Genomic DNA, 105,550 nt, shown 5'->3' on the forward strand with positions numbered 1-105,550 from the left:
CTAGGGTGGGGGGAAACCATCATTGAAATTAAATGAATAGTGAAAGGCCTGGATAGAGTGGATGTGGAGAGGATGTTTCCACTAGTGGGAAAGTCTAGGACCAGAGGCTCAAAATAAAAGAACGTACAGTACCTTTAGAAATGAGACGAGGAGGAATTTTTTTAGTCAGAGGGTGGTGAATCTGTGGAATTCATTGCAACAGACAGATGTGGAGGTCATCAAGAGTTATTTTTAAGGCAGAGATTGACAGATTCTTGCTTAGTAACGGGTTATGGGGAGAAGGTAGGAGAATGGGGTTGAGAGGGAGAGCCAGATCTGCCACGATTGAATGGCTGATTGCCTAATTCTGCTCACATTTTTTTTGAACAAATGAATTCTGTTGCTTGATACAAGATATGTTTTGAACAGGGTGGCAAGATTAATAACTGGAGAGCATAGCTTTAAGGTGCAAGGGCCAAAGTTTAAAGTGGCATTCAAGAGCCTTTTGGATAGGTACATGGATATGCATCATGTTCAGACAGATGGGATTAGTACACATGACCATAAACTAAAATAACTAGTTGGAGTAACTCAGCGGGTCAGGCAGCATCTCTGGAGAACATGGATAGGTGACGTTTCACAGAGTGCTGGAGTAACTCAGCGGGTCAGGCAGCATCTCTGGAGAACATGGATAGGTGACGTTTCACAGCGCTGGAGTAACTCAGCGGGTCAGGCAGCATCTCTGGTGAATGGATAGGTGACTTTTCTCAGATATTCTATGTAGACACAAAATGCTGGAGTAACTCAGCGGGACAGGCAGCATCTCTGGACAGAAGGAATGGGTGAAGTTTCGGGTCAGGACCCTTCTATAGTCTCGAAACATCCTATTTCTCCAGAAATGCTGCCTGACCCGCTGAGTTACTCCAGCTCTTCGTGTCTATCTTTGGTATAAACCAACATCTGCAGTACCTTTCTACCCACATAAAGTGGCTTTAACAGTTCAAAAATAATAGTGCATTTTAAACATGTGCTGCTGAGACATAGAAAATAGGTGCAGGAGTAGTCCATTCGGCCCTTCGAGCCTGCACCGCCATTCAATATGATCATGGCTGATCATCCAGCTCAGTAACCTGTACCTGCCTTCTCTCCATACCCCCTGATCCCTTTAGCCACAAGGGCCACATCTAACTCCCTCTTAAATATAGCCAATGAACTGGCCTCAACTACCTTCTGTGGCAGAGAATTCCAGACTCACCACTCTGTGAAAAAAAACGTTCTCATCTCGGTCCTAAAAGACTTCCCCCTTATCCTTAAGCTGTGACCCCTGGTTCTGGACTTCCCCAACATCGGGAACAATCTTCCCGCATCTAGCCTGTCCAACCCCTTAAGAATTTTATATGTTTCTATAAGATCCCCCCTCAGTCTTCTAAATTCCAGCGAGTATAAGCCTAGTCTATCCAGTCTTTCTTCATATGAAAGTCCTGCCATCCCAGGGATCAATCTGGTGAACCTTCTCTGTACTCCCTCTAAGGTTAGAATGTCTTTCCTCAGATTAGGAGACCAAAACTGTACACAATACTCCAGGTGCAGTCTCACCAAGGCCCTGTACAACTGCAGCAGAACCTCCCTGCTCCTATACTCAAATCCTCTTGCTATGAATGCTAACATAACCATTCGCTTTCTTCACTGCCTGCTGCACCTGCGCGCTTGCTTTCAATGACTGGTGCACCATGACACCCAGGTCACGTTGCATCTCCCCTTTTCCTAATTGGCCACCATTCAGGTAATACTCTGCTTTCCTGTTCTTGCCGCCAAAGTGGATAACCTCACATTTATCCACATTATATTGCATCTGCCATGCATTTGCCCACTCGCCTAATCTATCCAAGTCACTCTGCAGCCTCCTAGCATCCTCCTCGCAGCTAACACTGCCCCCCAGCTTCGTGTCATCCGCAAACTTAGAGATGTTGCATTCAATTCCCTCGTCCAAATCATTAATATATATTGTAAATAACTGGGGTCCCAGCACTGAGTCTTGCGGTACCCCACTAGTCACTGCCTGCCATTCCGAAAAGGACCCGTTTATTCCTACTCTTTGCTTCCTGTCCGCCAATCAATTCTCTATCCACCTCAACACTGAACCCTCAATACCGTGTGCTTTAAGTTTGTACACCAATCTCCTGTGTGGGACCTTGTCAAAGGCCTTCTGAAAGTCCAGATATAACACATCAACTGGTTCTCCCGTATCCACTCTACTAGTTTCTAGTCTACTAGAGACTACAGTTCAATAAGCAGTGGCTTCAGTTTAGTTTAGAGTTACAGCAGATTCCTTCGGCCCACACCGACCAGCAATCCCCGCACACTAAAGCTATCCTGCACGCACTAGGGACAATTTACATGTATACCAAGTCAAATAACCTACAAACATGCACGCCTTTGGAGCGTGGAAGGAAACCAGAGAAAACCCAGGCAGGAAACAGGAGAACGTACAAACTCCGTACAGACAGCACCCGTAGTAAGGATTGAACCCGGGTCTCTGGTGTTGTATGGCAGCAACTCTACCGCTATGCCGCCTCTGGTGTGGTGAGTATATACTGAGCCAGATCATGCTGGTGCCGACCTTTAAATGTAAACTTAACCGCATTAAGGGTTGAATCACGACTCGGGTTCGATCCTGACTACGGGTGCTGCACTGTAAGGAGTTTGTACGTTCTCCCCGTGACCTGCGTGGGTTTTCTCCGAGATCTTCGGTTTCCTCCCACACTCCAAAGACGTACAGGTATGTAGGTTAATTGGCTGGGTAAATGTAAAAATTGTCCCTAGTGGGTGTAGGATAGTGTTAATGTACGGGGATCGTTGGGCGGCACGGACTTGGTGGGCCGAAAAGGCCTGTTTCCGGCTGTATATATATGATATGATATACATGAAGGTGTATCTCATCTTGTACACACTTCGAAAAATTTCCATTTGCATGCAAAGAATGCAAAGACCAGCAATGAACCACTCCACAGTAGATTTAAATCTTTAATAGCTGATTAACTATGGTTCATACATTTGTTTATTGCAATAAAGTATTCACTCAAGCACTGCTTAAAAATGCAGAGTGTACAAAGTTTAAATTAAGACATTGCAGAATTTGACTAAGTATTTGGTTTAATATAAATAAAGTCATTACCACACAATGTGTTGATAGGTACTTAACACTGTTAATTTACAATGGTTAAAATGATGGACTGTGGAATGGGCTTCTCTGCATTTAAACAATGTTCTGGCTGGGTTGGTGGGCTGGGCAGGGCGGGGGGGGGGGGGAAATGACGAAGCAAAAACAGGTGAAGACTGGGAACAAAGACAACCTGGAGGGTCAGAAACACAGAGGCAGCAGGTTGCGATCTCCCGCTCTCCAGGACTGACGCTGCCTCTCAGCTGAGGAATGGAGTTTTACAATACTCTGCGAGAAAGGGGACAGACTTCACCCCCTCTCCATCCAATTGTACTTGAAAAAGATCCGTCAGATTACTCGATCCTGTCATTTTTTCGATGTGGACTGATGTGAAATGCTTTTAATTTTAAATCGATTTTTGCATTCAACATGCCCAGTGTTCACTGATCCACACAGACAACAGCAACATTTTCACATTTTGGTTTATCACAAAAGTTACATCTTAATAAAGTACAAAAAAACTAGTTTTTTTTTTTTGGTTTTAACCTGTAACTAAATACTTTTATTCACACATTCTCACTTCAATTAAAGCACTTCTTTTTTTTTTTTAAACTGTATTTTTAGCCAATTAGTTACCGTCCCAAATATTGATGCGCGAGTGACTGTGTCCAGAACAGACCTGTGTGTTTTAGTTTTCTCTTTCATCTGGAGCCTCCACAGGGCGTTAAGATGAAGATTAAACGTGACATGTGTGAGGACTCTAAATGGAAGCACAGTAATGTCCCACTGAAAACAGAGATACAGACTACACCGTCACAAATCCTCCAGACATTGATATAAAAAGAAATGCAAACACATGCCAACGAACTGTGCGTTTTGGTTAGAAAACAGCCGGACCATGCTGTAAAGTAGGAAGCAGACGTGGAGTGACAATGTAGAATCTGTCCCCAAGAAAAAGACGGCTGGAAATTAAAAGTCATTCTCTCCCCCCATCGAGTGGGCGTGGAGCCGAGTACGGTCACTAAATGTTAAGGCAGCTCCAGACTGAGACCGAGCTGTGCAAACACCTAGCTAGTGCAAATATTCCTCCGCCGTGGCAAACGCGCAGGAACCAATTCCCAAACGGGCCATCAACTCTAAACACTTGGAGGCCTGGCCGATCGCCAGGGCCAGTGGGGGCTGCTTTGGCAGGTTATGGGATTCTGTAATGCGGAGAACAAAAACACAAATTAGCTTCAAATTGCATGAAAACCCACGTGCGTGAAATCACGAGAGGAAACATTGGACGGAGTTGGGGAATCGAGGACCAGAGGACATAGGTTCAAGGTGAAGGGAAAAAGATTTAATAGGAATACATAGGAATCTTGCACTTAGAGGGTGGTGGGTGCATGGAACGAGCTGTCGGAGTTGGTAGTTGAGGCTGGGACTATCCCGACTTTTATGAAATAGTTAGACAAGTACATGGATAGGACAGGTTTGGAGGGATATGGACCAAACGTGGGCAGGGGGGGGGACTAATGCAATTGGGACATGTTGGCCGGTGTGGGCAAGTTGGGCAGAAAGGCCTGTTTCCACGCTGTATCACTCTATGACTCTAAGCATTACTTTGCAAACTATAAAGTCATGAAAGGCATGGATAAAGCGGACGTGGAGACGATGTTTCTACTAGTGGGTATTTATTCACAAAATGCTGGAGTAACTCAGCAGGTCAGGCAGCATCTCAGGAGAGAAGGAATGGGCGACGTTTCGGGTTGAGAGCCTTCTTCAGACGGAAGAAGGGTCTCGACCCGAAACGTCGCCCATTCCTTCTCTCCTGAGATGCTGCCCGACCTGCTGAGTTACTCCAGCATTTTGTGAATAAATACCTTCGATTTGTACCAGCATCTGCAGTTATTTTCTTATATTATTTCTACTAGTGGGAGAGTCTAGGACCATAATAAGTTCATATGTTCTCGGAGCAGAATGAGGCCATTCGGCCATTCAAGTCTACTCCGCCATTCAATCATGGCTGATCTATCTCTCCCTCTCAATCCCATTCTCCTGCCTTCTCCCCATAACCCCTGACACCCGTACCAATCAAGAATAATACCTTAACTCAATCATCCCCGGGATCATTCTTGTCAACCACCTCTGGACCCTCTCTAACGCCAGCCAGCCTTCCTCCAATATGGGGCTCAAAACTGCTCTCTGCATAACCCATGACCCCTGTATTAATCAAGAATTTATCAATCTCCATCTTAAAAATACCCATTCACTTGACCTCCACAACCTTCTGTGGCCAGAGCCTCAGAATAAAAGGATGCACCTTTAGAAGATGAGGAATTTCTTTAGTCAGAGGGTGGTGAATCTGTGAAATTCATTGCCACAGACAGCTGTGGAGGCCAAGTCATTAGGTATTTTTAAGGCACAGATGAACAAATTCTTGATTGGTATGGGAGTCAGGGGTTATGGGGAGAAGGCAGGAGAATGGAGTTGAGAGGGATAGATGGATCAGCCATGATTGAATGGCGGAGTAGACTTGATGGACCGAATGGCCTAATTCTGTTCTTAGAACATAGGAACATATTCAGTGAAACAGCAATTATGATAGTGTCTACAACGTTCCCAACTGCAAACAATCTTAGCAACTACCTCTAAATAGTCGCAGTGTGCCATCATTTTAAAAGCTAAAGGAACACAGTGTTCATTAAACTGAACATCAGCCCGCCCGGCAACAACAGTTTATGAAAAATAGACACAAAATGCTGGAGTAACACAGCAGGTCAGGGAGCATCTCTGGGGCAAATGGAACAGTGAACGGTGGGCATATTTTCTAATTGTGTTTTGCACTGATATTTCGTCTTGATTTTTGCACACAGCCTCTCTTTTCTCTGTCTTGTAGAATTATTTAAAACAATTACGGAGAAAAGGGATCTGTGATGTTTTGGGGCGGAACCCGAAACGTGACCTTTTTCCTTTAGTTCAGAGATGCTGCCTGAGTTACTCCAGCATTTTGCATCTAACGTCTTTGGAGTGTGGGGGGAAACCGGAGCACCCGGAGAAAACCCACGCAGGTCACGGGGAGAACGTGCAAACTCCATACAGACAGGATCAAACCCGGGTCTCTGGCGCTGTGAGGCAGCAACTCTACCGCTGCGCCACTGTGCCACCCACTTGATTTTGATCAAATGTTAAATGGTTATTAAACAATTATGGCAAAGTTACATATTGAGGTGTATCATTAACTTTTCTGAAGTACAGTTCTTGTTGAGATGAAAGTCTCAAGAGTCTAGAGCTTAATTGTCATATGTAGAGGAAATGGAACAATTAAATTCTTAGCTTCAGTGGAACCTCTAACCAAAGATCGGCCTGCAGGATATAGATTCATCTTTACTTAGGCCACATCGCCCAGCGATTACCCTTACACAAGTTCACAAGTTCTAGGAGTAGAATTAGACCAATCAACCAGAGTCCACTCTGCCATTCAATCATGGCTGATCTCTGCCTCCTAATCCCATTCTCCCGCCTTCTCCCCATAACCCTTGACACCCGTTCTAATCAAGAATTTGTCCATCACTGCCTTAAAAATACCCACTGACTTGGCCTCCACAGCCCTCTGTGGCAATGAGTTCCACAGATTCACCACCCTCTGACTAAAGAAGTTTCTCCTCACCTTTCTAAAAGAGCGCCCTTTAATTCTGAGATCGTGACCTCTGGTCTTCGACTCTCCCACATCCTCTCCACATCCACTCTATCCAGGCCTTTCATTATTCTGCAAGTTTCAATGAGGTCCCCCCTCATCCTTCTAAACTCCAGTGAGTACAGGCCCAGTGCCGACAAACGCTCATCATATGTTAACCCACTCATTCCTAGAATGATTCTCGTAAACCTCCTCTGGACCCTCTCCAGAGCCAGCACATCCTTCCTCAGATATGGGGCCCAAATTTGCTCACAGTACTCCAAATGTGGCCTGACCAGTGCCTTATAGAGCCTCAGCATTACATCTCTGTTTTTGTATTCCAGTCCTCTTGATATAAATGCGAGCATTGAATTTGCCTTCTTTACTACCTTAAGTAACCAAGGTTTTTTCACTACCTTACACAAACTGACACACACTAGGGACAATTTTACAACATGCCAAAGCTAATTAACCTACTTTTAGAAAGGAAATGAGGAGGAATTTCTCTAGTCAGAGGGCAGTGAATCTGCGGAATTCATTGCCACAGACGGCTGTGGAAGCCAAGTCTTTGGGAATAGACAAAAAGCTGGAGTAACTCAGCAGGACAGGCACCATCTCTGGAGAGAAGGAATGAGTGATGTTTCGGGTCAAGACCCTTCTTCAAATACTCCAGCATTTTGTGTCTATTTTGGTGTAAACCAGCACCTGCAGTTCCTTGCTACCCAAGTAATCAGGCAGACGGACAGATTCTTGATTAGTGCGCGTGTCAGGGGTTATGGAACGAAGGCAGAAGAATGGGGTTGAGGGGGAAAAACATATCAGCCATGATTGAATGGCGGTGTAGACTTGATGGGCCAAATAGACAATAGACAATAGGTGCAGGAGGAGGCCATTCGGCCCTTCGAGCCAGCACCGCCACTCAATGTGATCATGGCTGATCATTCTCAATCAGTACCCCGTTCCTGCCTTCTCCCCATACCCCCTGACTCCGCTATCCTTAAGAGCTCTACCTAGCTTTCTCTTGAATGCATTCAGAGAATTGGCCTCCGCTGCCTTCTGAGGCAGAGAATTCCACAGATTCACAACTCTCTGACTGAAAAAGTTTTTCCTCATCTCAGTTCTAAATGGCCTACCCCTTATTCTTAAACTGTGGCCCCTTGTTCTGGACTCCCCCAACATTGGGAAGATGTTTCCTGCCTCTATCGTGTCCAACCCCTTAATAATCTTATAGGTTTCGATAAGATCTCCTCTCATCCTTCTAAATTCCAGTGTAAATAACTTAATTCTGCTCCGATAACGTATGATCCCTGTGTATCTTGAATGTGGAGGGAAACCGGAGCTGGAGGACACCCATGTGGTCACGGGGAGAATGACCAAACTCCATACAGACAGCAACTCTACCGCTGCGCCACTGTTGAAATAGCAATCTCCCGTTGTATCAAATTAACCGCAGGGACAGGTTAAACACACATTTTTAGGTGCATTAGTCATGACAAACAGCTGTTTAAAATTGACTATGACATACTCACCTAATATAGCACTATTTAACGCCGAGCACACTGGTTCTCTCTGCACCACGTCGAGTTGATATCCTACTGGGCTGTTCCATGGGTCGGAATAAGCGAGCAAACTAAATGCATCCTGAATGGGGCAAAGATACATCATTAATGTAATCAGTGTGGGGCAGAAACACTACAGCAACACTGCCGCTGTGCCCTAGTCTGACATGCTGGGTATTTAGACAATAGACAAATGAAAAAAGATGCAGGAGACAACCATTTGGCCCTTCGAGCCAACACTGCCATTCATTGTGATCATGGCTGATCATCCACAATCAGTAACCCGTGCCTGCCTTCTCCCCATATCCCTTGATTCCACTAGCCCCTAGAGCTCTATCTACCTCTCTTTTAAATTCATCCAGTGAGTCGGCCTCCACTGCCCTCTGTGGCAGAGAATTCCACAAATTCACAACTCTCTGGGTGAAAAAGTTTCTTCTCACCTCAGTTTTAAATGGGCTCCCCTTTATTCTTAGACTGTGTGGCCCCTGGTTCTGGACTCCCCCAACATTGGGAACATTTTTCCTGCATCTAGCTTGTCTAGTCCTTTTATGATTTTATACGTCTTTATAAGATCCCCCTCTCATCCAGAACAAGGGGTCACAGTTTAAGGATAAGGGGGAAGTCTTTTAGGATCGAGATGAGAAAGTGTTTTTTCACACAGAGAGTGGTGAATCTGTGGAATTCTCTGCCACAGAAGGTAGTTGAGGCCAGTTCATTGGCTATATTTAAGAGGGAGTTAGATGTGGCCCTTGTGGCTAAAGGGATCAGGGGGTATGGAGAGAAGGCAGGTACGGGATACTGAGTTGGATGATCAGCCATGATCATATTGAATGGCGATGCAGGCTCGAAGGGCCGAATGGCGTACTCCTGCACCTATTTTCTATGTTTCTATCCTTCTGAACTCCAGTGAATTCAAGCCCAGTCTTTCCAATGCTTCCTCATGTGACAGTCCCACCATCCCGGGGATTAACCTGGTGAACCGATTCATGGGTCATGAGGAACTGGACAATAGGTGCAGGAGTAGGCCATTCGGCCCTTCGAGCCAGCACCACCATTCAATGTGATCATGGCTGATCATTCACAATCAGTACCCCGTTCCTGCCTTCTCCCCATACCCCCTGACTCCGCTATCCTTTAGAGCTCTATCTAGCTCTCTCTTGAATGCATTCAGAGAATAGACAACTGTCCTGAGTTGCTGAAGTTGAGATCAAACAGACCGAAGGGGGCCGTTTCCGTGCTGCAACCCCAGACTTTGGAATCAAGGAGATGGACTCGGCTTGTACTCGCTGGAATTTAGAAGATTGAGGGGGGATCTTATAAAAACGTACAAAATCCTTAAGGGGTTGGACAGGCTAGATGCAGGAAGATTGTTCCCGATGTTGGGGAAGTCCAGAACAAGGGGTCACAGTTTAAGGATAAGGGGGAAGTCTTTTAGGACCGAGATGAGAACTTTTTTTTTCACACAGAGAGCGGTGAATCTGTGGAATTCTCTGCCACATAAGGTAGTTGAGGCCAGTTCATTGGCTATATTTAAGAGGGAGTTAGATGTGGCCCTTGTGGCTAAAGGGATCAGGGGGTATGGAGAGAAGGCAGGTACGGGATACTGAGTTGGATGATCAGCCATGATCATATTGAATGGCGGTGCAGGCTCGAAGGGCCGAATGGCCTACTCCTGCACCTATTTTCTATGTTTCTATTAGATCTTCATTTCCGGTGATCTGATCCCCCCCCCCCCCCCCCCGTCTCCGCACCACGCACTGATTCTCACAACTCTGGTACCTGCAGCATTTTTTTATTGACGGTGCTTTTGCCACATTCTCTCCTCAGCTGCTCGCTGACAGTCTGCAGCTCCCGCCCGAAGTGAATCATGCGCTCAATGGCTGCCTGGCTGCCTCCACAAAGCTGGCGTCGCGACTGACTCAGGTCTATCTCTGTTGAAAGTCCACGGGTTAAAAAACAGGTCAGAGAGATTGTTATAAGTGTACCTCGCTCATGGTACACGCGACAACAAACTGGACTGAACTGAAGACAAGCATCCCATTAACATCAGACGGCAGTCAGAGTTTGAAGTTTAGGGCTTCGTTTGGAGCAGCGGTAGAGTTATATAAGAAGATAACTGCAGATGCTGGTACAAATCGAAGGTTTTTATTCACAAAATGCTGGAGTAACTCAGCAGGTCAGGCAGCATCTCGGGAGAGAAGGAATGGGTGACGTTTCGGGTCGAGACCCTTCTTCAGACTGTGGTAGAGTTGCTGCCTTCCAGCGCCAGAGACCCGGGCTCCATGTGTTAGGGAGGGAGAGATAGATCAGCCATGATGAAATGGCGGAGTAGACTTGACGGGCCGAATGGCCTAATTCTACTCCTATTCCTTATGATCCTGACTACGGGTGTTGTCTGTACGGAGTTTGTGATCTGCGTGCGTTTTCTCCGGGTGTTCCGGTTTCCTCCCACACTCCAAAGGCGTACAGATTTGTAGGTTAATTGGCTTCAGTGAATTGTAAATCGCCCATTGTGTCTAGGATGCAAAAGTGTGATAACATTGAACTTTTGAACAGGTGATTATGAACACGGTTGGTGTGGACTCGGTGGGCCAAAGGGCGTGTTTCCACACTGTATCTCTAAACAAATCTGTACTTAGTCGTACTTAGGCGGACACACAATGCTGGTGTAACTCAGCGGGACAGGCAGCATCTCTGGAGAGAAGGAATGGGTGACATCTCGGGACGAGACCCTTCTTCCTGATTTAGTTGTGCTTATCTGTACACTGCAGACCAGCGCGACTGGATTTAAGCTGACAAGTTAGCACGCAACAAAAGCTTTTCACTGTACACACGACAGTAAACTAGACTCAAACTAAACTATGAAAAACACTTGTTTTTGAGCCAAATAAAAATGTACATCCTCCTTTGCACAGGTAATGTTAGAAAATGTACATCCTCCTTGCACAGGTAATGTTAGAAAATTCTGATTCTCAGGCAGTTCACAAATGTCATAAAAAGCGCAAATGGAAACAAATAAAACATGATGGATCTACAAAGTCCAGTTCATCTTCAAAGGAGGGGAAGATGAACATCTTGGGTGTTGACCTTTAAAGATCAGACATGATCTAAATATCTCGGCGTCTTTACTGAATAAAATGTTGATATTCATACCCATTTCTGCGTCATTTACATCCACATCATGAACGCGTTTTCCACTGCCGTTAAGGAAACCGTTTGATGAAGAGTCCACCCCATTGGTATAGTGCTCAGTTTCCATGTCTATGTCGTTACTGCAGAACAAGGGGCAGAATATCAACATTTGCAATATGCATCCCTGCCTCTTAAAATCTGTCCAGCAAAGTTTAAAATCAATAACAAACATTGAGTGCAAAGCACATTTTCAAAATCACTCCATCAACATCTTTCCCCAAAAAATAACATGGTGCCCAATACTGGACAATGTGCTGGAGGAGTAACTCAGCGGGTCAGGCAGCATCTGTGGAGAACACGGATAGGTGACTTTTCACAGAGTGCTGGAGTAACTCAGCGGGTCAGGCAACATCTCTGTGGAATTCTTTGCCTCAGAAGGCAGTGGAGGCCAATTCTCTGGATGCTTTCAAGAGAGAGGTAGATAGAGCTCTTAAAGATATCGGAGTCAGGGGGTATGGGGAGAAGGCAGGAACGGGGTACTGATTGTGAATGATCAGCCATGATCACAATGAATGGCAGTGCTGGTTTAAAGGGCCGAATGGCCTCCTCCTGCACCTATTGTCTATTATCTCCGGAGAACATGGATAGGTGACGTTTCACAGAGTGCTGGTGTAACTCAGCGGGTCAGGCAGCATCTCTGGAGAACATGGCTAGGTGACTTTTCGGGTTGGGACCCTTCTTCAGAGCAAGTCGTGGATTAGTCATGGACGCGGGTGACTGGTGGGGAGTATTCTACCCTGGAGTACAGTGGTGCAGCAGGCAGTGATGTGCCTCGCTGTTCCAGTGACCTAGGTCCCACCCCAACCCCCTCAGTGCTGTCTGTGTGGAGTCTGCGCGTAACTCACGGGGCCTGTAGGTTTCCTTTCATTTCTCCCATTTTCTCCACATCCCAAAGCCATCGCAATAGGTTGGTTAATCGGCTACTCTAGTTTATCCCAAGTTTGCTGTGCGTAGGAGAATCAGAGGAAGTTTAGAGACATGTCCAAGAGTCCAGAGTGGAAACAAGGTGCGGGAAGATTGTTCCCGATGTTGGGGAAGTCCAGAACTAGGGGTCACAGCTTAAGGATAAGGGGGAAGTCTTTTAGGACCGAGATGAGAAAACATTTCTTCACACAGAGAGTGGTGAGTCTGTGGAATTCTCTGCCACAGAAGGTAGTTGAGGCCAGTTCATTGGCTATATTTAAGAGGGAGTTAGATGTGGCCCTTGTGGCTAAAGGGATCAGGGGGTATGGAGAGAAGGCAGATACAGGTTACTGAGCTGGATGATCAGCCATGATCATATTGAATGGCGGTGCAGGCTCGAAGGGCCGAATGGCCTACTCCTGCACCTATTTTCTATGTTTCTATATTTCTAAGGTCCTTCGGCCCAACTTGCCCACACTGACCGGCATGTCCCACCTGCCTGCGTTTGGCCCTCTAAACCTGTCCTTTCCATGTACCTGTCCAAATGTTTCTTAAACGTTGCGATACCTACCTACCTCAACTACCTCCTCCAGCAGCTCGCTCCATACATCCACCCCACTTTGTGTAAAAAAGTTACCCTTCGGGTTTCTATTAAATGTCCCCCCTACTCTGGGCAAGAGATTGTGCGTTTACCCAATTTACCCCTCTCATGATTTTGTCTGCCTCTACAAGATCACCCAGAATCCCAGCCTGCACAACCTATCCTTGCAGCTCGGGCCCTTGAGTCCTGGCAACATCTTCATAAATCTCCTCTGCGCGCTTTGCAGCTTGACAACATCTTTTCTATAGCACGGTGCACAGAACTGAACGCAAAACTCCGAATGCGGCCTCACCAACGTCTTACATAACTTGCACCATGACCTCCCAACCTCTGTACTCGATACTCTGACTGATGGCCAATGCGCCAGAAGCCTTTTTGACCACCAGTTGACCTGCAGTGCCACTTTCAATGAAACTATGTTCCTGCACTCCTCGATCCCTCTGCTCCACAACACTCTCCAGAGCCCTGCTATTCAATGTGTGGAATGGGAGGGAACACGGTGAAGGAGGTGGTGGGGAAATGGGGTAGCCCTAGAGGGCCAATGGTTGACGATGGGCCGAATGTCCTCTTGTGCCACATGGAAAACAATGGGAGAAACCTGCAGATCTCAATTCTGCTTAACACCTTCATTAACGCTGCAATTAAATTCACACGGCAACTAGTTTTAGTGTACGTTAGAAAGGCACAGTCTTGATTCAGCACTTGCGTTTAACTATCCTTGAACATTAAACTTGAACAGCAACAAAACAAGAGGGAGGAAAATCTTTCAAGGAAATGTCCAAACGAGTTAGCTGAAGATGCAGCTGAGAATAGAATTGAAAGTAAACGGAAACACTTACTTGTCTTTGCTACAAGTGTTTGATTGCTGAGATCTTGTAGCATTTATACTGTTCAATTCTGGAGTACTTAAACACGAGATTGGATGCTTATTGTGACTACTGGATTGATGGCCTTTATTGGATATTAAACCGTTGCTACAATTATTTTCATAACCTGTCAAAAGATAGAAGACATCACTCTTTTAGTCTTTCCCCACTCATTATTCCATTATTATATATTAGGTCGATGGCACAAAGTACTGGAGACAGAAGTAAAGTAAACACGGTAGCGCAGCGGTAGAGTTGCTGCTTTACAGCGAATGCAGCGCCGGAGACTCAGGTTCGATCCTGACTACGGGTGCTATACTGTAAGGAGTTTGTACGTTCTCCCCGTGACCTGCGTGGGTTTTCTCCGAGATCTTCGGTTTCCTCCCACACTCCAAAGACGTACTTGTAGGCTAATTGACTGGGTAAATGTAAAAATTGTCCCTAGTGTGTGTAGGATAGTGTTAGTGTGCGGGGATCACTGGCCGGCGCGGACTCGGTGGGCCGAAGGGCCTGTTTCCGCGCTGTATCTGAAATATAAAATAATATGAAATATGATAAGTAAATGTTATTCCCCCTCTCTCTCTCAATGTCAACATAACTAAAGAGATGATGGTGGACTACAGGAGACAGCGGGGGAGTGGACACCTCCACATCCACATCGGTGATGCTGAGGTTGAAAGGGTCAGCAGCTTTAAGTTCCTCGGTGTGCACATCACTGAGGACCTTTCCTGGACATTGCACACGGACACAATAACAAAGAAGGCCCGCCAGCGGCTCTTTTTCCTGAGACGACTGAGGAAGTTTGGCATGAACGCCAGCATCCTCACAAACCTCTACAGATGCACCATCGAGAGCCTGCTGACGGACTGCATTACAGTCTGGTACGGGGACTGTTCTGCCCACAGCCACAAATCACTAGAGAGGGTTAGTGGTGAAGATGGCACAGCACATCACTGGCAACTGTCTCCCGGCCACTCAGGACATTTTCTACCGGTGGTGCCTGCGGAAGGCACGCAGCATCATCAAGGACCACAGCCACCCAGCACGCAGGCTGTTCTCCTTGTTACCGTCAGGCAGACGATACAGGAGTATGGCTGCACGTACCACCAGACTTAAGAACAGTTTCTACCATCAGGCCATCAGGCCTCTGAACTCAAACCCATTTCACATCATGTATGTCGATTATTTTTAATATTGTCTTTTTACCTATTTTTAATATTGTCTTTTTACCTCACTAATGTCATTTTTAAAATCTTATTTATCCTTGGAATATTACTGCTGAGGTGACCCGTTGTCTTGTCAAATACATTTCATTGTACCGTTGACCCTGTGCCAACCTACATATGACAAATAAAATGTATTATTATATTCCCTTTATTATGTATCACCGAGTGACAGCCTTGCCACCAGCCTGTCTCATCCCTTTCTTCTTTTATTTGTTTTTAGTTTGTTTAATTTGTATGTTTTAGTGTATCTTTATGTGGGGGGTGGGGGAAACTTTTTTATCTCTTCCCTCGATGGAGATGCGACTTTTTCCCGTATCGTATCTCCGTCCGCACTGCGGCCTAACATCGTGGAGCTGGCGGTCCCTTTGTTAGGGATCGACTTCGGGAGCTCCGACCGCAGGAGCTTCGACTGGCACAATCGCGGGAGCCTCGATCGCCCCGGTGTGGGGGCTTCGACCGCCAACTGCGGGAGCCTCGATCACCCCGACTGCGAAAGTTTCGATCGCCCCGACCGCGGGAGGAAAAGAGAAAGAAGGTACAAGTTATTGGCCTTCCGTCACAGTGGGGAATGTGAGGTCGCAGAAAACCAAGATGGCCGTGCTGCCTGCGCTGGTGGGGACTCAGAGGGAGTGCCGTGAGTGCAGTGATCTCGGTGTTTGCGGGGACGTGGCTCCATGTGGACATCCCGGAGTCTGGTGCGAGTGCGAACGGCTTTCTGACTGATTGGGCAGACAGGAACTGCGGAGAGAGTGGCAGCGGTCGGTACATCTCTGGTCGCGTGTGCGTGTGTGTGTGTAGCAGACATTGAACTGATGGCTGTGGGTCTCCGCTGGTGCTGTGTGCCCTGGGGATTCTCACACGCAACACGCTGTGGTAGCTGTTAATGTGTAATCTTTATGTAGTTTTGTACCTTGTTGATTTTTTGGTATGACTGTGTGGTAAATCAAATTTCACTGTACCTCGGTACACGTGACAATAAAGGACCATTGACCACTGAACCATGTATCTGTACACTTCATTATTAGAATGATGAAAGGCTTGGATAGAGTGGACGTGGAGAGGATGTTTCCACTAGTGGGAGAGTCTAGGACCAGAGGACAAAGCCTCAGAATTAAAGGACGTACTTTATGGAAGGAGATGAGGAGGAATTTCTTTAGTCAGACGGTGGTGAATCTGTGGAATTCTTTGCCACTGAAGGCTGTGGAGGCCAAGTCAGTGGATATTTCCAAGGCAGAGAACGATAGATTCTTGATTAGTACGGGTGTCGGAGGTTATGGGGAGAAGGCAGGAGACTTGAGGGTGAGGGGGAGAGATAGATCAGCCGTGATTGAATGACGGAGAAGATTTGATGGGCCGAATTCTACTCCTGTTCCTTATGACATGATTATCTCAGCATCTTAGGCACAAGTTGCAACAGAACAAGACGTGGAATATAAAGGAAGGAATTGCTGCGTGATTGAAACCAGCGATGCCAATGGAAGCATTCCCACTACAGCGCCACCACCAGCAACATCTCAGTCCCTTCAACTCAACTACCATCTGCACCTCACGCTGTCTCGGCAAGGCCAGCAGCAAAATCAAGGACCAGTCTCACCCCGGCCACTCCCTCTTCCCCCCTCTCCCTTCGGCAAGAGGTTCAGAAGTGTGAAAACGCACACCTCCATTGGGAACATGTTTCCTGCCTCTAATGTGTCCAATTCCTTAATAATCTTATATGTTTCAATAAGATCCCCTCTCATCCTTCTAAATTCCAGTGTATACAAGCCTAGTCGCTCCAGTCTTTCAACATATGACAGTCCCGCCATTCCGGGAATTAACCTAGTAAACCTACGCTGCACGCCCTCAATAGCAAGAATGTCCTTCCTCAAATTTGGAGACCAAAACTGCACACAGTACTCCAGGTGCGGTCTCACTAGGGGCCAGTACAACTGCAGAAGGACCTCTTTGCTCCTATATCCGAAACGTCGAAGGGTCGACTCCTGCACCCATCCTTCTAAATTCCAGTGACCACCAGTTTCCACCCGCCTGCATATAAAGTGCATTTGGTCCATGAAAAAAAATTCTATGAAAGGCAGAGGAATCTTGCCCCAGCTTGTTGAGATGCTGAAGAATCACCTTTACTCCTCCTTGGAGGGAAAGGAGTTTTATTTCCCACAGGAATGGCGGAAAACTACAAATGTACAAGGATCTCTCCGCAACTAAAAAAGGAGACACGGTTGACACAACCTACACTATTGTTCCACTTTTGCCCGGAGCTGCAGACTCCCAGTGATACGCAATCAGATTCCATCGCAATGTATTCATCTTAACTGTGAACGGTGAGGTTGCCAAAATACCTCAGGAATATTGTCTGGGCAGAACCAGACTTAGTGATCCTTCCAGAGATTCAGTTCACAAACTCTAGTCAGAATTGTAAAATATTTAATCATGATGACACAGAGTCATAAGAGTCTTGCAGTGCGGAAACAGGCCCTTTCGGCCCACCGGGTCCGCGCCGACCAGCGATCCCCGCACATTAACACTACCCTACACCCACTCGGGACAATTTTTATATTTATACCAAGCCAATTAACCGACAAGCCTGTACATCTTTGGAGTGTGGGATGAAACCAAATATCTCGGAGAAAACCACGCAGGTCACGGGGGGAACGTACAAACTCTGTACAGACAGCGCCCGTAGTCGGGGTCGAACCCGGGTCTCCGGCGCTGCATTCGCTGTGAGGCAGCAACTCTACCGCTGCGCCACCGTGACTGCGTTTGGCCCATATATCCCTCTAAACCTGCCCCATCCATGTACCTGTCTAAGTGTTTCTTAAATGTCATGATAGTCCCTGCCTCGACTACCTCCTCTGGGGTAATAAGGGCCAAAGGCAGGCAGGTGCGACAACTATAGATGGGGCCTGTTGGTCGTTGTGCGCAAGTATGGCCGAAGGGCCTGCTTTCACACGGTACGACTGACTGATTTTGGATAGTGTAAGAAAATAACTGCAGATGCTGGTACAAATCGAAGGTATCTAATCACAAAATGCTGGAGGAAATCAGGTCAGGCAGCATCTCAGGTCGAGACCCGAAACGTCACCCATTCCTTCTCTCCCGAGATGCTGCCTGACCTGCTGAGTTACTCCAGCATTTTGTGAATAAATAGACTGATTTTGGATAGTCAAGGCGGCATTGTGCATGGGGAAATTGCATTTTAAGATTTGAGAGCGTTTTTTTGAAGAGATCACCATGAGAAACACCAAGCGCTGGGCTAAGAACTCCCCCACCAGCCTCTCCTTCTCACTCAACAAACAGCCAGCAATGGGGGGGCCTGCTTCCTTTATCATCGTTACTTTTTTTTGCATATCTTTCATTCATTGTTCTTTATCTCTCTAAATCATCGTCTTTATCTCTCCTCTCCCTTATCCCTAAACTAGTCTGAAGAAGGGTCTCGACCCGAAACGTCACCCATTCCTTCTCTCCAGAGACGCTGCCTGTCCCGCTGAGTTACTCCAGCATTTTGTGTCCATCTCGCAGGGCTGTGGGTGTTGGATATGTGGGCTTTATCAAAAGCCTTAGACAAGATCCTGCAGGTCGGCTTGTCCAGAAGAGAGATCATAGGGGGCCCACAGTGAACCAAAGATAGACACAAAATGCTGGAGTAACTCAGGGGAGGGGAGGGGAGGAATGGGTGCAAACCCAGGTAGATCAGATGGTTGTGTGGAGAGGGGGGGGGGGGGGTGGTTGTACCTAACTAAATTTCATGCATTCATTGTTTATACTGTTGGGGTGTCAGCTAGATTCAAAGGTGATCGTGGAGATTGAAGACCTGTGAACAGTGTATGCCACAGGGATCTGTGATGGGTCCACTGTTGCTTGCCATCTACATTAGCAAAGATAGAACACAAAATGCTGGAGTAACTCAGCGGGGACAACCAGTATCTCTGGAGAGAAGGAATGGGTGACGTTTCGGGTCGAGACCCTTCTTCGGACTCTCTCGACCCGAAACGTCACCCATTCCTTCTCTCCAGAGATGTTGCCTGACCCGCTGAGTTACTCCAGCGTTTTGTGTCTATCTTTGGTTCAGACCAGCATCCTTCATACATATCCATGTTAGCAATATAGATGGCAACACTGCTAATATGGTGAGTAAATTTGATCATTTGTTAAGGTACATGGATAGCAAAGTTTTAGAGGGATGCAAGTCAAACGCAGGCAAGTGGGACTAACTCTGTACTCTGCATCTTTCTCTTTGCTCTGTCTATTGTATGCGAGTTCGACCTGATTGTATTATCTGATCTAGCAGGCAAAACGATCGTTTTCTCTGGAGTATCGGAGGTTGAGGGGAGACCTAATATAAAAGTGTATAAAAGCGTGGTGAATCTGCGGAATTCATCGCCACAGACGGCTGTGAAGGCCAAAGTCAATGGATATTTTTAAAGGTGGAGATTAACAGATTCTTGATTAGTACAGGTGCCAGGGGTTATGGACAGGAGAATGGGGTTGAGGGGGAAAGATTGATCAGCCATGATTGAATGGTGGAGTAGACTTGATGTGCCGAATGGCCTAATTCTGCTCCTAGAACTTATGAACCGTATAAAGTTCTGAGGCATAGTTATACAGTCAGAACCTTTTCGCCAGGGTGAAAATGTCAAAGACAAGAGGGCATAGATTTAAAATGAGGGGGGCAAAGTTTAAAGTTTTGTTTTAAGCTGGTGGCAGAGGCAGATACGAGAGAGATTTAAGAGCCTTTTAGATCAGCATGTGATCGAGAGGGAATAGAGGGATACGTATACGTGCAAGCAGACAGTGGTGCAGCAGTAGAGTTGCTGCCTCACAGCGCCAGAGGATGGATTCAATCCTGACTGCCAGGTGCTGTCTGTATGGAGTTTGTACGCTCTCCCTGTGACTGCGTGGGTTTTCCCCGGGCGCTCCAGGTTCCTCCACACATTCCAAAGACCTACGGGTTTGTCGGTTAACTTGGCTTGGCTAAAAATGGTAAATTGTCGCTAGTTTGTAGGATAGTGCGCGGGGATCGCTGGTCGGCGCGGACTCAGTGGGCTGAAGGGCTTGTTTCCGCTCAGTTTCTCTAAACTAAACTAGTTGATCTTGGCGTCATGTCTAGCAGACGTTGTTGACTGAAGTGCCTGTTCATTGTTCTGTTCTGCGCCAATTATTCCCAATTATCCAATTATCTGGGACTCTTTGACCTAGTGGTAACCTTAGAGAGTTTTACAAAATCGTGAGGCACAGATAACAAATGGCTGCAGTCTTTCTCCCCCAGGGTGGAGGAGCTGAGAACTAGAGGGAATAGGTAGACACAAAATGCTGGAGTAACTTAGCAGGACTGGCAGCATCTCCGGACAGAACGAATGGGTGACGTTTCGGGTGGAAACCCTTCTTCAGACTGCCTCAGTCTGAAGAAGGGTCTTGACCCGAAACATCACCCATTCCTTCTCTCCAGAGATGCTGCCTGTCCTGCTGAGTTACCCCAGCATTTTGTGTCTATCTTTGGTGTAAACTAGCATCTGCAGTTCCTTCCTACACATAGTGAGAATAGGCTTAGGGTGAGAGACGGCAGGAGAAGAGAAAAGACATTCTGGCCTTCCATCAGGAGGTGGTGACTGGAGGAGACTCACTATGATGGATGTTTCTTTTTGTTTGGATTGTGTGTGTTATTGCTTATTTTTATTGGTCTTATTGTTGGACTGTGGGTAATTTTTCATTTCACTGCATATTTATGTGTGTGTGACAAATAAATTGACTATTGACTATTGAGAGGAGAGATTTAAAAGAAACCTGAGGGACAGTTTCTACAGAGGGTGATGCATATTTAGAACAAGCTGGCAGGAAATTGTGCAGGCAGGTAAAATTGGAGACATTTACAAGATATTTAGACTGCTATATGGATTGGAAAGGATCAGAGGAATTATGGGTCAAATACAGGCACGAGGTGACAAGCTCAATTATCTCCCCTTTCTTGATCTCTCTATCTCCATCACAGGGGGCAGACTATTGACTGACGTCTACTACAAACCTATTGACTCCCACAGTTATTTGGACTACACTTTCTCCCACCTTGCCTTCCGCAAAGACGCTATTCCCGTACTCTCAATTTCTCTATCTCTGCCAAATCTACTCCCAAGACGAGGCTTTCCATTCTTGGACATCCGAGATGTCCTCGTTCTTTAGATGGCTCCCCTCCCCCGCGTCTGCTCTGTGTCTCGCAGTTCTGCTCTCCCTCCCCCTCCCCCCAGATGGAACAAGGATAGAGTTCCCCACGTCCTCACCTCTCACCCCCACCAGCCTCCTCATCCAACACTTCGCCCGCCGACAGCTCCGTCACCTCCAGCATGATCCCACCACCAGCTGCATCTTCTAGTCTCCATCCCTTTCCGTCTTTTGCCGAGACCCTTATCCTCTGCAACTCCTGGGTTCGCTCATCCCTTCCCACCCCTTTCCCAGGTACTTTCCCCAGCAACTGCAGGAGATCCAACCCCTGTCCCGAAACGTCCTCCCTCACCTCAATCGAGGGACCCCAGCAGTCCTTCCAGGTGAGATCGAGGTTCACGTGCGCCTCCTCTAACCTCATCCACTGCATTTGGTGTTCCCGATGCACTCTCCTGTACATCAGCGAGACCAAGCATAGACTCAGTGACCATTTCAACGGACACTTGCAATCAGTCCACAACGGCCTGCTGAACCTCCTGATTGATAACCATCCTGTGGAGGCCAATTCTCTGAATGCATTCAAGTGAGAGCTGGATAGAGCTCTTAAGGATAGGGGAGTCAGGGGGTATGGGGAGAAGGCAGGAACGGGGTACTGATTGAGAATGATCAGCCATGATCACATTGAATGGCGGTGCTGGCTCAAAGGGCCGAATGGCCTCCTCCTGCATCTATTGTCTATTGTCTAACTCCCCTTCCCACGCTGACCTTTGTGTCCTGGGCCTCCTCCAGTGCCAGGGGGAGGCCCAGTGCAAATTGCAGGAACAGCACTTCATATTCTGCTTGGGCAGCTTACACCCCAACAGTATAAACAATGAATGCATGAAATTTAGTTAGTTACAACTATCCCCCCCCCCCTCCACACAACCATCCTATCTGTCCTACCTGGGTTTGCACCCATTCCTCCCCTTCCCAGTCCACCTACATTCCTTCTTCAAGCTTTAAAACTGAGATGCAAAAAAAACTTATTCACCCTGAGTTGTGAATTTGTGGAATTCTCTGCCCCAGAAGGCAGTGGAGGCCAATTCACTGGATGATTTAAAAAGAGAGTTAGATAGAGCTCTAAGGGCTAATGGAATCAAGGGTTGTGGGGAGAAGGCAGGCACGGGTTACTGATTGTGGATGATCAGCCATGATCACAATGAATGGCGGTGCTGGCTCGAAGGGCCAAATGGCCTCCTCCTGCACCTATTTTCTATGTTTCTATGTTTGTAATTCACAGCTCTACAATCCTTTCGTCTTGCATCTTCTGCCTTTTCATCTCTGGCTTTTGTCCAGACATCGGCCTATCGAACACACCCCCCCCCCTCTTGTCTGTGTTCATCTATTATCTGCCACACTTTGTGCTGCCTCTAGTCTCTCCCAGCTTCCTTCTACCCTCCCTCCCAACCAACCCCCACTACATAAGTCTGAAGAAGGGTCCCAACCCAAAATGCCACCTATGAATTTAGAAGATTGAGGGGGAATCTTCTAGAAACGTACAAAATTCTTAAGGGGTTGGACAGGCTAGATGCAGGAAGATTGTTCCCGATGTTGGGGAAGTCCAGAACAAGGGGTCACAGTTTAAGGATAAGGGGGAAGTCTTTTAGGACCGAGATGAGAACTTTTTTTTCCACACAGAGAGTGGTGAATCTGTGGAATTCTCTGCCACAGAGGGTAGTTGAGGCCAGTTCATTGGCTATATTTAAGGGGGAGTTAGATGTGGCCCTTGTGGCTAAAGGGATCAGGGGGTATGGAGAGAAGGCAGATACGGGATACTGAGTTGGATGATCAGCCATGATCATATTGAATGGCGGTGCAGGCTCGAAGGGCCGAAGGGCCGAAAGGCCTACTCCTGCACCTATTTTCTATGTTTCTATGTTTCTATGAATGTTCTCCAGAGAGGCTGCCTGGCCCACCAATTTACTCCAGCACTTTTCTGTAAACCAGCATCTGCAATTCCTCACTTCTACAACTGTAAGATCTGGTCGGCACAGACCAGAGTTGGACCAACAGGCTTGTTTCTGTGCGGTGTGTTTCCATGACTAACTGATTTCATGCCCAGAAGACTATTTCAAAAGGCACATTTAACAGATTGTGCGAATGCAGGTCAGAAAATGGGAGATTCCTGTTTTTGTTTTTGACTCATTTGCTTTGCTATTTGCCAGCATCATGTGCTCCAGCAGTCCCATGATATACATTTGGAGAGCACACATATACCACGCAGAATGACCATTGGCACTCTCAACCTAGATTCACAGGTGAACTAACTGACAGTAATGCGTCTGCAATGTTTGGCAGCAAAAACATTTGCATTAAAAAAATCATTGTCTTAAAAAGTCCATTCACTCAGACGCAAGACATTGGGGCGGCACGGCGACGCAGCAGGTAGAGCTGCTGCCTCTCAGCGCCAAAGACCCGTGTTCAATCCTGACCTCGGCTGCTGTCTGTGTGGAGTTTGCACCTTCTCCCCGTGACTGCGTGGGCTTCCTCATGCTGCTCCGGTTTCCTCCCACATCTCACGCCTGTGTGGGCTTGCAGGTTAATTGCTGCAATCTCTGTAAGCTGCCCAGAGTGTGTCGAAAGTGGATGGGAAAGTGGGATCGGACACACTTAGTGATCAATGGGTCAGCGTGGACTCGGTGGGCCGAAGGGCCTGTTCCCATGCTGTAAATCTAAACTACACTAGAAAGTTCAAACAAATTAAGTTCATAGGTTCTAGTCGCCCATCAGGCTGACTCTGCCATTCAATCATGGCTGGTGTATCTTTCACTCTCAAACCCATTCTCCCGCCTTCTCCCCATAACCTGTGACACCCGCACTGATCAAAAATCTGTCAACCTCCGCCTTAAAACTATCCATTGACTTGGCCTGCACAGCTGTCCGAGGCAATGAATCCCACAGATTCACCACCCTCTGACTAAAGAAATTCTTCCCCATTTTTCTAAAGGTACGCCCTATTGCAATTTTCTAATGGCACATCCCCCTTTTTAAAGGATGTCGTATTTCAAGAAACACTAAACTTCATGAACCATTCAAAGTGCGCATCCTAGATGTTCACTCCAAGAAGGTCAGTTAAGCCTAGATTATGATGAAATGGGAAAGGTTCCCTTTGGGGCCCTTGTATAAATGTCTCAGTAAACGCGTTACAGCAGTAACAGCACTTATTTACTTGATAAATAGACAATAGGTGCAGGAGTAGGATATTCGGCCCTTCGAGCCAGCACCGCCATTCAATGTGATCATGGCTGATCATTCTCAATCAGTACCCCGTTCCTGCCATCTCCCCATACCCCCTGACTCCGCTATCCTTAAGAGCTCTCTCCAGCTCTCTTGAATGCATTCGGAGAATTGGCCTCCACTGCCTTCTGAGGCAGAGAATCCCACAGATTCACAACTCTCTGACTGAAAAAGTTTTTCCTCATCTCAGTTCTAAATGGCCTACCCCTTATTCTTAAACTGTGGCCCCTTGTTCTGGACTCCCCCAACATTGGGAATATGTTTCCTGCCTCTAACGTGTCCAACCCCTTAATAATCTTATACGTTTCGATAAGATCTCCTCTCATCCTTCTAAATTCCAGTGTATACAAGTCTAGTCGCTCCAGTCTTTCAACATATGATAGTCCCGCCATTCCGGGAATTAACCTAGTAAACCTACGCTGCACGCCCTCAATAGCAAGAATCTAAGTAAGCAATCTCAGTCATACAGCACATCAACAGACCCTTCGGTCCAACATGCCCATGCTAACCAAGATGTCCCATCAACACTAGCTACGGGTGCTGCCTGTACGGAGTTAGATTTTTTTTTTTAGAGATACAGCGCGGAAACAGGCCCTTCGGCCCACTGAGTCCGCGCCGCCCAGCGATCCCCACACATTAACACTATCCTACACACACTTGGGACAAATTTTACATTTACCCAGTCAATTAACCTACATACCTGTACATCTTTGGAGTGTGGGAGGAAACCGAAGATCTCGGAGAAAACCCACGCAGGTCACGGGGAGAACGTACAAACTCCGTACAGACGGCGCCCGTAGTCGGGATCAAACCCGAGTCTCCGGCGTTGCATTCGCTGTAAGGCAGCAACTCTGCCGCTGCGCCACCGTGTCAGAGTCTGAACGTTCTCCCTGTGACCACATGGGTCTTCTCCGGGTGCTCTGGTTTCCCCCCACACTCCAAAGATGTACAGGTTTGTAAGTTAATTGGCTTCGGTAAAATTGTAATTTGCCCTTAGCATGTGGGTTAGAGCTAGTGTACAGGGGGTTGGGGAGGGAAGGGATCGCTGGTCGGTGTGATTAAACGACCCCAGGAATTTAACTGGTACAGGACATCCAAATTACTTGCCGTGTCTTGGAACTGTCAGTTTTATTTGCCAATTGAACGGGAGTCTGGGTTCCAGCTTCTCCATTGCAATGTGGAGTTTATTAACCTCATTAGGTTTAGTTTATTGTCACACGTACCGAGGATGAGTGAAAAGCTTCTTTGTCACGTGCTATCCAGTCAAGCGGAAAGACAATACACAGTTACAATCTAGCTGTCCACAGTATAGATACAGGATAACGGGTGTAATGTTTAGCGCAAGATAAAGTCTAGTAAAGACTGATGAAAGATAGTCTCAGGGTCTCCAATGGGGTAGATGGTAAGTCAGGACTGCTCTCTAGTTGGTGAGAGGATGGTTCAGTTGCCTGAGTTTCGCTAGGTTTTCATAAATGGCCACAAGTGATCGGGCAAAATAAGTCCGAGATCGACACAGAGTGTTGGAATAACTCAGCGGGTCAGGCAGCATTTCTGGAGAAAAGGAATAGGCGAGATTTCGGGTCAAGACCCTTCTTCAGACTGAGAATCAGGGGAGAGGGAAACTAGAGGCATGAAAAGGTGCAGAACAAATCAGAACCGACAACGATTGCCAAGGTGGCCAATATGGTGATAGAAACATAGAAACATAGAAAATAGGTGCAGGGGTAGGCCATTCGGCCCTTCAAGCCTGCACCGCCATTCAATATGATCATGGCTGATCATCCAACTCAGTATCCCGTACCTGCCTTCTCCCTGATCCCTTTAGGCACAAGGGCCACATCTAACTCCCTCTTAAATATAGCCAATGAACTGGCCTCAACTACCTTCTGTGGCAGAGAATTCCACAGATTCACCACTCTCTGTGTGAAAAAAAACGTTCTCATCTCGGTCCTAAAAGACTTCCCCCTTATCCTTAAACAGTGACCCCTTGTTCTGGACTTCCCCAACATCGGGAACAATCTTCCTGCATCTAGCCTGTCCAACCCCTTAAGAATTTTGCAAGTTTCAATAAGAATACAAACAGTGAAACTAGCAGGACGACAAGGGTGAGGGAAGTACCCCTTTATTATCACTTCCTCCACAGAGATGCTGCCTGACCAGCTGAGATACTTCAGCACTTTACGTCTATCTTTGGGAGAAATCAGCATCTGCAGTTCCTTCCGACAAAATGTTAGTTTTGTTTAATTTAGTTAGTTTATTGTCACGTGTGCCGAGGTACAGTGAAAGCTTTTTGTCGCGTGCCAACCAGTCAGCGGAAAGACAATATACGATTACAATCGAGCCGCCAACAGTGAACAGATACATGATAAAGGGAATAACATGAATAACATTTAGTGCAAGATAAATTCCTATCAAAGATAGTCTGAGGGTTCCAATGAAGGAGATGGTAGATCAGGAAGCATGCAGGTACAGCAGGCAGTGAAGAAAGCCAATGGAATGTTGACCTTCATAACAAGAGGAGTTGAGTATAGGAGCAAAGAGGTCCTTCTGCAGTTGTACAGGGCCCGAGCGAGACCGCACCTGGAGAACTGTGTGCAGTTTTGGTCTCCAAATTTGAGGAAGGATATTCTTGCTGTTGAGGGCGTGCAGCGTAGGTTTACTTGGTTAATTCCCGGAATGGCGGAACTGTCGTATGTTGAAAGACTGGAGCTGCTAGGCTTGTATACACTGGAATTTAGAAGGATGAGAGGGGATTTTATCGAAACATAAAAGATTATTAAGGGGTTGGACACGTTAGAGGCAGGAAACATGTTCCCAATGTTGGGGGAGTCCAGAACCAGGGGCCACAGTTTAAGAATAAGGGGTAGGCCATTTAGAACGGAGATGAGGAAAAACTTTTTCAGTCAGAGAGTTGTAAATCTGTGGAATTCTCTGCCTCAGAAGGTAGTGGAGGCCAATTCTCTGAATGCATTCAAGAGAGAGCTAGATAGAGCTCTTAAGGATAGCAGAGTCAGGGGGTATGGGGAGAAGGCAGGAACGGGGTACTGTTTGAGAATGATCAGCCATGATCACATTGAATGGTGGTGCTGGGTCGAAGGGCCGAATGGCCTCCTCCTGCACCTATTGTCTATCAGCACTGCGCTCTCTGGTTGTGGTAGGGTGGTTCAGTCGCCTGATAACAGCTGGGAAGAGCTTGATAAGAAGCAAAGATACTCGTGGAGCAAGATGGACCACTCCGTCGAAATCGCCTATACTGAAGTGTAGTACGCAAAGGAGCCATTTTAGTAAGCAAAACCCGCCGTCCGTTATGTCTCTCGTAGTGTAATCAGTGTTTTGGGGAAACAGTATGTGCGATGATACCATTAAAATGCAGAATATATCTCATCTATTAATTCACAGATTTTTGTTATTTTTCTTTTTAAATGTTTCTGCAAGTTTCTGTCTACTAAAATGGCGCCGTGACATACTACGGTCTTTAGGGTCGAGTGGTCTATCTTGCTCTGCTCTATTATCTTTGATAAGAAGCCTGAAAATAAGTTTGATGTACAGCACAGTCATCAATCAAGCATACATTGCAATATTTTCTTGCAAGAGTCAATAGACAATAGGTGCAGGAGGAGGCCATTCGGCCCTTCGAGCCAGCACCGCCATTCAACGTGATCATGGCTGATCATTCTCAATCAGTACCCCGTTCCTGCCTTCTCCCCATACCCCCTGACTCCGCTATCCTTAAGAGCTCTATCTAGCTCTCTCTTGAATACATTCAGAGAATTGGCCTCCACTGCCTTCTGAGGCAGAGAATTCCACAGATTCACAACTCTCTGATTGGAAATCTCAGTTCTAAATGGCCTACCCCTTATTCTTAAACTCTGGCCCCTTGTTCTGGACTCCCCCAACATTGGGAACATGTTTCCTGCCTCCAACGTGTCCAACCCCTTAATAATCTTATACGTTTCGATAAGATCTCCTCTCATCCTTCTAAATTCCAGTGTATACAAGCCTAGTCGCTCCAGTCTTCCAACATATGACAGTCCTGCCACACCGGGAATTAACCTAGTAAACCTACGCTGCACGCTCTCAATAGCAAGAATATCTTTCCTCAAATTTGGAGACCAAAACTGCACACAGAACTCCAGGTGCGGTCTCACTAGGGCCCTGTACAACTGCAGAAGGACCTCTTTGCTCCTATACTCAACTCCTCGTGTTATGAAGGCCAACATGCCATTAGCTTTCTTCACTGCCTGCTGTACCTGCATGCTTCCTTTCAGTGACTGATGCACTAGGGCACCCAGATCTCGTTGTACGTCCCCTGTTCCTAACTTGACACCATTCAGATAATACTCTGCCTTCCTATTCCTACCACCAAAGTGGATAACCTCACACTTATCCACATTAAACTGCATCTGCCTTGCATCCGCCCACTCACACAACCTGTCCAAGTCCAAGACAATACTAAAGGAGAAGTTGATTATCTATCGCTGCCATTTACCTGTAAAGTGACTGTGTGCTCCGTTTCCTTTGCATGGTGCGAGGGTGTGGATAGTGCTCCCGTGGCTGGGACTCATGCCGGGACTGTTGAAAGCTCTCGGGCTACCAGGGTAGCTGTCCTGAGACTTTGGGCTTCGGCCTCCCAGACACCGTACTTCACTATCAGTTCCATTCACCATCTCTATAAACTGGCGGACTCTGGCAATAATACAAAGATAAAACGGCTCAAAACTCTGTGCACAGCCCAGATGTGTCGGAACAACAAACCGCAGGTGCTGGTTTAAATCGAAGGTAGACACAAACATGCTGGAGTAACTCAGAGGGTCGGGCAGCATCTCGGGAGAGAAGGAATGGGTGACGTTTCGGGTCGAGACCCTTCTTCCGACTGAAACGTCACCCATTCCTTCTCTCCTGACCCGCTGAGTTACTCCAGCATTTTGTGTCTACCTCTGTATATCGCACGTTACACCAGATTAACCACATATTTCTATCCTAGCTCATTAACTTGTAACTGCTTTAGTTTTACTTGCTTAAAAATACGTTTTATTTTGGGTCAGTGATTGGAAATCTTAACACTAGCGTCGGTCAGCTTTTCCATCTATGCGAACAAGAATCCTACATTGATATATGTAGGAAGGAACTGCAGATGCTAGTTTATACCGAAGATAGACACAAAGTGCTGTTGTAACTCAGTGGGTCAGACAGCATCTCTGGACCCGCACTCCGCCATTCAATCATGGCTGTTCTATCTCTCCCCCCCAACCCCATTCTCCTGCCTTCTCCCCATAACCACTGACACCCGTACTAATCAAGAATCTATCTCTGCCTTAAAAATAGCCATTGACTTGGCCTCCACAGCCTTCTAGAAGCACAGCCTAGAAGCATAGAAAATAGGAGCCAGCACCGCCATTCATTGTGATCATGGCTGATCGTCCACAATCAATAACCCGTGCCTGCCTTCTCCCCATATCCCTTGATTCCACTACCTCCTGGAGCTCTATCTAACTCTCTCTTAAATCCATCCAGTGATTTGGCCTCCACTGCACTCTGTGGCAGAGAATTCCACAAATTCACAACTCTCTGGGTGAAAAAGTTCCTTCTCATCTCAGTTTTAAATGGCCTCCCCTTTATTCTAAGACTGTGGGCCCTGGTTCCCAACATTGGGAACATTTTTCCTGCATCTAGCTTGTCCAGTCCTTTTATAATTTAAATGTTTCTATAAGATCCCCTCTCATCCTGCTCAACTCCAGTGCAGTTTAAACCTAATACAAGCCTAATCTTTTCAATCTTTCCTCATATGACAGTCTGGGGCAAAGAATTCCACAGATTCACCAGCACACTCCAGCACTTTATGTCTATCTCCCACATTGATATCTCCAATTACCTTTAATCGTAGGAAGTTCTAGTTTGTAAGACGCCAAAATGCTCAGTAGATTTTTTTTAGGTTTTGTTTAGGGTTATTGGCACATGCACCAAGGTAGAGTGGAAAGCTTTGTTTTGCATGCTATCAAATAAAATCAGGTAATATCATCAAGTCAAACTCGTTCAACTGGAGTATTGCGTACAGTTTTGGTCTCCTAATCTGAGGAAAGACATTCTAGCCTTAGAGGGAGTACAGAGAAGGTTCACCAGATTGATCCCTGGGATAGCAGGACTTTCATATGAAGAAAGACTGGATAGACTAGGCTTATACTCGCTGGAATTTAGAAGATTGAGGGGGGATCTTATAAAAACGTACAAAATTCTTAAGGGGTTGGAGAGGCTAGATGCGGGAAGATTGTTCCCGATGTTGGGGAAGTCCAGAACCAGGGGTCACAGCTTAAGGATAAGGGGGAAGTCTTTTAGGACCGAGATGAGAACTTTTTTTTCACAGAGTGGTGAGTCTGTGGAATTCTCTGCCACAGAAGGTAGTTGAGGCCAGTTCATTGGCTATATTTAAGAGGGAGTTAGATGTGGCCCTTGTGGCTAAAGGGATCAGGGGGTATGGAGAGAAGGCAGGTACAGGTTACTGAGCTGGATGATCAGCCATGACCATATTGAATGGCGGTGCAGGCTCGAATGGCCTACTCCTGCACCTACTTTCCATGTTTCTAATAGATAGAGCAAAGTGGAACATATAGAGTGCAGAATGTAGTTCTCAGCACTGTAGCTCATCAGTTCCACAGACAATGTCTGCAATGGGTTGAGGTGAGTAAGACAAATTCCAGATTCAGGGACAGTTTCTTCCCAGCTGTTATCAGACAACTGAACCATCCTATCCACAACTGGGGAGCAGCCCTGAGCTACCATCTACCCCATTGGAGACCCTCAGACTATCTTTAAATCAGACTTCACCTTAACGCTGTTCCCTTTATCATGTATCTGTACACCGTGGATGGCTCGATTGTAATCATGAACGGTCTTTCCGCTGAAGGGTTAGCACGTGGCAAAAGCTTTGCACTGTACATCAGTACACGTGACAATAAATGAAACCATTCTGATGCCTGATAGCAGAGGGGAAGTAGCTGTCCCTGAGTTTGGTGGATGCGTGCTTTCCCCTTTTCCCAACGGGAGAGGGGAAAAGGAATGAATGGGGTGGGAGGTAGACACAAAATTCTGGAGTAACTCAGCGGGGCAGGCAGCATCTCTGGAGAGAAGGAATGGGTGATATTTCGGGTCGAGACCCTTCTTTAGACAATGGAGAATGAAGAAGGGTCTCGACCCGAAACGTCACCCGTTCCTTCTCTCCAGAGATGCTGCCTGACCCACTGAGTTACTCCGGCATTTTGTGTCTAGCTTCGATTTAAACCAGCATCTGCAGTTTTCTTTCCTACTGACTGGGATGGGATACGTCTTTGATTAGGTTGGCTGTTTTTACGAGATCGTGAAGTGCAGACGGAGTCAATGGCGGGGAGTTTGGTCTGTGTGAGGGATTGTGCTGCATCCACAACTCTGCAATAAGAGGGCAAAGTAACCCTGGTACCAAATAAATGTTTAGGAATAACATTGTGAATCTGTGGAATTCTTTGCCACAGACGTCTGTGGAGGCCAAGTCAATAGACAATAGGTGCAGGAGGAGGCCATTCGGCCCTTCGAGCCAGCACCGCCATTCAATGTGATCATGGCTGATCATTCTCAATCAGTACCCCGTTCCTGCCTTCTCCCCATACCCCCTGACTCCGCTATCCTTAAGAGCTCTATCTAGCTCTCTCTTGAATGCATTCAGAGAATTGGCCTCCACTGCCTCCTGAGGCAGAGAATTCCACAGATTCACAACTCTCTGACTGAAAAAGTTTTTCTTCATCTCAGTTCTAAATGGCCTACCCCTTATTCTTAAACTGTGGCCCCTTGTTCTGGACTCCCCCAACATTGGGAACATGTTTCCTGCCTCTAACGTGTCCAACCCCTTAATAATCTTATACGTTTCGATAAGATCCCCTCTCATCCTTCTAAATTCCAGTGTATGGGGATATTTTCAGTGGATAGTCAGTGGATATTTTTAAGACAGAGATAGATTCTTGATTAGTACGGGTGTCAGGGGTTACGGGGAGAAGGCAGGAGAATGGGGTTAGGAGGGAGAGATAGATCAGCCATGATTGAATGGCGGAGTAGACTTGTTAGGCCGAGTTGCCTAATTCTACTCATATTCCTTATTACCTTATAACATACTGTGCGCAATTCCTTTGAATTTCTAACTTTAACATAGTGAACAGTGGAAGTCTGCTTTTTCATTAGCCCAATCATTAACAACCATATATTCAGTAAATATCCAGCAGGGCACTGGGAGTGATAAATGAAACCGTCATGCAATGTGGATAGACACTAAACGCTGGAGTCACTCAGCGGGGCGGGCAACATCTCTGGAGAGAAGGAATAGGTGACATTTTGGGTCGAGATCCTTGTGTAGACTGAGAATCAGTGGGGAGAGGAACTGGAGGTATGGAAAGGATCGGAACAAATCAGAGCCCGCACCGATGACCAAGGAAAGCTGGAGCCCACAATGGTCCATTGTTGGCTGTGGAGGAGGTGATAACGAAGGGAGACATGGATGCAAACAGTGGAGCCATCAGGTCGACCAGGGTGGGGGAGGGGCAGAGAGAGAGGGAACGCAAGGGTTATCTGAAATTAGAGAAATCAATATTCATACCGCTGGGGTGTAAGCTGCCCAAGCGAAACAGGAGGTGCCGGTCCTCCGATGTGCGTGTGGCCTCACTCACTCTGACAGTGGAGGAGGCCCAGGTCAGAAAGGTCAGTATGAGAATGTGAATGGGGGTTCAGTGTGGGAATGGGAGTTCATCTCTTCGAGGTCTATGTTTCTATGGAAGGTGGGCTCCACCTTTCCATGGCCATCAGCGCTGGCTCCAATTTGTTCTGAACCTTTTCGCCCCTCTCGTTTCCCTCTCGCCCTGACTCTGTCTGAAGGGTCTCGACCCGCAACGTCGCCTATTCCTTTTCTACAGAGATGCTGTCTGACCCGCTGAGTTACTCCAGCATTTTGTGTCCAACGTCAGTGTGAACCAGCATCTGCATTTTCTCAAACCCCTTCGTGCAAAGTAACAGTGGTAAAGGCATTGTTAGTAACCAGAATGTACAGCAGCTTACTTTAACATGAAAAGGAGGTTGGATTTTCTCTCAAGAAGACCTGGATATAGTTGCAGCGTTGTTTCAATTGCTTCTCCCATTCTTCCAGCCAGTACTAATTTCTGAATTCCTGAAAAGAAAAATCACAAGCTCTCTGAGCCTATCTTCATTGAGAAACTGCAACATTTCTAAAAGTAAACCTAGCAATTATAGACCTATTAGTTTGACGTCTGTGGTGGGAAAATTAATGGAAAAGATACTTAGGGACAATATATATAATTATTTGGATAATCAAGGCCTGATTAGAAACAGTCAACATGGATTTGTGCCTGGAAGGTCATGTTTGACTAATCTTCTTGAATTTTTTGAAGAGGTTACCAGGGAAATTGATAAGGGCAAGGCTGTGGATGTTGTCTATATGGACTTCAGTAAGGCATTTGACAAGGTTCCACATGGAAGGTTGATTAAGAAGGTTAAATCGTTGGGTATTAATAGTGAGGTTGCAAGATGGATTCAACAATGGCTGAATGGGAGATACCAGAGGGTAACGGTTGACAATTGTATGTCAGGTTGGAGGCCAGTGTCTAGTGGAGTGCCCCAAGGATCTGTGTTGGGTCCACTGTTGTTTGTCATTTACATTAATGATCTGGATGATGGTGTGGCAAATTGGATTAGTAAATATGCAGATGATACTAAGATAGGTGGAGTAGTTGATAGTGAGGTAGATTTTCAAAGTCTACAGAGAGACTTGGGCCTTTTGGAAGGGTGGGCTGAAAGATGGCAGATGGAGTTTAATGCTGATAAGTGTGAGGTGCTGCATTTTGGTAGGACAAATCAAAATAGGACGTACAGGGTAAATGGTAGGGAATTGAGGAATGCAGTGGAACAGAGGGATCTGGGAATAACTGTGCATTGTTCCCTGAAGGTGGAATCTCATGTGGATAGGGTGGTGAAGAAGGCGTTTGGTATGCTTGCCTTTATAAATCAGAGCATCGAGTATAGAAGTTGGGATGTAATGTTGAAATTGTACAGGGCATTGGTGAGGCCGAATCTGGAGTATGGTGTGCAGTTCTGGTCGCCAAATTATAGGAAGGATGTCGACAAAATGGAGAGGGTACAGAGGAGATTTACTAGAATGTTGCCTGGGTTTCAGCACTTAGGCTACAGAGAGAGGTTGAACAGGTTGGGTCTTTATTCTTTGGAGCGTAGAAGGTTGAGGGGGGACTTGATAGAGGTTTTTAAAATTATGAGAGGGACGGACAGAGTTGACGTGGGTAGGCTTTTCCCTTTGAGAGTGGGGAAGATTCCAACAAGGGGACATAGCTTCAGAATTGAGGGACAAAGGTTTAGGGGTAACATGAGGGGGAACTTCTTTACTCAGAGGGTTGTGGCTGTATGGAATGGGCTTCCGGTGGAAGTGGTGGAGGCTGGCTCGATTTTATTATTTAAGATTAAATTGGATAGGTATATGGATAGGAGGGGATTGGAGGGTTATGGTCTGAGTGCAGGTAGATGAGACTAGGTCAGGGAGAATGGTCGGCGTGGACTGGTAGGGCCGGACAGGCCTGTTTCCATGCTGTAGTTGTTATATGTTATATGTAATAACGAGAGTAATGAAATAAAGGACATCATTTAGTTTAGTTTAGAGATAAAGCATGGAAACACGCCCTTCGGCCAGCACCGCCATTCAATGTGATCATGGCTGATCATTCTCAATCAGTACCCCGTTCCTGCCCTCTCCCCATACCCCCTGACTCCGCTATCCTTAAGAGCCCAATCTAGTGTAGATAACTACCGTACATTACATATTCCACTGCAGGTAACTCAAGAATGGGCATGCCTTACAATAACTTGCTCACGCATAAACAAATTCCTTGGGCACTATCTCCAATCAACTGAGTTAAATGGAAAGTTTCAATTAATCATCAGCAAAGAGTTTCAAGGTCTTTTTTTTAACTCATAATTACCTGTGCGTGATGGAGACCCTCACAGTTTCAACGTGAGCAATCTCAACAATCCCCATTGTTCACCCATTCCTTAGCATATCTACTTAACACCTGAATATCCCATCGTCCATAAGTGATAGGAGCAGAATTCAGCCCATCAAGTCTACTCCGCCATTCAATCATGGCCGATCTATCCTTCCCTCTCAACGCCATTTTCCTGCATCTTCCCCTGACACCCACACTAATCAAGAATCTATCTCTGCCTTAAAAATATCCATTGACTTGGCCTCCACAGCCTTCTGTGGCAATGAATTCCACAGATCACCCTCTGACTGGGAAATGCCTCCTCATCTCCTTCCTAAAGGAATGTTCTTTAATTCTGAGGCTGTGGCATCTGGTCTGAGACTCTCCCACTACTGGAACCATCCTCTCCACATCCATTCTATCCAAGCCTTTCACTATTCGACCTGGTCACCAGGCTTGACTTCCTCTGAAGATTTTATTTTGACATGTCCCCCCCAATAATTTGGCTATTTACATTTAGTTTAGACATATAGCATGGAAACAAGCCCTTCGGCCCACCGAGTCCACACTGATCTGCGATCACCTGTACACTAGTTCTATCTTAAGGGCGGCATGGTGGCGCAGCGGTAGAGTTGCTGCCTTACAGCGAATGCAGCGCCGGAGACTCAGGTTCGATCCTGACTACGGGCGCCGTCTGTACGGAGTTTGTACGTTCTCCCCATGACCTGCATGGGTTTTCTCCGAGATCTTCAGTTTCCTCCTACACTCCAAAGACGTACAGGTTTGTAGGTTAATTGTCTGGGTAAATGTTTTTTTTTAAATTGTCCCTAGTGTGTGTAGGATAGCGTTAATGTGCGGGGATCGCTGGGCGGCGCGGACACGGTGGGCCGAAGGGCCTGTTTCCACGCTGTATCTCTAAATCTAAATCTAAAAGAAATCCTGCCCACTAGGAGCAATTTACAGAAGCCAATTAACCTACAAACCCAAACCCGTACGTCTTTGGACTGTGGGAGAAAACAGGAGCACCCGTAGAAAGCCCACGTGGTCACAGGGAGAACGCAAATTCCACGCAGAGGTTCGAACCCGGGTCTCTGGCGCTGTAAGGAAGCAATTCTACCACCGCGCCACACTGTGAAAGGAGAAACTGAGCACATTCAGGAGTACTTTATCCACCCCCCCCCCCCACCCCAAATGTGTATAAAATCATGAGAATAGGTAGCGTGAATGTCTAGAGCTTTTACCCAATGTAGGGGAATCAAGAACCAGAGGGGACTAGCAGAGATGGGGCATCTTGGTCGGCAAGGGCAAGTTGGGTTGAAGAAGACATGGGCCAAATGCAGGCAGGTGGGACTCATGTAAATGGGGCATGTTGGTCAGCATGGGCATGCTGGGTTGAAGAGGATATGGGCCAAATGGAGACAGGTGGGACTCATGTAAACGGCGCATCTTGGTCAGCAAGGGCATGTTGGGTTGAAGAGGATATGGGCCAAATGCAGGCAGGTGGGACTCATGTTGGTTGGCATGGGCATGTTGGGCCGAAGGGCCGGTTTCCGTGCTGTTTGACTCTATGACAAATAATCTGATATTTTGAATAATACCACAGAATATAATGAAAGCATAGTTCAATTTACACTCACGTTGTCTATTTTTAATTGATGCTAGCTCCTCTTGAAAAGCTTGCCCTGTGGATCTTGCAAAGGCTTCCGCTGTGGCACAATAACCATGATGCACTAAGTAAGATGAAACCATTCTGGAAATGGAATTAAAGGGAAGAGTTAAACAGCCCACGGTTAACAGCAACACAGTCGTTGCATGCAATGCAACCTTGAAACATTCTGGTGATAATATGATTACTCCAGGCTACACAAGTGCAATAACAGGAAACTCTTACCAAACTACTCAATAAAAATAGTCTTGCAAACAGTTTTTTTTTTCTGCACATTACAACATGCAGGTAATAGGTTTGAGAAAATTAAGACTTTTGTAAACACATATGCAGAATCAGCATCCATGTGCAACATATGTATATACACACACACACACACAAAATTAATACCTTAAATGTTCTGGGGAAAATCTAAACGGAAAATTTGATGTTATCAAACTTGGAAGGATATACAATTAAATGCGCATCTGCTTTTTCTTCCTTCTGCTAATGTGATTTTATCAGTGATTTTACCCGTCAATTAAATCAGAAAGCATTATTTACTTGGGTGATAAATTCGGTTAACATATAGGAGGAAGGAAGATAAGACTTTCTTGCCTTCTGTCACAGTGAGGAATGCGGGTGGGGGGGAAGCCCCTGTGGTGGATGCTTCACGTAGCTGTGTGTCTTATTGCTTTTTTGGTATGACAGTGTGGCAAATCAAATTCCTTGTATGTTTTTATATACTTGGCTAATAAATTAATTACAATACAATATGATGAGCGTTTGTCGGCACTGGGCCTGCACTCGCTGGAGCTTAGAAGGATGAGGAGGGGGGGGACATCATTAAAACTTACCGAATAGTGAAAGGCCTGGATAGAGTGGATGTGGAGAGGATGCTTCCACTAGTGGGAGAGTCTAGGACCAAAGGGCACAGCCTTAGAATAAAAGGATGTACCTTTAGAAGGGAGATGAGGAGGAATTTCTTTAGTCAGAGGGTGGTGAATCTGTGGGATTCATTGCCACAGACGGCAGTGGAGGCCAAGTCAATGGGTATTTTAAAGGTGGTGATTGAGAGATTCGCGATTAGTGCGGGTGTCAGGGGTCACGGGGAGAAGGCAGGAGAATGGGGTCGAGAGGGAAAGGTAGACCAGCCATGATTGAATGGCGGGGTAGACTAGATGGGCCGAATGGCATAATTCTGCTCCTGTAACTTGTGAACATGAACATTTACATGAGAAAGGGCACATACGAGGGAACACAGGCATCATATACATTGAGTGCAAGCATGCATAAGGGACAAACAAGTGAAGGCATGTTCGAGAAACAGGGGGTGGGAGGGGAGGTGAGGAGAATTTACTGCTTTAAGCGATAAGGAATGCATATAAACCAGATTGGATAATTAATACATAACCCAAAGCATAAGATCATCCTTTAATTAAACTTACACTCCAATCTCTGAGCTAATGCAACGGCACAGCACTGAGCTGTTCTTAGCTGCAACCAAAACAACTTTTTTTGTAGCTTTGTGAACCTTGGGGAAGAGGGAAAAAAGAAAGAAAACAAGAGAAAAAGAAAGATTCCTTTGGATAGGAGAGGAGGAGGGTTATTACAATTTCAAATTGCCTGCCCTAGAAATAGTTTCCATCAGTTATCCGTTTGGTTCATTGTCACGTGTACCGAGGTACAGTGAAAAGCTTTTGTTGCGTGCCATCTAGATTGTGCTCTTTCTAGGTTGAGATGCGTGCTATTTTACGTGCTAGGCTCTCTGTCCAGTCAATATCTCCTGTTGAGATTAATTAAAAGGATAGGGCAGAAAGGTCTGAAAATGCAGTTTGCGGCTGAAAATTATTTTCAGTCATTGCGATCAGATATATATATATGTGGTCATAAAAATACTGAAATACGAGCACATACTTTGTAGCATTTAACATCAAGAAACACAATTAGGTTTAATGGATGCACAACAAGATACATCAATTTGAGTTTAGTTTAGCCCATTGTCACGTGTACTGAGGTACAGCGAAAAGCTTTTGTTGCGTGCTACCCAGTCAGCGGAAAGACAATACGTGATTACAATCATGATCACAATCACGGTCAATTTGCAATCAGGTGGTCATCAGGTCAGAGGTGAGAGGAGCAGAATTAGGCCATTCGGCCCATCAAGTCTACTCCGCCATTCAATCACGGCTGATCTACCTCTCCTTCCTAACCCCATTCTCCTGCCTTCTCCCCATAACCCCTGACACCCGTACTAATCAAGAATCTATCGACCTCTGCCTTAAATATATCCACTGACGTGGCCTCCACAGCTCTCCGTGGCAAAGAAACTTGTGGACGTACGAGATTGAAAAAGGCCAGTGCGGAACACGGGGAAAGTGTCACCTACTTTTGAATCATTGTTTGCCATTCCCCCTCGCGATCTCCTGCTGGGAATCTTTCAATCTGGGTCTGAGTTTTAGTTCGCCATTCCCGCATGTAGTCCTCTATATCAAAGACAAACGGAAGCTGGCCAAAGTTAGCATCGATCACCTCTCCAGGCGTTTGCAGTCCGACTGTGGGATACAAATTTGGCTGAATAAGAGAAAAAAAGAGTCACTTTGCAAGCTTCAAACTCTTCAACTGGTCCAGTAGTTCAGTTAAGCTTATTATCACGTGTACTGAGGTACAATGAAAAGCTTTAGTTGCATGTTAATCAGTCCGCGGAAAGACTCTACATGATTACAATTGAGCCATTCACAGTGCACAGATACATAAAAGGAATAACGTGAATAACATTTAGTGCAAGATAAAGCCAGTAAAGTCTCATCAAAGATAATCCAATGAGGTAGATAACAGTTCAGGACTGATCTCTAGTAATTCCCTTGTCGACAATGATTATGTAAACACAGCAAATTTTGGAAACCCTTGACACAAAATGCTGGAGTAAACTCAGCGAGTCAGGCAGCATCTCTGGAGAAAAGGAATAGATGCCGTTTCGGGTCAATAGACAATAGGTGCAAGAGTAGGCCATTCAGCCCTTCGAGCCAGCACCACCATTCAATGCGATCATGGCTGATCACTCTCAATCAGTACCCCGTTCCTGCCTTCTCCCCATACCCCCTCACTCCGCTATCCTTAAGAGCTCTATCCAGCTCTCTCTTGAAAGCATCCAATGAACTGGCCTCCACTGCCTTCTGAGGCAGAGAATTCCACACCTTCACCACTCTCTGACTGAGAGTCTCTGACCCTTGCTCAGACCGTAGGTCAGGGGAGATGGAAACTAGAGGTGCAAAAAGCTTCAGAACAAATCAGAGCCGGCATCGATGACTCAGGAAAGATGGAGCCCACAATGGAGCCCACTGTGGAAGAAGGGATACAAACAGTGAAACTAGCAAGATGACTAGGGTGAGAGGGGGATAGAGAGAAAGGGAATGCAAGGTGTACTTGAAATTAGAGAAATCAATATTCATATGGCGCCAGAGACACGGGTTCGATCCTGACTATGGGTGCTGTCTGTACAGAGCTTGTAGGTTCTCTCTGTGACCGCATCGGCCCCACACTCCAAAGGAGTACAGGTTTGGAGGTTAATTGGCTTCGGTAAAGATCATAAATTGCCCCTCGTGTGTAGGGTAGTGCTAGTGTACGGGGTGGTCGCTGGTCAGCGAGGACTTGGTGGGCCGATGGCCGTGTTTCCGCGCTGTATCTCTAAACTGAGCAAGTATGATAATAAAAATAGCAATTTCCACTGCAAAAAAAGACCAGAGGTGAAAAAATGGTGCCAATTTTACACCAAATACACTTGTTCCATATTCCCAGTTTACAGATTATTCCAAGGCATCTACTATCTTGAAACCATAACTGTACATCCGGGATTATAGTTTCTAAACCACCAGCTGAGAATGTTATTAGCTGCTCAATAATCCCAGTGGAGAAAAGCAATTTTCCGCAGACATGCTCAATAACAACTCATCTCTGTCAAACCACCTACACACCAAGATGAACTTAGAGATTAAACAACTGTGCCATAGCTCATAAATTCTAGGAGCAGAACGAGTTTAATGGAACGTTTCCAGACATGTGCCAGCTCGGCTGTAATTCCCTTAATCCCTACATGTGAAAAAGATAATACTGCAATATTAATTTATTTAAAATTGACAATCCTCATGCCTAAGATGGAAAAAAAAATGTATGGCAATTATAGCATTTAAATACATAGACTGTGCATGCAGTTCATAAGTTATAGGAGCAGAATTAGGCCAGTCAACCCAGTGAGTCCACTCTGCCATTCAATCATGGCTGATCTATCTTTCCCTCTCAACCCCATTCTCTTTCCTTTTCCCCCCATCCCTGACACCCACACTAATCACGAATATGTCTATCTCAGCCTTAAATATATCCACTGACTTGGCCTCCACAGGCGTCTGTGGCAATAAATTCCACAGATTCACCACCCTCTGACTAAAGAAATTCCTTCTTATCTCCTTTCTAAAGGTACGTCTTTTTATTCTGAGGCTGTGGCCTCTGGTTCCAGACTCCCCCACAAGTGAAAACATCCACTCCACATCCACTACCCAGGCCTTTCACTATTCGGTAAGTTTCAATGAGGTCCCCCCCTTCCTCATCCTTCTAAACTACAGCGAGTAGAGGCGAGTTTTCTTCTCCCCTTCATTCACGTGTCATTTTACATTTTTTGCTACCTCTTGATACACCCAAATCCACACGAACATAACACTGGTGGTGTTTTCCAGGGAATTAGGGCTTATAATTTTGCCGATCATCAGTACAGAGCTCTGTATAATAGGATTTCTACACAACAATCAGGCGTTAGCATTAGGACATCGAAGGGTTCAATTGGCGGGGCAGCCTCAAAAAGGTGGCAAGCAACAAGGACCACACCACCCTGGCCACACGCTCATTTCACTCCTACCATCAGACGGTCAAATCCCTGGAAGACTTTGACCCTGAGACTGAGTGGCGCAGAGTCTGGAAAGATGCCAACACCAACGACGGAGAGGCCATCACAGACCCCACAGTGAAGCCACCGGGATTTGACCCCCATCGCAAGCAACGGCTAACCCTGAACAGCATCCGCACCCTCCATGCCAGAACAGCCCATCACCTGCACAAGTGGGAGATGACAGACAGACAGCCCTGCTTGTGACTGCGGATATCCAAACCAGACCAGCCCACGCATCATGAATGACTGCTCACTGAGGCTTTTCCCTGGTGGCATCAAGGCCACCCACACAGCGACTGATGCTGCCCTGGCCTGGATGTCTACCCTTGACCTACAACTTTAGGCTGGGCACGTCTCATGTAAGAGAGAGGGAGAGAGAGGTCAGAAGGTATGTATGTCTGAAAATCAGTTTCTAAATTGTTTCTTCCCAACAACCGCCAGGCTCTTGACTACGGGTGCTGCACTGTAAGGAGTTTGTACGTTCTCCCCGTGACCTGCGTGGGTTTTCTCCGAGATCTTCGGTTTCCTCCCACACTCCAAAGACGTACAGGTATGTAGGTTAATTGGCTGGGTAAATGTAAAAAAAATTGTCCCTAGTGGGTGTAGGATAGTGTTAATGTGCGGGGATCACTGGGCGGCATGGACTTGGTGGGCCGAAAAGGCCTGTTTCCGGCTGTATATATATGATATGATATGATATGACAATACTAACAGATGAACTTTGGACCGTAGGTCTGAGGACTTTTTGCACTAGTTTTTTTAAACTTTGCTTTAGACTTTAGACATACAGTGCGGAAACAGGCCCTTCGGCCCACTGAGTCCGCACCGAACAACGGTCACCCCATACACTAACACTGTCCCACACAATGTGGACAATTTACAATTTTACCGAAGACAAAATGACTAGAATGATGTCCGCCACCAATTTTCCAGCAACTGGTGGATCCGGCACCTCCTTCAATCTGGACAAAATTACAAGAGCGCAATTAAAATCCTCCCCGGAAATTCAGGAAAAAAACAGTAGCCCCCACAATTAAAATGTGGATTACAGAAATGACCGAGACCTTGCATTTGGAAAAAAATAAGGTTTGTCTTAATTGACAAACCAGATCTATTTTTTTTTAAATTTGGTCTCCATTTATTGAATTTTTAAAAAAGTAAATGGGTTTGACACAAAACTAAAATTTAAAACTAAAGTTAAAACTTGAGTTTAGGGTTGGATGTACAACTATAATCATCGCCTCCCGGATCTATCCCCATAACCTTTATATTTGTAATTCTCTTTCTTCCTTGCTAATAAAAATAAAAATAAAATATATATTTAAAAAATCCTCCCCCCCCCCCCCCCCCGAAAATGTGGCGCCTAGACCAGGTGAGGCGACCAATCTCGACCTCATCGGGACGTCCAACTCGATCGGCGGGTGTGATTTGCCCTCTGCGGCCGGGGCGCTGGAACTCCGGCACGGCGACTAACACTATCCTGCACACTAGGGACAATTCACAATTTTTACCAAAGCCAATTAACCTACAAACCTGTACAACTCGAGTGTGGGAGGAAACTAGAGCACCCAGAGGAAACCCACGGGGAGGACATACAATAGACAATAGGTGCAGGAGGAGGCCATTCGGCCCTTCGAGCCAGCACCGCCATTCAACGTGATCATGGCTGATCATTCTCAATCAGTACCCCATTCCTGCCTTCTCCCCCGACTGCTATCCTTAAGAGCTCTATCTAGCTCTCTCTTGAAAGCATTCAGAGAATTGGCCTCCACTGCCTTCTGAGGCAGAGAATTCCACAGATTCACAACTCTGACTGAAAAAGTTTTTCCTCATCTCCGTTCTAAATGGCCTACCCCTTATTCTTAAACTGTGGCCCCTTGTTCTGGACTCCCCCAACATTCTCTATACCCACAGAGAGGCTTGTATTCTCGATACCTCCGGGGAGGATTTTAATTGCGCTCTTGTAATTTTGTCCAGATTGAAGGAGGTGCTGGATCCACCAGTTGCTGGAAAATTGGTGGTGGACTTTTATTTAGTCATTCTAGTCAAACTCTACACCCACAGCACAGGATCGAACCTGGGGCTCTGGCGCTGGAAGTAATTAAAATGAGAGAATTCAACGTTTATTGCACTGGGTTGTCAGCTGCAAATTTGTTTGCAGGTTCCAATTTGTGTGTGGCCTTGCTCTGGCAATTTGAGGTGGCCCAGGGCAGAAAGATCAGTATGGGAATGGGAAGGGGCATCAAAATGGTTGGCAACCGGGAGATCCAGTGGACCTTGGCAGATCGAGCACGTGTTTGGCAAAATGGTGGCCAAATCTAATCTTGGTCTCGCCGATGGTTAGGAGACCACATCGGGTACACTGGATGCACTAGATGATGTTTATGGAACATTTATTGAGGGGAGCAAATTATTGGCGGCACAGTAGTAGAGTTGCTGCCTTACAGTGCCAGAGACCCAGGTCAGATCCTGATCACGGGTGCCGACTGTACAGAGTCATAGAGTGATACAGTGTGGAAACAGGCCCTTCGGCCCAATTTGCCCACACCGGCCAACAGTGTCCCAGCTACACTAGTCCTAACTGCCTGCGTTTGGTCCATATCCCACCAAACCTATCCTATCCATGTACCTGTCTAACTGTTTCTTAAAAGATGGGATAGTCCCAGCCTTAACTACCTCCTCTGGCAGCTTGTTCCATGCACCCACCACCCTTTGTGTGAAAAGGTTACCCCTCAGATTCCTATTAAATCTTTCCCCCTTCACCTTGAACCTATGTCCTCTGGTCCTCGATTCCCCTACTCTGGCAAGAGACTGTGCATCTACCCATCTATTCCTCTCAAGATTTTGTACACCTCTATAAGATCATCCCTCATCCTCCTGTGCTCCAAGGAATAGAGAACCAGACTACTCAACCTCTCCCTTTAGCTCACACCCTCTAGTCCTGGCAACATCCTCGTAAATCTTTTCTAAACCCTTTCAAGCTTGACAATATCTTTCCTATAACATGGTGCCCAGAACTAAACACAATATTCTAAATGCGATCTCACAAATGTCTTATACAACTGCAACATGACCTCCCAACTTCTACACCGATCAGCCATAACATTATGACCTGATGAGCTAAAACATTATGACCACCTGCCTAGTATGCTGTTGGTCCTCTGTGTGCAGCCCCATACGCAGCAGGGTGCAATGCACTATGTATTGTGACACATTCCTCCCGTGACCACCATTAACATTTTCTGTGACTTGTGCCACAGTCGACCTTCTGTCGGTTCGGACCAGACGGGATAGCCTTCGTTGCCCTCGCGCATCGATGAGCCTTGGGCGCCCGACACCCAGTCGCCGGTTTGTGGTTTGTCCCTCCTCGGACCACTGTCGGTAGGTATTCACCACTGCTGACCGGGAGCACCCCACAAGCCTTGTCGTTTCAGAGATGCTCTGACCCAGCCGTCTGGCCATAACAATTTGGCCCTTGTCAAAGTCGCTCAGATCTTTACTCCTGCCCATTTCTCCTGCATCCAACACATCAACTCCAAGAACTGACTATTCACTTGCTGCCTAATATATCCCACCCCTTGACAGGTGCCATAGTAACAAGATAATCAATGTTATTCACTTCACCAGTCAGTGGTCATAATGTTTTGGCTGATCGGTGTATACTCAAAACTCTGACTGATGAAGGCCAATGTGCCAAAAGCCTTTTTGACCACCTTATCTACCTGTGACTCGACCTTCATGGAACCATGCACCTCATGACACTCGTGTCAAGCCGATGACACTCAGCTTTACCTCCCCCTGAAACCCAACAACCAGTCAAATTTAAACAGCCTCTTACACTGCCTTGAGGACATAAAATGTTGGATGGCACAGAACTTCCTCCAATTAAATGAGAGCAAGTCTGAGGTCATCCTATTCGGCCCCCCTGACTCCATCAAATCGATAACAGGCAGTCTTGGAAGTCTATCCTGCCTAGTCAAACCGCATGTCAAAAACCTCGGCATGATATTTGACTCTGCATTAAAATTTGATAAGCAAGTCAACGCTGTGGTAAAAGTCAGCTTCTTCCAACTTCGAACCATAGTTAAAATCAAACCTTTCCTCCAATTCGACGACACAGGAAAAAATCATTCACGCTTTCATTTCCTCCCGCCTAGACTACTGCAACTCCCTATACACTGGGATCAGCCAATCTTCCCTGTCCCGCCTGCAACTGGTCCAAAACGCCGCAGCGAGACTCCTGACGGGTACCCGTAAAAGGGACCACATCACCCCGATTCTGGCCTCTCTCCACTGGCTCCCTGTACGGTACAGAATCAACTTCAAGCTCCTCCTATTCACGTATAAAGCCCTAAATGGACATTCCCCCCCCCCACATCAAAAATCTTCTAACCCACCTCTCTAACTCCAGGTCCCTCAGGTCGGCCGACTTGGGGCTACTCACTATCCCGCGGTCTAGGCTTAAGCTCAGGGGTGACCGCGCTTTTGCGGTTGCAGCTCCTAGACTGTGGAACAGCATCCCTCTCCCCATCAGAACTGCCCCCTCCATCGACTCCTTTAAGTCCAGGCTCAAAACCTATTTCTACTCCTTAGCGTTTGAGGCTCATTGAGGAGGCGCTGTGAACTGTTTGCGTGCTACTGTATGTTTCATTTTTTTTTTTTTTCCTTAGTACCTAATCAGATGTACAGCACTTTGGTCAATGTGGGTTGTTTTTAAATGTGCTGTACAAATAAAATTGACTTGACTTGACTTGCACTCCTAGAGCTCTCTGCTCTACAACAGAGGCCTACCATTTACTGTGTAGGTCCTGCCCTTGTTCGACGTCCCAAAATGCAACACCTCACACTTTTCTGTATTAAATTCCTTTAACCATTCCTCCGCCCACCTGGCCAATCGATCCAGATCCTGCTGCAATCGTTCACAACCATCTCCACTATCTGCAAACTTGCTAAACTTGCCCTGTATGTTCTCATCCAAATCATTGATGTAGATGACAAACAGTAACGGGCCCAGCACCGAACCCTGAGGCACACCACTAGTCACAGGCCTCCAGTCTGCTCTGCTTCCTTCCATGGAGCCAATTTGCTATCCATTCAGCTTTCTCTCCTTGGATCCCATGCGATCTAACCTTCAAGAGAAGCCTACCATGCGGAACCTTGTCGAATTGTACATTCTCTGTGACCGTGTGGGTTTTCTCCAGGTGCTCTGGTTTCCTCCTACTCTCCAAAGGCGTGCGGGTTTGTAGATTAATTGGCTTCTGTAAATTGTAAATTGCCCTAGTTTGCAGGATAGTGCTGGTGTACAGGGTGAATCGCTGGTCGGCACAGACTTGGTGGGCCGAGGGGCCCGTTTGCCTCTAAAGTCTTTACCTCTAAAGTCCGGCATTTTTTGATAATAAACCTGCTTCTCAATGAAATGGGTATTAACTCTTGAGCAACCATCATTTTTAAAACCTCTGCCCACAGGTTTAGTGATGAAAGACTGCTGAAATATTACTATTGTTTAAAGGGGTAGAAAGGGATAAAGTGACTAATTACAGGCCAGAGAGCCAAACACCAACAATAGGCAGACTGGCGTGGGCGGACCGAGCGCCAAGTGTTCTGCGAAATGGACGCTGAGTCTGTGCTTGGTCTCCCTGATGTACAGGAGGCCACATCGCGAACACCGGATGCAGTAGGTGACGTTTGACGACGTTCTCCTCCTCTCTCCAACAGGGGTTCTGAGAGACCCTCTCTCACCGCTCCCTCCTCGACCATATCTGCTGCCCTCATTTCAGTTTAGTTTATCGTTCTGCGCACCATCATGTTTATCGTCACGTGTGCAATGGGAGAGGGGAGTAGAGGGAGTGGCCAGGGTGTGACTCGTCCTTGATTATGCTGCTGGCCTTGCCGAGGCAGAGTGAGGTGTAAATGGAGTCAAAGGAAGGGAGGTTGGTTTTGTGTGATGGTCTGGGCTGCGTCCACATGCTCTACAAACATATTCAGTCTGAAGAAGGGTCCCGACCCGAAACAACACCTATTCATGCTCTCCAGAGATGCTGCCTGATCAGCCAAGTTACTCCAGCACTTTGTGTCCTTTTATTGAATTTCAAAGTTCGGTTCAGGAATAAATGAGAAGCGGCACTGAGCATAGTGTTAAAAAACCCCAAACTTATCAGAAACTGTTCAATTAAAAATGGACAAAGAATAGCAAAAGCTGAACTATTAAAACAAAATAGGCAGTACGTGGCAGGTGTAGCGGTAGAGTTGCTACCTTACAGCACCAGTGACCCAGGTTCGATCCTGACTACAGATGCTGTCTGTACGGAGTTTGTACGTTCTTTGCGTGGGTTTTCTCTGGGTGCCCCAGTTTCCACCCACACTCTAAAGACCCCTGGTTTGTAGGTTAATTAGATGAAAGAATGTGTTGACTAGGCTTGTATTCACTGGAATTTAGAAGGATGAGAGGGGATCTTATAGAAACATATAAAATTCTGAAGGGATTGGATAGGCTAGATGCAGGAAAAATGGTCCCGATATTGGGGGAGTCCAGAACCAGGGGTCACAGTTTAAGAATAAGGGGTAGGCCATTTAGGATTGAGATGAGGAAAAACCTCTTCACCCAAAGAGTTGTGAATTTGTGGAATTCTCTGCCACAGAAGGCAGTGGATGCCAATTTACTGGATGTTTTCAAGAGAGAGTTAGATATAGCTTTTAGGGCCAACGGAATTAAGGGATATGGGGAGAAAGCAAGAATGAGGTACTGATTTTAGATGATCAGCCATGATCATATTGAATGGCTCGAGGGGCCATACTCTCTATGTTTCTATGTTCTAATTAACTTGGTAAAATTGTAAATTGTCCTTCGTGTGTCGGATAGTGCTAGTGTGCGGGGTGATCGCTGGTCGGCGTGGACTCGATGGGCCGAAGGGCCTGTTTCGGTGCTGTATCTCTAAGCTGAACTGAAAGATCGAATGCAAATCCCAGAAAGATACTTTATCCCCAAATGACGTGCAACTCTGCCCCAATGCAATTTGTGCTCTTCTCTTTATTCCACACAAGTCGTCAGATCCACTGAGCTGAATTATTCATTTGATGTCAGAACAATCCTGGCTGAAGAATAGATGGGAGGCCTCAGCTGAGAGAAATTCTAATCAATTGTCAGGATCAACTGGGTTGTGTGAAGTGTGATGTTTGCTGATATCTATAAATCCTTGTTCGTTATTCCAATTATAAAGAGGGCAGATGGGTGCAAAAGGCACTTTTGCACATAGAATACCCAAAATTAAAACAAGGCCACTTATCATATCATATCATATATATACAGCCGGAAACAGGCCTTTTCGGCCCTCCAAGTCCGTGCCGCCCAGCGATCCCCGTACATTAACACTATCCTACACCCACTAGGGACAATTTTTACATTTACCCAGCCAATTAACCTACATACCTGTACGTCTTTGGAGTGTGGGAGGAAACCGAAGATCTCGGCGAAAACCCACGCAGGTCACGGGGAGAACGTACAAACTCCTTACAGTGCAGCACCCGTAGTCAGGATCGAACCTGAGTCTCCGGCGCTGCATTCGCTGTAAAGCAGCAACTCTACCGCTGCGCTACCGTGCCGCCTTAAACATGAAAATAATCTGATACATTTTAAGCTATGAATGAAGTCCCCATCATCCCCACAGATTATTCATTACCATTTGCAAAATAAAAACAGGAGCTTAGGAAAAATATCAAGAGAATTGTCTTACCGGTAGATCTGTAAAAGCAATGCCTGTGGTAAAGAGAAAATAACAATTATAAGCAAAAGTAGACCTCTTTGTATCTTATTATTCATAAAACCATAAACTTCACTGTTTAGTGACCGCGCCAGAGACCCGGGTACAATCCTGACCTCGGGTGTCAAGGCATATGGAACCAAGGGATAAGGGGAGAAGGCAGGCACGGGTTATTGATTATAGATGATCAGCCATGATCACAACGAATGGCAGTGCTGCCTCGAAGGGCCAAATGGCCTCCTCCTGCACCTATTTTCTATGTTTCTATGGGCGCTGTTTGTATGGAGTTGATGATGCTGATTATATATTATTGTCACTTGTACCAAGTTAGTTGCAGTGAAAATCTTTGTTTTTGCAAACATGGTACACTAAAGAATCGCAACACATAGACCCCAACAAAGTTACAATAACATAGAAACATAGAAAATAGGTGCAGGAGGAGGCCATTTGGCCCTTCGAGCCAGCACCGCCATTCATTATGATCATAGCTGATCATCCACAATCAGTAACCTGTGCCTGCCTTCTCCCCATATCCCTTGATTCCACTAGCCCCTAGAGCTCTATCTAACTCTCTTTTAAATTCATCCAGTGAATTGGCCTCCACTGCCCTCTGTGGCAGAGACTTCCACAAATTCACAACTCTCTGGGTGATTTTTTTTTCTTCTCACCTCAGTTTTAAATGGCCTCCCCTTTATTCTTAGACTGCGGCCGCTGGTTCTGGACTCATCCCTTCTTCATGTACTCATCCCTTCATGACTCCCCACCAGGTCCCCCCTTAGTTCTCAGTGCCCCTCCCTCTCCCTTCCCCCTTGGTTCACACGCCCGCCCTGTGGCCGCGTGGATTTTCTCCGGGTGCTCCGGTTTCCTCCCACATCCCAAAGATGTGCAGATTTGTCAGTGAATTGGCTTCTGTAAATTGTCCCTAGTGTGTCTCCAGTGTGTGGGAAAGAACCAGCATAAGGGTGAACGTTGGCCAGCACGGACACAGTGGGCCGAAGTGCCTGTTTCCATGCTGTATCTTTCAATCCAGAGGAAAGTTTAAAGGATATTTGTGAAGCAAATTCTTCATAAGGAGAATGATACATGCCTGGAATGCACTACCATGGGGGAGGTCATTTTACTTTTAGAAAGACTCATGAACAGTGCAGAGGGATTTTGTTAATATACAATTTACAAACCTACACATCATTGAGACATGGAAGGAAACCAAGCACCCGGAGGAAACCCACGGGGTCAAAAAGAGAACGTGCAAACTCCACACAGATTGCACCCAAGGTCAGGATTGTACCCGGGTCTCTAGCGCTTTGAGGCAACAGCTCTACCAGCTGTGTAGGAAAATAACTGCAGGTAAATCGAAGGTATCACAAAATGCTGGAGTAACTCAGCGGGTTAGGCAGCATCTCAGGAGAGAAGGAATGGGTGATGTTTCGGGTCGAGACCCTTTTTCAGACTGATGTCAGGGGAGGGGGCGGGACAAAGATAGGATGTAGTAGGAGACAGGAAGACAGTGGGAGAACTGGGAAGGAGAGGGGAAAGAGAGGGACAGAGGAACTATCTGAAGTTAGAGAAATCAATGTTCATGCCGCTGGGGTGTAAGCTGTACAAGCGAAATACGAGGTGCTGTTCCTCCAATTTGCGGTGGGCCTCACTATGACACTGGAGGAGGCCCATGACAAAGGTCAGACTGGGAGTGGGAGGGGGAGTTGAAGTGCTCAGCCACCAAGGTGACTCAACATCTCAACTCCCCCTCCCACTCCCAGCCTGACCTCTCTGTCATGGGCCTCCTCCAGTGCCATAGTGCGGCCCACCGCAAACAGGAGGAACAGCATCTCATATATTGCTTGGGCAGCTCTACCAGCTGCGTCACTTGGTTGCCCTTAGTTACAAAGGAAGAACTCTACACATTATCTACAGCAATGCTCATCAGATCTTGCATTTCCTGCATCCATATCAGGAAAGTTTATATCAAATAGAACAAAAGACCAAACTATTTTTCTTTGTAGAGTCAGAATGAAAGCGATCCTACATAACTCTGTCCAAAAAATATGGAAGCTACCACACTATTTAAGATGCAAGGCAAAGGAAAGGTCTCCTTTGAAACTAGCATAGAGCGTCTTTGGGCAGCACAGAGGCGCAGTGGTAGAGTTGCTGCCTTACAGCAACAGAGACCCGGGTTCAATTCTGACTACGGTTGCTGTCTGTACAGAGTTTGTACGTTCTTCCCATGACCTGCGTGGGTTTTCTCCAGGTTCTCAGGTTTCTTCCCAAGCTCCAAAGACGTACTAGTATGTAGGTTAATTGGCTTCGGTAAAATTGTCCCTCGTGTGTCGGGTAGTGAGAATGTGTGGGGTTATCGTTGGTCAATGCAGACTCAGTGGGCCAAAGGGCCTGTTTCCAACACTATGTCTAAAGTCTATTGGAAAGTCTAAACCCTGCTTCTACTGTCCAAAACTGCACTTAGATCTATTTGCAGATTTCAGCAATCTGCAACAAAAACCCCTCTCGCAACTTCTAAGCAAGATGACCAAATGCAATTTGACAGTCAATTGGCACAGATTCCCAGCAGCATGAGCTTTGAGGAACATCTTGAAATGGGAGGTGTAGAGAAGATTAGGAAGGGAGTTTCAAATCTTTTGAGTCTCAGCAGTTGAAAGCAGCCTCCGATACTGGAGCAATTAAATTCTGAAACACCGAGGGGCTGGGGTTCCTGGATCTAAAGGCTGAGAATAGGAAGGAATTACAGAGATGTGAAGAGGTCAAAACCGTGGAGGGACCATTAACAAGGATTTTATGAGGCTTGTTCAACATAAGTTAGTGCACATTGGGAGGATGGATGAATGGGGCTCATTAAGAGTCACGACGTAACCACAAGCTTCCCAAAATATTGGGGGGGAGAAATGAGTCGAGTCACACTGTGGAAACAGGCCCTTCGGCCCAACTTGCCCACACCGACCAACATGTCTCATCAACAATACACCTGCCTACGTTTGGCCCATATCCCACTAAACATTTCCTATCCATGTATCTAAATATTTTCTTAAAACGTTTCGATAGTATCTGCCTCAACTACCTCCTCGGGCAGCTCATTCCATACACCCACCAACTTTTGTGTAAACAAAAAATCCTCAGGTTCCTATTAAATATACCACCACCTTAAACCTATGTCATCTGGTTCTCGATTCCCCTACTCTGGGCAAGAGACCTTGTGTGTTTACCCGATCTATTCATAGAAACATAGAAAATAGGTGCAGGAGGAGGCCATTTGGCCCTTCGAGCCAGCACCGCCATTCATTGTGATCATGCTGATCATCCACAATCAGTAACCGGTGCCTGCCTTCTCCCCATATCCCTTGATTCCACTAGCCCCTAGAGCTCTATCTAACTCTTTTAAATTCATCCAGTGAATTGGCCTCCTCTGTGGCACAGAATTCCACAAATTCACAACTCTCGGAGTAAAAAGGTTTTTCTCTCATCTCTGTTTTAGATGGCCTCCCCTTTATTCTTAGACTGTGGCCCCTGGTTCTGGACTCCCCCAACATTGGGAACATTTTTCCTGCATCTAGCTTGTCCAGTCCTTTTATAAATTCATACGTTTCTATAAGATCCCCTCTCATCCTTCTAAACTCCAGTGTGCACAAGCCCAGTCTTTCCAATCTTTCCTCATATGACCCGCTGACTTATAGACAATTAGTGCAGGAGTAGGCCATTCAGCCCTTCGAGCCAGCACCACCATTCAATGTGATCATGGCTGATCATTCTCAATCAGTACTCCGTTCCTGCCTTCTCCTAATACCCCCTGACTCCGCTGTCCTTAAGAGCTCTATCTAGCTCGCTATCCTTAACTCTATCTAGCTCATATTCCTCTCATGATTTTGTACACCTCTATAAGATCACCCCTCACCCTCCTGCATTCCAAGGGTTGGAGTCGTAGCCTGCTCAATCTCTCGCTCGGTCAGGCCCCCAAATCGTAGCAACAGCCTCTAATTCATGGTGAAATCCTCATAATAGGATAGACACAAAGTGCTGGGGTAACTCATAGGATCAGGCAGCATCTCTGCCTGAAAAAGGGTTCCCCATCCGAAAGGTCACCCATCCTTTTTCTCCAATGGTTTTTCTGGGGCAACTTGGTTGGTATGGACAATAGACAATAGGTGCAGGAGTAGGCCATTCGGCCCATCGAGCCAGCACCACCATTCAATGTGATCATGGCTGATCGTTCACAATCAGTACCCCGTTCCTGCCTTCTCCCCATACCCCCTGACTCCGCTATCCTTAAGAGCTCTATCTAGCTCCCTCTTGAATGCATTCAGAGAATCGGCCTCCACTGCCTTCTGAGGCAGAGAATTCCACAGATTTACAACTCTGACTGAAAATGTTTTTTCTCATATCCGTTCTAAATGGCCTACCCCTTATTCTTAAACTGTGGCCCCTGGTTCTGGACATCCCACAACATTGGGAACATGTTTCCTGCCTCTAACATGTCCAACCCCTTAATAATCTTATATGTTTCGATAAGATCCCTTCTCACCCTTCTAAATTCCAGTGTATACAAGCCTAGTCGCTCCAGTCTTTCAACATATGACAGTCCCGCCATTCCGGGAATTAACCTAGTAAATCTACGCTGCACGCCCTCAATAGCACGAATATCCTTCCTCAAATTTGGAGACCAAAACTGCACACAGTACTCCAGGTGCAGTCTCACTAGGGCCCTGTACAACTGCAGAAGGACCTCTTTGCTCCTATACTCAACTCCTCTTGTTATGAAGGCCAACATTCCATTGGCTTTCTTCACTGCCTGCTGTACCTGCTGCTTCCTTTCAGTGACTGATGCACTAGGACACCCAGATCTCGTTGTACGTCCCTTTTCCTAACTTGACAGCATTCAGATAATAATCTGCCTTCCTATTCTTACCACCAAAGTTGATAACCTCACACTCATCCACATTAAACTGCATCTGCCATGCATCCGCCCACTCACACAACCTGTCCAAGTCACCCTGCAACCTCATAGCATCTTTCTCACAGTTCACACTACCACCCAGCTTTGTATCATCGGCAAATTTGCTAATGATACTTTTAATCCCGTCAAGTTAGGCTGAGGGGCCTGTTTCCTTACTGCATGGCTCCATGAATTAAAAGTTAATCAAGTTTTGACATATTGATATAACCTCGGGTAACTTTCATGATCAGGGATAGAATTTGTGATAAGAAAATGAGGATCGTACCAAGACAGGCACAACAGGCAAACTTTGAGTGGAATTCCAAGATACAGTTGGATGGTTTTAGGGAGAAACCTAGGGCAGTAGTAAAACAAAGAAGGTACAAAACAACTCCACTTTTTCATAATTGTACGACATTTCACAGCCTTGCATCCACAGCAACGCCTCAAAGTGGAAAGCAAAATTCTTAACAATAGACAATAGGTGCAGGAGGAGGCCATTCAGCCCTTCGAGCCAGCACCGCCATTCAATGTGATCATGGCTGATCATTCTCAATCAGTACCCGGTTCCTGCCTTCTCCCCATACCCCCTGACTCCGCTATCCTTAAGAGCTCTATCTAGCTCTCTCTTGAATGCATTCAGAGAATTGGTCTCCACTGCCTTCTGAGGCAGAGAATTCCAGATTCACAACTCTCTGACTGAAAAAGTTTTTCCTAATTTCCGTTCTAAATGGCCTACCCCTTATTTTTAAACTGTGGTCCCTGGTTCTGGACTCCCCCAACACTGGGAACATGTTTCCTGCCTCTAACGTGTCCAACCCCTTAATAATCTTATATGTTCTGGGAGAGGTGGAACCAGTACAAACAGGACGGTCTGCACCTGAGCTGGAATGGAACCAATGTCCTAGGGGGAGTGTTTGCTAGTGCTGTCGGGGAGGATTTAAACTAATGTGGCAGGGGGATGGGAGCTGTAGCAGAGAGACAGAGGGGTGCAAAATGAGGGTAGAAGCAACAGGTAGCAAGGTGAAAAGTAAAAGTGGCAGGCAGACAAATCCAGGGCAAAAATCAAAAAGGGCCACTTTTCAACATAATCGTACAAGGGGTAAGAGAGTTGTAAAAACAAGCCTGAAGGCTTTGTGTCTCAATGCAAGGAGTATACGTAATAAGGTGGATGAATTAAATGTGGAGATAGTTATTAATGATTATGATATAGTTGGGATTACGGAGACATGGCTCCAGGGTGACCAAGGCTGGGAGCTCAACATCCAGGGATATTCTATATTCAGGCGGGATAGACAGAAAGGAAAAGGAGGTGGGGTAGCGTTACTGGTTAGAGAGGAGATTAAAGCAGTGGAAAGGAAGGACATTAGCTTGGAGGAAGTGGAATCGATATGGGTAGAGCTACGAAACACTAAGGGGCAGAAAACGCTTGTGGCAGTTGTGTACAGGCCACCTAACAGCAGTAGGGAGGTTGGGGATGGCATCAAGCAGGAAATTAGAAATGCATGCACTAAAGGCGCAGCAGTTATAATGGGTGACTTCAATCTACATATAGATTGGGTGAACCAAACTGGCAGGGGTGCTGAGGAAGAGGATTTCTTGGAATGTTTGAGAGATGGTTTTCTAAACCAACATGTCGAGGAACCAACGAGAGAACAGGCCATTCTAGACTGGGTATTGAGTAATGAGGAAGGGTTAGTTAGCAGTCTTGTTGTGCGAGGCCCCTTGGGCAAGAGTGATCATAATATGGTAGAGTTCTTCATTAGGATGGAGAGTGACAAAGTCGATACAGAAACAAGTGTTCTGAACTTAAAGAACGGTAACTTTGAGGGTATGAGGCGTGAATTGTCCAAGATAGACTGGCGATTGATGCTGAAAGGGTTGACGGTGGACATGCAATGGAAGGCATTTAAAGGTCGCATGGATGAACTACAACAAGTGTTCATCCCAGTTTGGCAAAAGAACAAACCAGGAAAGGTAGTGCATCCGTGGCTAACAAGGGAAATCAAGGATAGTATTAAAACAAAAGATGAAGCATACAGATTAGCCAGAAAAAGTAGCATACCAGAGGACTGGGAGAAATTCAGAGTCCAGCAGAGGAGGACAAAGGGCTTAATTAGGAAAGGGAAAATAGATTATGAGGGAAAACTGGCAAGGAACATAAAAACAGACTGCAAAAGCTTTTATAGATATGTCAAGAGAAAAAGATTAGTTAAGGCAAATGTAGGTCCCTTGCAGTCAGAAACAGGTGAATTGATCATAGGGAACAAGGTGATGGCAGACCAATTGAACAAATACTTTGGTTCTGTCTTCACTAAGGAAGACATAAACCGTCTGCCGGAAATAGCGGGGGACCGGGGGTCTAAAGAGATGGAGGAACTGAGGGAAATCCAGGTTAGTCGGGAAGTGGTGTTAGGTAAATTAAATGGATTAAAGGCAGATAAATCCCCAGGGCCAGATAGGCTGCATCCCAGAGTGCTTAAGGAAGTAGCCTCAGAAATAGTGGATGCATTAGTGATAATTTTTCAAAACTCTTTAGATTCTGGAGTAGTTCCTGAGGACTGGAGGGTAGCTAATGTAATCCCACTTTTTAAAAAGGGAGGGAGAGAGAAAACGGGGAATTATAGACCAGTTAGCCTAACATCGGTAGTGGGGAAAATGCTAGTCAGTTATTAAAGATGTGATAGCATTACATTTGGAAAGTGGTGAAATCATCGGACAAAGTCAGCATGGATTTACCAAAGGCAAATCATGTCTGACGAATCTTATAGAATTTTTCGAGGATGTAACTAGTAGAGTGAATAAGGGAGAACCAGTCGATGTGTTATATCTGGACTTTCAGAAGGCCTTCGACAAGGTCCCACATAGGAGATTGGTGTACAAACTTAAAGCACACGGTATTGAGGGTTCAGTGTTGAGGTGGATAGAAAATTGGTTGGCGGACAGGAAGCAAAGAGTAGGAATAAACGGGTCCTTTTCGGAATGGCAGGCAGTGACTAGTGGGGTACCGCAAGGCTCAGTGCTGGGACCCCAGTTATTTACAGTGTATATTAATGATTTGGACGAGGGAATTGAATGCAACATCTCTAAGTTTGCGGATGACACGAAGCTGGGTGGCAGTGTTAGCTGCGAGGAGGATGCTAGGAGGCTGCAGAGTGACTTGGATAGATTAGGCAAGTGGGCAAATGCATGGCAGATGCAATATAATGTGAATAAATGTGAGGTTATCCACTTTGGCGGCAAGAACAGGAAAGCAGAGTTTTACCTGAATGGTGACCGATTGGGAGAAGGGGAGATGCAACGTGACCTGGGTGTCATGGTGCACCAGTCATTGAAAGCAAGCATGCAGGTGCAGCAGGCAGTGAAGAAAGCGAATGGTATGTTGGCATTCATAGCAAGAGGATTTGAGTTTAGGAGCAGGGAGGTTCTGCTGCAGTTGTACAGGGCCTTGGTGAGACCGCACCTGGAGTATTGTGTGCAGTTTTGGTCTCCTAACCTGAGGAAAGACGTTCTTGCCTTAGAGGGAGTACAGAGAAGGTTCACCTGATTGATCCCTGGGATGGCGGGACTTACATATGAGGAAAGACTAGATAGACTGGGCTTGTACTCGCTGGAATTTAGAAGACTGAGGGGGGATCTTATAGAAACATATAAAATTCTTAAGGGGTTGGAGAGGCTAGATGCGGGAAGATTGTTCCCGATGTTGGGGGAGTCCAGAACCAGGGGTCACAGCTTAAGGATAAGGGGGAAGTCTTTTAGGACCGAGATGAGAAAACATTTCTTCACACAGAGTGGTGAGTCTGTGGAATTCTCTGCCACAGAAGGTAGTTGAGGCCAGTTCATTGGCTATATTTAAGAGGGAGTTAGATGTGGCCCTTTTTGCTAAAGGGATCAGGGGGTATGGAGAGAAGGCAGGTACAGGCTACTGAGCTGAATGATCAGCCATGATCATATTGAATGGCGGTGCAGGCTCGAAGGGCCGAATGGCCTACTCCTGCACCTATTTTCTATGTTTCTATGTTTCTAAGATCCCCTCTCATCCTTCTAAATTCCAGTGTATACTTCATGATTCTTTTTTTTTTGTGCAAAAAATGATAGAGTCATTGGGAGTGGAAACAGGCCCTTCGACAAAAACTTGCCCACTCCGGCAAACATGTCCCAGCTACACTAGACCTACCTGCCTGCGTTTGGTCCATATCCTTCCAAACCTGCCCTATCTATGTACCTGCCTAACTGTTTCTTAAACGTTGGGGCAGTCCCTGCCTCAACTACCTCCTCTGGCAGCCTTCCATACACCCACCACCCTTTGTGTGAAAAAGATACCCCTCAGATTCCGATTAAATCTTTACCCCTTCACCTCAAACCTGTGTCCTCTGGTCCTCAATTCACCTACTCTGGGCAAGACACTCAGTGCATCTAGTCGATCTATTCCTCTCATGATTCTATACACCTCTATAAGATCACCCGTCACCCTCCTGCTCTCCAAGGAATAGACTCCCAGCCTAGTCAACCTCTCCTTCTACCCTGTAGTCCTGGCAACATCCTCGTAAATCTAAAATCCTCAAGTGTTCAAGATAAATTCCTAAACAATATTTAAAATGTCAAAGCTGAATAAATAAGGTTCAACTTCAATGCACTATTACAGGGATGCGTTTAGTAGGATGAGGGGGGACCTCATTGAAACTTACCAAATAGTGAAAGGCCTGGATAGAGTGGATGTGGAGAGGATGTTTCCACTAGTGGGAGAGTCTAGGACCAGAGGGCACAGCCTCAGATTAAAAGGACGTACCTTTAGAAAGGAGATGAGGAATTTCTTTAGTCAGAGGGTTGTGAATCTGTGGAGGCCAAGTCAATGGATATTTTTACGGCAGAGATAGAGATTCTTGATTGGTACCGGTGTCAGGGGTTATGGGGAGCAGGCAGGAGAATGGGATTATGAGGGAAACACAGATCAGCCATGATTGAATGACAGAGTAGACTTGATGGGCCAAATGGCCTCATTCTGTTCCTATCACTTATGAACGCGAGTCCATTCCTATAGATTCTTACCTAAACTGTGCCCATTCTTTGTGTAGAAGCAGGTATTATTGATCATGTTTACACAGCATCCGATTACATCCCCAGTTGTAAACGTTGGTCCATAGGGCTGTCCTGTCCCAGAGGAACAGAATGAATGGCCATCGTCCCCATGATATCCATACGAATGTTTATCCCAGCCTGAAATAGAAAAGTCCACATTAATTAAACACAATATTTATTTCCCCATTTTTAAATGCAGGGCAGCTCAATGGATCACAGCGCAGCAGAGTGGTATAGCAGTTAGACCTGCTCCCTCACTGTGCCACAGACCCAGGTTCATGAGTTCAAAAGTTATAGGAGCATAATTAGGCCATTCGGTCCAAAGTCTAATCTGCCGTTAAATCATGGCTGATCTATCTTTCCCTCTCAATCCTATTCTCCTGCCTTCTCCCCGTAACCCCTGACACCGCACGAATCAAGAATCTGACAATCTCCACCTGAAAAACACCCATTAACTTGGTCTCCACAGCCTTCTGCGGCAATGAATTCCACAGATTCACCAAGTTCGTTCCTGACCTCAGGTGCTGTCTGTGTGGAGTTTTTGCAGGTTCTCCCTGTGACCGTGTGGGTTTCCTCTGGGTGCTCTGGTTTCTTACCGCATCTCAAAGACATGCCGGCTTGCAGCTTAATCGAGCCGCTGGAAATTGCTCCTGAGTGTGTATTGAGTGAGTGGATGAGAAGGTGGGATAGCATGGAACTAGTGCAAATGGTTGATCAATGGTCAGCGTGGACCCGGTGGGCTGAAGGGCCTGCTTCTGGGCTGCATCACGAAACTAAATATTGTTGTGTACAAATATTCATTAACTATTCTATGGACAACACAACGGTATGAATATTGAATTATCCAATTTTAAGCTAATTGTCGTCCCCCCCTCCACTTTCAACTCTATTTCCCATGACCCCCCAATAACAGAGGGCATCCATTTCTCTCCCTCTTTCCCACCTCACAACCCCCGTCCCCATCTACCCGTACCCCTCTCCCTGGCTTTACATTTCATCATGGTTGCCACAGCCAGTGGTGGCAGTGGAAGATGCCATCACCACCAGCTCAGAACTGACCGTCTATCTTTCACTCTCAACTCCACTCTCCCGCCTTCTCCCCATAAACCCCCCGACACCCGTACTAATCAAAAATCTGCCAATCTCCGCCGTAAAAATATCCACTGTCTTGGCCTCCACAGCTGTCTGTGGCAATGGATTCCACAGAATGACCACACTCAAGACATTTCTCCTCATCTCCTTTCTAAAGGTACGTCCTTTTAGTCTGATGCTGTGGCCTCCGGTCCTAGACTCTCCCACTAGTGGAAACATCCTCTCCACATCCAATGGCTACACATGGCTTCACTTTTCCACATCAAAATAAGACTAACCTCACAGTTTTAGAATTAAAAAAATGCTGGAGACACAATGTCCTTTTAAAAGGAATTAGCTGGCAAATAAAGGCTTTGCTCAAAATGTCAGCATTTGCAGTTTCTCGCCTATCCGAATACTTTGAGGTTGTTAAAATGCAGTTTGTGTACGTACAGAATTGACATAGTAAATTTTAACCTATTCAACTCAATTTTTTTCTATGAGTTGGGTTCAGTATCATTTCTTGATTAACCAAATACCACCTGTAAAATTAAAACTCAAGTAGATTCTCATCTTCCTCACTCAATTTGAGAGAAAGGTTAATAATTGAAATGGAAAGCAAAATAATTCCCTAGTTTACCTTAGCATCCTAACACATGGCAGCCCTGTGTGGTACCTCAGCTGCACGGAGGCAGAGAGGAGAGCTCTTCAGCGGGTAGTCCATAGAGCTCAGAGGACCATCGGAACACAGCTACCAGCCTTGGAGGGCATCTACAACACACGATGCCTCAGAAAAGCCACTGGCATCCACAAAGACTCTTCACACCCCTGCATCAGTCTATTTGAAGTTCTACCATCGGGCAGACGATACAAGGCCTTCTACGCCTGCACCTCCAGACTCAGGAACAGCTTCATCCCCAGGGCCATAGCTGCTAAGAACCGGTCCTGCTGAGCCGGATGGTCACATCGCACAGTGAACCGGCACAGATCTACTTGCACTTTATTCTGTTTTAAAACTGTTACAATTTGTTTCATTGGGTTGTTTAAATTAATACTAGCTAATTCATTTATTGCATCGTATGGGAGGCGCATTCCCAATCCTGTTGTACCCCTGTACAATGACAATAAAAATATATTGTATTGTATTGTATTGAGATATAGCATGGAAACAGGCCCTTCAGTCCACTGAGTCCACGCAAACCATTGATCACACTAGTTCTTGTTATCCCATTCTCTACAGATATGGGGGCAATGTTTTACAGTGGCCGATTAACCTACAAACCCGTACATCTTCGGAGTGTGGGTGGAAAATGGTGCACGGGGAGGAACCCTCGCTGTCACCGGGAGAACATGCAAACTCCACACGGACAGCACCCGAGATCAGGTTTGAACCCGGGTCTCCAGCACTGTGTGGTAGCAGCTCTACCAGCTGCGCCCTTAAATATTAATAAGCAGCAAACAGGCGAGAATTATTTTGGTCAGGCAGCATCTGCGGAAGGATAAATTGTAATATTTTGCATTCAAAGTTTATTCATCAAAATGGGAAAGTTACCAATAGGTTATAAGGTGGAAAATGAGGGAGAGCATAGAAAGGGGAAGTTCAAATTTGACAGAAGAGATGAAGTGACAAGAAGGAATGGATGTGCAAGGCAAAACATATAAGATTATTAAGGGGTTGGACACGTTAGAGGCAGGAACCAGGGGGCCACAGTTTACGAATAAGGGGTAGGCCATTTAGAACGGAGATGAGGAAAAACTTTTTCAGTCAGAGTTGTAAATCTGTGGAATTCACTGCCTCAGAAGGCAGTCGAGGCCAATTCTCTGAATGCATTCAAGAGAGAGCTGGATAGAGCTCTTAAGGATAGTAGAGTCAGGGGGTATGGGGAGAAGGCAGGAACGGGGTACTGATTGTGAATGATCAGCCATGATCACATTGAATGGTGGTGCTAGCTCGAAGGGCCGAATGGCCTACTCCTGCACCTATTGTCTATTGTCTATTGTCTAAAAGATAAATACTCTTCTGTCTTCAGAATTTAGATATACAGCGTGGAAACAGGCCCTTTGCCCCATCAGGTACGCACTGACCAGCGATCACCCCGTACACCAGCACTACCCTACACACTGGATACAAATTACACAAGCCTATTAACTTGCAAACCAGCATGTCGGCCCATCAAATCTACTCCGCCATTCATCATGGCTGATCTCAATGTTCCCAATGTTGGGGGAGTGCAGAACCAGGGGCCACAGTCCAAGAATAAATGGGAGGCCATTTAAAAACTTTTTCACCCAGAGTTATGAATTTGTGGAATTCTCTGCCACAGAAGTCAGTGGAGGCCAATTCACTGGATGAATTTAAAAGAGAGTTAGATAGAGCTCCTGGCGCTAGTGGAATCAAGGAATATGGGGAGAAGGCAGGCACGGGTTACTGATTGTGGATGATCAGCCATGATCACAATGATTGGCGGTGTTGGCTCGAAGGGCCTAATGGCCTCCTCCTGCACCTATTTTCTATGCTTCTATCTATCTTTCCCTCTCAACCCCATTCTCCTGCCTTCTTCTCTTAACTCCTGACACCTGTACTACTCAAGAATCTGTCAATCGCCGCCTTAAACATATCCATTGACTTGAATTCCACACATTCGTCACCCTCTGACTAAAGAAATTCCTCCTCATCTCCTTTCTAAAGGTACGTCCTTTTTTTCTGAGGCTGTGCCCTCTGGTCCGAGTGGAAACATCCTCTCCACATCCACTATGTCCAGACCTTTCACTATTCGGTAAGTTTCAATGAGGCTCCCCCCTCTTCCTTCTAAACCCCAGCGAGTACAGGCCCAGTGCCGACAAACGCTCATCATATGTTAACCCATTCATTTTCGTAAACTTCTCTCCAAATGCAGTCTGACCAGTGCCTTATAAAGCCCCAGCATTACACCCCTCTTGTCCGTCAAGTTATGTTCCACTGCACTACAATCATGCCTGTTCCTTCACCCCTACCTCAATCTTAATCCCAGTTAGTCAGAGAGTCATACGGTGCGGAAACAGGCCCTTCGGCCCAAGTTACCCACACCGACCCATCTACACTAGTCCTACTTGCCTTCGTTTGGCCCATTTACCCCTCTAAACCTGTCATCAGTTCAGGTACTAAGAAACAAACATACAATGACACACAAACATAACAGCATATACATAAACAGTTCACAGCGCCCCCTCAGAGGGCCTCAAACGCTAGGGAGTAGAAATAGGTTTTGAGCCTGGACTTAAAGGAGTCGATGGAGGGGGCAGTTCTGATGGGGAGAGGGATGCTGTTCCACAGTCTCGAAGCTGCAACCGCAGAAGCGCGGTCAGCCCTGAGCTTAAGCCTAGACCGCGGGATAGTCAGTAGCCCCAAGTCGGCCGACCTGAGGGACCTGGAGATAGAGTGGTGGGTTAGAAGATTTTTGATATGGGGGGGTGGGCAAGCCCATTTAGGGCTTTGTATGTGAATAGGAGGACCTTGAAGCTGATTCTGTACTGTACTGGGAGCCAGTGGAGAGAGGCCAGAATCGGGGTGATGTGGTCCCTTTTACGGGCACCCGTCAGGAGTCTCGCTGCGGCGTTTTGGATCAATTGCAGGCGGGACAGGGATGATTAGCTGATCCCAGTGTATAGGGAGTTGCAATAGTCTAGGCGGGAGGAAATGAATGCGTGGATGATTTTTTCAATGTCGTCAAATTGGAGGAATGGTTTGATTTTAGCTATGGTACGAAGCTGGAAGAAGTTGGCTTTTACCACAGCGTTGACTTGCTTGTCAAACTTTAATGCAGAGTCAAATATCACGCCAAGGTTTTTGACATGCGGTCTGACTAGGGGAGGATAGGCTTCCAAGGCTGCCTGTTATCGTTTTGATGGAGTCGGGGGGGGGGGGAAATAGGATGACCTCAGACTTGCTTTCGTTTAGTTGAAGGAAGTTGAACCTAGACAATATTCCTCAGCTAAATGCTCAGATTGTGGCAATATTCTCATAAATTATAGCTTGGCCCTGTGGCGTAATCATATCCTTCCTGTAACGTTGCGACTATAACTGTGCACAGCTCCCTAGTTGCAGCTTAACTTTTAAAATCCTTTCCTGCTTTTATATTCTACACCTTCTTAGACACCTTCCTGGGTGCGGCACGGTGGCGCAGCGGCAGAGTTGGTGCCTCACAGCGCCAGAGACCCGGGTTCCATCCAGACTACGGATGCTTGTCTGTACAGAGTTTGTACGTTCTCCCCCTGACCTGCGTGGGTTTTCTCCCTGTGCTCCGGTTTCCTCCCACATTCCAAAGACGTAGCAGGTTTGTAGGCTCATTGGCTTCGGTAAAATTGTAAATTGTCCCAAGTGCGTGTAGGATAGAACTAGTGTACAGGGATCGCTGGTCGGCACAGAATTGGTGGGCCGAAGGGCCTGTTTCCGCATTGTATCTCTAAACTAAACCAAACCAAACATGAACTACCTAACCCGCTACCGTCAATAATTCACAAAGTGATGGAGTAATCCAGCGGGTCAGGCAGCATCTCTGGAGAACATGGATAGGTGACGTTTCACAGAGAGCTGGAGTACCTCAGCGGGTCAGGCAGCATCTCTGGAGAACGTGGATAGGTGACGTTTCACAGAGTGCTGGAATAACTCAGCGGGTCAGGCAGCATCTCTGGAGAACATGGATAGGTGACGTTTCACAGAGTGCTGGAGTAACTCAGCGGCTCAGGCAGCATCTCTGGAGAACATGGATAGGTGATTTTTCAAGTCAGGAGCCTTCTTCAGACGGATTGTGATGGTGGGGGAGGTGGGGTTGGTGGAGAAAGCTGAAAGGGAGGAGGGCTGGACAAAGCCTGGTGAGCGACAGGTGGATAGAGACGAGGGGGGGCACGTGTACCTCCTCCAACCTCATTTACAACACAAGAACAGGCCCTTCGGCCCACAATGTCTATGCCAAACACGATACTAAGTCCATCTCATCAGCCTACACATAATCCCTATCCCTCCATTCTCTGCATTTCCACGTGCCTATCCAAAAGTCTCTTAAATATCACTTGTGTGTTTGCCCCCGGCAGCACATTCCTGGCTCGCACCACCTCGTCCCACCGAGAAAACACCGACTGACGATCACCCCCTACACCAGTTCTATCCTACACTCGAGGGACAATTTACAGAAGCCAATTAACCTACAAAACTGCACGTCTTTGGAACGTGGGAGGAACCCGTAGCACCCGGAGAAAACCCACGAGATTACAGTTTAGTTAATTGTCACGTGTACAGAGGTTCAGTGAAAAGCTTTTGTTCCGTGCTCACCAGTCAACGGAAAGGCAATGCATGATTACAATCAAGCCATTTACAGTGTACAGATACGTGATAAGGGAATAACGATACGCGCAAGGTAAAGCTAGTAAAGTCCGATCAAAGACAGGCCGAGGTAGATAGTAGTTCAGGTCTGCTCTCTTGGAGCTAGATAGAGCTCTTAAGGATAGCGGAGTCAGGGGGTATGGGGAGAAGGCAGGAACGGGGTACTGATTGAGAATGATCAGCCATGATCAAATTGACTTGACTTGACTTGACATTGAATGGCGATGCTGGCTCGAAGGGCCGAATGGCCTACTCCTGCACCTATTGTCTATTGTAGTAGGATAATTCAGTTGCCTGATCAACTGGGAGAACGTACAGACAGCACCTGTGGTCAGGATCGAGTGCGGGTCACTGGCGCTGCAAGGCAGGAACTCTACCCGCTGTGCCACCGTGCAGATTTCAGCCATTGATTTTTCCATCCCAGTTTTGACTCTCTACCCCATTTTTGCTCCTCATGATTCTGTGCACTTCGATCAGGTCTCCCCGCAACCTCCGACCTTCCAGAGAAAAAGTGAAGCACCTACCTGGTAGTCTGTTCATGTTAACACCTTGGGCAGACAGTCCGATGCCCATGTACCTGAAAGAAAATCACACGGTTAGAAGTCGTAAGGTCATAAGTGATAGTAGAATTAGGCCATTCGGCCCATCAAGCCTTCTCCGCCAATCATGGCTGATCTATCTCTCCCTCCTAACCCCATTCTCCTGCCTTCTCCCCAAAATCTCTGGCACCTGTACTAATCAAGAATCTATCTATCTCTACCTTAAGAATATCCACTGACTTGGCCTCCACATCTTGCCTTCCATCACAGTGATGGGGGTGTCTGGAGGAGTCACTGTGATGGATGTTTGTGTTAAAATTGTGTGTCTTGTGTCTTGTGTCTTTTACTCTGTACTGTTGTGGCTGTGTGGCAAATGATTTTCGTTCAATTCATTTTGAATGACAATAAAGGTAATTCAGATTCAGATCCTTCTGTGGCAAAGAATTCCACAGATTCACCTCCCTCTGACTAAAGAAATTTCTCCTCATCTCCTTCCTAAAAGAACACCCTTTAATTCTGAGATCATTCCTGAGGTTTTTTTTCCTCCCCCATTCAGCAATGTTTACATTCTAAGATCAGTTTTACACACGAGCAATTGCAGATAGAAAGATAAGAGTCATAAAGTCACACAGTGTGGAAACAGTTTAGTTTACTGTCACATGTTCTGAGGTGCAGCGAAAAGCCTTTACCGATGTTATCGAGTCAAAGACTATAATGATTACAGTCAAGCCGTCCATAGTGTACAGATAAAGGGTACAACATTTAGTGCAAGACAAAAACTGATACAGTCCCATTAAAAATAGTTCAAAGGTCTACGATGAGGTAGATGGGATGTCAGGACTGCACTCCATCTGGTGAGAGGATGGTTCAGTTGCCTGACATCAGCTGGGAAGAAACTGTCCCTAAACCTGTGGTGAGTGCCTAGAACAGATTACCGGGGGTGGCGGTGGAAGCAGATACAATAGTAGAGTTTAAGAAATGTTTAGATAGGCATAAGAACAAGCAGGCAATGAGGGATAGGGATTATGTGCAGGCAGATGAGAGTTGGTCTCGGCATCATGTTCAGCAGAGACATTGTGGGCCAAAGGGCCTGTCCCTGTGCTGTTCTGTTTTATCTTAGTCGTACAGCGTTTAACCAGGCCCATCGGGCCACCCTAACCTGTGGTCAGTGCCCACACCAACCAACATGCCCCATCTACACTAGCCCCATCTGCCTGTGTTTGGCCCATATCCCTCCAAATCTATCCGATCCATGTACCTATCCAAATGTTTCTTAAACTTTGCAATAGTGCCTGCCTCAACTACCTCATCCGGCAGTTCGTTCCATTTATCAACTACCCTTTGTGTAAAATGTTACTCCTCGGGTATATAAAACCTATAAAATCTTTCCCCCATCACCTTAAACCTATGTCCTCTGGTCTCAATCTCCCCTACTCTGGGCAAGGGACTATACGTTTACCCGATCTATTCCTCTCACAATTTTGTACACTTCTATATGATCACCCCTCATCCTCCCGCGCTCAGAGGAATAGAGTCCTAGTCTGCTCAACCGCTCCCTACAGCTCAGAGCCTCGAGTCCTGACAACATACTCTTAGATCTTCTCTGTACCCGTTCCAGCTTGAAAACATCTGTCCTATATACATGGTTCCCAAAACTTCCTCAGTCTGAAGAAGGGTCTTGATTCAAAACCTCTCATTCCTTCTCTCGAGATGCTGCTGCCCACTGAGTTACTCCAGCTTTTAACGTCTATCTTCGGTTTAAACCAGCATCTTTAGTTCCTTCATACACATGGTGCCCAAAACTGTCTTCTAAAGGAATCTTAACCAGATTAAAATGGAAACAGTAAAAACAGCAAATGAACTGGATGGTCATTTCGCGTAAGTTCAAATAAACTGGTCATAAGGTAATAAGTGACAGGAGCAGAATTAAGCCATTCAGCCCATCAAGTCTACTTCACCATTCAATCATGGCTGATCTATCTCTCCCTCCTAACTGCATTCTCCTGCCTTCTCCCCATAACACCTGACACCCATACTAATCAAGAATCTATCTCTCTCTGCCTTAAAAATATCCATTGACTTGGGCTCCACAGCCTTCTGTGGCAAAGAATTCCACAGATTCACCACGCTTGCCACCTGAGGACTAAAGAAATTCCTCCTCATCTCCTTCCTAAAGGAACGTCGTTTAATTCTGAGGCTGTGATCTCCTGTCCTAGACCGTCCCATTAGTGGACACATTCTCTCCACATCCTCTCTATCCAAACCTTTCACTATTCGGTAAGTTTCAATGAGGTCCCCCCCCCCTCATCCTTCTAAATGGAAGGGGAATGTGTTCATGAAATGAAATGGGACTGGAACGTGTTCATTTAGATACAATGGCAGGGAATACCCAAGGGCATTCAAAGCTTAGTGGATGCCTGAAGATATGAAAAGAAAAGGAAAAAGGCTTCAGATGAGGGACTCTAGTTAAGACAGAATGCAAAGAGTGAACACCAAGACAGACAAAAAATGCTGGAGTAACTCAGCGGCGCCTAACGGCTGCGGCTCGCTGGCAGTCTGTTCGTCTTTTTTCCTTTTTTTTTGTTGTGTGTCGGTGTTGGGATGGTTTTTGTTTTTGTTTTTTGGCTGTGTATGTGTGGGGGGTGTGGGGTGGGGGGTGGTGGGGTGGGGGAACCTTTCCTTTTTAGGTCTCTTCCTCACGGCGCGGGGCGCGGCTTGGCCGCGGGCCTTCCATCGCCCGCGGGGCCTTCCATCGCCCGGTGCGGCTCGGCCGCTGGACTTTACATCGCTGGTGCGGCTTGGCCGCGGGACCTAACATCGCCCGGCGCGGCCGCGGGACGGTTCAGCGCCAGGTGCGGCTCGGCCGCGGGACTTTACATCGCTGGTGCGGCTCGGCCGCGGGACCTAACATCGCCCGGCGCGGCTCGGCCGCGGGACCTAACATCGCCCGGCACGGCCGCGGGACTTAGCAGCGCACGGTACGGCCGCGGGGCCTTCCATCGCCCGGCTAGGTCACGGGATGTTTCAGCACCCGGGACGGCTCGGCCGCGGGGCCTTCAATCGCCCGGCTCGGCCGCGGGACTTTTCAGCGCCCGGTGCGGCTCGGCCGCGGGGACTGTGCGGGTCGGTCGGGGATGAGCTGTCTGTCCGTGGGGAAGAGAGTGGAAGTTTTGTTGCCTCCATCACAGTGAGGGGGTGTTTGGAGTCACTGTGATGGATGTTTGTGTTGGGGTCATGTGTCTTGTGTTCTTTTTTTTGTGTGACTGCTGGAAATGTAATTTTGTTCGGTACCTCGGTACCGAATGACAAATAAAGCTCTGTATTCTCTATGTATTCATCTCTGGAGAAAAGGAATAGGTAACGTTTCAGGTCGGAACCCTTCTTAAGGAAACCAAGATTAGTCGCAAGCAGAGCATGCACAAGAAATTATTAACCTATGAGCAAAGAAATAAAGCACAACATAAACAGTAGGAATGTTTGTCTAGAGGGTGGAATAATTTGGGGACTAAACATGAAATCTGTGGAGAAAGAACTTATGTAAAATGTTAAACATGGATTTTGCATCAGTCGTTGCTTGAGAATGCTGCAAAAGTCACTATAAAGAGGTGGCAGAGAGACTGAATGGGATTAGACCAGAATAGAATGTTCCTAAAGCAGTTCTGAAAGTTGAAAAGAATGAGTGGAAGTGGCAGAGGGTTTGGCTCCAATCTCATTTTTCCTAGAAAATTGGAGTGGTGCCAAAGGTCTGATCGAGCAAAAGTTAAACCACGATTCAACCTACACGGGTGAGAAAACTGCAAGAGATCAACATCTCAATGGGAAGAGATTGGATTAATCAGTTAACCATTTGACGGCACTGGGCCTGTACTCGCTGGAGTTTAGAAGGATGAGGGGGACCTCATTGAAACCTACCGAATAGTGAAAGGCTTGGATAGAGTGGATGTGGAGAGGATGCTTCCACTAATGGGAGAGTCTAGGACTAGAGGTCATAGCCTCAGAATTAAAGGACGTTCCTTTAGGAAGGAGATGAGGAGGAATTTCTTCAGTCGGAGAGTGGTGAATCTGTAGAATTCTTTGCAACAGTAGGTTATGGAGGCCGTCAATGGATATTTTTAAGGCAGAGATAGATAGATAGAGAGAGAAATAGATAGATAGATAGATAGATCAGCCATGATTGAAAGGCAATAGACAATAGGTGCAAGAGGAGGCCATTCAAGCTTCTGACTGAAAAGGTTTTTCCTCATCTCAGTTCTAAAAGGCCTACCCCTTATTCTTAAACTGTGGCCCCTTGTTCTGGACTCCCCCAACATTGGGAACATGTTTCCTGTCTCTAACGTGTCCAACCCCTTAATAATCTTATACGTTTCGATAAGGGCAGTGGACTTGAGCGGGCCAAATGCTGCTCCTATCACTTATGATCTCTTGACCTAACCACCAGGGTAGCTGGCCAAATCAAGGGTCTATTAGGAGGAGAAGGGTCCCGACCCAAAGCGTCACCTATCCATGTTTAGCTCAAAGATGCAGCGCAGAAACAGGTCCTTCGACCTACCAAGTCTGCGCCGACCAGCGTTCCCCGCACACTAACACTATCCTACAGACACTAGGGAAAATTGACAATTTTACCAAAGCCAATTAACCTACAAACATGCACCATGCAGGTCATGGGGAGAACGTACAATCTCCATACAAACAGCATCTGTGGTCAGTGCCTCTGGCACTGCAAGGCAGCAAATCTACCGCACCGCCACTGTGTTCACCAATACCACAATTAGTCTGAAGGAATTGGCCTTGATGCCAGGAAGCGCAGGAAGATGAGGGGTGATCTTATTGAGGTGTATAAAATAATGAGAGGAATAGAGCAGGAAAACGCAGTCTGTTGCCCAGAGTAGGGGAATCGAGAGTCAGAGGACATAGGTTTACGGTGAGGGGAGAAAGATTTAATGGGAACCTGAGGGTTTTTTTTTTTTTACACACATACAAATGGTGGTGGGTGTATGGTACAAGCTGTCAGAGGAGGTAGTTGAGGGCAGGTTTAAGAAACATTTAGGCGGGTACATGGATAAGGAAGGTTTAGAAGGAGATATGGGCCAAAAGCAGGTCGGCCTAGTGCAGATGGGGTATATTGGTCAGCGTGGGCAAGTTGGGCCAAAGGGTCTGTTTTCACAATGTATGACTCTATGAGTCTATTTATGACCATGATCCCAACCCAAAATTTCACCTATCCATGTTCCTGCACTAACTTATTCCAGCACTTTCTGTTTCTAGGCAGAAGATGGCTGAGGAGTTAGAAAAGGACATTTATGCAAACTTTCATGGTGTGGGATAACTTACACAAGGGAAGCAAAGCGATTATCATATACAACTGATCCCACAACCCACCCTGTGCACTCAATTGAAAACCTACAGTTACTGAGAATACTGTCAGGGATTAGAAAATTTGGCACTGGAAAGCAGATTAGCAAAAGGTCGACGAGTTTGCACTTGGTTAACGAGAAAGGTCTGGGGAAGAAATGATAGGGAAAGATGATAAAAAATGAGTAGAACACATAGTTAAGAATAAGGGGTAGGCCATTTAGAATGGAGATGAGGAAAGACTTTTTCACTCAAGAGAGTTGTAAATCTGTGGAATTCTCTGCCTCAGAAGGCAGTGGAGGCCAATTCTCTGGTTGCTTTCAAGAGAGAGAGAGAGAGCTAGGTAGAGCTCTTAATGATAGTGGAGTCAGGGGGTATGGGGAGCAGGCAGGAACGGGGTACTGATTGTGAATGATCAGCCATGATCACATTGAATGGCGGTGCTGGCTCGAAGGGCCGAATGACCTACTCCTGCACCTATTGTCTATTGATGGAGTAACTCAGCGGGCCAAGCAGGCGAGACCCAGAAATAGCCCCAGAATTTAAGGACGTTTCTTTAGGAAGGAGATGATGAGGAATTTCTTTAGTCAGAGGATGGTGAATCTGTGGAATTCTTTGCCACAGAAGGCTGGGGAGGCCGTCAATGGATATTTTTACGGTAGTGATAGATTCTTGATATATAGTTTTTTTAGTTGACTCTTAGTTTTTCAGTTGATTCTTGATTAGTTCAGGTGTCAGGGGTTATGTGGAGAAGACACGAGAACAGGGTTAGGAGAGAGAGATAGATCAGCCATGATTGATTGGCGGAACAGTCTGGATGGGAAGAATGGCCAAATTCTGCTCCTACCACTTATGACCTATGGTAGCATCTCTGAAGAACATGGATCCATGTTTCCCAGAGGCATGGCCTGACCTGTCGAGTTATTTCAGCACTTTGTGTTCTAAGCAACATTCCAGCATCTGCAGTTCCTGGTGTATGAAGATAAAATGCAATTTATTTATCCCTTTGAGATCATGAAATTATCAATGCTTTTGGCACAGGGAATAACGTTTAGTTTATGTTGACAATGTTACAAAAGGGCAATATGGGGTGAAAAGATGAAGTACGAGGGGAAGCTGGCCAGGGAATATAAAGAAGGATAGTAAAAGCTTCTTTAAGTATGTTAAGAGAAAAAGATTAGTAAAGACAAATGTGGGTCCCTTGAAGGCAGAAACAGGTGAAATTATTATGGGGAACAAGGAAATGGCGGAAGAGTTGAACAGGTACTTTGGTTCTGTCTTTACTAAAGAAGACACAAACAATCTCCCAGATGTACTAGAGGACAGAGGATATAGGGAGACAGAGGAACTGAAAGAAATTTGCATTAGGCGAGAAATAGTATTGGGTAGACTGATGGGACTGAAGGCTGATAAATCCCCAGGGCCTGATGGTCTGCATCCCAGGGTACTCAAGGAGGTGGCTCTAAAGGAAATCGTGGAAGCATTGGTGATTATTTTCCAATGTTCTATAGATTCAGGATTAGTTCCTGTGGATTGGAGGGTAGCTAATGTTATCCCACTTTTCAAGAAAGGAGCGTGAGAGAAAACGGGAATTATAGACCAGTTAGCTTGACTTCGGTGGTGGGAAAGATGCTGGAGTCAATTATTAAAGAAGTAATAACTGTGCATTTGGATAGCAGTAAAATGATTGGTCCAAGTCAGCATGGATTTATGAAGGGGAAATCCTGCCTGACTAATCTTCTGGAATGTTTTGAGGATGTGACAAGTAAAATGGATGAAGGAGAGCCAGTGGATGTAGTGTATCTAGACTTTCAAAGTCTTTGATAAGGTCCCACACGGGTGATTAGTGGGCAAAATTAGAGCACATGGTATAGGGGGTAGGGTATTGGTTGGCAGACAGGAAACAAAGAGTAGGAATAAACGGATCCCTGTCAGAATGGCAGGCAGTGGCGAGTGGAGTGCCTCAAGGCTCGATGCTGGGGCCGCAACTATTTACAATATATATTAATGATTTAGATGATGGGATTAAAAGTAATACTAACAAATTTGCAGATGACACACAGCTGGGTGGCAGTGTGAACTGCAAAGAGGATGCTAGGAGGTTCCAGGTTGACTTGGACAGGTTGAGTGAGTGAGCAGGTGCATGGCAGATGCAGTATAATGTAGATAAATGTGAGGTTATCCACTTTGGTGGCAAGAACAAGGAGCAGATTATTATCTCAATGGTGTCAGATTAGGAAAAAGGGAAGTGAAACGAGACCTGGGTGTCCTTGTACGCCAGTCACTGAAAATAAACATGCAGGTACAGCAGGCAGTGAAGAAAGCTAATGGCATGTTGGCCTTCATAATGTAAGTATAGGAGTAACGAGGTCCTTCTGCAGTTGTACAGGGCCCTGGTGAGACCACATCTGGAGTACTGTGTACAGTTTTGGTCTCCTAATTTGAGGAAGGACATCCTTGCTATTGAGGCAGTGCAGCGTAGGTTCACGAGGTTAATCCCTGGGATGGCAGGACTGTCATATGAGGAAAAATTGGAAAGACTGGGCTTGCATTCACTGGAATTTAGGATGAGAGGGGATCTTATAGAAACGTATAAAATTATAAAAAGACTCGACAAGCTAGATGCAGGATAAATATTCCCAATGTTGGGGGAGTCCAGAACCAGGGGCCACAGTCTCAGAATAAAGGGGAGGCCATGTAAAACTGAGATGAGAAAAAGCTTTTTCACCCAGAGAGTTGTGGATTTGTGGAATTTTCTGCCACAGAAGGTAGCAGAGGCCAATTCACTGGATGAATTTAAAAGAGAATTAGATAGATTTCCAGGGGCTAACGGAATCAAGGGATATGAGGAGAAGGCAGGCATGGATTACTGATTGTGCATGATCAACCATGATCACAAGGAATGGCAGTGCTGGCTCGAAATGGCCTCCTCCTGCACCTATTTTCTATGTTTCTATGTACCGAGGTACAGTAAAAAGCTTTTGTTTGTGTACTGTCCAGTCAAAGACTATATATAAATGCAATCATGCCACCCCGTGCACAAATAAAGGGTACAACATTTAATACAAGATATATCATTGAAGTCCAACAAAATGGAGTAACTCAGCAGGTCAGGCAACATCAGTACCCTTCTGCAGACTGATTGTTGTGGTCGGAGGGGGGGCAGAGGAGAAATCCGGACGAAGAAGGTCAGGATAAAGACTGGTAAGTGATGGGTGGATACAGGTGAGGGGGAGTATAGATTGGCAAATGGTTCAGCAAAGGCAAGGGATGAAAAGACAAAAAGTGTGAGGTAAGGATAAAAGAGGAACGGGAGGAATGTGAAATTAACCTTGCATTCAGCTCAGATTTAAAAAAAACATTCCTGCATCAGTTGGACAGGAACAGGCAAAATGGTGCCTTGCTAAGGGACTGTGATGGGGCAGTGTGATGTTTTGCCAGAATAAATGCATCAAAACTGGAGCTGAGGGAGCGGTTGGCAAGTTGACAGATAGATACTGTCAACGTAAATGGTTCCAGAGTCAGAGTCATACAGCATGGAAACAGGCCCTTTGGCCCACACCAACTAATAAGTCCCATCTACACTAGTCCCACCTGCCTGCATTTGGCCCAGATTCTACTACCCATGTTCATGTACTTGTACACATTTTTTTTTAACGTTGTGATAGTGCCTGCCTCAACTCTCTCCTCTGGCAGCTAACTCCATATACCTTTCAACCGTTATGTTAAAAAAACAATGTGCCCCTCTGGTTCCTATTACATTTTTTCCCCTCACCTTAAACCTATGCCCTCGTGTTCTTGAATCCCCTACTCTGGTTAAAAGACTCTCTGCATTTACCCTATTTATTCCTCCCATTATCTTATCACATCCATAAGATCACTACCCGTCGTCTTCCTGCGCTCCAAGGAAGAAAGTCTTAGCCTGCTCAACGTCTCCCTACAGCTCATGCCCTCAAGTCCTGGCAACATCCTCGTAAATCTTCTCTGCACCCTTTCCGGCTTAAGATGGAGATTCAAATTTGAGAACATCAATTCTAAACAACTTTCTACAGTCGAGGGTTGAATAGAGACTTAGAACTCTTATTCCAGAACAGGCCACTGCTTTAAACATTGAGTCAGCATCTTATCAAAGACAACACGATAATAGACAATAGACAATAGGTGCAGGAGGAGGCCATTCAGCCCTTCGAGCCAGCATCGCCATTCAATGTGATCATGGCTGATCATTCTCAATCAGTACCCCGTTCCTGCCTTCTCCCCATACCCCCCGACTCCGCTATCCTTAAGAGCTCTATCTAACTCTCTCTTGAATGCATTCAGAGAATTGGCCTCCACTGCCTTCTGAGGCAGAGAATTCCACAGATTCACAACTCTGACTGAAAAAGTTTTTCCTCATCTCCGTTCTAAATGGCCTACCCCTTATTCTTAAACTGTGGCCTTGTTCTGGACTCCCCCAACATTGGGAACATGTTTCCTGCCTCTAACGTGTCCAACCCCTTAATAATCTTATACGTTTCGATAAGATCTCCTCTCATCCTTCTAAATTCCAGTGTATGCAAGCCTAGTCGCTCCAATCTTTCAACACATGACAGTCATAAGTTACAGCTCTATTAAATTCATCCGTTTTAAAGATCACACCACACTGTGGTTGAGAGTTCTTGTCCCTTTAGTGACATTGTCAAAATCAGTTTAATTAATTCATCTTTTCACTTACTCTTTGACCAATCTTCATAGGTTAGAGGAGCAGACTCATCGGCCCATCAAGTCTACTCCGCCATTTCATCATTGCTGATCTATCTTTCCCCCTCAATCCCATTCTCCAGCCTTCTCCCCAAAACCCCTGGCACCTTTGTGTCACCATCTTTGTGTACGACTGGCTGGCACATCTGCCTAAGTAACAAGAGATGGCTTTCCAAGCCCGCCCTTAAACATATGGGTTGTACAGAGAACCAACAGTAACCAATGTCATCCTGTCAAATGATAACTCACTGATATACTTTCATGCATTGTGCATTCACTTGTCTACCCTTAACAAACTGAACATTTACACATTAAAGTCAGAATCATAGAGTCAGACAGGATAGAAGAAATAGGCCCTTCGGCCCAACCGGCCAACATGTCCCAGCTAAACTAGTGCCACCTGCCCGTGTTTGGCCCAAATCCAGAGATGCTGCCTGACCCGCTGAGTCACTCCAGCACTCTGTGAAACGTCACCTATCCATGTTCTCCAGGGATGCTGCCTGACCCGCTGAGTCACTCCAGCACTTTGTGCATTTTCTTTTGTAAACCAGCACCTGCAGTTCCTTGCTTCCACACTTTAAACATTTAACCAACTAGGTCACCATATTCGTAATGGTGAATACAAAACGAATGATTGCAATGAAATAAACACAGGTTGAAGTTAGTTCATTCTCACCCATCTCTTCCTTTACTGACTATCTTTGCCTCGAAGTAATAAACGCCACATGCAGCAGGGATGGGAAAGGTTGCCCGGACTGAAGCAGCATCTTTTGGCGTTTTGCCATGACCTGCAGGTACAAAAGGAATAGGAAAATCTGAGCTGATAACATGTCATTATAATACTAATAGATGTAACAAAGGATCCGGCAGCTGTTCGCGGCAAGTTAACAGATGGAAATCCTGATGGAACGCACTTCAAGGGGATACAACCTGATGGGTAATTTGTCTCTTATTTTAAGCTTCATTTCCTTTTTCCTCAAATTACTCAAAAGTGAACTCGGAATCAAAAAGGCACTTAAGAGCAAACATCTAATGCATTTAATGCGAAATCCGCAGTTGAAGAGAGGGTAACAATAAGAATTTCCACACAAAATTAAATTAAATAGTAAATAGATGCCTTAGTTTTAGAGGTACAGCATGGAAACAGGCACTTTGGCCTTTCGAGTCCAACGATCACGCATTCACACTCGTTCCGTGTTGTGCCAGTTTCGCATTCTGCACACTGGGGGGTGATTTACAGAAGCTAATTAACCTGCAAACCTGCATGTGTCTCTGGGATGTAGGAGGAAACTAAAGTACCCGGAGAAAAACCACGCGGTCACATTCAAACTCCACACAGACAGCACTCGCACGGTGGCACAGCGGTAGAGTTGCTGCCTTACAGCGAATGCAGCGCCGGAGACTCAGGTTCGATCCTGACTACGGGCGCCGTCTGTACAGAGTTTGTACGTTCTCCCTGTGACCTGCGTGGGTTTTCTCCGAGATCTTGGGTTTCCTCCCACACTCCAAAGATGTACAGGTATGTAGGTTAATTGACTGGGTAAATATGGTCCCTAGTGTGTGTAGGATAGTGTTAATGTGCAGGGATCGCTGGGCGGTGCAGACTCGGTGGGCCGAAGGGCCTGCTTCCGCGCTGTATCTCTAAATCTAAATCTAAAAAAAAAATCAGTCAGGATCGAACCCGTGTCCCTGGCGCAACAAGGCAAAATCTCTACCGCTGCACCACTGTGCCACTCCATGTTTCGGAGGATTTTATGCTCAATAAAGTAGTTTGGGGCAATAATAGAGCCTTCCTTCAACTGCATCCACTTGCAACCAGAGATTTCAAATTAAAATTACACTTTTCAAAACAGTGATTAAAGGTCAACAAAAGATTAGGATGTCGTACAAAATGCAAATTGATTTTCACTCAAACAAAACGTTCAAAATATAGAAGACATTATCACGCATTGCAGGCAAAAATAAAGCTATTATTTCAGATGAATACACAGTCATTTTCCCAGTGAGGCTGCTTTAACTCCTGCTGTGGAGAGTTATGGTGGTTACAGACTTCACAATTGAAAGCAGGTCCAGCTCCATCTGAGGAAAGGTACCAAAAATGAATTAAATACAGAAAGAGGCTAAGCATACTCAAATTTAAAAAAACTTCAGCTCAGATTACCATCTATTACACGGAAGTAGACTGCATTCAATAATTCGACAATTAAGTTTTATGTTTGAACACTTGAACTATGTAGAGTTGTGGTGTGGAAACAGGCCCTTCAGCCCAACTTGTCCACGCCGACCAACATGTCCCATCTACACTAGTCTCACCTGCCTGTGTTTGGCCCATTATATATATATATGTCTCTAAATCTGTCCATGTACTTGTCAAAATGTTTCTTAAACGTCGTGATAGTCCCTGCCTCAACTACCTCCTCCAGATCGACCCATACACCCATCACCCTTTGTGTGAAAAAGTTACCCTCAGGTCCCTATTAAATCTTTCCCCCCCTCACCTTAAATCTATATCCTCTGGTTCTCGAATCCCCTACTCTGGATAAGAGATTCTGTGCGTTCATCCGATTTATTCCTGTGTTGAACTTGTACACCACTATAAGATCACCCCTCACCCTCCTGCGCTCCAAGGAATCGAGTCCTACCCGGCTGAACCGCTCCTTAATGCTCAGGCCCTCGAGTCCTGGCAACATCCTCGTAAATCTTCTCTGGTCCCGTTCCAGCTTGACAATAGACAATAGGTGCAGGGGGAGGCCATTGATGACATCCTTCCTACAACATTGTGCCCAAAACTGAACACAATTCTCTAAATGTGGCCTCATCAACGTCTTATATAACCACATTAGTCAGGGTGCCAGAGGTGAAAGGGAGAAGGCAGGAGAATGAGATTGAGGGGGAAAGATAGATCAGCCATCATTGACTGGCAGAATAGACTTGACCGGTTGAATGGCCTAATTCTGCTCCTAGAACCTATGAACTTATGATCATGACCTTCCAACTTCTATACTCAAGTATTTCAAGGGCTACTGAATAATACCATTGAACAGCAGCAGAAAATTCAACTAAAACTCAATTGTAATAACTGGGGGGAGGGGGGGCAGGCTTAAAGTAATTTTCCTTAATGAAATCCAAAAGTTAAAATAATGAATAGTTAAGATGCACAAATAACATAGAAAGTCATAGGAACATCAATACAACATAGACATGCAATAAAAAAGCATTTTGGGGATGTGACAGAAATCAGCAGCACTATTGCAAGAATCCCTGCGTGGACTCCAACAGCAGCTAATGGTTCTTCATATCAACCTATTTACTACACAAATTAATAAGAGTGTCACAATGAGTGAGCTCATATCTTGGAATTCGAAGGTTACGCATGTGTTTAAGTCTTGCTGTGTATGGTCTGGCACATATAATCTGGGTTAGCATTTCAGTGGAAATAAAGGAGCAAAGTCCGATAAAATTGAGTCCGGCTAACAGTGTGCGCTCCAGGACTATCTGGAGTGAGGAGGACATTTTGAGGCAAAGAAAGAATATTTCTTCCCTGAATCATCAACAAAATGAACCCTGCTGAACAGGTTAGAATTAGAATCTCACTTTCACATGGTAGCAGGAGCATTTTACACAACATTGGAAATATTATCAGAAATGTGTCTTGTAAAAATGCTATTATTTGATAATTAGTTCTCGGAACATAGAACAGTATAGCACAGGAACAGGCTCTCAATCTGAAGAAGGGTCTCAACCCAAAACATCACCTATTCCTTTTCTCCGAAGATGTTGACGGACTTGCTGAGTTACCCCAGCTTTTTGTGTCCATCTTTGGAGTAAACCAGCATCTGCAGTTACTTCCTACACCTTCAGCCCACAAAGTCAGGGCCAAATGGACATTCCCCCCCCCCCCCCCTACATCAAAAATCTCCTAACCCACCTTTCTAACTCCAGGTCCCTCAGGTCGGCCGACTTGGGGCTACTCACTATCCCGCGGTCTAGGCTTAAGCTCAGGGGTGACCGCGCTTTTGCGGTTGCAGCTCCTAGACTGTGGAACAACATCCCTCTCCCCATCAGAACTGCCCCCTCCATCCACTCCTTTAAGTCCAGGCTCAAAACCTATTTCTACTCCCTAGCGTTTGAGACTCATTGAGGCGGCGCTGTGAACTGTTTTGTATGTGCTGTTGTGTTTGTATGCTACTGTATGTTTCATTTTTTCCTTAGTACCTAATCAGATGTACAGCACTTTGGTCAACGTGGGTTGTTTTTAAATGTGCTATACAAATAAAATTGACTTGACTTGACTTGAAACACGGTGCCTTGTTCAAGGGACAGCACAGCAGTACAGTCTCCACTTCAAGGGCGGAATAGCAGTAGCGTCTCCACTATACAGCGCCAGGGATCCAGGTTCGATCTTGTTTAAGGGTGGGTAAGAAAATAACTGCAGATGCTGGTACAAATCAATGATATTTATTTCACAAAATGCTGGAGTAACTCAGCAGGTCAGGCAGCATCTCAGGAGAGAAGGAATGGGTGACGTTTCGGGTCGAGACCCTTCTTCAGACTGATGTCAGGAGGGGCGGGACAAAGGAAGGATATGGTTGGAGACAGGAAGATGGAGGGAGAACTGGGAAGGGGGAGGGGAAGAGAGGGACAGAGGAACTATCTAAAGTTGTAAGGTTAAGGGTGCTGTCTGTATGGAGTTTATGCATTCTCCCTGTGATCGTCTGGGTTTTCTTTCGGTGCTCCAGTTTCCTCCCATATTCCAAAGACATGCAGGTTTGGAAGTTAATTGGCTTCTGCAAATTGTTCCTCGTGTCTCGGATAGAAAGAGTGCACAGGTGATCGCTGGTCAGCACGGACATGGTGGGCCGAAGAGCCTGTTTCCACACTGCATCTCTAAAAACTTCAAAAGAGCTCGAATGGTAGGAAACTGTAACCTTCATTCTACTTGCAGTTCCACAGTAAATTCTTTACACAAGTTTCTCTCTCCAAATATTTATTGCATTTGGTGAAATGCAACAAAACAGAGGAACTTGCATTAATGGGAGGAAATTAGGAACCTTGCAATGTATGTTTACAGATTCTTGAAGATAACATGGCAGATGGGGCAGCACGGTGGTGCAGCAATAGAGTTGCTGCCTTAAGGGGTCGATCCTAACCATGGGGTGGGGAGGGGTGCTGTCTTTATGGAGTTTGTACGTTCTCACCATGACCTGCGTGGGTTTTCCCACACACACTGGGGACAATTTACAATTATACCAAGTCAATTAACCTACAAACCTTCTTTGGAATGTAGGAGGAAGCCGGAGATCCCGGAGTAGAATCCAACCAGGTCTCTGGCGCTGTGAGGCAGCAACTCTACCATTGCCCCGCTACACTAAAATTATAAATTGTCGCGAGTGCGTTAATGTGCGGGGATCACTGGTCAGTGCAGACTCGGTGGACCGAAGGGCCCGTTTCCGCACTGTCTCTCAAAATTAAACTAAACGAAATCAATAAGGTGCACTGTTGCATCTGAAAGGTAATGTTGGAACTGTATCCAACACTAGGTGAGCCACACCTTAAGCATGGAATTTCAATCATCATGTTACAGGAAAGCCACAAGTACATTTGAGGGGAGATTTATAAAGATGTTAACATGACTGGAAAACTACTGCCATGGGGGAAGATTGGATTAGTTAGTATTGTTTTCTTAGTAATGGAAGAAAGTAAGAGAGACTTAATTAAGGTGTATAACATTTAAGGCCCATTTTCGCAGTAAAGGGATCAAGATAGAGATAATAGATTTAAAATAATTTGTGGAAAGATTAAAATGGAGAGAAGGAAATAATTTTTTACCCACCCAACCGATTAGAGAGTCATAGTCATACAGCGTGAAAACAGGCCTGTCTACACTAGTCACACGTGCCTGCATTTGTCCTTCTAACCCTATCCTGACAATGTACCTGTCTAAATGTTTCTTAAATGTTACGATAGTGCTTACATCAACTACCTCCTCCGGCAGCTCGTTCAATACTTTGTGAAAAAGTTATCCCTCAGGTTCATATTAAATCTTTCCCCCCTCACCTTAAACCTATATCCTCTGGTTCTCGATTCCCCTACTCTGGGCCTTTACCCAATCTACTCCTCTCACGATTTTGTACACTTCTATAAGATCACCTCTCATCCTCCTGTGTGCCAAGGAATAGAGTCCTAGCCTGCTCAACCACTCCCTACAGCTCAGGCCCTCAAGTCCTGGCAACACCATCGCAAATCTTCTCTGCACCCTTTCCAGCTTGACAACAACTTTCCTGTAACATGGTGCCCAGAACTGAACACAATACTCTAAATGTAGCCTCTCCAACATCTTATATGACTGCAACATGACCCCCCCAACTTCTATACTCAATACTCTGACTGATGAAAGCCAAAGAGCCAAAATCATTTTTGACCACGCTGTCTACCTGTGACATCTCTTTCCAGGGTTATAGAGGTTTGGAATACAATGCCCTTAAGCGGTGATAGACGCAGAATTATTGGCGGCGGCCTAATCAATTATAATTCAAAATACTCAAATTTTACAGGCAATAGGTTAAACTAAAATAACAATAAAATACATGCAGTTGACCATGTACTTTGTTTCGGACAGCACAGTAGCACAACAGTTAATGCTGCTGCCTCTTAGCTCCAGCAACCTGGATTGATTCTGAATTCATAAGTAATGAGAATAATTAGGCTTTTCAGCCCATCGAGTCTGCCATTCAATCATGCCAGATCTCTCTTTGCCACTAAACCTCATTCACAATCACAATCATACTTTATTAGCCAAGTATGTTTTGCAACATACGAGGAATATCATTTGCCACACAGTCATAACAATAAAGAGCAACAGGACACACAAAATATATTTTAACATGAACATCCACCAGTGACACCTCCACTGTGATGGAAGCCGAGAAAAAGGTCAATCTCTCCCTTCTTTGTCCTCCCACGGTCGGGGGCCTCTAACCTTCCGTTGACGGGACGATCTTGACTCCCGCAGCCGGCGGCCGGGCCTTCCTCGTCGGGGCGATTAAGCTCCTGCATCGGAAGGGGGGGGGATCATAGCTGCCCCCCGCCGGGCGATCTATCCCAGGTCGGGGCTTGTCGAACATCGTGCAGCTTGGAACTCCCGACTTGGTCTCCTGCCTTCTCCCCATAGCCACTGACACCCGTACTAGTCAAGGATCTGTAATAAATATCCATTGATTGGCCTCCACAGTCGTCTGTGGCAATGAATGGTCACTTCTCAATGCTGTCTGTATGTAGTTTGCATGTTCTCCCTGTGACCACGTGGGTTTTTCTGGGTACTCCAGCTTCCCCCTCACCCCATATCCTTAAAACACACTGGTTGGTAGGTTAATTGGTTTCTGTAAGTCATCCGTAGAATAAGTCAAGTCAAGTCAATTTTATTTGTATAGCACATTTAAAAACAACCCACATTGACCAAAGTGCTGTACATCAGTTCAGGTACTAAGAAACGAACACACAATGGCACACAAACATGACAGCACATACATAAACAGTTCACAGCACCCTCTCAGAGGGCCTCAAACGCTAGGGAATAGAAATAGGTTTTGAGCCTGGACTTAAAAGAGTCGATGGAGGGGGCTGTTCTGATGGGGAGAGGGATGGAGATAGAGTGACGATTTGTAGAATCAATGGTACCTTACTGTCAGCTGTACCCAAGTACAGTGAAATTCTTTTTTTTGCATACAGTCCAGTGACAATCCTACTATACATTAGGCACAATCATACTGAATGTAAAAGTGTAAGATAGTAGAGCACACTAAGTGCGAGTCGCCACGTTTTAGGCACCATCCTGGACCCTTCAAGTCCGAATTTTTATTAAAATGTTAGTCTTAACGTGGCCATAAAAGCCCGTTGTCCTGGCGACAGCACTGGGTCATAGAGTTGCCGGGGATAGCATGGCCCGGCGATGCAGTCAGTATTCTCCACCGCTGCAGGCCGCGTCTAAACCATGCGCTCGGTCGCTTGGAGTGGAGCCTGATTTAGGGCGGCACGATGGCACAGCGGTAGAGTTGCTGCCTTGCAGCGCCAGGGACCAGGGCTCGATCCTGACCACGGGGTGCTGTCTGCACAGAGTTTGTACGTTGTGGAATCTTGTAGGCGGCAGAAGCTCCCAGAGCCCCGTGGCCTACATGGGGAGATGCCAAGTCAGCCCCTGCTTCGAGAATCCGGAGGACCATGGCCTGGAAGGGGGAGCCCGCCGAGATGACCGGTGCTCGGCCCCCGATGGAGCCGGCAACGACGACATGCGAGGAGCGGAGAGGGAACCCGGGGCCTGGCCTACCGCGCCCTTGAGGCCGGCTGCAGGAGGCTTCCCTGGGGAACAAAGGTTGAGGGGCGAGGAGAGGGACGTCGGTTCGCGGGTTAATCCACACGTCCAAGGAAAGGCTGGCGGCTGGAGGCCCTGCAGCAGCCTGGGGCTCGTCTGGATCTGGCACCGCTCATAAGAACTAGAGTGTGGACTGGACGTTGCAAACAGCGGCAAGTCCTGGCGTCTCTTGCACACGGGATCAGTGGACTATTTCTGTAGAATTTGCTAATTGGGGATGTGCTTAGGTATGGCAATACTCTACTGGACTGTTTGAATGAAAAGAATTTCACTGTGCATTTGCACTTCCCACGTGACAATAAAACCACCAACCATTGAACATTCTCCCAGTCTCCGAGTCAATTTTCTCCGGGATCACGTGCAGACAGAGGAAATTAGTTTACTTGGCATTATGTTCGGCACGGTCGTTGTGAGCCGAAGGGCCTGTTCCTGTGTTGTACTTTTCTGTGTTCTATGTACCAAGGCAGATGAGCCATTTGCTGCAGGGCAACTGAAGCAACATCTATATGCACAAAATGGACGTTCTGTACATTTGCAAAGTTCAAGATGTGCCCATTCCTATCCCCGTGCTAAACCACACTGTGGTCTCGAGAGTTGGCACAGACCCTCTTTCAAAGTTGTCACAATGGAAAAACTATTTAGATATGCTGACATGTTAACATTATCAAGTGGGACCAATTTGATTCCTATACACATGAGATTTAAAGTCATGAAGTTGGAACGATGCCTGGCCCAGGGGTGCATTAGCTACAGGACAGACCTGGATTGTTTTCTCTCTAACGTCAGTGGTTGCGAGGGACCCGATAGAATTATATGAAATTATGAGAGGCAGAGGTAAGGGAGACAGTCAGAACCTTTTTTCCAGGGCAAATACCGAAGGACATAGCTTTAAGGTGAGAGTGACAAAGTTTAAAGGAGATTTACAAGGCAAATGCCTGGGATGTCTGCCAAGGAAGATGGTAAAAGCATGAACAGGCAAGGATTAGAGCGATGGAGGTACATAAAATCATGAGAGGCATAGATAGGGTGGACAGTCAGAACCTTTTACCCCAGGATAGAAAAATCAAATACTAATGGGCATAACTTTAAGATGAGAGGGGCAAAGTTTAAACGAGACTAGACCAAGTGGACCCGTTGGGCCCAAACCTCTCCTGCATTGGTGCAGCACCCTCTCCTCCCTTACACCCCCCTTCCCCTCCCCCCTCCTTCCTTCCCCCCTTCGTCTCCTCCCTCCCCCAAGCTCCCTCCCCTCTCCCTTCCCCTCCCCCCCACTCCATCCCCCTCAACACCCCTTATCCTCCCTCCTCTCTCCCTCCATCCCCAAGATAGATTTAAACTTGAAAATGTGAATAACTTAAAAAGTATAACACCGATTTCAATGAAACTTCTTCCATTAGCACCAAAGGGACGACGGTGAGTAAGGTGGGCCTAAAATTGTCTCGCTGTGGTGTACCATTTTGGCTGTAGTTCAGGAACAAACAAACAAACAAGAGTTTTAGTATGTAGATGTGCGGGGAAGTTTTGTTTTTACACACAAAGGGTGGCGAGTGCCAGGAATACACTGATGGGGGTGGTAGTGGAAGGAGATGTGATAACGCCAGTTAAGAAACTTTTGGATCGGCATGTGAATATGCAGGGAATGGAGGGATATGGATTATGTGCAGGTAGATAAGAGGTGGTCGTGGCATATTCAGCACAAACATTGTGTGCCAAAGGGCCCACTCTTGTGCTGGACTGTTCTATGTTCTTAGACCAGCAATTACCCCACACACTAACACTATCCTACACACTAGGGATATTTTACAATTTTACCCAGACCAATTAACATATAAACGTACATATTTGGAGTATGGGAAGAAACGAGCATCCAGAGAAAACCCATGACAATGGACAATAGGTGCAGACAATTCGGCCCTTCGAGCCAGCACCGCCATTCGATGTGATCATGGCTGATCATTCTCAATCAGTACCCTGTTCCTGCCTTCTCCCCATACCCCTGACTCCGCCATCCTTAAGAGCTCTATCTAGCTCTCTCTTGAATGCATTCAGAGAATTGGCCTCCACTGCCTTCTGAGGCAGAGAATTCCACAGATTTACAACTCTCTGACTGAAAAAGTTTTTCCTCATCTCAGTTCTAAATGGCCTACCCCTTATTCTTAAACTGTGGCCCCTTGTTCTGGACTCCCCCAACATTGGGAACATGTTTCCTGCCTCTAACGTGTCCAACTCCTTAATAATCTTATACGTTTCGATAAGATCCCCTCTCATCCTTCTAAATTCCAGTGTATACAAGCCTAGTCGCTCCAGTCTTTCAACATATGACAGTCCCGCCATTCCGGGAATTAACCTAGTAAACGTACGCTGCACGCCGTCAACAGTAAGATGAGGTCAAAGGGAGAACGTACAAACGACAGCAGCACCCATAGTCAGGATTGAATCCGGGTCTCTAGCGCTGCAGAGCTGCAACTCTATCGCTGCGCCCATCATGGGATCATGTTTAGCATCATGTTTCGTATGGTCAGTGGTGGCCAAAGGGCCTGGTCCTGTGCTGTGTTCTGAACTTATTGGAGCAGTTTTTAAGAACTTCTCCAATAGAACATTCCAGCGCGTGATGCAATGTCCAGTGACGAGTGACCTCTTGGGGCATGGTCTGTCTGATGGAAGCTGCTGAAATGTGGAGGATGCACAGCTTGGAAAGGTAAACGTTGGCCGATGGGCACAACGAGCAGTAGATCCAATCTGTAGGCCAGTCTCATCAAGAAACTGCCAAACACCACAAGTAAACACACGTACCCCATAAATGGACACAAAGTGCTGGAGTAAATTTACCAGGGTGGCACGGTGTACAGCGGTAGAGTTGCTGCCTTACAGCTGACTCCCTTACATCTTACTACTGACTACAGGTGCTGTCTGTGCAGAACTTGTATATTCTCCCCTTGATCTGTGTGGATTTTCTCCGGGATCTCCGGTTTCCTCCCACACTCCAAAGACATACATGTCCATAGGTTAATTGGAAGATTGAGGGGAGATCTTATAGAAACATACAAAATTCTTAAGGGGTTGGACAGGCTAGATGCAGGAAGATTGTTCCCGATGATGGGGAAGTCCAGAACAAGGGGTCACAGTTTAAGGATAAGGGGGAAGTCTTTTAGGACCTAGATGAGAACGTTTTTTTTCCACACAGAGAGTGGTGAATCTGTGGAATTCTCTGCCACAGAGGTAGTTGAGGCCAGTTCATTGGCTATATTTAAGAGGGAGTTAGATGTGGCCCTTGTGGCTAAAGGGATCAGGGGGTATGGAGAGAAGGCAGGTACAGGATACTGAGTTGGATGATCAGCCATGATCATATTGAATGGCGGTGCATGCTCGAAGGGCCGAATGGCCTACTCCTGCACCTATTTTCTATGTTTCTATGTTTCTAATTGGCTTGGTATAATTGTAAATTGTCCCTAGTAAGTGTGGGATTGTGTTAGCGTGCAGGGATTGCTGGTCAGCGCTGACTCGGTAGGCTGAAGGGCTCGCTGTATCTCCAAACCAAACTAAACAAAAAGACCAAAGTCAATTCCATGGAGATGGGAACAATTTTGGGATAGGCTGGCTGTATAAAATCAGAAGATAACTGGCAAGACTAAGCCCGAAGAAAAAAAGGTACAAAACAAAGGAAAAGGGAATAATCAGGCTGCCACAAAGGTTAACTTTGATTGGGAAAGCAGAAAGGAACAGCAACACAAAATAGACAACAATATATATTGCATGTTCTAAAATATGAACAGGTCAATCAGGATAGTACCACAAAGATTTAAAACTTTTTTAAAGTATGGAACTTATATTGTCTCGGTCGGTGGAAGATAATTGATAGCTCGATGTTTGACAAACCTTATTCAATCCTTAAAGTAACCATGAAGTGTAGATAAGATTAATGAAGTACATTTGATAACTCTTCATTTTCAAAAGGATGTTGTCAACCTTGTAAGGGTTCAGAGAAGATTTACCTGGATGTTACCAGGACGCGAGGGAGCTTTAGGAATAGGTTAGGCAGGGTAGGAGTCTATTCCTTGGGAGCGCAGGAGAACGAGACGTGATCCTATGCGTCTGAGTAAATGCACAGAGTCTCTTGCCCAGAGTTGGGGAATCGAGAACCAGAGGACATGGGTTTAAGGTGAGGAGGAAAAGATTTAATGAGAACCTGAAGGGTGACTTTTTTTTTTACACAAAGGATGGTGGGTGTATGGAACACGTGACCTGCATGGGTTTTCTCCGAGATCTTCGGTTTCCTCCCACACTCCAAAGACGTACAGGTATGTAGGTTAATTGACTGGGTAAATGTTAAAAAAAACAATAACAAAAAAAAACAACAACAAAAAAAAATGTCCCTAGTGTGTGTAGGATCGTGTTAATGTGCGGGGATCGCTGGGCGGCTCGGACCCGGTGGGCCGAAGGGCCTGTTTCCGCGCTGTATCTCTAAATCTAAAATCTAAATATAAAAACAAGCCGCTGGAGGAGGTAGTTGATGCAGGTACTATCGCAACGTTTAAGAAACATTTAGACAGGTACATGGATAGGGTAGGTTGGGAGGGATATGGTCGAAATGCAGACAGGTGGGTCTAGTGTAGATGGGGCACATTGGTCAGCGTGGGCAAGTTGGACCAAAGGGCAAGTTTCCCAGCTGTATGATGCTATGACTCGAAAAGACCTCTAATATTTGTTTAGTTTAGAGATAGCCTAGAAACAGGATCTTCGGCCCACCGAGCCCACACCACCCAGCGATCCCCACACACCGACGCTATCCTACTCACATGAGGGACAGTTTACAATTATACCAATCCAATTAACCTGCAAACTTGTACATCTTTGGGGTGCGGGAGGAAACTGGAGCACGCGGAGAAAACCCGCGCAAGTCACTGGGAGAACGTACAAACCCCGCACAGACGGCACCCATAGTCAGGATCGAACCCGGGTCTCTGGTGGTGAGGCAACTCTACCGCTGCGCCACCGTGGATATTACATAAAATAGAATATGTCATATTGAATAAAATAGAATGGATACAGAACAGAAAACAGCAAGGGTTAAAGGTAGCCACTCAGATTGGCTAAACTATAAGTATTGCTACATGCACAAGTGAATAAATAACCTGATTATTAGCCCTGACCGGTGAGGAAAAAGTAAATTCCAACCTGGCCATCCATTAGAGACATGGTCTTCCGAGTTACAAGTGTTAACATACGAGCCTTTGAAAGCACTAGACCTGTACTCGCTGGAGCTTAGAGAAGGTTGAGGGGGGACCTCTTTGAATCTTACCAAATAGTGAAATGTCTGGGTAGAGTGGATTTGGAGAGGAAACATCCTTAATCACTCATGCCTATATTTGACAAACATCCTGCTATGTTCCCAATGTTGCAGGAAAAATGTTCCCAATGTTGGGGGAGTTCAGAACCAGGGGCCACAGACGAAGAATAAAGGGGAGGCCATTTAAAACTGAGGTGAGATGAAACTTTTTCACCCAGAGAATTGTGAATGTGGAATTCTCTGCCACAGAAGGCTGTGGAGGTCAATTCACTGGATGAATTTAAAAGAGAGTTAGATAGAGCTCTAGAGGCACTAATATTAAAGATCTCATGGAATTCGGCATAGTGGCGCATCGGTTGAGTTGTTCCCTTACAGCACCGGTGGCACAGGTTCAATCCAGACTACGGGAGCTGTCCCACGGAGTTTGTAGTTCTCTCTATGACCGCATGGGTTTTCTGTGAGTGCTTCAGTTTCGGTTTCCTCACACATCCCAAAGACTTGCCGGTTTGTAGGTTAATTGGCTTCAGTAAATTGCGCGGGTTCTATGCCCTGCACGCTGGATGGAGGCAAACGGGTGATCGCTGGTCAGCATGGACTCGGAAGGGCTGAAGGGCCAGTTTTCATGCTGCATCTCTAAACTAAATCTTAACCACAACTGAGTGTAATCCAGGGGTGATGAATCAAGGAGTGATGTATCAGGAAGTGGTGGGATGAGGGGGGGGGCCTCATTGAAACTTTACCGAATAGTGAAAGGCCTGGATAGAGTGGATGTGGAGAGGATGTTTCCACCAGTGGGAGAGTCTATGATCAGAGGCCACAGCCTCAAAATAAAAGGACGCACTTTTAGAAAGGCTGTGGAGACAAAGTCAATAGATATTTTTACGGTGGAGATTGATAGGTTCATGATTAGTAAGGGTGTCAAGGTTTATGGGGAGACGGCAGGAGAATGGGGTTGAGAGGGCAAGATAGATCAGCCATGATTGAAAGGCGGAGTAGAATTGATGGGCCAAATGGCCTAATTCTGCTCCTGCAACTTATGAATTTATGGTCAATCTCAATCCAGTTTCTCCCCAGAATTTTATTCCCACAGTTTCTGAGCAAGTTATTTCATTGCAATGTTATCCAACATCATTTAGTGACAAATCTTAATAGGGACAGATACTGTCTCCAAAACCTCAATGAGGGTATTGATATATCAAATTGTGAGAGGCATAGAGGGGGCAGAATCAGAACCTTATTCCCCAGCATGGAAAAATCAAATACTCGAGGACACAACTTTAAGGTGAGAGGGGCATGGTTTAAAGACGGTGTGTGTGCAGGGCAAGTTTTATTTTTACATATGTGGGGTAAAGTTTGTTTTTGCACAGAGGGTGGTGAGTACCTGGAACGCTGTCAGGGTTGGTGGCTGAAGCAATAGTTTAGTTTAGCAAAGGTTTAAGAGACTTGTAGATTGGAATATGGTGCAGACAAGATTTAAGAGAATGCTGCTAGAACTTGAGGGCCTGAGTTATAGGAAGAAGTTGAGCAGGCTGGGAGCACAGGAGAATGAGGGGTGATCTTATGGAGGTGTACAAAATTATGAGTGGAATAGACTGGGTAAACGCATAGTGTCTCCTGCCCAGAATAGGGGAATCGAGAACCATATTTGAGGAAGGATGTGCTGGCTCTGGAATGGGTCCAAAGGAGGATTACAAGAATGATTCCAGGAATGAGTGGGCTAACATATGAGTGTTTGACGGCACGGGGCCTGTACTCGCTGGAGTTCAGAAGAATGAGGGCGGACCTCAATTAAACTTACAGAATAGCAAAAGGCCTGGATGGAGTGGATAGGATATTTCCACTAGTGGGAGAGTCTAGGACCAGAGGTCATAGCCTCAGAATTAATGGACATTCCTTTAGGAAGGAGATGAGGAGGAATTTATTTAACAGAGGATGGCGAATCTGTGAAATTCTTTGCCAAAGAAGGCTGTGGAGGCCGTCAATTGATATTTTTAAGGAAGAGATAGATAGATTCTTGATTAGCACGGGTGTCAGGGGTTATGGGGAGAATGCAGGAGAATGGGGTTTGAAGGGATAGATCAGCCATAATTAAATGGCAGATTCTGCTATCACTTATGACCTTATAAGAGGACATAGGACAAAAGGTGGTGGGTATATGGAACGAGCTGCCAGAGGAGGTAGTTGAGGCAGGGACTATTGCAACATTTAGGAAGCATTTAGACAGCTACATGGATAGGACAGGTTTAGAGGGATATGGGCCAAAAGCAGGCAGGTGGGACTAGTGTAGATGGGACATGTTTTCCGGTGTGGAAAGGTTGGGCCGAAAGGCCTGTTTCCACGCTGTATAATTCTATGATTCTATGATATGGATATGCATGGAATGGAGGGATATGGGTTATGTGTTGGCATTAACATCATGTTCATCACAGACATTGTGGGCCGAATGGCCTATTCCTGTGCTGTACTGTTCTACAGACTGGCCTCAGAGAAGTAACAGATAAATTATTCTATTCACTAAATAATTTAATTGGTAAACAAACTTGTGCTTTGGTATCATTCTGCAGAATGAAACATTTTGCACTCAAGTGACATCACCGAGTAGTGTGATATCTCATATGAAGACAGAGATAACATTACACTGACATCGAGTAGTATAGAGGGAAGAAGGAAGACCCTGAGAAATATCTGCAAAGAACTTGAAATATTGGTTATGATACATGTGCAGGATTGATGAAGTAAAATTATTTAAGATATGGTAACATGGCAGAAAACTGCAAGTCATACACATCCACCAACAAAGTCAGGTATTGCCTGTTTTGATCCAATTTTTCCTTTAAGTTACCTTTCAACTGCATATTTTACTACACAAAGATAATACAAATATAACGTGGGAACTGGTCAAAATTAAAAACTGAGATTTGAGCTATCAAACTGCATTAAAACAAACAGGTAATCGTCCATTTCTGGTTCACGGTTCAACCAGGATCTTTTTTTTAAATCTACCATGAGCCAAATATATCCATCACAGCTATGATTCTTGGCACGAGGCCAGTTAATTGTCTTTCTGTGGCATAAGTGTTAGAACACTCAGATCCTAAAAAGATGATACACTTTTAAATCTAAAAACCTCAAGAAAACAAATTCAATCCTGGCTAACGTTGACAATGGTGCTGTTTGTTCTTTTTTCTTTTGGTGACACAACTCCAGGTAACTAGTTTTATCCTTTTGTCAATTCTTCCAAATTTTCAATCCACAAAATTAGAGCATTTCAATGGAGTATTATGGAACATCGAACAGTACAGGCCCTTCAGCCCACAATGTCTATGCTGAACATTATTGATATTTATCAACTTTGAAACTATAAATATCTAAACTCCACTTCCTCAAAGGAAAACGAATATGTAGTGTAAATCAGCAAGCCATTCTGTCTAAATTTAAAGCTTCTTTCTTGCCTCCAAATAATGGTTGCCCCTGTAACGCACTGCAGCACCCTTAATTAATCACTGTTTATCCTCTCACTTCCAACAAGTCTAACTGGAGTTTAAAACACCACGACTTTGTTTTATATTTAAATTCATAGCTGTTAACACCAACGTTGTCCTATCCGTCCTATTGCCACATTCTATTGGTACTGATTTTTTTTAAAGTTTGCTTTAAAAGTTGAGGTAGTCTGAAAAAGTGTCTCGATGCCTTCTTCAGGCCTGAAATGGCACCAGAATTACTCCAGCATTTTGCGTCTATCTTCGGTGTAAACCAGCATCCGCAGTTCCTTCTTACACATTTTGTCAATCGTTGTACTCTCACTCTCAGAAGGTAGGGGGGGGAATTTTGTTTTTTAAGCTCCAAACTGGTCTTTTGTGCGAGTGACTTGTTTAAAAAGGCTGCCTGTGCAAGACAGGTTTGGGTGGTTTCCCGGCTGCAAGATTTGACTGTGTAAATGCTTGCTTTAACTCTGTTTAATTCAACACACACAGAGGGTTGACACAGCTCTACCGAAGGCCTAGGCCCAGTTGACATGTCATGAAGGGCCTGTCCTTCCTCCCTTGCAGCCTGCTGGATAAGGAAGTCTCTCTGGCTAGCAGACAGTGAGAGAAAGGGGGGTGACCCACACAAACCTCCCCCGTAAACTACCCCATCCCACCACAAACCCCTCCCTACCCCCTCTCAAACCTCCACTCTACCCCCCTCAAACCTCCACCCAGCCCCCCCCCACACAAACCTCCTCCCATCCCCCACACAAACCCCTCACCCACCCACAAATCCCCGACACATCTCCACCCTACCCGTTCAACAAACCCCCAACCCACACAAAGTTCCCCCCACCCCTCACAAACCATCTCTCACACAAACCTCCCCCACCCCTAAGCACAACCCTCCCCCATCCCTAAACACAAACCTCCCCACCCCTAAACACAACCCTCCCCCACCCCTAAACACAAACCTCCCCCACCCCCAAACACAAACCTCCCCACCCCTAAAGTTTAGGCTAAACATAAACCTCTCCCCACTCATCACACAATCCTCCCCCACCCCCATACACAAACCTCCTCCACCCCTAAGCACAACCCTCCCCACATCCCTAAACACAACCCTCCCCACATCCCTAAACACAACCCCCCCCACCCCTAAACACAACCTCCCCCCACTCCCATACACAACCCTCCCCCACCCCCAAACACAATCCTCCCCCACCCCTTAAGTTTAGGCTAAACATAAACCTCTTCCCACCCATTACACAACCCTCCCCCACCCCCAACCCTCCCCTAAACACAAACCTCCCCTCACCCATCACACAACCCTCCCCCACCCTCAAACACAACCCTCCCCCACCCCAACCCTCCCCACCCCCAAACACAACCCTCCCCACCCATCACACAACCCTCCCCCACCCCTAAACACAATCCTCCCCCTCCCCCAAACCTCCCCCACCCCTAAACACAATCATCCCCCATCCCCAATGTTTAGGCTAAACACAACCCTCCCCCACCCCTAAACACAACCCGCCCCCACCCATCACACAACCCTCCCCCACCCCTAAACACAACCCTCCCCACCCACTAAACACAACCCTCCCCCACCCCTAAACACAACCCGCCCCCCCAAACACAAACCTCCCCCACCCCTAAACACAAAGCTCCCCCACCCCTAAACACAATCCCCCCACCCCCAATGTTTAGGCTAAACATAAACCTCTCCCCACCCATCACACAATCCTCCCCCACCCCCCAAACACAACCACCCCCTAATCACAACCCTCCCCCACCCCTAAACACAAACTCCCCCTAAACACAACCCTCCCCCACCCCCACCCCCAACCCTCTCCACCCCATCACACAACCCTCCCCCAATCCCGGGCTGGTTGCTAAGCAAGGCCCTCCACGTCAGCCCCCGGGCCGTGTCTGGCCAGGCCGTGCCGGGCTCACCTTTGTAGTGGACCCGCAGGTTGTTCTGAGACAGGCCGATGTAGCTGTATTTGTCCTTCGGGCTCCAGCACCGGGGCAGCGGCGTCTCCCGCTCGTCCACGGCCGGGTAGAGGCGCTTGTAGCGATCCGCCAGCTCCTTCTCCTGGGGGTTGAAGGCCGCCTCGGTGTGGGCTGCCGTCGCTGTGACCGTGACCGCCGCCGCCGCCACCGACACCGACAGCGACAGCCCGGCCATGGCGGCGGGGCCGGGATTGGGGGGGGGGGGGGGGGGGGGGGAGGAGAGGCCGGGATGAGGTTGAGGAGAGGCCGGGATGGGGGTTGAAGAGAGGCCGGGATGGGGGTTGAATTGAGACCGAGGCCGCTGGTTGAGAGGCCGGGATGAGTTTGAGGAGAGGCCGGGATGAGGTTGAGGAGAGGCCGGGATGAGGTTGAGGTACGACCGAGGCCGCGGGTTGAGAGGCCGGGATGAGGTTGAGGTACGACCGAGGCCGCGGGTTGAGAGGCCGGGATGAGGTTGAGGTACGACCGAGGCCGCGGGTTGAGGAGAGGCCGGGGTCCCAGGAGGAGGGGAGTGGTGAGTGGAGTGGAGAGGTGGCTGGGCTGCCGTTAGAGCCGGCTGGAAGCAGCTGTCCGCCAGCCCAGGCCGAGGAGGAGGAGTTGCCGCTGCTGCATCCCCGCCCGCCCGGCGCTCAGTGACAGGCCGCTGCCCGGCGCGCGCCTCACTGGCCGCGCGCTCCGCACAGCCCGGCCCGCGGGGGCGCGCCCGGCGCCAGGGGGGGGGGAGGGGAAACACTGGGGGTGGGGCTGGGAGGGGTACAGGGGCGGGGCTTGTGGTGGGAGGGGATCTGGGGCGGGGTCACAAGGGGGGCGGGGAGGGGGCAGCGTCTGGGGAGGGGGGACTCTGAGGGGGCGGGGGGAGGGGTCTGGGGAGGGGGGCCTCAGGGGCGGGGTCTGGGGAGGGGAAGGGCATGTGAGGGAGCGGGGGAGGGGCCTGTGAGGAGGCGGGGTCTGGAGCAGGGTCACAAGGGGGGCGGGGTCTGGGGAGGTGGACGGGCCGGCAAGGGGGCCGGGTTTAGGGAGGGGAAGGGCATGTGAGGGAGCGGGGGAGGGGCCTGCGAGGGGGCGGGGTCTGTAAGGTGCGTGGTCTGGGAAGGGGACGGGCATGTGAGGGAGCGGGGAGGGGCTTGTGAGGGGGCGGGGTCTGTGGCACGGCCACAAGGGGGCGTGGTCTGGAGGGGCGGGGGAGGGGCCTGTGGGGGTGGAGGGCAAGATCACGACTGTGGACGGGGCCTGTGTGGTCACAGGAGGGGCGGGGTCACAATGGGGGGGCGGGGATTGGGGAGAGAGGGATGAGCCTGTGAAGGGCGAGGTCAACAAGGGGGCGGGGTCTGGGGCTGTGAGGGGCGGGGTCAGGGACGGTGGGAGGAGCCTGTGAGGGTGGGTTGCGGGGGAGGGGGATACACTGGGGGTGGGGCTGGGGGGACATGGGGGGGCTGTGTGGTCACAGGAGGGGTGGGGTCACTAGGGGGCGAGGTCTGGGGAGGGGCCTGTGAGGGGTGGGGTCACAAGGGGGCGAGGTCTGGGGAGGGGCCTGTGAGTGGCGGGGTATGGGGAGGGGCCTGTGAGGGGTGGGGTCACAAGGGGGCGAGGTCTGGGGAGGGGCATGTGAGGGGCGGGGTATGGGGAGGGGCCTGTGAGTGCCAGGTATGGGGAGGGGCCTGTGAGGGGTGGGGTCACAAGGGGGGGTCTAGGAAGGGGCCTGTGAGGGGCGTGGTCTGGGGAGGGGCCTGTGAGAGGGGGCGGGATATGGGGCGGTGGGCCGGGGGGGGGCGGGCGAGACCCACGACTGGGGGCGAGGCCTGTGTGGTCACAGGAGGGGCGGGGGTCAGAGCAAGGGGGCGGGCTTTACTAGGAGAGGGTGGGGTGACAGCTAAAGGGGCGGGGTCATTACTGGGGGGGGTGGGGTCATTACTGGGGGCGGGGTCATTACTGGGGGCAGGGTCATTGCTGGGGGCGGGGTCATTGCCGGGGGCGGGTTCCCGGAGAGGGAGGAGTCTAACGGAGCGGGGTTTTAATAGAGGGGTTATTTATTCACAAAATGCTGGAGTAACTCAGCGGGTCAGGCAGCATCTCGGGAGAGAAGGAATGGGCGACGTTTCGGGTCGAGACCCTTCTTCATGGAGGGGTGGTCTCATGGAGGGGTGGTCTCATGGAGGGAGTCTCATGGAGGGGGTCTCATGGAGGGGGGTCTCATGGAAGAGGGTCTCATGGAGGGAGAAGGGTCTAATGGAGGCGGTCTAATGGAATAGGAGGGGTCTAATGGGGGGAGGGGTCTAATGGAATGGGAGGGATCTAATGGGGGAGGGATCTAATGGAGGGGAAGTCTAACGGAGGGGGGTCTAATGGAGGGGAAGTCTAATGGAGGGGGGGTCTAATGGTATGGGAGGGTCTAATGTGGGAGGGGTCTAATGGAGGGGGAGCGTCTAATGGAGGGGGAGGGGTCTAATGGGGATGGGGTCTGTGGGGGAAAATATACAATCAATGACATTCATTATGGAACCAACCTGACCTTCCGGTTGATGGAGACACGAAAACCTGGAGTAACTCAGCGGGTCAGGCAGCATCTCTGGAGAAGGAATGGGTGACGTTTCGGGTCGAGACCCTTCTTCATACTGATCTCCCGGTTGCCGGACACTTTAATTCTCCTTCCCATTCCTACACTGACCTTTCTGTCCTGGGTCTCCTCCATTGTCAGTGAGGCTAAACGCGAATTGGAGGAACAGCATCTCATATTTTGCTTGGGCAGCTTACAGCCCAGTGGTGTGGATATTGATTTCTCTCACTTCAGGTAGCCCCGGCATTCCCTCTCTATCCCCCCCACCCACCCACCCACCCAAGTCGCACTAGTTTCTCATTTTTAGCCTACAAACAGCTTACAATGGCCTGTTTCCTTTATCGTCATTACTTTTTTGAATATCTTTCATTCATTGTTCTTCATTCCTCCACCTCACCGTCTGTTTCTCTCGTTTCCCTTACCCCTAACCAGTCTGAAGAAGAGTCTCATCCCGAAACCATTTCTTCTCTCCAGAGATGCTGCCTGTCTCGATGAGTTACTCCAGCCTTTCGTGTCCATCTTCAATTAATGGCATGATCCTTAACGGAATTGATGTACCGAGGGATCTTGGGGTCCAAGTAAATATCTCCCTGAAAGTGGCAACTCAAACAGATAAGAGTGGTAAAGAAAGCCTGCCTTCAAAGGTCAGGGAATTGAATATAAAAATCAAGAAGTCATGATGTTGCTTTAAAGGACTTTGGTGAGGCTGCATTATGTCTTGTGTGCAGTTCTGGTCTCCGCATTTCATGAAGGATGTGGAGGCTTTGGAGAGAGTGCAGAGGAGGTTTACCAGCATGCTGCCTGGATTAGAGGGTGTTAGCTACAGGAATAGGTTGGTCAAACTTCGATAGGTTTCTCTGGAACGTTGGAGGTTGAGGGAAGATCTGATAGAAGTATATGAACTTTATGAGAGGCATAAATCACAATCACAATAATACTTTATTAGCCAAGTATGCTGTGCAACATATGAGGAACTTCATTTGCCATACAGTCATAAGAATAAAAAGCAACAGAACGCACAAAATACATTTTAACATGAACATAGAAAACAGGTGCAGGAGGAGGCCATTCGGCCCTTTGAGCCAGCACCGCCATTCATTGTGATTATGGCTGATCATCCACAATCAGTAACCCATGCCTGCCTTCTCCCCATATCCCTTGATTCCACTAGCCCCTAGAGCTCTATCGAACTCTCTCCTAAATTCATCCAGTGATTTAGCCTCCACTGCCCTCTGTGGCAGAAAATTCCACAAATTCACAGATCTGGGTGAAAAAGTTCCTTCTCATCTCAGTTTTAAATGGCCTCCCCTTTATTCTAAGACTGTGGCCCCTGGTTCTGGACTCCCCCAACATTGGGAACATTTTTCCTGCATCTCGCTTGTCCAGTCCTTTTATAATTTTATATGTCGCTATAAGATCCCCTCTCATCCTTCCAAACTCCAGTGAATACAAGCCTAGTCTTTTCAATCTTTCATCATATGACAGTCCCGACATCCCAGGGATCAATCTCGTGAACCTACGTTGCACTGCCTCAATTACAAGGATGTCCTTCCTCAAATTAGGAGACCGAAACTGTACACAACACTCCAGATGTGGTCTTACAAGGGCCCTATACAACTGCAGAAGAACTTCTTTACTCCTATAATGAAATCCCCACGTTATGAAGGCATAGGAGTAAAGGAGTAAACATCCACCACAGTGACTCCTCCACATTTCTCACTGTGATGGAAGGTGAAAAAAATAGTTTAATCTTTGTCCTCCCATGGTCGGGGGTCTCGAGCCTTCCATTGACGGGACGATCTTGACTCCCGTAGCCGGCGCCGGGCCTTCCTTGTCGGGGCGATCAAGCTCCTGCATCGGGGGGGGGGGGGGGGGGGATCTCAGCTCCCCCGCGCCGGGCAATTTACCCCGGGTAGGGGCTAGTCGAACCTCGTGCAGCTCGGAGCTCCCGACCGGTCTCAACCCGAGCCTGCGAGATCCTTGATGTTAAGTCCGCAGGAGTGTTGATCCTGCGGACTTTAAAAGGAATCCAAGTGGCGACTTTTTCACACAAACGGTGTTGGGTGTGTAGAACAAGCTGCCGGAGAAGATGGTTGAAGCAGGGACTATCACAACGTTTAAGAACTGTTTAGACAAGTACATGGATAAGACAGGTTTTATGTGATATATGGGCCAAATGCACTCAGGTGGGACTAGTGTACATGGGACATGTTGGTCGATGGGGGCAAGTTGGCCCGAAGGCCTGTTTCCACACTGTATCACTCTATATCTGAATTAATGTCAAGAAACCAACAGGTTCATAAAGTTGTCTCATCTTTTAAATCAATCTTTGATAAAATCAAGAAAGTGGTTTTAATTTAAAGTAGTATTCAATTTTGATTTTAAATTGTGCGATCTTTCATATAACCAACATTGGATCTGTCCATAAATGCAATTGCTTTATCAAAAACAAAATGTATTGGTAGGACGGCACAGTGTGGCAGTGGTCGAGTTGCTGCCTTACAGCACAAGGGACCTGGGTTCGATCCTGACTACGGGTGCTGCCTTGTGCGGAGTTTGTACCTTCTCCCCGTGACCACGTGGATTTTCCCCGGGTGCTCCAGATTCTTCCCACACTCCACAGGTGTACAGGTTAATTTGGTTTCGGTAAAAATCGTCCCTGGCGTGTAGGATAGTGCTAGTGTACGGGGATTGCTGGTCGGCATGTGCTTGGTGAGCCGAAGGGCCTGTTTCCGTGCTGTATCTAGAAAACAAAACTAAACTAGGGCAATAGTTATTTCATCAAATTCTCTGCCTCAGAAGGCAGTGGAGGCCAATTCTCTGAATGCATTCATGAGAGAGCTGGATAGAGCTCTTAAGGATAGCGGAGTCAGGGGGTATGGGGAGAAGGCAGGAACGGGGTACTGATTGAGAATGATCAGCCATGATCACATTAAATGGTGGTGCTGGCTCAAAGGGCCGAATGGCCTCCTCCTGCACCTATTGTCTATTGTCTATCAACAGTCAGATGATCTGAATGTGCTTGAGCTTTAAAAATGTCAGGTTTAAATATTAGCAAAAATACACCACACAAACTTTTAGTTTTGTTTAGTTTATTGTTTAGCTTATTGTCACGTGTACCGAGGTAGGGAAAAGCATTTGTTAGACAATAGGTGCAGGAGGAGGCTATTCGGCCCTTCGAGCCTGCACCACCATTCAATGTGATCATGGCTGATCATTCTCAATCAGTACCCCGTTCCTGCCTTCTCCCCATACCCCCTGACTCCGCTATCCTTAAGAGCTCTATCTAACTCTCTCTTGAATGCATTGAGAATTGGCCTCCACTGCCTTCTGAGGCAGGGAATTCCACCATTGTTGCATGCTAACCAGTCAGCAGAAAGACGATACATCATTACAATTGAGCCATTCACAGTGCATAGATACTTGATAAAGGGAATAAAGAGGGAGAAAGAGAGGGAATGTAAAGATTACTTGAAATTAAAATACCACTGGGTTGTAAACTGCTCAAGCGAAATAAGAGGTGCTGTTCTTCCAATTTGCATTGTGGCCTAAATCTGACAGTGGAGGAAGCCTAGGACAGAAAGGTTAGTTTCGGTTCAGTTTATTGTCACATGTACCGAGGTACTGAGAAAAGCGTTTGTTGCGTGCTAACCAGTCGGCGGGAAGACGATACATGATTACAATCGAGTCATTCAGAGTGTACAGATACATAAGGGAATAACGTTTAGTACAAGATAAAGCCAGTAAAGTCCGATCAGAGATGTCAGTTTAGTTTATTGTCACGTGTACCGAGGTACAGTGAAAAGCTTTTTGTTGCGTATTATCCAGTCAGAGGAAAGACAACACACGATTACAATCGAGCCGTCTACAGTGTACAGATACATGATAAGGGAATAGCGTTTAGTGCAATGTAAAACCAGTAAAGTCCGATCAAAGATAGTCCAAGGGTCACCAATGAGCTAGATAGTAGTTCAGTAGTTCTCTGGTTGTGGTAGGATGATAACAGTGTGGGAATGGGAACGAGAGTTACAACGCTTGGCAACCGGGTGATCACGTAGGCCAAGGCGGACTGACCGTACGTATTCTGTGAAACGATCGCCCAATCTGCGCTTGGTTTCGCCGACATGTAGGAGTACAAACCCTAAATACTAAAATAAATTGTCCCACTAACTCCAGCTTTTTATGTCTTCAGTTTAAACCAGCATCTGCAGTTCCTTCCTACACATTTACCTTGCGCTAAACATTATTCCCTGGTCATGTACATATGTCTTCCTACATATGTCATCCACCATGCCGACCGAAGATGCTGACTGACCTGCTGAGCTACTCCAGGACTTTGTCGGTATCAAATGAGCTGAGGCTGGGGTAAAACGAGAACCACCAGTCATTCCACCACCACCAGTCACGTTAGCCCATCGTACTGTTTTCAAGACAGTTTGATTTAGCTCTTAGACCTAACGGAATCAAGGGATATGGGGTGAAAGCAGGAACGGAGTATTGATTTTGGATGATCAGCCATGATCATATTAAATAGCGGTGCTGGCTCGACGGGCCGAATTAGCCTACTCCTGCACCTATTTTATATGCTTCTATGTACCTGGTGCTGTGAGGCAGCAACTCCATCGCTCCGCCACCCTGCAGGCTTTTACCCCCACCTCCCCCTCACAAAAACCCAGAGTAATTCAAGGCTGCAAAAACTGTAGACAGTTAAAGCACTTTATTATTGATAATAGTTGATCCTGTAAACATTAGAAGTGTCATTTTATATGTATAAAATGTATAAAAACCACAGGCAGTGACAATGAAATGGCAGATATTTCACTTCATTGGTGACCAGAGAGAAAAGTGAAAACATAACGCTAAATTGTAATTATAATTAACTTATCAGCCAAGTATGTAGTTTGGAGATACAGCGCGGAAACAGGCCATTCGGCCCACCGAGTCCGCTCCGACCAGCAATCCCCACACATTAACACTATGCGACACACACTAGGGACAATTTATAGACAATAGACAATTTACAATTATACCAATCCAATTAACCTACATACATGTAAAAACTAAGAGTTAGATAGAACTCTGGGGGCTAGTGGTTCAAGGGATATGGGGAGAGGTTGGGCACAGGTTACTGATTGTGGATGATCAGCCATGATCACAATGAATGGCGGTGCTGGCTCGAAGGGCCGAATGGCCTCCTCCTGCACCTATTTTCTATGTTTCTATACAAGAAATGAGATTAGGAATTACATTATATAGAACAGAAAATATGAATTGTAGAAAAAATGCCTGTTCTGGCTGCATATGTGGATTCTGGGTGAGGCGCAGCAGACCGCGTATATTGAAGAGGTTCGACTTTCTTGAACCCTTTGTAGTCCCAAACCTACATATAATGAGCATTTGACGGCACTCGGCCTACGTTCGCTGGAGTTTAGATGGGGGGGGGGGGGCAGGACAGGGGACATCATTGAAACCTACCAAATAGTGAAAGGCCCGGAGAGAGCGAATATGGTGAGGATGTTTCCACCAGTGGGAGAGTCTTGGACCAGAGGCCATAACCTCCGAATAAAAGGAAGTTCCTTTAGAAAGGAGATGAAGGAGGAATTTCTTGTCAGAGGGTGGTGAGTCTGTGGAATTCACTGCCACAGAAGGCTGTGGAGGCCAAGTCAAAAGGTATTTTTAAGGCGGGGATTGACAGATTCTTGATGAATAAGGGGTTTCAGAGGTTATTGGGAGAAGGCAGGAGAATGGGGTTAGGAGTGAGAGATAGATCAGCCATGATTGAATGGTGGAGTAAATGTGATGGGCCGAATTGTCTCCTTCTGCTCCGAGAACTTATGAACTTAAAATTGGTTTCCAGTTGTGCATGAAGAGACACCATCGTCCCCTCTACACTCTCAGTCCTGAAAACATAGAATAACCTTCTGTCCCCCACAGATGCTGTCTGTCCCGCCGAGTTGACAGATTGGTGACATTGAGTCGGGACCAGAAAAGGGTCCCGACCTGAAAGGCCACCTGTCTAGGTTATCCAGAGATGCTGCCTGGCGCGCCGTCACTCCAGCTCTTTGTGGTAAGATAATGGAAATGCTTTAGTCAGAGGGTGGTGAATCAGTGGAATTCACTGCCACAGAAGGCTGTGGAGGCCAAGTCAGTGGATATTTTTACAGCATAGATAGATTCATTGATTGGTACGGGTGTCAGAGGTTATGGGGAGAAGGCAGGAGAATGGGGTTAGGAGGGAGCGATAGATCAGCCATGATTGAATGGCGGAGTAGACTTGATGGGCCGAATGGCCTAATTCTGCTCCCATCACTTATGAACTACAATTCGTAGGTTTAATTAGAACAGAAATATTTTATTTCTCCTGATATATTGGCGGATAAATTAAAATACAAATGTCTTTAGAAGGTTGAAAAATAAGTGGAAATATCTTCAAGGAAAAGCTGTTTGGACAGACAAGCTGAAATAGAGCTTTAAGCTCAACAGACAGTACGGCCGTTAGTTAATGTTCTAGTATGAAGAAGGGTCTCGACCCGAAACGTCACCCATTCCTTCTCTCCTGAGATGCTGCCTGACCTGCTGAGTTACTCCAGCATTTTGTGAATAAATACCTTCTAGTATGTAATGTCGACATTGCTTCACCTTTGGCACTTAAACCTGCACAACAAATTTTATGAAACCACAGTACTGGCACCCAAATCTACGCTATTTCCATTTCCTGTTTGATTCTCGATACCATAACCACCAGCAGTGAACAAATCATAGGATGCTTCATTAATTACTTAGGAGACTAATCCCAGCACTGATTGCTGACTGGTTAGCAGCATCGAGTTCAAGTACAGTCATGACGGGC

General features: G+C 46.6%; 1 protein-coding gene across 1 annotated transcript; it reads right to left on the minus strand.

The window, feature by feature from the left end:
* Positions 1-3,013: 3,013 nt before the first annotated feature.
* Positions 3,014-96,369, minus strand: ranbp9 (RAN binding protein 9). Its single transcript, XM_078414398.1, has 14 exons — positions 96,087-96,369; positions 77,685-77,796; positions 66,902-66,954; positions 59,918-60,085; positions 49,903-49,925; positions 39,623-39,807; positions 37,226-37,338; positions 33,640-33,748; positions 29,060-29,256; positions 13,892-14,045; positions 11,510-11,628; positions 10,136-10,287; positions 8,327-8,438; positions 3,014-4,341 (listed from the first exon to the last, which is right to left on the minus strand). The coding sequence occupies exons 1-14, from the start codon at positions 96,319-96,321 to the stop codon at positions 4,211-4,213; spliced, it is 1,863 nt and encodes a 620-aa protein (XP_078270524.1). The 5' UTR covers positions 96,322-96,369; the 3' UTR covers positions 3,014-4,210.
* Between the last annotated feature and the right edge of the window lie 9,181 nt (positions 96,370-105,550).

Source organism: Rhinoraja longicauda, chromosome 2, assembly GCF_053455715.1.
Source record: "Rhinoraja longicauda isolate Sanriku21f chromosome 2, sRhiLon1.1, whole genome shotgun sequence".
In the NCBI taxonomy this organism is placed as follows: Eukaryota; Metazoa; Chordata; class Chondrichthyes; order Rajiformes; family Arhynchobatidae; genus Rhinoraja; species Rhinoraja longicauda.

What these genes read in the sequence shown, in the direction of transcription:
- ranbp9 (XM_078414398.1), bottom strand. Translation starts at nt 96,321, where the DNA reads ATGGCCGGGCTGTCGCTGTCGGTGTCGGTGGCGGCGGCGGCGGTCACG. An exon ending in TAACATGAACAGACTACCAG is followed by an intron (nt 60,086 to 66,901) that starts GTAGGTGCTTCA and finishes TTTCTATTTCAG; the next exon opens with GCTGGGATAAACATTCGTAT. An exon ending in TCAATAAAAAAATGCTGCAG is followed by an intron (nt 8,439 to 10,135) that starts GTACCAGAGTTG and finishes TGCCCCATTCAG; the next exon opens with GATGCATTTAGTTTGCTCGC.